The sequence below is a fragment of the Ranitomeya imitator genome, chromosome 5, assembly GCF_032444005.1.
Source record: "Ranitomeya imitator isolate aRanImi1 chromosome 5, aRanImi1.pri, whole genome shotgun sequence".
NCBI classification, from domain to species: domain Eukaryota; kingdom Metazoa; phylum Chordata; class Amphibia; order Anura; family Dendrobatidae; genus Ranitomeya; species Ranitomeya imitator.
Window position 1 is genome coordinate 93,768,491 of NC_091286.1, and position 144,179 is coordinate 93,912,669.

Below are 144,179 nucleotides of genomic sequence, written 5' to 3' on the forward strand. Positions count from 1 at the left end.
TTAGCTCCAATTGTTAGCGGACACCATGTCGCGTTTGGAGAGCCCCTGTGTGCCTAAACATTGGAGCTCCCCCACAAGTGACCCCATTTTGGAAACTAGACCCCCCAAGGAACTTATCTAGATGCATATTGAGCACTTTAAACCCCCAGGTGCTTCACAGAAGTTTATAACGCAGAGCCATGAAAATAAAAAATAATTTTTCTTTCCTCAAAAATGATTTTTTAGCCAGGAATTTCCTATTTTGCCAAGGGTAATAGGAGAAATTGGACCACAAATGTTGTTGTCCAGTTTGTCCTGAGTACGCTGATACCCAATATGTGGGGGTAGACCACTGTTTGGGAGCAAGGCAGGGCTCGGAAGGAAAGGCACGCCATTTGGCTTTTTAAATGGAACATTAGCTCCAATCATTAGTGGACACCATGTCACGTTTGGAGAGCCCCTGTATGCCTAAACATTGGAGATCCCCCACAAATGACCCAATTTTGGAAACTAGACCCCCAAAGGAACTAATCTAGATGTGTGGTGAGGACTTTGAACCCCCAAGTGCTTCACAGAAGTTTATAACGCAGAGCCATGAAAATAAAAAAAAAAAATTATTTTCTCAAAAATGATATTTTAGCCTGCAATTTTTTATTTTCCAAGGGTAACAGGAGAAATTTGACCCCAAAAGTTGTTGTCCAGTTTCTCCTGAGTACGCTGATACCCCATATGTGGGGGTAAACCACTGTTTGGGCACATGCCGGGGCTCGGAAGTGAAGTAGTGACGTTTTGAAATGCAGACTTTGATGGAATGCTCTGCGGGCGTCACGTTGCGTTTGCCGAGCCCCTGATGTGGCTAAACAGTAGAAACCCCCCACAAGTGACCCCATTTTGGAAACTAGACCCCCAAAGGAACTAATCTAGATGTGTGGTGAGGACTTTGAACCCCCAAGTGCTTCACAGAAGTTTATAACGCAGAGCCATGAAAATAAAAATTAAAAATTATTTTCTCAAAAATGATATTTTAGCCTGCAATTTTTTATTTTCCTAAGGGTAACAGGAGAAATTTGACCCCAAAATTGTTGTCCAGTTTCTCCAGAGTACGCTGATACCCCATATGTGGGGGTAAACCACTGTTTGGGCACATGCCGGGGCTCGGAATTAAAGTAGTGACGTTTTGAAATGCAGACTTTGATGGAATGCTCTGCGGGCGTTACGTTGCGTTTGCAGAGCCCCTGATGTGGCTAAACAGTAGAAACCCCCACAAGTGACCCCATTTTGGAAACTAGACCCCGAAAGGAACTTATCTAGATGTGTGGTGAGCACTTTGAACCCCCAAGTACTTCACAGAAGTTTATAATGCAGAGCCGTGAAAATAATAAATACGTTTTCTTTCCTCAAAAATAATTATTTAGCCCAGAATTTTTTATTTTCCCAAGGGTTACAGGAGAAATTGGACCCCAAAAGTTGTTGACCAGTTTCTCCTGAGTACGCTGATACCCCATGTGTGGGGGTAAACCACTGTTTGGGCACACGTCGGGGCTCAGAAGGGAAGTAGTGACTTTTGAAATGCAGACTTTGATGGAATGGTCTGCGGGCATCACGTTGCGTTTGCAGAGCCCCTGGTGTGCCTAAACAGTAGAAACCCCCCACAAGTGACCCCATTTTAGAAACTAGACCCCCCAAGGAACTTATCTAGATATGTGGTGAGCACTTTGAACCCCCAAGTGGTTCACAGACGTTTACAACGCAGAGCCGTGAAAATAAAAAATCATTTTTCTTTCCTCAAAAATGATGTTTTAGCAAGCATTTTTTTATTTTCACAAGGGTAACAGGAGAAATTGGACCCCAGTAATTGTTGCGCAGTTTGTCCTGAGTATGCTGATACCCCATATGTGGGGGTAAACCACTGTTTGGGCGCACGTCGGGGCTCGGAAGTGAGGGAGCACCATTTGACTTTTTGAATACAAGATTGGCTGGAATCAATGGTGGCGCCATGTTGCGTTTGGAGACCCCTGATGTGCCTGAACAGTGGAAACCCCTCAATTCTAACTCCAACACTAACCCCAACACACCCCTAACCCTAATCCCAACTGTAGCCATAACCCTTATCACAACCCTAACCCCAACACACCCCTAACCCTAACCACAACCCTAATTCCAACCCTAACCCTAAGGCTATGTGCCCACGTTGCGGATTCGTGTGACATTTTTCAGCATCATTTTTTAAAAATCCGTGGGTAAAAGGCACTGCGTTTTACCTGCGGATTTACCGCGGATTTCCAGCGTTTTTTGTGCGGATTTCACCTGTGGATTCCTATTGAGGAGCAGGTGTAAAACGCTGCGGAATCCGCACAAAGAATTGACATGCTGCGGAAAATACAACGCAGCGTTTCCGCGCGGTATTTTCCGCACCATGGGCACAGCGGATTTGGTTTTCCATAGGTTTACATGGTACTGTAAACCTGATGGAACGCTGCAGCGAATCCGCAGCGGCCAATCCGCTGCGGATCCGCAGCCAAATCCGCACCGTGTGCACATAGCCTAATTCTAAAGGCATGTGCACACGCTGCGAAAAACGCTGCGGATCCGCAGCAGTTTCCCATGAGTTTACAGTTCAATGTAAACCTATGGGAAACAAAAATCGCTGTACACATGCTGCAGAAAAACTGCACGGAAACGCAGCGGTTTACATTCTGCAGCATGTCACTTATTTCTGCGGATTCCGCAGCGGTTTTACAACTGCTCCAATAGAAAATCGCAGTTGTAAAACCGCAGTGAAATGCGCAGAAAAACCGCGGTAAATCCGCCATAAATCCACAGCGGTTTAGCACTGCGGATTTATCAAATCCGCAGCGGAAAAATCCGCAGAGGAACAGAATACGTGTGCACATACCGAAACCCTAACCCTAACCCTAGCCCTAACCCTAGCCCTAACCCTAGCCCTAGCCCTAACCCTAACCCTATCCCTAACCCTAGCCCTAGCCCTAACCCTAACCCTAACCCTAACCCTAACCCTAACCCTAGCCCTAACCCTAGCCCTAACCCTAACCCTAGCCCTAGCCCTAGCCCTAACCCTAACCCTAACCCTATTCTAACCTTAGTGGGAAAAAAAATTCTTTATTTTTTATTGTCCCTACCTATGGGGGTGACAAAGGGGGGGGGGGGGGTCGTTTATTATTTTTTTTATTTTGATCACTGTGATAGATTATATCTCAGTGATCAAAATGCACTTTGGAACGAATCTGCCGGCCGGCAGATTCAGCGGGCGCACTGTGCATGCGCCCGCCATTTTGGAAGATGGCGGCGCCCAGGGAGAAGACGGACGGACCCCGGCAGGATCGGTAAGTATGATGGGGTGGGGGGGAGCACGGGGGGGTGGGGGATAGGAGCATGGGGTGGGGATCGGAGCATGGGGGGGTGGAACGGAGCACGGGAGGGTGGAACGGAGCACGGGGGGGTGGATCGAAGCACGGGGGGGTGGATGATGCACGGGGGGTGGATCGGAGTGCAGGGGGGTTGGATCGGAGCACGGGGGAGTGATTGGAGCACGGGGGGAGCGGACAAGAGCACGGGGGGAGCGGAGCACAGGACGGAGGGGAGCCGGAGCAGTGTACCGGACAGATCGGTGGCTTGGGGGGGGGGGGCGATCGGTGGGGTGGGGGCACATTAGTGTTTCCAGCCATGGCCGATGATATTGCAGCATCGGCCATGGCTGGATTGCAATATTTCACCAGTTTTAATAGGTGAAATATTAGAAATCGCTCTGATTGGCAGTTTCACTTTCAACAGCCAATCAGAGCGATCGTAGCCACGGGGGGGTGAAGCCACCCCCCCTGGGCTAAACTACCACTCCCCCTGTCCCTGCAGGTCGGGTGAAATTGGAGTTAACCCTTTCACCCGATCTGCAGGGACGCGATCTTTCCATGACGCCACATAGGCGTCATGGGTCGGATTGGCACCGACTTTCATGACGCCTACATGGCGTCAAAGGTCGGGAAGGGGTTAATGCCAACCATCTTACAAAAGAAATGGCAATCCCATGAGCTAAATTGCCCATGAATTGTCACAATCTAAATCAACCACTTGCAAGTAACAGAATGGCTTAAAGTAGATTTGTCACTAGATTTCACAATACAAACTGCACACATTCACAAATCAATCTTTAAAACCTGTTAAGGCGGGAGTATTTACTTTGAAAATCCACGTCAGAATGGTGTATAATTCTTTTTTGAAAGTTTTAACTCCTGATATTGAAATTAACATTTTATGTTTTCAGCTAGATCTCAATTTAATGTTAGATTATTAAGTTATTCTGACGCAGATTTTTAAAAGGAATCTGGCATAAGATTTTTGCCACTTAAAGGGAACCTGTCACCCCCCCTGGTGTTTTTAACTAAAAGAGCCATCTTGTGCAGCACTAATGCAGCATTCTGTCAAGGCGGCTCTTTTAGTTAAAAACGCCTGGGGGGGGGGGGGGGGGGGCGGCAGGTTCCCCTTAATCTGAGAGAAGTGTAATGTGGGGGCAGAGACTCTGATTCCGGTGATGTGTCACTTACTGGGCTGCTTGTTCTGATTTTGATAAAATCACTGTTATAGCAGCAGGAGATTTCCTCTAGATGACTAGTAAAACTCCGCACCATGGAAGATGGCTGGATCCGGTGAGTCAGGTGGCTTCAGATTGGGCCTTGAAAACTCTAAAGCATAGAGCCTTGCAAGTGCTGAATGACACTTGCCTAGGTATCTAGCCACTTTGAAACTGCAAAAGTGGCTGGTCACCTTGGCAACAATTGAATTACAAATCCCTCCACTCTTGAGAACAGAGAAGATTTTTAATAGGAGGTAAATTGCCAAGTTGCTTGTTTTTATGAGCACCTTGGAATTTTACCCATTAATATAGATGAGACACCTTTATTAATATTATAGCTTGTATTGTCAAAATCTGGTGACAGATCCACTTTACAATGCTTAACTTCATTTAGGAAAGGTTTATGAAAAATGAGATCCCCCCCATACTTATACACAAGTCGTGTCTATAATGACCGCATTGTCCGTATCTTTAAAAGCCAATTTAGATCTTGCTCATGTGAGAACCCCATTCCTCCTTGTGGCATCTAGCTAAAACCATGTTGGGACGTCACCTCTGCAAAGGACACTGCCAGCCGAGGAAATGAAGGTGTTAGTCTCACAATAAAACCCATAATTACTTGCTGGAAACATTTAGACATCATTAGACGGGTTTAGAAAGTTAAAGAGGGCTCCGGTGACATTAGACAGCTTGAGCAGAGAGAAGTTATTTCCGATTTTGAAAGGTATGAAAGCTCCAATTGGTTGATGCATTGCTTGAGTAAATCATTTCCTTACATCTCACTTAATTGAATTTTCTTTATTGCCTCCCTTTTGGATAAGGTTGCAGAGTCCAAATCAGCCTCCAGTATTAAGCAACTAATTTCTCTGTAAACATGGTGCGGTGCACTGAAAAGAAATAATACATTTTTAAAATCCAGTTTTTAACTTTTTGTACTTAATAAAAAATATCCTTTTATTCTTCCATGTTCTTTAGTCACTTTGTACCATTTTTTGGTAGAAAATATGGTGCAGGGCGCTGAAAAGTCAAAATTTCTTTACAGCCTTTACCAGATTTCAGCACTTTTTCCATAAATACTATTTTGTTAGCATGTGTATATTTACATGTATTATCATTCTCCTTAGTGATGGTGTAATCAATGCACTATAGGTGCAATATAGAATAAATCTGCTAGATTAAAATATAAAATATTTTTTTTTTACTAGAAGATTAATATCTACAAAGCGTTCTCAGATTATTCACTTATTATTCACTCAGCCTTCTTAATATAACTAATATTAAAAAAAGATGAAAACGAAACATTTTTACTCTATGTTTTGTATTTATATGAATGCACAAGCCGCATAAAACTCCTCTATACTGTCGTTGAAATATTTTTATCCACCAAGTACTCGGACTAAGACACGTTCTGCTCCAGAATGAAAAGACACAAGTACAAGCAATGACATTGAACACCATCCACTAGGGGGAACCCATGATGCACTACAGCGCCCCCGGATGGATTATATATACACTTGTGGATAGCCCGCCCCACACAGTGACTGGAATTAAAAAGGTATCCATGAAGGATAGCATTTTTGTTCCGGACAGTAACTACAATCTATGTGTATATATATATATATAGTAACATAGTAACATAGTTAGTAAGGCCGAAAAAAGACATTTGTCCATCCAGTTCAGCCTATATTCCATTATAATAAATACCCAGATCTACGTCCTTCTACAGAACCTAATAATTGTATGATACAATATTGTTCTGCTCCAGGAAGACATCCAGGCCTCTCTTGAACCCCTCGAATGAGTTCGCCATCACCACCTCCTCAGGCAAGCAATTCCAGATTCTCACTGCCCTAACAGTAAAGAATCCTCTTCTATGTTGGTGGAAAAACCTTCTCTCCTCCAGACGCAAAGAATGCCCCCTTGTGCCCGTCACCTTCCTTGGTATAAACAGATCCTCAGCGAGATATTTGTATTGTCCCCTTATATACTTATACATGGTTATTAGATCGCCCCTCAGTCGTCTTTTTTCTAGACTAAATAATCCTAATTTCGCTAATCTATCTGGGTATTGTAGTTCTCCCATCCCCTTTATTAATTTTGTTGCCCTCCTTTGTACTCTCTCTAGTTCCATTATATCCTTCCTGAGCACCGGTGCCCAAAACTGGACACAGTACTCCATGTGCGGTCTAACTAGGGATTTGTACAGAGGCAGTATAATGCTCTCATCATGTGTATCCAGACCTCTTTTAATGCACCCCATGATCCTGTTTGCCTTGGCAGCTGCTGCCTGGCACTGGCTGCTCCAGGTAAGTTTATCATTAACTAGGATCCCCAAGTCCTTCTCCCTGTCAGATTTACCCAGTGGTTTCCCGTTCAGTGTGTAATGGTGATATTGATTCCCTCTTCCCATGTGTATAACCTTACATTTATCATTGTTAAACCTCATCTGCCACCTTTCAGCCCAAGTTTCCAACTTATCCAGATCCATCTGTAGCAGAATACTATCTTCTCTTGTATTAACTGCTTTACATAGTTTTGTATCATCTGCAAATATCGATATTTTACTGTGTAAACCTTCTACCAGATCATTAATGAATATGTTGAAGAGAACAGGTCCCAATACTGACCCCTGCGGTACCCCACTGGTCACAGCGACCCAGTTAGAGACTATACCATTTATAACCACTCTCTGCTTTCTATCACTAAGCCAGTTACTAACCCATTTACACACATTTTCCCCCAGACCAAGCATTCTCATTTTGTGTACCAACCTCTTGTGCGGCACGGTATCAAACGCTTTGGAAAAATCGAGATATACCACGTCCAATGACTCACCGTGGTCCAGCCTATAGCTTACCTCTTCATAAAAACTGATTAGATTGGTTTGACAGGAGCGATTTCTCATAAACCCATGCTGATATGGAGTTAAACAGTTATTCTCATTGAGATAATCCAGAATAACATCCCTCAGAAACCCTTCAAATATTTTACCAACAATAGAGGTTAGACTTACTGGCCTATAATTTCCAGGTTCACTTTTAGAGCCCTTTTTGAATATTGGCACCACATTTGCTATGCGCCAGTCCTGCGGAACAGACCCTGTCGCTATAGAGTCACTAAAAATAAGAAATAATGGTTTATCTATTACATTACTTAGTTCTCTTAGTACTCGTGGGTGTATGCCATCCGGACCCGGAGATTTATCTATTTTAATCTTATTTAGCCGGTTTCGCACCTCTTCTTGGGTTAGATTGGTGACCCTTAATATAGGGTTTTCATTGTTTCTTGGGATTTCACCTAGCATTTCATTTTCCACCGTGAATACCGTGGAGAAGAAGGTGTTTAATATGTTAGCTTTTTCCTCGTCATCTACAACCATTCTTTCCTCACTATTTTTTAAGGGGCCTACATTTTCAGATATATATATATCTACACTGCTCAAAAAAATAGATGGAACACTTAAACAACAGAATATACTGTAACTCCAAGTGAATCAAACTTCTGTGAAATCAAACTGTCCACTTAGGAAGCAACACTGTTTGACAATCAATTGCACATGCTGTTGTGCAAATGGAATAGACAACAGATGGAAATTATTGGCAATTATCAAGACACACTCAATAAAGGAGTGGTTCTGCAGTTGTGGACCACAGACCACATCTCAGTACCAATGCTTTCTGGCTGATGTTTTGGTCACTTTTGAATGTTGGTTGTGTTTTCACGCTCGTGGTAGCATGAGACGGACTCTGCAACCCACACAAGTGGCTCAGGTAGTGCAGCTCATCCAGGATGGCACATCAATATGAGCTGTGGCAAGAAGGTTTGCTGTATCTGTCAGCGTAGTGTTCAGAGACTGGAGGCGCTATCAGGAGACAGGCCAGTACACCAGGAGATGTGGAGGGGGCCGTAGGAGGGCAGCAACCCAGCAGCAGGACCGCTACCTCAGCCTTTGTGCAAGGAGGAACAGGAGGAGCACTGCCGGAGCCCTGCAAAATGACCTCCAGCAGGCCACAAATGTGCATGTGTCTGCATAAATTGTTAGAAACCGACTCCATGAGGATGGTCTGAGTGCCCAATGTCCACAGATGGGGGTTGTGCTCACAGCCCAACACCGTGCAGGATGCTTGGCATTTGCCACAGAACACCAGGATTGGCAAATTCGCCACTGGTGCCCTGTGCTCTTCACAGATGAAAGCAGGTTCACACTGAGCATATGTGACAGACGTAACAGAGTCTGGAGATGCCATGGAGAGTGATCTGCTGCCTGCAACATCCTTCAGCATGACCAATTCGGCAGTGAGTCAGTAATGGTGTGGGGTCGCATTTCTTTGGAGGGATGCACAGCCCTCCATGTGCTCGCCAGCCTGACTGCAATTAGGTACCGAGATGAGATCCTCAGACCCCTCTTGAGACCATATGCTGGTGCGGTTGGCCTTGGGTTCCTCCTAATGCAGGACAATGCCAGTGTCACGGCCGCTACCGCTACTGCTACTCACCGCTCCATGTCTGGGTCCTGCCGCACTGTCCCCGCTTCTTCTTCTGCTATCGCCGCTGCTCCCCTCGGCCGCTCGTCCTCCAGGTCATGGCGTGCTGGTCCGTCTTCCTCCATCGCTGCTCGTCCCTGCAGCCCGGCTTCCGGTGGGCGGTACGCTCGTCCTCGGCGGCCTCCTCCTCCACGTCTTAGACATGCTGCTCCTGCGCAGGCGCGCAGGATTCTGCGTTAGGCATTCCTATCCTTCCTGGTTTCCTGATACCGGATGTGAGTCTCCGGTGTGCTGCAGCCAATCCAGGTAGAGTGCCTACTATTTCAGGCCGCCTCCTTTGCTTGGAGGTGCCTGAGTGTCTTTAGCTTTTGCTTTTGCCTCCGGTCACCTTGCTTCTGTGTCTCTGTGTTTCGTGCTGGTTTCCCTCCTTTCCCTTCAGCTCCGTCTTTGCTCTCCTTCTGTTCCAGTCCGTCGTTCCCATCTTCGCTCATCATCTCTCCTCTCTCCCTACGGCTCCGTCTCTGGTATTCCACTGTTCCAGCCTGTCATTTCATCCCCGAGTCCTCAGCTTCTGGTCCCGTAGTCCTCGTTTCTGGTTTTCTGTTTTGCCCTCATCCTCTGTTTTCTCCCTTTCCTGAGCCGTCCCTCTTGGTATCTGCTACCGTGGATAGGAGACCTCTGGGCCTGCTCCTGACAGCCCCTGTATAGGGGTTGGTTAACATCTGGTCTACTCGCCCAGGGGTAGGTCTACCACGGTCCAGAGGGTCTACTCTCGTTCTTGCCTCTGAAACGTTACAGCCAGACTTCATGTGACTGGAGTGTGTCAGCAGTTCTTGCAAAATGAAGGCATTGAAGCTATGGACTGGCCCGCCCATTCCCCAGACGTGAATCCGATTGAACACATCTGGGACATCATGTCTCGCACCATCCACCAACGTCACGTTGCACCACAGACTGTCCAGGAGTTGGCGGATGCTCTAGTCCAGGTCTGGGATGAGATCACCTCAGGAGACCATCCGCAGTCTCATCAGGAGCATGGCCAGGCATTGTAGCGAGATCATACAGGCATGTGGAGGCCACATACACTACTGAGCATCATTTCCTTGTCTTCAGGCATTTCCACTAAAGTTGGATCAGCCTGTAACTTCATTTTCCACTTTGATTTTGAGCATTATTCCAACTTCAGACCTCTGTGGGATATGAGTTGTGATTTACATTGATCATTTTTAGGTTTTATTGTTCTCAACACATTCCACTATGTAATGAATAAAGATTTACAACTGGAATATTTCATTCAGTGATATCTAGGATGTGGAATTTTAGTGTTCCCTTTATTTTTTTGAGCAGTGTATATAAGTATACATGCTCACGAAAATTATTTAGTGGAGTTATGAATTTCAATTGTAATGCAAAGTCATCAGATATGTTGAATGCACAAAATACCCAGGACAAGCCAATATGGAGGTCATTTGCGTGTTTGTTGTTCTCTGCCACACAGCTGTTGGATGATGTGGACTTCTTCTCAACCCTTCTCCCCCAGTGGTTCGATGTATTAGCTTGAATGCAGCAGAATACACTGGGCGCAGGAGTTACTGACCTGAGAGGCAAGAGTCCTCCATGCATCGCTTCCTCTGGCTTGAGTGTCAGAAACTGCTTAGCACAGGGACTAAAGAGTGACCCCCTTCTGTTTGCAAGCACCCACATCACACAGTACATTCCTGTGCAGCACTTCGAGGTGGGCAGTGAAGGCAGCAGGAACAGGTGAGTAAGCAGCACCCCTCTTGCTTTGTACAACCCACAGAATAGTATACATATCTTTCCTTTACATGCCGCTACTTTTTTTAAGTGGGCAGGGGCCCTGCTTCAATTTCCTGCGCAGAAGATACTAAGGGCACCACTGCGCTGGGAAAAAAACTCTCTAAATCAGTGCTACGGCTCTTTCATGCTCAGGTTTTATGGAGCTTCCAGGTCAAGCTATCTGTGAGGGTCATGTTGTGAAGTGGCCCAGATCTGGGTGGGATAATGGACCCCAAGAGCTGGTGCAGCTGGCAGGATGACGCTTGGGAAGCGATAATATGAAACCTTGGGAACAGCAAGATGGATGAAGTGGAAATCAGCAGGAAATGACGCAAGCTAAAGCACGGTGACCAGAGAAGGTGGAGTGCATCAAACTAAAGTCTTGAATCTCAATCCTATGACACAGGTGTATGTCCCAATGGGCCTTACACAGGATCATGGAGATGACATCACTGAACCATGCCCAACAACCTGCAAAACCCAATGTGGAGCACAACAGAGGGCAGTGGACTCAAGGGACGGATGCAAAGCCCAGGAAACCCAGGACAGATGTGTAACACTTCCACTGATCATAAAGTGCTGACATAAACTAACAACATGCCATCACTTTTTAGGGTATAAGTATACCCTTGACATTGGTCATTGACACTTGGATATCATTTTACCTCTGACAAGGTGTTTACTGGCTACAGTTATCAATGAATTGTCTATTGGGGACAGTGTGTATGCTCTCTTGTATTTGTGCTGTGATTAGAGTATCTTTTATCTAGAAAAAATTATTGAAGTAAAATAATATGAAAAATAATTTTATCTACTCTGACTAATTAAAATAATGTGCATTTTCAAAAGTTCTGTCATTCATAACTTTCTGTGGCAAGATAGTTTACTAACTCCTTATTGTCTGCATTGTCTGATGTATGTTTGTCCTTGGACATAGATTAGGAAGTTATACTTTCCTTCATGGTGATTAAAAGGTCCATAAGATTGTTCAGTGCTGCTTCACAAGAGTAATTTCTTGGCTTTGTCATTGTAGCACAAATGTTGAAACATACAGTATATTTAGTCACCAACTGTTTAAAACACAGCAACTAAGGAACCAGTTTCTATTGGAGTCATGTAAGTGGGAAATAATAAAAGTGGTTGTGATAATAATATTAATAGAGAAAAAAACATGACAATTAAACTTTTCCATTTCTTGAGCTCACATGTTTCTAAAAAGTAATCATGCAAAATGGGAGCTTCATTTCAAGTTCTACATTTAGGCTTTTATCTATCTATCTACAAGGGACATTCATTAAAGATTTCCCATGACCTCCTTCCTCTGGACTGAGAGCAATGAAACTTTGCACATTTATTAGTCCTTCCCTACATAGGCGCCACCTAGGCACAAAAGCTTCTCCCATCTCTTTAAGCAACTGTAAACACCTCGCATGTAGAAGTCAACAGATTTCTCCAAAAGCCACGCTGTGACTTCGGAAATCAGAGTCTCATCATCTGGAAAATGCTTGCCCTTCAAAAATAATTTCATTGTTGGAAAGAGGTGGAAGTCCAATGGTGTGAGGTTGGGTGAATAATGGGGATGCGGTAGAATTTCAAAGCCACAAGAGCATGCTTCCATTTGGGCAACATGTGAGTTGTGAACTGGTACATTGTCTTGCAGAAGGCGGACACCTTATGTGAGCATGCCACATCTCTTGGTTTTGATGGCCTTCCACAATTTCTGCAGCAGTGAAGCATAGTATGCCCCAGTGATAATGGTACCCTTTGCTAGGAAATCCATCAATACTACACTGTGCTGGTCCCAAAATACTGTGAGCATGACCTTGCCTGCTGAGGGTTGGGCACATGCGTTCTTTGGAGGTGGTGAGCCATGATGCTTCCATTGCATCCAATGGACTTTAGTCTCAGGATCATAGCGATGGACCCAGCTTTCATCCTGTGTGATCAGTCTGTTGAAGAAGTCCTTCTGGTTTCCATAGCACATTGTCAATAGAGCCTGAGAGCATTTGACTCGTTCCTGCTTCTGGAAAGATGTGAGCAGCCAGGGAATCCAGCGAGCAGATACCTTACACAGCACGGTGGCGCAGTGGTTAGCACTGCAGCCTTGCAGCGCTGGGGTCCTGGGTAGGGTTGAGCGAAACGGGTCGTTCATTTTCAAAAGTCGCCGACTTTTGGCAAAGTCGGGTTTCATGAAACCCGATCCGACCCCTGTGCGGGGTCGGCCATGCGGTACGCGACTTTCGCGCCAAAGTCGCGTTTCAGTGACGCGAAAAGCGCCATTTCTCAGCCAATGAAGGTAAACGCAGAGTGTGGGCAGCGTGATGACATAGGTCCTGGTCCCCACCATCTTAGAGAAGGGCATTGCAGTGATTGGCTTGCTGTCTGCGGTGTCACAGGGGCTATAAAGGGGCGTTCCCGCCGACCGCCATGTTACTGCTGCTGATCTGAGCTTAGGGAGAGGTTGCTGCCGCTTCGTCAGAAGCAGGGATAGCGTTAGGCAGGGTCCATTAACCACCAAACCGCTTGTGCTGTAGCGATTTCCACTGCCCAACACCACCTTCGGTGTGCAGGGACAGTGGAAGCTACATTTTTTTTTTTTCCCCTCAGCGCTGTAGCTCATTGGGCTGCCCTAGAAGGCTCCCTGATAGCTGCATTGCTGTGTGTACGCCGCTGTGCAAACCAACTGCTTTTTTCAAAGCACAAATCCTCTTGTTCCTTCCTTTCTGCACAGCTATCTTTTTTGTTTGTACACACTTTTTATTTAATTTGTGCATCAGTCCACTCCTTATTGCTGCCTGCCATACCTGGCTGAGATTACTGCAGGGAGATAGTAATTGAAGGACACTCCCTGTTTTTTTTTTTTTTTTTGTGGGAGATTAAGATTGGCATTTCTGCTAGAGTGCCATCCCTGTGTGTGCCATCTCTCACTCAGTGGGCCACAGAAAGCCTATTTATTTTTTTGCTTGATTTGGGTTATAAAATCTACCTGAAAAAATCACTACATCAATCAGTGGGAGAAAAATATTGGCCTCAGGGCTTGTGTGCCACTCTTGACTCCTGTGTGTGCCATCTCTCAGTCAGTGGGCCATAGAAAGCCTATTTATTTTTTTGCTTGATTTTGGTTCTAAAATCTACCTGAAAAAATCACTACATCAATCAGTGGGAGAAAAATATTGGCCTCAGGGCTTGTGTGCCACTCCTGACTCCTGTGTGCATCATCACTCACTCAGTGGGCCATAGAAAGCCCTTTTTTTTTTTTTTTTGCTTTATTTGGGTTCTAAATTCAACCTGAAAAATCAATAAATCAATCAGTGGGAGATTAATATTGGCCTTTGGGCTTGTGTGCCAGTCCTAAGCGTGCCATCTCTCTCTCTCAGATAGTGGGCCATAGAAAGCCTATTTATTATTTTTTTTATTGGGTTTATAAATTTTCCCTGGAACAAAAAAAAAAAAAAGTGGGAGATTAATATTGGCCTCTGGGCTTGTGTGCCAGTCCTGAGCGTGCCATCTCTCTCACAAATAGTGGGCCATAGAAAGCCTATTTATTTTTTTGCTTGATTTGGGTTCTAAAATCTACCTGAAAAAATCACTACATCAATCAGTGGGAGAAAAATATTGGCCTCAGGGCTTGTGTGCCACTCCTGACTCCTGTGTGCATCATCACTCACTCAGTGGGCCATAGAAAGCCCTTTTTTTTTTTTGCTTTATTTGGGTTCTAAATTCTACCTGAAAAAATCAATAAATCAATCAGTGGGAGATTAATATTGGCCTTTGGGCTTGTGTGCCAGTCCTAAGCGTGCCATCTCTCTCTCTCAGATAGTGGGCCATAGAAAGCCTATTTATTATTTTTTTTATTGGGTTTATAAATTTTCCCTGGAACAAAAAAAAAAAAGTGGGAGATTAATATTGGCCTCTGGGCTTGTGTGCCAGTCCTGAGCGTGCCATCTCTCTCACAAATAGTGGGCCATAGAAAGCCTTTTTATTTTTTTGCTTGATTTGGGTTCTAAAATCTACCTGAAAAAATCACTACATCAATCAGTGGGAGAAAAATATTGGCCTCAGGGCTTGTGTGCCACTCCTGACTCCTGTGTGCATCATCACTCACTCAGTGGGCCATAGAAAGCCCATTTTTTTTTTTTTGCTTTATTTGGGTTCTAAATTCTACCTGAAAAAATCAATAAATCAATCAGTGGGAGATTAATATTGGCCTTTGGGCTTGTGTGCCAGTTCTAAGCGTGCCATCTCTCTCTCTCAGATAGTGGGCCATAGAAAGCCTATTTATTATTTTTTTAATTGGGTTTATAAATTTTCCCTGGAACAAAAAAAAAAAAGTGGGAGATTAATATTGGCCTCTGGGCTTGTGTGCCAGTCCAGAGCGTGCCATCTCTCTCACAAATAGTGGGCCATAGAAAGCCTATTTATTTATTTTTTTTTGGTTTTATAAATTCTCCCTGAAAAAAAAAGGGAGATTAATATTGGCCTTTGGGCTTGTGTGCCAGTCCTAAGCGTGCCATCTCTCTCGCTCTCTCAGATAGTGGGCCATAGAAAGCCTATTTATTATTTTTTTTATTGGGTTTATAAATTTTCCCTGGAACAAAAAAAAAAAAGTGGGAGATAAATATTGGCCCCTGGGCTTGTGTGCCACTCCTGCGTCATCTCTCACTCAGTGGGCCATAGAAAGCCTTTTTTTGTTTTATTTGATTTCTAAATTCTCCCTGAAAAAATCATTTTATTTTATTTGGTTTCTAAATTCTTCCTGAAAAAATCATTTTATTCTATTATTTTTTTTCCCTAAAGTCTCCCTGAAAAAAAAAAAAAAAAAAAATCAGTGGGAGATTAATATTGCCCTTTCTGCTTGTGTGCCAGTCTTGACTCCTGGGTGTGCCATCTCTCTCTCTCTCTCTCCAATTGTGGGCCATAGAAAGCCTATTATTTTTTTAGCTTGATTTGGGTTCCAAAATCTACCTGAAAAAATCACTACATCAATCAGTGGGAGATAAATATTGGCCTCTGGGCTTGTGTGCCACTCCTGACTCCTGTGTGCGTCATCTCTCACTCAGTGGGCCATAGAAAGCCTTTTTTTGTTTTATTTGTTTTCTAAATTCTCCCTGAAAAAATCATTTTATTTTATTTGGTTTCTAAATTCTTCCTGAAAAAATCATTTTATTCTATTATTTTTTTTTCCTAAAGTCTCCCTGAAAAAAAAACAAAAAACAAATCAGTGGGAGATTAATATTGCCCTTTCTGCTTGTGTGCCAGTCTTGACTCCTGGGTGTGCCATCTCTCTCTCTCTCTCCAATTGTGGGCCATAGAAAGCCTATTATTTTTTTAGCTTGATTTGGGTTCCAAAATCTACCTGAAAAAATCACTACATCAATCAGTGGGAGATAAATATTGGCCTCTGGGCTTGTGTGCCACTCCTGACTCCTGTGTGCGTCATCTCTCACTCAGTGGGCCATAGAAAGCCTTTTTTTGTTTTATTTGTTTTCTAAATTCTCCCTGAAAAAATCATTTTATTGTATTTGGTTTCTAAATTCTTCCTGAAAAAATCATTTTATTCTATTATTTTTTTTCCTAAAGTCTCCCTGAAAAAAAAAAAAAAAAATCAAATCAGTGGGAGATTAATATTTACATTTGTGCTTCAGTGACAGTCCTGCGTGTGTGGCATCTCTCTCATTTGTTGCCACCAACAACAGAGTGTGTAACATTGTGCCTGATTTTCGTTGTGGTCTCACTCACCTGTAAAGGGGTAGCTAAATCATACTGAAGTTATAGCTCACCGTGTAATTTGTGTGACAGCAACAAATACCGTTAGTTTGTTTACGTTTTTAAAACAATGAGGAAGTCTGGTGGAAGAGGTCGTGGCCGGGGGCATTCATTGTCAGCTGGTAATGAGGGTAGTGGTAGTGGTGGAGCATCAGCTGGTCGTTGGAAAAAAAATATTGCACCTAAGTCTGGAGCTGTGGAGCCAGGTTCGTCGTCTGGCTACACAAGGCCTCGAACGCTCCCTTTTCTGGGAGTAGGAAAACCGCTTTTAAAGCCGGAGCAGCAAGAGCAAGTTTTGGCTTATCTTGCTGACTCAGCCTCTAGCTCTTTTGCCTCCTCTCGTGAAACTGGTAAATGTCAAAGCAGCGCGTCGTTAGTGGATGTTCACGGTCAGGGACAAGTCGCTTCCTTGTCCTCTTCAGCAAAAACAACAACAGAGAAGAATGCAGCAGGCGACACAACGGGTTACTCCATGGAGCTCTTTACACATACCGTCCCTGGCTTAGAAAGTGAAGCAGTTAACAGTCCATGCCCATTACAAGTTGAATCTGACATGGAGTGCACTGATGCACAGCCACAGCCAGACTACTATGCTGGTCCTTTGACTCAGACCACAACATTGCCCTCGCAGGGTAATGATCAAGAATCAGACCCTGATGAGACTATGTTGCCCCATCACGAACGCTATACCACCGACCGACACGGTGACACAGACGAAGTTGCACACGAGCTACAAGAAGAGGTAATAGATGACCCAGTTCTTGACCCCGATTGGCAGCCATTGGGGGAACAGGGTGCAGGCGGCAGCAGTTCTGAAGCGGAGGAGGAGGGGCCGCAGCAGGCATCAACATCGCAACAGGTTCCATCTGCCGGGCCCGTATCTTGCCCAAAACGCGTGGCAAAGCCAAAACCTGTTGGAGGACAGCGTGGCCATCCGGTTAAAGCTCAGTCTGCAATGCCTGAAAAGGTATCCGATGCTAGAAAGAGTGCAGTCTGGCATTTTTTTAAACAACATCCAATTGATCAGCGCAAAGTCATCTGTCAAAAATGTTCAACTACCTTAAGCAGAGGACAGAATCTGAAAAGTCTCAATACAAGTTGCATGCATAGACATTTAACCACCATGCATTTGCAAGCCTGGACTAACTACCAAACGTCCCTTAAGGTTGTAGCACCCTCGGCCAATGAAGCTAGTCAGCAACGCAACATCCCTTCCGGCAGTGTAGGGCCACCATTTTCCGCACCACCTGCAGTATCTGTGCAGGTTTCTTTGCCAGGCCAAAGCAGTCAGGGTCAGGGAATCACCAGTTTCGTAGTAGGAAACACTGCATCTAGGACACCGGTGGCAACAATACCATCTCCCACCGTCTCTCAGTCTGCCATGTCCACCGGCACCCCCACTAGTTCCACGATCTCCAGCTCTCCAGTCCAGCTCACCCTACATGAGACTATGGTTAGAAAAAGGAAGTACTTAGCCTCGCATCCACGTACACAGGGTTTGAACGCCCACATAGCTAGACTAATCTCGTTAGAGATGATGCCCTACCGGTTAGTTGAAAGCGAAGCTTTCAAAGCCCTGATGGACTACGCTGTACCACGCTACGAGCTACCCAGTCGACACTTTTTTTCCAGAAAAGCCATCCCAGCCCTCCACCAGCATGTTAAAGAGCGCATCGTCCATGCACTCAGGCAATCTGTGAGCACAAAGGTGCACCTGACAACAGATGCATGGACCAGTAGGCATGGCCAGGGACGTTACGTGTCCATCACGGCACACTGGGTAAATGTGGTGGATGCAGGGTCCACAGGGGACAGCAAGTTTGGGACAGTTCTGCTTAGCCCACGGTCTAGGAAACAGTTGGCTGTAGCCGTTCGCACCCCCTCCTCCTCCTCTTCGTCCTCCTGCAGAAGCGAGAGCTCGTCCACAGACCGCAGTCGCACAACCACTCCATCCGCAGCTGCCACTGTTGCACACCAGGTCTCACATTATGGGGCAGCTACTGGCAAACGTCAGCAGGCTGTATTGGCTATGAAGTGTTTGGGCGACAACAGACACACCGCGGAAGTTCTGTCCGAGTTCTTGCAGAAAGAAACGCAGTCGTGGCTGGGCACTGTAGATCTTGAGGCAGGCAAGGTAGTGAGTGATAACGGAAGGAATTTCATGGCTGCCATCTCCCTTTCCCAACTGAAACACATTCCTTGCCTGGCTCACACCTTAAACCTGGTGGTGCAGTGCTTCCTGAAAAGTTATCCGGGGTTATCCGACCTGCTCCTCAAAGTGCGTGGACTTTGCTCACATATCCGCCGTTCGCCCGTACACTCCAGCCGTATGCAGACCTATCAGCGTTCTTTGAACCTTCCCCAGCATCGCCTAATCATAGACGTTGCAACAAGGTGGAACTCAACACTGCACATGCTTCAGAGACTGTGCGAACAGAGGCGGGCTGTTATGTTTTTGTGGGAGGATACACATACACGGGCAGGCAGTAGGATGGCAGACATGGAGTTGTCAGGTGTGCAGTGGTCGAAGATTCAAGACATGTGTCAAGTCCTTCAGTGTTTTGAGGAATGCACACGGCTGGTTAGTGCAGACAACGCCATAATAAGCATGAGCATCCCCCTAATGCGTCTGCTGATGCAAAGTTTGACGCACATAAAGGATCAGGCGTCTGCAGCTGAGGAAGAGGAAAGCCTTGATGACAGTCAGCCATTGTCTGGCCAGGGCAGTGTACAGGACGAGTTAGCGGGCGAAGAGGAGGAGGAGGACGAGGAGGATGATGGGGATGATTATATTTGTAATGAGGAAGCTTTTCCGGGGCCACTGGAAATTGGTGGCGCGGCAAGGCCGGGTTCTGGTTTTTGGAGGGACACAAGTGACGTGGATTTGCCTGAAACTGCCCCTCAACCAAGCACAACCGGAGATTTGAGAACTGGAACTTTGGCCCACATGGCGGATTATGCCTTACGTATCCTCAAAAGGGACACACGCATAACTAAAATGATGAATGATGACGATTACTGGTTGGCCTGCCTCCTTGATCCTCGCTATAAAGGCAAATTGCAAAATATAATGCCACATGACAACTTGGAAATAATATTAGCAACCAAACAATCAACTCTTGTTGACCGTTTGCTTCTGGCATTCCCTGCACACAGCGCCCGTGATCGTTCTCACACGAGCTGCAGGGGCCAGCAGACCAGAGGAGTTAGAGGGGCAGAAATCAGAAGTGGCGTTGGCCAGAGGGGTTTTCTGACCAGGTTGTGGAGTGATTTTGCTATGACCGCAGACAGGACAGGTACTGCAGCATCAATTCAAAGTGACAGGAGACAACATTTGTCCAGTATGGTTACAAACTATTTTTCATCCCTTATCAATGTTCTCCCTCAACCGTCATTCCCATTTGATTACTGGGCATCAAAATTAGACACCTGGCCAGAATTGGCAGAATATGCATTGCAGGAGCTTGCTTGCCCGGCAGCTAGTGTCCTATCAGAAAGAGTATTCAGTGCTGCAGGTTCAATACTAACAGAAAAAAGGACTCGTCTGGCTACCCAAAATGTAGATGATCTAACCTTCATTAAAATGAACCACAACTGGATTTCGAAATCTTTTGCCCCACCTTGCCCGGCTGACACCTAGCTTTCCTATGTAAAGGTCTTGCCTGTGGACTATTCTGAACGACTTTTCCAATCTCGTAATTTGCAGCACCTGATTGTCCAGCATCCGACATGTTAACACCTCCCTAAATGGCCAAAGTCCCCACACGGGGCCGTGGTATCGCCACTTGGCGCCAACACCCGTGAGAGTACTGTTTGTCTGAAGAGGTGGGTGTGCCCACTTTTGGTCGACGGCACTGCCACTAGGTCCCTCATAGTACAATAAAGTGTCTGGCGGTGGTGGTGCGCACCCAACGTCAGACACACCGTTGTAATATGAGGGGCCCTGGGCCTGTACCGCCGGCCACAAGACAGTCCCCCCCCCACAGGTCAAACAGTGCTCTACGACTTGCAAAATTTTCTCTCACAGCTCCACCAATGTTTAGTCTATGCGCTGACATCCTTCAATGCCTGGCACTGTCAATACCATTGTATTGACATTTTTCTTATGTTAGGCCTTCGAAGCCTGTCTGCGGTCCCTCCTTCCACTAGGCCTCCACTGACCTGTCTACTGCTGCCCGTGTTCCCCTGGAACCAATTTTAAATTGCCTACAGCCAGCCCAATTTATTATGTTAGGGCTTCGAAGCCTGTCTGCGGTCCCTCCTTCCACTAGGCCTCCACTGACCTGTCTACTGCCGCCCGTGTTCCCCTGGAACCAATTTTAAATTGCCTACAGCCAGCCCAATTTATTATGTTAGGGCTTCGAAGCCTGTCTGCGGTCCCTCCTTCCACTAGGCCTCCACTGACCTGTCTACTGCCGCCCGTGTTCCCCTGGAACCAATTTTAAATTGCCTACAGCCAGCCCAATTTATTATGTTAGGGCTTCCAAGCCTGTCTGCGGTCCCTCCTTCCACTAGGCCTCCACTGACCTGTCTACTGCTGCCCGTGTTCCCCTGGAACCAATTTTAAATTGCCTACAGCCAGCCCAATTTATTATGTTAGGGCTTCGAAGCCTGTCTGCGGTCCCTCCTTCCACTAGGCCTCCACTGACCTGTCTACTGCTGCCCGTGTACCCCTTGAACCAACATCAGAAAATATAAAAATAAGTATTTTGCTTATAAAAAAGAAAATACTGGAGAGATATCAAATGCAGACATTTTAACATTAAAAACAAACACATACAACAAAAATCTGGTACAGTACTAAAAATGGCCACCAGCTACAATAACTTTCTCCTGCAAGTAGTTAACTGAAAGTTTTTTTCAATTTAAAACACAGATATGGCATCCACCGAGTGTTGTCCTGTCGCGTCTTCTTTATATTATTGCCAAGAAGATGCAAAACAATGAAAATAATAAAATCATTATTTGCCAAAAAAATAGAGTAAGTCAAAACCACATTGCAAATAAACATTCATTACAAATAAAAAAGCAGGGCGCGTCCGAGGGTGAGTATATACCTAATAAAAATATAATCACCCTCGGACGCGCCCTGCTTCTTTCCGACAGCCTTCCTTCCTAAGAATCAGCCCTTCCGTGGTGTAGAGAGAGGGTTTGTTACACTCCAAGGTGTTCCCCAGGTTGCCTTTCCTGAGCTTCGATCTTCATGCTCTCGTTTAGTAGTTGTCGGAAAGTAGGCTGCATTAGGCCTACAAATTGGGTATGGGGTGGAGAGAGATGGTGTGTTACACTCCAAGGTGTTCCCCAGGTTTCCTTGCCATTGCTTCGGTCTTCCGACTCTCGTTTAGTAGTTGTAGAAAACTACACTGCATTAGGCCTACAAAATGGGTATCGGGTGGAGAGAGATGGTGTGTTACACTCCAAGGTGTTCCCCAGGTTGCCTTTCCTGAGCTTCGATCTTCCGGCTCTCGTTTAGTAGTTGTTGGAAACTACACTGCATTAGGCCTACAAATTGGGTATGGGGTGTAGAGAGATGGTGTGTTCCACTCCAAGGTGTTCTCCAGGTTGCCTTTCCTGAGCTTCGATCTTCCGGCTCTCGTTTAGTACAGGGTGGAGCGCGGTAATTTGCTGATTTGGGAATGAAATAAAAAAATTATGATCATTAGAAAAATTTATTTTACATTTTAATTATACTGAACAGTAATGGAATTTTTAAATTACATGGTTTTAAATAGTGTATCTGGCAAATGTCGACCTTCGCTATCCACACACTGCTGCATACGTTTTCTGAAGTTTTCATGAACTCTAACAAGCATGTCCACTGGTATTCTGCCAATTTCAGCTTCAATATTGTTCCTTAGGTCTTCCAAGGTGTTGGGACGGTTGATATACACCTTAGACTTCAGGTAACCCCAAAGGAAAAAATTGCATGGGGCTAAATCTGGTGAGCGTGCTGGCCAGTTCACATCTCCCCTCAAAGAGATAAGCCGTCCAGGAAACATTTGCCTCAAACAATTCATGGTAACCCTCGCTGTGTGTGCAGTGGCACCATCCTGTTGGAACCATGTATCCTCTAGTTCCATTGCCTCAAGAGCCGGCTGAAAATAATCCTGTATCATAGACAAGTACCGTTCGGAGTTCACAGTTATGGCACGACCATTATCCTGAAAAAAGTAAGGACCAATGATGCCTACTCGTGATATGGCGCACCACACAGTGAAAATGAGGTGAAAATGTGCCTCATCAGAAAAAAACACAATTGCGTCACGGGGTATCGTTGCTAACATGTCTTCACAAGAGGTCCGCCGTGTCAAATAGTCCCATGCTGACAAATGTTGGACCACGCACATTTTATACGGGTGAAAATTCAGTTCATCATGAAGAATCCGGTGGAGAGAACGTCTTGAAATGCCAAGAGCAAATGATTGCTTCCGAGCAGAGCGTTTCGGAGATTGCAGTACTGCTGCTCTAACTCTCTCGATGTTTTGTGGTGTTGTAATCCTTCTCTCAGGTCCCCTTCGTACACATGACACATTCCCTGCTGTTCTGAATGCATTCACCCAATTTACAATTGATTGCCGTCCAGGAACACGTCCGCGTGGAGGAACAGCGAATTGTAAACGAAAAGCACGCTGCACTGCAATGATCGAGTGGGCATTTGAAAAATACGCTTCAACACAAAATGACCTCTCCTCACGTGTCCACTGCATGATGGCAACTGAAAGGCAGAGGAATACAAATCTCCCATCAGCCACTGTAAGCCACACCCACTCTCCCCTCTCTTCGACCGACAGTGCCGCCACAGCATGCAGTGCAAAAAAGCAAATTACCGCGCTCCACCCTGTAGTTGTTGGAAACTACGCTGCATTAGGCCTACAAATTGGGTATGGGGTGTAGAGAGATGGTGTGTTCCACTCCAAGGTGTTCCCCAGGTTTCCTCGCCAATGCTTCGATCTTCATGCTCTCGTTTAGTAGTTGTTGGAAACTACGCTGCATTAGGCCTACAAATTGGGTATGGGGTGTAGAGAGATGGTGTGTTCCACTCCAAGGTGTTCTCCAGGTTGCCTTTCCTGAGCTTCGATCTTCCGGCTCTCGTTTAGTAGTTCTTGGAAACTACACTGCATTAGGCCTACAAATTGGGTATGGGGTGTAGAGAGATGGTGTGTTCCACTCCAAGGTGTTCTCCAGGTTGCCTTTCCTGAGCTTCGATCTTCCGGCTCTCGTTTAGTAGTTGTTGGAAACTACGCTGCATTAGGCCTACAAATTGGGTATGGGGTGTAGAGAGATGGTGTGTTCCACTCCAAGGTGTTCTCCAGGTTGCCTTTCCTGAGCTTCGATCTTCCGGCTCTCGTTTAGTAGTTCTTGGAAACTACACTGCATTAGGCCTACAAATTGGGTATGGGGTGTAGAGAGATGGTGTGTTCCACTCCAAGGTGTTCTCCAGGTTGCCTTTCCTGAGCTTCGATCTTCCGGCTCTCGTTTAGTAGTTGTTGGAAACTACGCTGCATTAGGCCTACAAATTGGGTATGGGGTGTAGAGAGATGGTGTGTTCCACTCCAAGGTGTTCTCCAGGTTGCCTTTCCTGAGCTTCGATCTTCCGGCTCTCGTTTAGTAGTTGATGGAAACTACGCTGCATTAGGCCTACAAATTGGGTATGGGGTGTAGAGAGATGGTGTGTTCCACTCCAAGGTGTTCTCCAGGTTGCCTTTCCTGAGCTTCGATCTTCCGGCTCTCGTTTAGTAGTTCTTGGAAACTACACTGCATTAGGCCTACAAATTGGGTATGGGGTGTAGAGAGATGGTGTGTTCCACTCCAAGGTGTTCTCCAGGTTGCCTTTCCTGAGCTTCGATCTTCCGGCTCTCGTTTAGTAGTTCTTGGAAACTACACTGCATTAGGCCTACAAATTGGGTATGGGGTGTAGAGAGATGGTGTGTTCCACTCCAAGGTGTTCTCCAGGTTGCCTTTCCTGAGCTTCGATCTTCCGGCTCTCGTTTAGTAGTTGTTGGAAACTACGCTGCATTAGGCCTACAAATTGGGTATGGGGTGTAGAGAGATGGTGTGTTCCACTCCAAGGTGTTCTCCAGGTTGCCTTTCCTGAGCTTCGATCTTCCGGCTCTCGTTTAGTAGTTCTTGGAAACTACGCTGCATTAGGCCTACAAATTGGGTATGGGGTGTAGAGAGATGGTGTGTTCCACTCCAAGGTGTTCTCCAGGTTGCCTTTCCTGAGCTTCGATCTTCCGGCTCTCGTTTAGTAGTTGTTGGAAACTACGCTGCATTAGGCCTACAAATTAGGTATGGGGTGTAGAGAGATGGTGTGTTCCACTCCAAGGTGTTCTCCAGGTTGCCTTTCCTGAGCTTCGATCTTCCGGCTCTCGTTTAGTAGTTGTTGGAAACTACACTGCATTAGGCCTACAAATTGGGTATGGGGTGTAGAGAGATGGTGTGTTCCACTCCAAGGTGTTCTCCAGGTTGCCTTTCCTGAGCTTCGATCTTCCGGCTCTCGTTTAGTAATTCTTGGAAACTACACTGCAATAGGCCTACAAATTGGGTATGGGGTGTAGAGAGATGGTGTGTTCCACTCCAAGGTGTTCTCCAGGTTGCCTTTCCTGAACTTCTATCTTCAGGCTCTCATTAAATTGTGGTTAAACGGAACAACTGCATTTGGCGTACTAGTTGGTTTGGGGCCTACTATCGGTGTCTGCCGCTCCTTGCTGTTCTCCTGGTTTCCTGTCCTGAAATTCCGTTTTCAGGCGCTCGTTAAGTAGTTGTTAATGTTAGACTGCATTTGGCCTACTAGTTGGGTTGGGGCCTACTATCGGTGTCTGCCACTCCTTGCTGTTCTCCTCCACTGAACAAAGCTGTGCCGCCTGTTTACTACGGCTGCCAATTTTGAACTGCATTTCGACTACTTACTGATTTGGGCCTACTCTCTGTGTCAGCCTCTCATTCCAGTTGTCCTCCACTGCAATGCCCCCTGGTTATTCCTGTGTTACCAATTTTGAACTGCATTTAGCCAACTTTATTCTTTGGGCCTATATCTGTGTTTCCTCCTCATCCTGCCCATTGCCCAGCCAGTGATAGATGAGTCTGCTGGTACATTGACCCATAACGCAACATTCCCCGTGCACGCTACACAACAACATTGTGACCCTGCTGAAAGTCAGGTTGCTCTTCCCGCATACCATACCACCTTACACGGGGACAAAGAGGAAGGTGCAGATGAAAGTGCAGGTTCCTTCATCAGGTGGGGGGAGGAATACTAGTTGGCGACGTCACTGGCACAGGGCCTCTCATAGTACGCAAAAGTGTTGCTGCCGGTGGGAGGCGCCCCCACCGTGCAAACACACCGCTGTACTTTGAGGGGCCCTGTGCCAGTGCCAATGCCAACGAGTGGGCCCCCCCTGCTTGCTCAGGTTCACAGCACTTGCAAAGTTGAAATACTTACCTCTCCCTGCTCCACTGCCGTGACGTGGTCCAGATTTCCTGGGCCCACTAATTACTTGAACCAGCCCTACCCACCACAACTTTAGCCAAATGACCCCCAATTTCAAATGCCTTCCAATTATTATAAGGAAAATTACGCTTGACAAGCTTCATTAAGAAGAATGGATGGTTTTGACATTAAAATGGGCACTCTAGGTGTTTTCCTGGCCCCCACTCACTGCCGACTATGCTGCCCCATTGACTTGCATTGGGTTTCGTGTTTCGTTCGATCCCGACTTTACGTCATAATCGGCCGATTTCACTCGACCCGACTTTTGAGATAGTCGGGTTTCGCGAAACCCGGCTCGACTCTAAAAAGGTCAAGGTCGCTCAACTCTAGTCCTGGGTTCTAATCCCACCCAGGACAACATCTGCAAAGAGTTTGTATGTTCTCTCCGTGTTTGCGTGGGTTTCCTCCGGGTACTCCGGTTTCCTCTCACATTCCAAAGACATACTGATAGGGATTCTAGATTGTGAGCCCCATCAGGAACTGTGATGATAATGTGTGCAAAACTGTAAAGCGCTGCGGAATATGTTAGCGCTATATAAAAATAAAGATTATTATTATTATTACACATGTAAAGATGGTCTTGGATTATTTTTCCCACAGACCCCACATTAATCTTGACATTTTGTGCTAGGTGGCAAATGGTCACGCGTCGATTTTCCAAAATGACGACTTCCACTTGATGAATAGTGTGTTCATCAATAGCAGAGTGGGGTCTCCCTGGAATTGAAGCTGTTTGCACCGAAGTCGACCACATTTGAATTGACGATGCCAGTTCTTGACTATATCATATGATGGGGAATTATCACCATAAACCTCATTCATCTCATCGAACTTCTCCTTTGGTGTGTGTCCTTACAAGTAAAGGAACTTGATGACTGCACTGTATTACACTAGGTCCATTATCAAACCTCACACCACTTCAGCACCTGTAAAATCAAGACCATTATCAGTTCTGAGTTGCAAATTGACAAGTAACCTATAGAGACTTATATCATTACACATGTGCAGTTTCATCGTCCTGTGAAATGGGTCAGGGGAAATCTTTAATGAACGCCCCTTGTATCTACAAAGCTAAAGTTAGAGCAGCACTACTTGAAAGATACAATACTGCTGCAGGACTTGTGATCTTTGTATTGTTTAAATCAAATTTTGTGTTAGAATTTTTTAAATGTACATTTTTTAACGTATCGCAATCTGTACTAATAATAAAAAACTCACAAAACTGAAATCTTGCAATTTTCACACATGTTACTAGGGATGTTTTAAACTTCAACTTCCTGTTGTTTCAGGAAACAATACATGTACATAGCAACAATAGTCAGACCTCATCCCTATCTTTTGTATTGAAGCATATAATGAGCGTCATTATGAGGTCATTGTGAAGGGATGAGTAGCAGGGTCAGCTGTGACATTGCCTGTTATGATGGGTGGATACTGTGATATCTTTTGTATATAGAAATGTTAGCTGCCATTTTAATCCTGTCTTGTTTGTAAGAAACCCGTCTGAAAACTCTTCCTTAAACCACAGGAAGGAATTGAATTAAAATGTTTAACACCATCTAATGTGCAGCAATGTATCTGGCTTCCTTCACACACTGTGATGTCAATAAGACACATATCCATTACTAATCCTATAGTAATTAAAGGGTTAAATAAGCACACACACATGCAGAAAAAAGTTTTTGATTGAAATAAAACACCACACAGTTTTGATCATCTTTTTATTGTCCTGCCATTCCAAGTGAAGCCATCGATCTTCTGAAATAAAAATAAAATAAAAAAGAAAGCAAAAGTATGCTCCCTGATCTGTCGTAATCCAATATAACGAGTGTCCCACGCAGTATCTGGGGGAGATAAAGCTTACAACCCGGAGCGCTGCTAATGCGAGCGCTGCTAATGCGACCGCTTCCGGCTGTAAGGGACTAGAGAATGAATGAGATGGAGCGGGCGCAGTCTCAGTAACTAGTGGTGACGTCATCGAACCGGCGCTCCCTCACAGCTTGACCTGAGGTAACCTCTACACCATGGGAAAATGCTGGGGAAGAGGATACCGCAGGTACTGTATCTATTCTATTCTATCTATTCTGTCAATCTATCTATTCTATCAATCTATATATTCTATCTATCTATCTTTTCATTCTATCTATTTTATCTATCTAGTCATTCTATCTATCTCATTGGCATGCACAAAGAGAAAAAAATACACATGAAAAAACGCACCAAAAATGCACCTAAATCTACATTTTTGGCGCAGATTCTTTCCTGCCAAGATGATCAGGTTTTGCTGCAGAAAAAAAAAACGCAGCAAAAACGCCCTGTGTGAACTTACCCTTATAGCGCGTTGATAACAATTTTGCTATTATTGTATATTGAATATTGTAGTCTGTAAATACCCTGCTACCCACAATTTACTTTCTGTTCAAATCACGCCCTTTCTATATTCACATCCAGAGAATAAATAGTTAAGTTGGTTACTTCGGCCTTGTCCTTCTCTGGGTGTTGCATCCAGTGACCTGCTTACACATGTGCGAAATCACATTGCACACCGGCATTTTGTTCTGACATGTGCAGTGGGCTAATTAGTATTCCGAATATGGCGATTTTATGTAGATGTTCCTGTGACCTACAAGGTGAGTCATATGAGCTATATTTAATTATTGTGATTTTTTTTGTCACCTGGTATTTACCAGCATATTTAAGCACTATTACACTTTTTCTGTATGCTATGATACCTTCACTTACAGGCATTTTTAATGTATGTGCACATGGTCATATATCTGTTTATTCTATTTTCATCTTTACTGTATATATATTTTTAGGTATTTTTTATAACATTGTATAATTAGCTTCCTAATCACTTTGCAATTAAATATATGCGATTTATATCCTATCACTGCTTGAGAAAGGTTAATACCTCAGAACCGAAATGCTGCCACTGCCAGTTTTTTTTAACATATTGCTTAGTGTGCCATCTATCTATCTATCTATCTATCTATCTATCTATCTATCTATCTATCTATCTATCTATCTATCTATCTATCTAATAGACTAATAGTCTGAACTAGGTACGGACTGGGGTGAAATTCAGTCCTGGCATTTGAAATCACACAGGCCCATGTTGACCCTGTCCCCATGAACCAGATGGGATATATTACTAATATTACCCTGGATGGAGGAAGGGAAGATTTTCTGCAAGACCAATATTTCTAATGATACCCGTGGCCTGCTGGGGTGACGGAGTCAGCGACTTTGTGCTCCATCACAACTCTTAACAGTATGGGTATCTTGAGAACACCGATTCTGTTAACAACGTAGCAGACAAGGTAGTCAATGACCAGACAGGCCCTTCTGGCATTTGCCAGAATTGCCAAACGGCCAGTCTGGCCCTGGTCTAAACAATCTATCATCAACTCTTTGCACTTGTATTTTTCTTTATATATTGGAAAAAATAAGCACATAAATTCTAATAATAGTCTGAACAACACCTCTTTAACATGTCTGTGTGTCATTTTAATCAGTATAATGAGCTGATCTTTGCATTAGAGATCATTTGCCTTCAGAAGCAATGGGCAATCTAGAGATGCTAAGAATAACATTGTATGGCTAAAAAGAAGTTAGAAATATAGTAAGTGTGCAGTAAATTGAAATAAATAACATGTTTTCCAAAAATCAAGCCATTACATATTTAATGTGCATGTTTCCACGAAAAAAAGCAAAAGAGTAAAATGATGAAAATAGAAGTGGATAATTTACTAAGGAATTTGTAGTCGACATGATAAATTATTAGTTAAAATCAGGGCAGGATAAAGCGAATGTGTTACATATGGAATGTGCGCTATTTACTCTGCTGATAACCAGTAGATACAATTGTGATTCATTGTTAATGAGTGATAGGCTCGGAAAGTTGCACTGAGCACGTAAATGGTTCATGAATCACAATGTCTTTGGGTCCTAAGCACAGAACAGGCCATCCTGTTGTCCCACAGCAAGTCAATAGAGGCGGACACTGAAGACTGACAGATGACTTCCACTTATCAGCAAGGATCAGCTCAGCCTTCACCGGAGGTCAGTAATGTGCCATTCTCCAGAGGTAAGCAGCTGTCTGAAGAGTTGGGATTTTCTGCAATATAAGTCACGCCATCCTTCATTGTTGGCTAATGCAATTCCAAAATCATCACACCATATTAGATAAAAAAAACTTCTTTTATAAAGGTTCCACTATCATTTTATTGTTTTTTTTTTCAACAAGCCTTTTACTTCTATTCCATTAATGTACACATATCTTATTTGTAGCTTTTTAGTGAAATATATTTTCCATGCTACTGAAGTAAATGCTTATAATTATCTCTTTAATATTGGAGAAAGGTATTGATCACATTTGAGTCATTCGTTTTGTTGTACTGGAACCATGATGGCTTTGCTGGATCCATTTTTAAATAGAAAGCAAATCCTTAAGGGCTCATTGACCAAATTGGGGTTCACCAGGTTTTCTTGGAGTTTTCAGTTTTTTAATTAGTATAAACCAAAAGAAAAAACAAGGATCCCTAAAAAGTAACTTTTATTTAATACGATTAAAGAGACTATATTTATCCAAAATACAAATAAAACAGTATTAAATGTACCTATTAGACCCTACGTCGAACTACAATGAGTCCTGCCTGGCAGTGGAGGTTGGCACCCTACTTTACTGCGGTAGGCGCCCCCACTCCTCGACGGCTCACCCTTGTACACCCTAGAAGGTATCTACAATCAGGAAAAAGGCTGGTGAGCCCTACTATACATCCCTATAATGCCAACTGCCTGACAGTGGAGGTAGACACCCTAATTTACTGCGGTAGGCGCCCCCACTCAATGATAGCTGACCCTAGGGCCCCTAACAGTCCCTATAATAAGGGATAGACAAAAGATATTGTCCCACATACACCTCCGATACTAAAACTAAACAAAATGCAAAAAATAACCCCCCCAAAATAAATATAAATAAAAAAAATGAATTCTCAAAAATGTACTTAGTCAATATACCAGAGGGAGCAGTACAAAGCACAATGTCTACAGAACAATGCCCCCCTAGAGGTAAAGTACAGTCAGATGATTAAACCCAACTACGGGTACACAGAGTGCAAAAATATATATATTTTGTCCAAAAAAAGATAAAAAGATACACAGCACAAAAGTGCCTTAAATAATCAGTCAATGAGACATAAGATATCGTTATACACACTCCTCTATCTTATCAAATAAGGTCCAAACTTGTCTAACTGTTTAGTATACCAGTGCTTTATTAAATAAAAGTTACTTTTTAAGGATCCTTGTTTTTTCTTTTGGTTTATATTCTTTTCTGGGATTCCGAGTTATCGTAGTTAGGTTTTTCAGTTTTTTAATTACCAAGAATAGCACTGCAGTAAAAAATACCAAAAATGACTGGGACACTATCATGAGCTCTACAAGTTGAATTTCTATTACTCATGTACACTGTTTCTATTAATTATGTTTGCTAATTTATTATTTTAATATGAAATCTTCTTTGATTGTATAATAGAAATTATGTCACTTATTGAAAGAGTACATGACCTCTGTTTAGCAATCAAGGATTTCTAACATGACATCTTATTTAGGAGCACATTTCTATTATCTCCCATTTTTTTACAATATGAATTGAATAATAATGTTTTTGTATTATTTCTATTTTTCTGTCTACGTGACGCTTCTATTTTTTCCTCAATTTACTTTTATTTACAGTTGCAGTACTGTGGCAAAACTCAAACTGTGTGAACAAAGCCCTATATCTGGTACCCATCACTCATAGTCTACCATATAAAAAAATGGACAGTGTGCATTATTTGTTTTCATAACGCTATGTCCTATATGTTGGACCATAGCCTGTATTGTCTCTGTCCAACTGCTGCTCTTGTCTTTGCTGTGTTGCTTCTGTGCAGATGTTTCCACATCCTCATTTGGTTTGGCCTATCGCATCTTGGTAGGGGCTATTTATGCTCATCATGCACATGCAGTCTTTGCTGGTTATATTCCAATGTAGATGGATGTTTGAAGTCCCAGCCACTGTGTCTCACCTTCTGTATGCACTTCATTCTGTTGTTTTGGGTTATACTCTGTATATAGTTGAGGGCACAGTTATGGACACTCAGGGTTAGCCAACATTGAGTAGGGACAACATTGTGGAATTTTAGGGTGCCAATCTCCTAGGTAGTCTGTATACGAACATGTGGTTCACAGATTTAACATCTCCCCTAGTTTGTTCATCCCCCATTTGAATGTTAGGGTTCAGTCAAAACAGTTATTTTGAAGTTTGACATGTTTTGACTGAAGAAAACATAATCTACAAACAAATGTTTTATAATTAGGGCAGCACGGTGGCGCAGTGGTTAGCCTTGCAGCGCTGGGGTCCTGGGTTCTAATCCCACCCAGGACAACATCTGCAAAGAGTTTGTATGTTCTCTCCGTGTTTGCGTGGGTTTCCTCCGGGCACTCCGGTTTCCTCCCACATTCCAAAGACATACTGATAGGGATTCTAGATTGTGAGTCCCATCGGTGACAGTAATGATAATGTGTGCAAAACTGTAAAGCGCTGCGGAATATGTTAGCGCTATATAAAAATAAAGATTATTATTATAATTAAAAGGAATCTGTCGGTAGTATCGACCCTCCATTTGAAATTTGACATGTTTTGACTGAAGAAAATAATCTACAAACAAATGTTTTATAATTAAAAGGAATCTGTCAGTAGATTCGACCCTCCATCCATCTATCTGGGCATCCAGAGGAATCCCCATTTTTTAATATGTAAATGAGTTGTTAAGATTTATGGTCCAAACATATATCTCCCTGAGAATCTGCCTCCAGAGCTTATTAGAAATGAAAGTGGGCATTACCAGTGTGAGGCATGTTATGAGTGACAGACTGTTCTCCTGTGCAACATGTTTCACACTGGTAACATTCAAAATAATTTTCATTAAAAATAGTCTCTGGAGGCAGATTCTCAGGGGAATCAGTGTCCCGCTCATAGCTCTTAACAGTTCATTTACATATTAAGAAAAACAGATTTCTAAGGAATGAGACATTGGATTGCAGATATTTTATTCAATTTTCTATGACCTCCGAAACCATATAGATGGCTTAGGAAGGTTGATCCTACTGACAGATTCCCTTTAACTGGAGCACATTTACTTCATATATTGTTCGCTTTATAGAAAATCCTTTCCATTAACCCCGATAACTGATAATCGATGATATGCTTTTTAACGATGGTCATTAAAGGACCTTATTCCTCAGCGCTGCTTTTTAATGGCTCTCAGGAATAAGGGAATAGCGCCACATGGCGGCGGCAACAATGTCTGTGGGTGTCAGCTGTACATGACAGCTGACACACTGCTGTATTGGCCCTGGACACCTTTGAAACTGATCAGAGCTGATTAGCCCCTTAAAAACCGCTGTCAAGTAGTTGCAAGGGGGTTGCAAGACCCACTTGATTACTATCTAACCCCCGCTGGTCCCGAAGGTTACCATAGTACCCTGAGGTTATAGGATGACCCCATAGTACAGTGGCCTGTGAGATCCAACTATAAGCTGGGTTTCAAAGGCTGTATCAGTAAAACACTGACATTCTCATGCACTGCAGTACACGACTACTGCAGTGTATGAGATAAGAATAAAAATTATACATGTCCCATAGTAGGACTAAGTGAAAAAGTAAATAAGTTACATAAAATATGTAAAAAAAAACACAAAAAAGCATACAAAAGTTTCATTATACAAAGCGCAGCATTAATGATAAAACAAAAAAAAAAGGTACACATAATTGGTATCACCACGTCCGGAACGACCCGCTCTATAAAACTGGCATGTTATTTATTCCGTATGGCAAATGCTGTAAAAAAATAATAAAAAAATGTCAAAAATGTCACTTTTTCATCATACTGATTCACAAAAAAGTGAATAAAAAGCGATAAAGTTGTATGAAGAAAAGTGGTATAAAAGAAAACGCCAAATCATCCTGCAAAAAACAGGCCCTCATTCAGCAAAAAATTAAAACAGTTACAATTCTCCAAATATGATGATGCAAACACAAATTCATTTTTGCAAAATATTGTTTTAGTGTGTATAAATAGCAAAGCATAAAAATATATATAAATCTGGTATCGCTGTAATCATACCAACCTTATGAACAAATCATTCTTATCACTTTTACTGCACGGTGAACGGCATAAAAAATAACAAACAATAACTGAATTGCTGTTTTTTGCTAATTCTGTGTTTGAAAAATCAGAATAAAAAGCCATTAAAAAATATTATGGGCCCTAAAATGGTATAAAAAAAATCTGCAACTCGCCCTGCAAAAAAATAAGCCTTCATACAGCTCTGATCGCCAAAAAAATAAAAAAGTTACAGCTCTCAGAATATAACAACGAAAAACAAAATACATTTTATAAACAAGCATTTTTACTGTGATAGCAGCAAAATCTTAAAGAGTCCCGATATACTGTAAATCTAGTATCGCTGTAATCACCTCTACCCGAAGAATAAATCCGCTTTATCACTTAGCAGTATTTTGTCAGTATTTTACATCAGTATTTGTAAGCAAAAACCAGGAGTGGGTGATAAATACAGAAGTGGTGCATATGTTTCTGTTATACTTTTCCTCTATTTGTTCCACTCCTGGTTTTGGCTTACAAATACTGATGTAAAATACGGACAAAATACTGCTAGTGTGAAGGCAGCCTTATACAGCATGGTGAAATAAAAATAAGAACTGTTCTTGTACTGCTATTTGTTCACTCTATCTCCCAAAAATCGGAACAAGGATCATCTCACATTTATCCTGCGATCTCCGCTGAGCGCTTACATAGGGATTTGTGTGTAAATTCCCCAAAACCGTGATTCAGACAAAATCTCAATGGAACAACTCACTCACGAAGCAGATGGAGTCACTTTGGACTGGTCTCTGTTCCGGCGATGTCCCATCGTTTTAGGTGTCTTTTTAGCCCACAAGTATGGATGACCACAGATCTGTGAATGTCTAAAAAGATGGATACCACCAGACCAGATGCCAAACGGCGTCCAAAATGCCTCCATCTTCCTCATTATGATGGGTGGTTCCATTGGGGTTTTGTCTGAATTGAATTTTGGGAAGGAGAAATCGCATGTTTGTCTTTTACACACTCTTACATACATCCCTCCTAAAACATGGTCATCCCTGATCATACGGTACCTGAAAAATACCAAACAATTGTATAGGCATACTTTAAAACATTTAGCATAAAATTCAACACTCTATTTACCAGAGTCCTTTTCTAGTCCACATTGACCCTATTTCCATTAGGATGAGACTCAAGAAAAATAGATTACAATTCTTTATTAATCCAGGGCTCCTTTTGGTCTACAGAAAGCATTGACTACCTGTTAGGGGTTGAGTTCCTGCCTCTGCACAGGGGGAATCTTGAGCCATCTCTGTAGCGGTCTCCCATTCTTCTCCTGCCGCAGTGGAGCCTGCTCAGCAGAGGCGTCGGTCCCAGTGTCATGCTCAGTCTGACACTGTGCGAAGGGCTACTGCTGTACTTCCAGCTTCTGCCATTGTTGCCAGTAGGGTTGAGCGAAACGGATCGTTCATTTTTAAAAGTCGCCGACTTTTGGCAAAGTCGGGTTTCATGAAACCCGACCCGACCCCTGTGTGGGGTCGGCCATGCGGTACGCGACTTTCACGCCAAAGTCGTGTTTCAATGACGCGAAAAGCGCCATTTCTCAGCCAATGAAGGTGGACGCAGAGTGTGGGCAGCGTGATGACATAGGTCCTGGTCCCCACCATCTTAGAGAAGGGCATTGCAGTGATTGGCTTGCTGTCTGCGGCGTCACAGGGGCTATAAAGAGGCGTTCCCGCCGACCGCCATCTTACTGCTGCTGATCTGAGCCTAGGGAGAGGTTGCTGCCGCTTCGTCAGAAGCAGGGATAGCGTTAGGCAGGGTCCATTAACCACCAAACCGCTTGTGCTGTAGCGATTTCCACTGTCCAACACCACCTTTTGTTTGCAGGGACAGTGGAAGCTACTTTTTTTTTTCCTCAGCGCTGTAGCTCATTGGGCTGCCCTAGAAGGCTCCCTGATAGCTGCATTGCTGTGTGTACGCCGCTGTGCAAACCAACTGCTTTTTTCAAAGCACAAATCCTGTTGTTCCTTCCTTTCTGCACAGCTATCTTGTTTGTTTGTCCACACTTTTGATTTAATTTGTGCATCAGTCCACTCCTTATTGCTGCCTGCCATACGTGGCTGAGATTACTGCAGGGAGATAGTAATTGTAGGACAGTCCCTGTTTTTTTTTTTTGTGGGAGATTAAGATTGGCATTTCTGCTAGAGTGCCATCCCTGTGTGTGCCATCTCTCTCACATAGTGGGTCATAGAAAGCCTTTTTATTTTTCTGTTTTTTTTTGTGGGGTTTATAAATTCTCCCTGAAAAAAAAAACAGTGGGAGATTAATATTGGCCTTTGGGCTTGTGTGCCAGTCCTGAGTGTGCCATCTCTCTCTCAAATAGTGGGCCATAGAAAGCCTATTAATTTTTTTTTTTTGTGGTTTCTAAATTCTCCCTGAAAAAATAAAAAAAAATCAGTGGGAGATTAATATTGCCCTTTCTGCTTGTGTGCCACTCCTGACTCCTGGGTGTGCCATCTCTCTCTCTCAAATAGTGGGCCATAGAAAGCCTATTTTTTTATTGGGTTTCTAAATCCTCCCTGAAAAATAAAAAAAAATCAGTGGGAGATTAATATTGCCCTTTCTGCTTGTGTGCCACTCCTGACTCCTGGGTGTGCCATCTCTCTCTCTCTCAAATAGTGGGCCATAGAAAGCCTATTTTTTTATTGTGTTTCTAAATTCTCCCTGAAAAAATAAAAAAAAATCAGTGGGAGATTAATATTGCCCTTTCTGCTTGTGTGCCACTCCTGACTCCTGGGTGTGCCATCTCTCTCTCTCAAATAGTGGGCCATAGAAAGCCTATTTTTTTTTTATTGGGTTTCTAAATTCTCCCTGAAAAAATAAAAAAAAATCAGTGGGAGATTAATATTGCCCTTTCTGCTTGTGTGCCAATCCTGACTCCTGGGTGTGCCATCTCTCTCTCTCAAATAGTGGGCCATAGAAAGCCTATTTTTTTTAATTGGGTTTCTAAATTCTCCCTGAAAAAATAAAAAAAAAAGTCAGTGGGAGATTAATATTGCCCTTTCTACTTGTGTGCCACTCCTGACTCCTGGGTGTGCCATCTCTCTCTCTCTCTCTCTCAAATACTGGGCTATAGAAAGCCTATTTTTTTTTATTGGGTTTCTAAATTCTCCCTGAAAAAATAAAAAAAAAATCAGTGGGAGATTAATATTGCCCTTTCTGCTTGTGTGCCAGTCTTGACTCCTGGGTGTGCCATCTCTCTCTCAAATAGTGGGCCATAGAAAGCCTATTTTTTTTTTATATTGGGTTTCTAAATTCTCCCTGAAAAAATCTAAAAAAATCAGTGGGAGATTAATATTGCCCTTTCTGCTTGTGTGCCAGTCTTGACTCCTGGATGTGCCATCTCTCTCTCTCTGAAATAGTGGGCCATAGAAAGCCTATTTTTTTTTATTTGGTTTCTAAATTCTCCCTGAAAAAATCATTTTTTTTACTTGGTTTCTAAATTCTTCCTGAAAAAATCATTTTTTTTAATTTTGTTTCTAAAGTCTCCCTGAAAAAATAAAAAAAAATCAGTGGGAGATTAATATTGCCCTTTCTGCTTGTGTGCCAGTCTTGACTCCAGGGTGTGCTATCTCTCTCTCTCTCAAATAGTGGGCCATAGAAAGCCTATTTTTTGTTTTATTTGGTTTCTAAATTCTCCCTGAAAAAAATCATTTTTTTTATTTGGTTTCTAAATTCTTCCTGAAAAAATCATTTTTTTTGTTTTGTTTCTAAAGTCTCCCTGAAAAAGTAAAAAAAAATCAGTGGGAGATTAATATTGCCCATTCTGCTTGTGTGCCAGTCTTGACTCCTGGGTGTGCCATCTCTCTCTCTCAAATAGTGGGCCATAGAAAGCCTATTTTTTTTTTTATTTTGTTTCTAAAGTCTCCCTGAAAAAATAAAAAAAAATCAGTGGGAGATTAATATTGCCCTTTCTGCTTGTGTACCAGTCTTGACTCCAGGGTGTGCCATCTCTCTCTCTCAAATAGTGGGCCATAGAAAGCCTATTTTTTTTTAATTTGGTTTCTAAATTCTCCCTGAAAAAAATCATTTTTTTTTATTTTGTTTTTAAAGTCTCCCTGAAAAAATAAAAAAAAATCAGTGGGAGATTAATATTGCCCTTTCTGCATGTGTGCCAGTCTTGACTCCTGGGTGTGCCATCTCTCTCTCTCAAATAGTGGGCCATAGAAAGCCTATTTTTTTTTTTTTATTGGGTTTCTAAATTCTCCCTGAAAAAATCAAAAAAATCAGTGGGAGATTAATATTGCCCTTTCTGCTTGTGTGCCAGTCTTGACTCCAGGGTGTGCCATCTCTCTCTCTCAAATAGTGGGCCATAGAAAGCCTTTTTTTTTTATTTGGTTTCTAAATTCTCCCTGAAAAAAAAAACAGTGGGAGATTAATATTGGCCTTTGGGCTTGTGTGCCAGTCCTGAGTGTGCCATCTCTCTCTCAAATAGTGGGCCATAGAAAGCCTATTAATTTTTTTTTTGTGGTTTCTAAATTCTCCCTGAAAAAATAAAAAAAAATCAGTGGGAGATTAATATTGCCCTTTCTGCTTGTGTGCCACTCCTGACTCCTGGGTGTGCCATCTCTCTCTCTCAAATAGTGGGCCATAGAAAGCCTATTTTTTTATTGGGTTTCTAAATCCTCCCTGAAAAATAAAAAAAAATCAGTGGGAGATTAATATTGCCCTTTCTGCTTGTGTGCCACTCCTGACTCCTGGGTGTGCCATCTCTCTCTCTCTCTCAAATAGTGGGCCATAGAAAGCCTATTTTTTTTTATTGTGTTTCTAAATTCTCCCTGAAAAAATAAAAAAAAATCAGTGGGAGATTAATATTGCCCTTTCTGCTTGTGTGCCACTCCTGACTCCTGGGTGTGCCATCTCTCTCTCTCAAATAGTGGGCCATAGAAAGCCTATTTTTTTTTTATTGGGTTTCTAAATTCTCCCTGAAAAAATAAAAAAAAATCAGTGGGAGATTAATATTGCCCTTTCTGCTTGTGTGCCAATCCTGACTCCTGGGTGTGCCATCTCTCTCTCTCAAATAGTGGGCCATAGAAAGCCTATTTTTTTAATTGGGTTTCTAAATTCTCCCTGAAAAAATAAAAAAAAAAATCAGTGGGAGATTAATATTGCCCTTTCTACTTGTGTGCCACTCCTGACTCCTGGGTGTGCCATCTCTCTCTCTCTCTCTCTCAAATACTGGGCCATAGAAAGCCTATTTTTTTTATTGGGTTTCTAAATTCTCCCTGAAAAAATAAAAAAAAAAATCAGTGGGAGATTAATATTGCCCTTTCTACTTGTGTGCCACTCCTGACTCCTGGGTGTGCCATCTCTCTCTCTCTCTCTCTCAAATACTGGGCCATAGAAAGCCTATTTTTTTTTTATTTGGTTTCTAAATTCTCCCTGAAAAAATCATTTTTTTTATTTGGTTTCTAAATTCTTCCTGAAAAAATCATTTTTTTTAATTTTGTTTCTAAAGTCTCCCTGAAAAAATAAAAAAAAATCAGTGGGAGATTAATATTGCCCTTTCTGCTTGTGTGCCAGTCTTGACTCCTGGGTGTGCCATCTCTCTGTCTCAAATAGTGGGCCATAGAAAGCCTATTTTTTTTTTTTATTGGGTTTCTAAATTCTCCCTGAAAAAATAAAAAAAAATCAGTGGGAGATTAATATTGCCCTTTCTGCTTGTGTGCCAGTCTTGACTCCAGGGTGTGCCATTTCTCTCTCAAATAGTGGGCCATAGAAAGCCTATTTTTTTTTATTTGGTTTCTAAATTCTCCCTGAAAAAAAATCATTTTTTTTTAATTTGGTTTCTAAATTCTTCCTGAAAAAATCTTTTTTTTAAATTTTGTTTCTAAAGTCTCCCAGAAAAAATAAAAAAAAATCAGTGGGAGATTAATATTGCCCTTTCTGCTTGTGTGCCAGTCTTGACTCCTGGGTGTGCCATCTCTCTGTCTCAAATAGTGGGCCATAGAAAGCCTATTTTTTTTTTATTGGGTTTCTAAATTCTCCCTGAAAAAATAAAAAAAAATCAGTGGGAGATTAATATTGCCCTTTCTGCTTGTGTGCCAGTCTTGACTCCAGGGTGTGCTATCTCTCTCTCTCAAATAGTGGGCCATAGAAAGCCTATTTTTTGTTTTATTTGGTTTCTAAATTCTCCCTGAAAAAATCATTTTTTTTATTTGGTTTCTAAATTCTTCCTGAAAAAATCATTTTTTTTGTTTTGTTTCTAAAGTCTCCCTGAAAAAGTAAAAAAAAATCAGTGGGAGATTAATATTGCCCTTTCTGCTTGTGTGCCAGTCTTGACTCCTGGGTGTGCCATCTCTCTCTATCAAATAGTGGGCCATAGAAAGCCTATTTTTTTTTTTTTTGTTTCTAAAGTCTCCCTGAAAAAATAAAAAAAAAATCAGTGGGAGATTAATATTGCCCTTTCTGCTTGTGTGCCAGTCTTGACTCCAGGGTGTGCCATCTCTCTCTCTCTCAAATAGTGGGCCATAGAAAGCCTTTTTTTTTTTATTTGGTTTCTAAATTCTACCTGAAAAAAAAAAAAAAAGTGGGAGATCAATATTGACATTTCTGCTTGAGTGACAGTCCTGCGTGTGTGGCATCTCTCTCATTTGGTGCCACCGAAAACAGAGTGTGTAACATTGTGCCTGATTTTCCTTGCGGTCTCACCCACCTGTAAAGGGATATCTAAATCATACTGAAGTTATAGCTCACCGTGTAAGTTGTTTGACAGCAACAAATACCGTTACTTTGGTTACGTTTTTAAAACAATGAGGAAGTCTGGTGGAAGAGGTCGTGGCCGTGGGCGTTCATTGTCAGCTGGTAATGATGGTAGTGGTAGTGGAGCATCAGGTGGTCGTGGGAAAAAAAATATTGCACCTAAGTCTGGAGCTGTGGAGCCAGGTTCGTCGTCTGGCTACACAAGGCCTCGAACGCTCCCTTTTCTGGGAGTAGGAAAACCTCTTTTAAAGCCGGAGCAGCAAGAGCAAGTTTTGACTTACCTTGCTGACTCAGCCTCTAGCTCTTTTGCCTCCTCTTTTGAAACTGGTAAATGTAAAAGCAGCGCGTCGTTAGTGGATGTTCACGGTCAGGGACAAGTCGCTTCCTTGTCCTCTTCAGCAAAAACAACAACAGAGAAGGATGCAGCAGGCGACACAACGGGTTACTCCATGGAGCTCTTTACACATACCGTCCTTGGCTTAGAAAGTGAAGCAGTTAACAGACCATGCCCATTACAAGTTGAATCTGACATGGAGTGCACTGATGCACAGCCACAGCCAGACTACTATGCTGGTCCTTTGACTCAGACCACAACATTGCCCTCGCAGGGTACTGATCCAGAATCAGACCCTGATGAGACTATGTTGCCCCGTCACGAACGCTCTACCACCGACTTACACGGTGACACAGACGAAGTTGCGCACGAGCTAGAAGAGGAGGTTATAGATGACCCAGTTGTTGACCCCGATTGGCAGCAATTGGGGGAACAGGGTGCAGGCGGCAGTAGTTCTGAAGCGGAGAAGGAGGGGCCGCAGCAGGCATCAACATCGCAACAGGTTCCATCTGCTGGGCCCGTAGATGGGAAAAAACGCGTGGCAAAGCCAAAAACTGTTGGAGGACAGTGTGGCCATCCGGTCTGCAATGCCTGAAAAGGGATCCGAGGCTCGAAAGAGTGCAGTCTGGCATTTTTTTAAACAACATCCAATTGATCCGCACAAAGTCATCTGTCAAAAATGTTCAACTACCTTAAGCAGAGGTCAGAATCTGAAAAGTCTCAATACAAGTTGCATGCATAGACATTTAACCACCATGCATTTGCAAGCCTGGACTAACTACCAAACATCCCTTAAGGTTGTAGCACCCTCGGCCAATGAAGCTAGTCACCAACGCTACATCCCTGCCGTCACTGTAAGGCCACCATTTTCCGCACCACCTGCAGTATCTGTGCAGGTTTCTTTGCCAGGCCAAAGCAGTCAGGGTCAGGGAATCACCAGTTTCGTAGTAGGAAACACTGCATCTAGGGAACAGGCGGAAACAATACCGTCTCCAACCGTCTCTCAGTCTGCCATGTCCACCCGCACACCCGCTAGTTCCACGATCTCCAGCTCTCGAGTCCAGCTCACCCTACATGAGACTCTGGTTAGAAAAAGGAAGTACTTATCCTCGCATCCGCGTACACAGGGTTTGAATGCCCACATAGCTAGACTAATCTCATTAGAGATGATGCCCTACCGGTTAGTTGAAAGTGAAGCTTTCAAAGCCCTGATGGACTACGCTGTACCACGCTACGAGCTACCCAGTCGACACTTCTTTTTGAGAAAAGCCATCCCAGCCCTCCACCAGCATGTTAAAGAGCGCATCGTCCATGCACTCAGGCAATCTGTGAGTACAAAGGTGCACCTGACAACAGATGTATGGACCAGTAGGCATGGCCAGGGATGTTACATGTCCATCACGGCACACTGGGTGAATGTGGTGGATGCAGGGTCCACAGGGGACAGCAATTTCGGGACAGTTCTGCCTAGCCCACGGTCTAGGAAACAGTTGGCTGTAGGTGTTCGCACCCCCTCTTCCTCCTCCTCCTCTTCGTCCTTCTGCAGAAGCGAGAGCTCGTCCACAGACCGCAGTCGCCAAACCACTCCATCCGCAGCTGGCACTGTTGCACACCAGTTGTCCCATTATGGGGCAGCTACTGGCAAGCGTCAGCAGGCTGTATTGGCTATGAAGTGTTTGGGCGACAACAGACACACCGCGGAAGTTCTGTCCGAGTTCTTGCAGACAGAAACGCAGTCGTGGCTGGGCACAGTAGATCTTGAGGCAGGCAAGGTAGTGAGTGATAACGGAAGGAATTTCATGGCTGCCATCTCCCTTTCCCAACTGAAACACATTCCTTGCCTGGCTCACACCTTAAACCTGGTGGTGCAGTGCTTCCTGAAAAGTTATCCGGGGTTACTTTGCTCACATATTCGCCGTTCGCCCGTACACTCCAGCCGTATGCAGACCTATCAGCGGTCTTTGAACCTTCCCCAGCATCGCCTAATCATAGACGTTGCAACAAGGTGGAACTCAACACTGCACATGCTTCAGAGACTGTGTGAACAGAGGCGGGCTGTTATGTTTTTGTGGGAGGATACACATACACGGGCAGGCAGTAGGATGGCAGATATGGAGTTGTCAGGTGTGCAGTGGTCGAAGATACAAGACATGTGTCAAGTCCTTCAGTGTTTTGAGGAATGCACATGGCTGGTTAGTGCAGACAACGCCATAATAAGCATGAGCATCCCCCTAATGCGTCTGCTGATGCAAAGTTTGACGCACATAAAGGAGCAGGTATCTGCAGCCGAGGAAGAGGAAAGCCTTGACGACAGTCAGCCATTGTCTGGTCAGGGCAGTGTACAGGGCGAAGTAGCGGGCGAACAGGAGGAGGAGGACGAGGAGGATGATGGGGATGAGTATTTTTTTAATGAGGACGCATCTCCGGGGCCACTGGAAATTGGTGGCGTGGCAAGGCCGGGTTCTGGGTTTCTGAGGGACACAAGTGACGTAGATTTGCCTGAAACTGCCCCTCAACCAAGCACAACTGCAGATTTGACAACTGGAACTTTGGCACACATGGCGGATTATGCCTTACGTATCCTCAAAAGGGACACACGCATTGCGAAAATGATGAACGATGATGATTACTGGTTGGCCTGCCTCCTTGATCCTCGCTATAAAGGCAAATTGCAAAATATTATGCCACATGACAACTTGGAACTAATATTAGCAACCAAACAATCAACTCTTGTTGACCGTTTGCTTCAGGCATTCCCAGCACACAGCGCCCGTGATCGTTCTCACACGAGCAGCAGGGGGCAGCAGACCAGAAGTGTTAGAGGTGCAGAAATCCGAAGTGGCGTTGGACAGAGGGATTTTCTGACCAGGTTGTGGAGTGATTTTGCTGTGACCACAGACAGAACAGGTACTGCTGCATCAATTCAAAGTGACAGGAGACAACATTTGTCCAGTATGGTTACTAACTATTTTTCATCCCTTATCGATGTTCTACCTCAACCGTCATTCCCATTTGATTACTGGGCATCCAAATTAGACACCTGGCCAGAATTGGCAGAATATGCATTGCAGGAGCTTGCTTGCCCGGCAGCTAGTGTCCTATCAGAAAGAGTATTCAGTGCTGCAGGTTCAATATTAACCGAAAAAAGGACTCGTCTGGCCACCCAAAATGTTGATGATCTAACCTTCATTAAAATGAACCACAACTGGATTTCGAATTCTTTTGCCCCACCTTGCCCGGCCGACACCTAGCTTTCCTATGAAAAGGTATTACCTGTGGACTACTCTGAATGACTTTACCAATCTCGTAATTTGCAGCAGCTGATTGTCCAGCATACGACATGTTTACACCTCCCTAAATGGCCAAACTCCCCACACGGGGCCGTGGTATCGCCACTTGGCGCAAGCACCCGTGAAAGTGCTGTTTGTCTGAAGAGGTGGGTGTGCCCGCTTTTGGTCGACGGCACTGCCACTGGGTCCCTCATAGTACAATAAAGTGTCTCTGGCGGTGGTGGTGCGCACCCAACGTCAGACACACTGTTGTAACATGAGGGGCCCTGGGCATGTACCGCCGGCCACAAGAGAGTTCCCCCACCCCCAGCTCAAACATTGCTCTACCACTTGCACAATTATCTCTCACAGTTCCACCTATGTTTAGTCTATGCGCTGACATCCGTAAATTCCTGCCACTGACAATACCATTGTGTTGACATGTATGATGGTACTTAACATAGTCAGGGGCAGTGTCCTATATTTACCCAAGTAAATACTTTGTGCCAAATTACTAGGTCTGAAACTACGCAGAGGAGCCCACCCCTGTACCTAATGATTGCACCCTTTTGGTTTTTCTTTTTGTTGTAATGCGAGACATTAACATGTATTTATTTTTTGGGACTACTAACTGGCAGACACTCATTACAATCGGCCGCCGCTGACAACACCAATGGTGCCCACTGCCTGTGTACCCCTGCAAAAGAATTAAAAGTGCCTACAGCCCAATTTTATTATGTTAGGCCTTTGAAGCCTGTCTGCGGTCCCTCCTTCCACTAGGCCTCCACTGACCTGTCTACTGCTGCCCGTGTACCCCTGGAACCAATTTTAAAGTGCCTACAGCCCTAATTTATTATGTTAGGCCTTCGAAGCCTGTCTGCGGTCCCTCCTTCCACTAGGCCTCCACTGACCTGCCTACTGCTGCCCGTGTTCCCCTGGAACCAATTTTAAAGTGCCTACAGCCCTAATTTATTATGTTAGGCCTTTGAAGCCTGTCTGCGGTCCCTCCTTCCACTAGGCCTCCACTGACCTGTCTACTGCTGCTCGTGTTCCCCTGGAACCAATTTTAAAGTGCCTACAGCCAAATTTTATTATGTTAGGCCTTCGAAGCCTGTCTGCGGTCCCTCCTTCCACTAGGCCTCCACTGACCTGTCTACTGCTGCCCGTGTACCCCTGGAACCAATGTTAAAATGCCTACAACCCTAATTTATTATGTTAGGCCTTCGAAGACTGTCTGCGGTCCCTCCTTCTACTAGGCCTCCACTGACCTGTCTACTGCTGCCCGTGTTCCCCTGGAATCAATTTTAAAGTGCCTACAGCCCTAATTTATTATGTTAGGCCTTCGAAGCCTGTCTGCGGTCCCTCCTTCCACTAGACCTCCACTGACCTGTCTACTGCTGCCCGTGTTCCCCTGGAACCAATTTTAAAGTGCCTACAGCCAAATTTTATTATGTTAGGCCTTCGAAGCCTGTCTGCGGTCCCTCCTTCCACTAGGCCTCCACTGACCTGTCTACTGCTGCCCGTGTACCCCTGGAACCAATGTTAAAATGCCTACAGCCCTAATTTATTATGTTAGGCCTTCGAAGCCTGTCTGCGGTCCCTCCTTCCACTAGGCCTCCACTGACCTGTCTACTGCTGCCCGTGTTCCCCTGGAACCAATTTTAAAGTGCCTACAGCCCTAATTTATTATGTTAGGCCTTCGAAGCCTGTCTGCGGTCCCTCCTTCCACTAGGCCTCCACTGACCTGTCTACTGCTGCCCGTGTACCCCTGGAACCAATTTTAAAGTGCCTACAGCCCTAATTTATTATGTTAGGCCTTCGAAGCCTGTCTGCGGTCCCTCCTTCCACTAGGCCTCCACTGACCTGTCTACTGCTGCCCGTGTACCCCTGGAACCAATTTTAAAGTGCCTACAGCCCTAATTTATTATGTTAGGCCTTCGAAACCTGTCTGCGGTCTCTCCTTCCACTAGGCCTCCACTGACCTGTCTACTGCTGCCCGTGTTCCCCTGGAACCAATTTTAAAGTGCCTACAGCCAAATTTTATTATGTTAGGCCTTCGAAGCCTGTCTGCGGTCCCTCCTTCCAATAGTTCTCCACTGACCAGACCAATGCTGGCCGTGTACCCCTGGAACCCAGCTGAAAGTGCATGGAGCCTCCTTTTTTTATTTGTTTTATATTTAGAAAGCCCAGATGAACTACGCTGTACCACGGTTCAAGCTACACAGTCGACATTTCTTTTGCGAGAAAAGCCATCCCAGCCCTCCACCGGCATGAAAAAGTCTGCATTGTCATAGCACTCAGGCAATCAAACAGTAGAAAGGTGCACCTGACAAGAGACGCATGGACCAGTAGGCATGTCCACAAAAAGTTACGTGTCCATTACGGCGCACTGGGTTAATGTGTTGGATACATGGTCCACAGGGGACAGCCTACAAAGTCTGTCTGCAGTCCCTAATTCAAATTGTCCTCCGCTGACCACACCACTGCTGCACGTGTACCCCTGGAACCAATTTGAAAGTGCCCACAACCTAATTTTGTTATGTTAGGCCTACTACGCCTGTCTGCGGTCCCTCCTTCCAATACTCGTCCACTGACCACACCACTGCTGCCCGTGGACCCCTGGAACCTATTTTTAATTGCATAGAGCATCCTTTTTTTAATAGTAGGCGTACAAAGTCTGTCTGCGGTCCACTATTGAAATTGTCCTCCACTGACCAGAGCAATGCTGCCTGTGTACCCCTGTAACCTTTTTTAAACTGCAGTGAGCCACATTTTTGGTTTAAGTCCTACTACCTGTGTCTGTCTGCGCCACTCAATACAGCTGTCCTCCTTTGATAAAAGCAGAGCGTCAATAGTCTTGTTTTCAGCCTCTATGAATTGGAAAACTGCATTGGGGCTACTACTTTGGTAGGGCCTACTAACGGTGTCTGCCGCTCCAAGGTGTGCCCCAGGTTTCCTCTCCATTGCTTCGGTCTTCCGACTCTCGTTTAGTAGTTGTTGAAAACTACACTGCATTAGGCCTACAAATTGGGTATGGGGTGTAGAGAGACGGTGTGTTACACTCCAAGGTGTTCCCCAGGTTTCCTCTCCATTGCTTGGGTCTTCCGACTCTCGTTTAGTAGTTGTTGAAAACTACACTGCATTAGGCCTACAAATTGGGTATGGGGTGTAGAGAGACAGTGTGTTACACTCCAAGGTGTTCCCCAGGTTTCGTCCACATTGCTTCGATCTTCCGACTCTCGTTTAGTAGTTGTTGAAAACTACACTGCATTAGGCCTACAAATTGGGTATGGGGTGTAGAGACGGTTTGTTCCACTCCAAGGTGTTCCCCAGGTTTCCTCTCCATTGCTTCAATCTTCCGACTCTCGTTTAGTAGTTGTTGAAAACTACACTGCATTAGGCCTACAAATTGGGTATGGGGTGTAGAGACGGTGTGTTCCACTCCAAGGTGTTCCCCAGGTTTCCTCTCCATTGCTTCGATCTTCCGACTCTCGTTTAGTAGTTGTTGAAAACTACACTGCATTAGGCCTACAAATTGGGTATGGGGTGTAGAGACGGTGTCTTCCGCTCTAAGGTGTTCTCCAGGTTTCCTCTCCATTGCTTCAATCTTAAAGCTCTTGTTTAGTAGTTGTTGAAAACAACACTGCATTCGGCCTACAAGTTGGGTCTGGGTTGTAGAGACGGTGTCTTCCACTCCAAGGTGTTCTCCAGGTTTCCTCTCCATTGCTTCAATCTTCATGCTCGTCTTAACTAGTTGTTGAAACAACACTACATTAGGCCTACAAGTTGGGTCTGGGTCGTAGAGATGGTGTCTGCCGCTCCAAGGTGTTCTCCAGGTTGCCACATATTCGAAGCTGCATAGAGCCTATTTTGTAATTTTACGCCTACAAAGTCTTTCTGCGGTCCCTCCTTCCAATTGTCCTCCACTGAGCACAACAATGCAGAACGTGTACCCATGTAACCTTTTTTAAACCAGCGTCGAGCCAACTTTGTGGTTTAAGGCCTACTTGTAGTGTCTGGCTGCGCCACTCAATACAGCTGTCCTCTTTACAAAAAATGACCTACAATTATCTGGTTTTCAGCCTATCGGAATTTTAAAACTGCAGTGGGCCTACTAGTTGGGTTGGGGCCTTCTATCTGTGTCTGCCGCTCCTTGCTGTTCTCCTACGGTGAACAAAGCTGTGCCGCCTGTTTACTACTCTTGCCAATTTTGAACTGCATTTAGACTACTTACAGATTTGGGCCTACTCTCTGTGTCAGCCTCTCATTCCAGTTGTCCTCCACTGAACAAAACAATGCCCCCTGGTTAGTCCTGTTACCAATTTTGAACTGCATTTAGCCCACTTTATTCTTTGTGTTTCCTCCTCATCCTGCCCATTGCCCAGCCAGTGATAGATGAGTCTGCTGGTACATTGACCCATAACGCAACATTCCCCGTGCACGCTACACTGCAAGATTGTGACCCTGCTGAAAGTCAGGTCCCCCTTCCCGCATACCATACCACCTTACACGGGGACAAAGAGGAAGGTGCAGATGAAGGTGCAGGTTCCTTCATCAGGTGGGGGGAGGAATACTCGTTGCTGGCGATGTCACTGGCACAGGGCCCCTCATAGTACGCAAAAGTGTTGCTGCCGGTGAGAGGCGCCCCCGCCGTGCAAACACACCGCTGTACTTTGAGGGGCCCTGTGCCAGTGCCAATGCCAACGAGTGGGCCCCCCCGCTTGCTCAGGATCACAGCACTTGCAAAGTTTAAATACTTACCTCTCCCTGCTCCACTGCCGTGACGTGGTCCAGATTTACTGGGCCCACTAATTACTTGAACCAGCCCTACCCCCCACAAATTTAGCCAAATGACCCCCAATTTCAAATGCCTTCCAATTATTATAAGCTAAATTACGATTGACAAGCTTCTGTAACAAGAATGGATGTTTTTGCCATTAAAATGGGCAGTGTAGGTGTTTTCCTGGCCTCCACTCACTGCCGACTATGCTCCCCCATTGACTTGCATTGGGTTTCGTGTTTCGGTCGATCCCCGACTTTTCGCGATAATCGGCCGATTCCACTCGACTCGACTTTTAAGATAGTCGGGTTTCGCGAAATACGGCTCGACTCTAAAAAGGTCAAGGTCGCTCAACCCTAGTTGCCAGTACTGGTCAGCAGCGAGCAGACGTCTTTGGGACTAAGTCCTACTTTTCCCCTTCTGAGCATGCCCAGGGTAAGATCTATCATTGGAGATCAAGGGTTACATGCCTAGGTACTGCAGCTATTCCCATTGGTACTCTAGGAAGGTCGTGAAGTTGCTCAAGTTCTGTGGCAGTTTCCAATTGGTCCTTTTTTGGAAGGTCCTGTAGTTGCTGCAGCTATATAAGGTGCGCATGTCCGCACGGCCATGCGCTAGTATCTTTCTGAGTTATGTGCTTTGCGCCAGTGTGGTCATGTGAGATTGTATTCAGGGACCCGGCTGAAATAAGCCCCTAGAATACCGGAACCTCCGGTGAGGAGATTGTGTGTTTGAGTGTATTCAGGGACCTGGCTGAAATAAGCCCTTAGAATACCGGCACCTCCGGTGAGGAGATTGTGTGCATGCATGACCACTGACTGCTCTCTGTTGGGCAGTTAGCCTGTGCTCCTGTGAAGTCTAACAGGGCGAAGTGCTTTCCTTTCACGGCTACTCTGTGAAGTAACAGAGCTAGTCTATACCACCAAATAGTGCCACCATTTACTAGCAGCAGGTTCTCCTGCACTGTGGACCCCAGGCTGCGAACGCATCAATAATAATAAACATCTATATTTACTCGGTGCGTTACACTAGCCCTAACACTACCCAGCAGTCCATGGGTGCAGTTCCTTTTAACCCGGTAAATTCTTCAGATATTCATTTTGTCACAGGGGTCTGCCTGACTCTGGTCCTGACACCATGGGGACACAACAAAGTGTGTCCATTTTTAAAACACAACAGCCCATTGGCCAACTTACACTAGCTCTGACATTCCATGAGCTTAGTCCTTGCAGTTCTCACTTGGCTCAATACTCGGGTCATCCTGTTCCGTTTTCCCACTCTCTCCTTTTTGTAGAGTGTGCTGCCCAAAAGTCCCAGGGGAAAGGTTCAAGGTTAACCACAGTCAAAGTTCCTGGGGGAATGGGACAGAATCCTTAGGGCAGTTGCACACAGTCCTTTTCAGTTACAAAAGGGTGATTGACCCTAAAAAGGTCTTAGTTCTGTAATCTAGCAGGGGGATGCGAAACGTGCTCAAAAGAAATTGAGGGGGGAAAACACACACTGCACATATTGACAAATCAAACCTTTAGCCAGACTGGCCAACACGGGCTATCTCCAGTACTTTTTAGGGCTTCTTCACCTTCAGGGATGCAGAACAGTCCCCAGTTCCTCTTTGTGCAACAATTAAGCTGTACTCCGGCCACCAATTAAAACAAAAATGGCCATACTCACTCCTGAGCATCTTTGCGGCCAGTATATTGAGCCGCTTCATGGCCCTGTACGTAAATAAATGTCTTGCCAGAGCATGATCCACTTGAGCATCCCTCACAATATTCACTGGGGGCATGACCTTGACTTGTGGGGGCATTGCACTTGAGGCATTAGCCAGGGGGGCCACACTGGCTTGACCAGGCTCTGGGGACTTATAGTATGCAAATTGACTGTGAGGCGATAAAGGGTCTTAGGAGTAGGAGATTCATCAGTTTCTACGTGCCGACATGGGGCACGACATACATGGCAGGTATCCACCCAATTGGGTTCTGATCCCTTCATACACAACATGTCCATCCTTTCTTTAGGTACAATGTAATGGGCTGGAGTCAATCTGGGAATGGCAGGGAGGTCAGTGCCATCTTTGTTACATACTTTTACATATACAAACTTATTACCATGTTTTTCTTCCTTCAACTTGCCTCTAGTTACACATTTAGAGGATATCCACCATATCTTAGCCTGATCTAACAAGCCAGCATCATTTAAACATCTTCTCTTCTCCTTCAATAAATTTTTCCAGAAATCTTCATTAAGCCTGCCACACAGTGGACAACCAGATGCTGAACAAAACCTACTAATTTTCTGCACAAATTTATTTCCTTTTTTCTCCTCCGCCTTTTTGACAGCAGCTCTACCTTGCACAGTCTGTCCCTTAGTGGACAGATTACCCATCTTCTGTCTTTTACAACAGGAATACTGGAGCTGAGAGGTAAACCAGCGGGGACTCTTACCATTAGCTATGGTCTCTTTCTCTGTCTCTCCATGCCTGACATATATAATAAGTCAAAAACCATTGGCCCCTACTTCAATCAACTAATCGTTACAATCCAACCCCACGTACAGATGACCAGTGAAATGCCAAATCCACACTTCCCACAAAACATACAACACTGGAATTCCACACAGTAAACAAGGTCTCCTCAGGGTTATTTTTCTAACAATAATGGACGCCCTTACTATGAAGAAATCGAATGACTGCAACACACCCAAAACACACCGAGGCCAAGACAGAGGGTTAAGTTCAGGTAGTGTAAAAATAAAGCTTCTTACCTTTTGCTGCAGCTGTCCTGAGTTGACCATCTGTGTGGGCACAGCAAAACGTTTGGATCAAGCTGTCATTGTGATCTAGCGGGACCCCGTTTGGGCGCCAGGTTATGTCATCACCACATAATGTGGGACATTCTGAGACATTGTTCCTGTTCCAAATTAATTTGTAAAATCCAAGTACGTTCAGGAGAGTCACGCAGACACACCCTTACAGTTGCTTCTCACAAAATTAGAATATCATCAAAAAGTTAATTTATTTCAGTTGTTCAGTACTAAAAGTTAAACTCATATATTAGAGTCATTACAAACAGAGTGATCTATTTCAAGTGTTCATTTCTGTTAATGTTGATGATTATGGCTTACAGCCAATAAAAACCCAAAAGTCATTATCTCAGTAAATTAGAATAATTAACAAAAAAACACATGCAAAGGCTTCCTAAGCATTTAAAAAGATCCCTTAGTCTGCTTCAGTAGGCTCTACAATCATGGGGAAGAATTCTGACTTGACAGATGTCCAGAAGGCAGTCATTGACACACTCCACAAGGAGGGTAAGCCACAAAAGGTTATTGCAATCCAGGACATGGGCTACAAGCAGAGGCTTAACTAGGGTTTTGGGTCGGGGGGCGAAACTTCTCAGTGGGCCCCTAACCAGGTAAACTTGCTTACAACTCGGTGACGCACCCTAATAGTGGAGGAGAACCTAGGCAGATGACCGCGCTGCTACTGAAAATAATCTCTATATAAAGACCAACATGGATATTACCGCCGTATGGTCAGTGGTAGATACCAGCCCTACAGAACATATAAGAGATCAAAGCACAGTTACAGATAGTGACTTACCGCTAACATTTTTTCTTTTTTTTTTTTTCCAAATTTGTTTATTAAGTTTTGAATGAAAAGACATATAAAACAAATAACCCCTGAATCCAAACTTTCCCCACCCCCTCCCCAACCACCCCTTCTCTGCGTGCACTCAACTTTTGGTTTATATTATGGAATTGGTGTGTTTCCACTTATCCACTGTAATAAATACCATTGTGTATTTTCAAATTGGGCTCACAATTTTTCTTTCACCCCAATAGGGAGAGATGGGATGAAGGGAGACCATGTAGTTAGGAATTTACCAGACATCTTTTCTTTGGTGGTCAGCGCGTCCATCCACTCCATTCTGAAAAGGAACATAACTTTAGCTTGAATAAGAGAGAGTGGTGGGGCAATTGGACTCAACCAGTAATGTAGTATGCTTTTCCTGGTAGCAGAGGCCCAAATCATGAGTGATGCTTTAACATGTTTAGGTAGGCTATGATGAGCCTCTTCCAAAATATTGAAAATGGCCCATTGTGGTGTGAGTGAGAAACTGATCCTACACATCCTCTGCAATTCGTCATGTACGGTACCCCACAATTCCTGAATCTTCGAACAGCTCCATAGGTGGTGATATATGTCAGTGTTACGCATTTTGCATTTAGAGCAATAATATAGAGTAGTAGGAGACATCCTAGACTGCAGATGTGGGGTAATATATGCCCTATGTAGGATCAATAGAGCCATGTCAGTATAACTGCTATATGTCAAAATTTTCCTTTGCGCATTAGTAGCATCAAGAAAATCCCCCACCCTCAAGCCCGGAAGGTCTTTTGACCACTTTGCTAATCCTGTATCTTTCCCATCCCATTTCCAACTCCTGCGTAACAGAGAATAAATGCCACTTATGGACGCTGGCTGTGATCCTGTATTCCTAATATAGCCATCCAATTTGTTCCTCCCCTCCCCCTCCCCAGTCAGTAAACACTTTTGAACCAAACTCCGTGCCTGAAGGAATAAGAAGGGGTTGTTCTTAAATAATGGAAAACGTTGTGATGCTGCGTCAAAAGACAACACAGAAAAATCAAGATTCATCAAATCTATTGCTAGTCTACATCCCTGTTCAGCCAGAAGCCTGTAGCTTAATGGTGGATTACCTTTCAGGAACCCAGGGTTACCAAGATATGATTGAAATGGGGACAGCCCAGCCCGTAAATTACAAAGCCTTCTACATCGTCTCCAAGTCAGTATTGTCTGCCACATCGTCGGGTGTTCCCGTAACTCCATTGGAAGCCCCTCCCCACCCAAATGCAACAATGCCGGCAGTGTAATGTGTGGACATATTTGTTGCTCTAAGCCAACGTTAGCAAAGTGGGGGACTCCTCTAATCCAATCAATGGCATATCTAAAGTTGGCCGCCAAGTTATACCTTCCTACGTCAGGGAAGTTGATTCCGCCTTCTGCCCTTAACGCCTGTAATTTTATGAGACCTATACGCGATCTGCCCCCCCCACCCCAGACAAACTTTCGAAAATTTGAGTTTAGCAAACTGAGGTCAACCTTAGATAGCAGTAGAGGCAAAGTCTGGAAAGCATACAGCAATTTGGGAAATGTAACCATTTTGATCAGGTGACATCGGCCTGAGAAAGATAATGTAAAGTGTTTCCATGACTGAAGAAGGCTAATTATTGAAGCTATCAGTGGTTTGTAATTGACTCTGTATAATATGGACGGATCTGCCGGAAGTCGTTTCCCTAAATATTTGATAGACTCCTGACTCCAATGAAATGGGAACAGGGGGTCTCTCAGTCTCCCAGACCGGAACATCGCCAGAGCCTCCGATTTATTGTAGCTGACCTTAAAGCCAGAGCATCTGCCAAATTCCTCCAAAACTTTCATAATGGCCGGTATTGCACGGTCTGGGTTCGCAATAGACAAAAGAATATCGTAAGCAAAAGCTGAGATTTTAATTGAGGTAGCTCCCACCTTAACACCCTCAAAATCCGATTCAGTCTGCAGCGTTCTTAGAAGTGGATCTAGCGCCAGATTAAATAACAAGGGCGACAATGGGCAGCCCTGACGCGTTCCCCGTTGGATTTCAAAAGGCCTAGATAGGGTGTTGTTTACCGAGATTCTGGACAACGGGTTTTTATAAATTGTTTTAACTGCATCACAGAACCAAGGGCTAAAATTCCTAAATGTTAATAGATCATGCAAATAATCCCATGCCACCCTATCGAACGCCTTATCGGCATCTAGGCTAACCACAATAGTTTTCATATGTTTATGTACTCTACTGTAAGATATAGCGCCCAAAGCCGTTCTGATGTTATATGTAATAGATTTACCATGTATAAATCCCGTTTGTTGGGGTGTGATCAGATTTGGAATTATTTTTTGGAGTCTATCGGCCAGAATTTTTGTAAAAATCTTGAAGTCGGAGTTAAGTAGTGATATTGGTCTATAACCCTCAACTTGCATGTGATCTTTGCCCGGTTTTGGAAAGACAATAATAACTGCTTCGTTAAACCGATCTGGAAGATGACCATTCATGACCACCTTATTGTACAATTCACTAAGATGAGGTGCTATGGGGGCTCCCAGAATGTTATAATATTCACCACTGAACCCATCCGGGCCAGGTGCCTTGGAAAACTTTAGTTTGTTTATAACCTGTAGAATCTCTGTGGGAGTAATGGGAAAACTGATGGCCGCCCTCTCCTCCTCCGTGAGTGTTGGCGGCTAGGGTTGAGCGAAATGGGTCGTTCATTTTCAAAAGTCGCCGACTTTTGGCAAAGTCGGGTTTCATGAAACCCGATCCGACCCCTGTGCGGGGTCGGCCATGCGGTACGCGACTTTCGCGCCAAAGTCGCGTTTCAATGACGCGAAAAGCGCCATTTCTCAGCCAATGAAGGTAAACGCAGAGTGTGGGCAGCGTGATGACATAGGTCCTGGTCCCCACCATCTTAGAGAAGGGCATTGCAGTGATTGGCTTGCTGTCTGCGGCGTCACAGGGGCTATAAAGGGGCGTTCCCGCCGACCGCCATGTTACTGCTGCTGATCTGAGCTTAGGGAGAGGTTGCTGCCGCTTCGTCAGAAGCAGGGATAGCGTTAGGCAGGGTCCATTAACCACCAAACCGCTTGTGCTGCAGCGATTTGCACTGTCCAACACCACCTTCGGTGTGCAGGGACAGTGGAAGCTACATTTTTTTTTTTCCTCAGCGCTGTAGCTCATTGGGCTGCTCTAGAAGGCTCCCTGATAGCTGCATTGCTGTGCGTACGCCGCTGTGCAAACCAACTGCTTTTTTCAAAGCACAAATCCTCTTGTTCCTTCCTTTCTGCACAGCTATCTTGTTTGTTTGTCCACACTTTTTATTTAATTTGTGCATCAGTCCACTCCTTATTGCTGCCTGCCATACCTGGCTGAGATTACTGCAGGGAGATAGTAATTGAAGGACAGTTCCTTTTTTTTTTTTTTTTGTGGGAGATTAAGATTGGCATTTCTGCTAGAGTGCCATCCCTGTCTGTGCCATCTCTCACTCAGTGGGCCATAGAAAGCCTATTTATTTTTTTGCTTGATTTGGGTTCTAAAATCTACCTGAAAAAATCACTACATCAATCATTGGGAGAAAAATATTGGCCTCAGGGCTTGTGTGCCACTCCTGATTCCTGTGTGTGTCATCTCTCAGTCAGTGGGCCATAGAAAGCCTATTTATTTTTTTGCTTGATTTGGGTTCCAAAATCTACCTGAAAAAATCAGTACATCAATCAGTGGGAGAAAAATATTGGCCTCAGGGCTTGTGTGCCACTCTTGACTCCTGTGTGCATCATCACTCACTCAGTGGGCCATAGAAAGCCTTTTTTTTTTTTTGCTTTATTTGGGTTCTAAATTCTACCTGAAAAAATCAATAAATCAATCAGTGGGAGATTAATATTGGCCTTTGGGCTTGTGTGCCAGTCCTAAGCGTGCCATCTCACTCACAAATAGTGGGCCATAGAAAGCCTATTTATTTTTTTTTTTTTTGGTTTCATAAATTCTCCCTGAAAAAAAAAAGGGAGATTAATATTGGCCTTTGGGCTTGTGTGCCAGTCCTGAGCGTGCCATCTCTCTCACAAATAGTGGGCCATAGAAAGCCTATTTATTTATTTTTTTTGGTTTTATAAATTCTCCCTGAAATAAAAAAGGGAGATTAATATTGGCCTTTGGGCTTGTGTGCCAGTCCTAAGCGTGCCATCTCTCTCTCTCAGATAGTGGGCCATAGAAAGCCTATTTATTATTTTTTTTATTGGGTTTATAAATTTTCCCTGAAAAAAAAAAAAAAAAAAAGTGGGAGATTAATATTGGCCTCTGGGCTTGTGTGCCAGTCCTGACCTGAGCGTGCCATCTCTCTCACAAATAGTGGGACATAGAAAGCCTATTTATTATTTTTTTTATTGGGTTTATAAATTTTCCCTGAAAAAAAAAAAAAAAGTGGGAGATTAATATTGGCCTCTGGGCTTGTGTGCCAGTCCTGAGCGTGCCATCTCTCTCACAAATAGTGGGCCATAGAAAGCCTATTTATTTATTTTTTTTGGTTTTATAAATTCTCCCTGAAAAAAAAAGGGAGATTAATATTGGCCTTTGGGCTTGTGTGCCAGTCCTAAGCGTGCCATCTCTCTCTCTCAGATAGTGGGCCATAGAAAGTCTATTTATAATTTTTTTTATTGGGTTTATAAATTTTCCCTGAAAAAAAAAAAAAAAAGTGGGAGAACAATATTGGCCTCTGGGCTTGTGTGCCACTCCTGACTCCTGGGTGTGCCATCTCTCTCTCTCTCTCCAATTGTGGGCCATAGAAAGCCTATTATTTTTTTTGCTTGATTTGGGTTCCAAAATCTACCTGAAAAAATCACTACATCAATCATTGGGAGAACAATATTGGCCTCTGGGCTTGTGTGCCACTCCTGACTCCTGTGTGCGTCATCTCTCACTCAGTGGGCCATAGAAAGCCTATTTTTTGTTTTATTTGTTTTCTAAATTCTCCCTGAAAAAATCATTTTATTTTATTTGGTTTCTAAATTCTTCCTGAAAAAATCATTTTTTTAAATTATTTTATTTTTCTAAAGTCTCCCTGAAAAAAAAAAAAAAAAAAAATCAGTGGGAGATTAATATTGCCCTTTCTGCTTGTGTGCCAGTCTTGACTCCTGGGTGTGCCATCTCTCTCTCTCTCTCCAATTGTGGGCCATAGAAAGCCTATTATTTTTTTTGCTTGATTTGGGTTCCAAAATCTACCTGAAAAAATCACTACATCAATCATTGGGAGAACAATATTGGCCTCTGGGCTTGTGTGCCACTCCTGACTCCTGTGTGCGTCATCTCTCACTCAGTGGGCCATAGAAAGCCTATTTTTTGTTTTATTTGTTTTCTAAATTCTCCCTGAAAAAATCATTTTATTTTATTTGGTTTCTAAATTCTTCCTGAAAAAATCATTTTTTTAAATTATTTTATTTTTCTAAAGTCTCCCTGAAAAAAAAAAAAAAAAAATCAGTGGGAGATTAATATTGCCCTTTCTGCTTGTGTGCCAGTCTTGACTCCTGGGTGTGCCATCTCTCTCTCTCTCTCCAATTGTGGGCCATAGAAAGCCTATTATTTTTTTTCCTTGATTTGGGTTCCAAAATCTACCTGAAAAAATCACTACATCAATCATTGGGAGAACAATATTGGCCTCTGGGCTTGTGTGCCACTCCTGACTCCTGTGTGCGTCATCTCTCACTCAGTGGGCCATAGAAAGCCTATTTTTTGTTTTATTTGTTTTCTAAATTCTCCCTGAAAAAATCATTTTATTTTATTTGGTTTCTAAATTCTTCCTGAAAAAATCATTTTTTTTAATTATTTTATTTTTCTAAAGTCTCCCTGAAAAAAAAAAAAAAAAAAAATCAGTGGGAGATTAATATTGCCCTTTCTGCTTGTGTGCCAGTCTTGACTCCTGGGTGTGCCATCTCTCTCTCTCTCTCCAATTGTGGGCCATAGAAAGCCTATTATTTTTTTTCCTTGATTTGGGTTCCAAAATCTACCTGATAAAATCACTACATCAATCATTGGGAGAACAATATTGGCCTCTGGGCTTGTGTGCCACTCCTGACTCCTGTGTGCGTCATCTCTCACTCAGTGGGCCATAGAAAGCCTATTTTTTGTTTTATTTGTTTTCTAAATTCTCCCTGAAAAAATCATTTTATTTTATTTGGTTTCTAAATTCTTCCTGAAAAAAATCATTTTTTTTAATTATTTTATTTTTCTAAAGTCTCCCTGAAAAAAAAAAAAAAAAAAATCAGTGGGAGATTAATATTGCCCTTTCTGCTTGTGTGCCAGTCTTGACTCCTGGGTGTGCCATCTCTCTCTCTCTCTCCAATTGTGGGCCATAGAAAGCCTATTATTTTTTTTCCTTGATTTGGGTTCCAAAATCTACCTGAAAAGATCACTACATCAATCATTGGGAGAACAATATTGGCCTCTGGGCTTGTGTGCCACTCCTGACTCCTGTGTGCGTCATCTCTCACTCAGTGGGCCATAGAAAGCCTATTTTTTGTTTTATTTGTTTTCTAAATTCTCCCTGAAAAAATCATTTTATTTTATTTGGTTTCTAAATTCTTAATGAAAAAATCATTTCTTTTTATTATTTTTTTTTCTAAAGTCTCCCTGAAAAAAAAAAAAAAAAAAAAAAAATCAGTGGGAGATTAATATTGCCCTTTCTGCTTGTGTGCCAGTCTTGACTCCTGGGTGTGCCATCTCTCTCTCTCTCTCTCCAATTGTGGGCCATAGAAAGCCTATTATTTTTTTTTGCTTGATTTGGGTTCCAAAATCTACCTGAAAAAATCACTACATCAATCATTGGGAGAACAATATTGGCCTCTGGGCTTGTGTGCCACTCCTGACTCCTGTGTGCGTCATCTCTCACTCAGTGGGCCTATTTTTTGTTTTATTTGTTTTCTAAATTCTCCCTGAAAAAATCATTTTATTTTATTTGGTTTCTAAATTCTTCCTTAAAAAAATCATTTTATTTTATTTTGTTTCTAAAGTCTCCCTGAAAAAAAAAAAAAATTAAAAAAAACAGTGGGAGATTAATATTTACATTTGTGCTTCAGTGACAGTCCTGCATGTGTGGTATCTCTCTCATTTGGTGCCACCAAAAACAGAGTGTGTAACATTGTGCCTGATTTTCGTTGTGGTCTCACCCACCTGTAAAGGGGTAGCTAAATCATACTGAAGTTATAGCTCACCGTGTAAGTTGTGTGACAGCAACAAATACCGTTAGTTTGTTTACGTTTTTAAAACAATGAGGAAGTCTGGTGGAAGAGGTCGTGGCCGGGGGCGTTCATTGTCAGCTGGTAATGAGGGTAGTGGTAGTGGTGGAGCATCAGGTGGTCGTGGGAAAAAAAATATTGCACCTAAGTCTGGAGCTGTGGAGCCAGGTTCGTCGTCTGGCTACACAAGGCCTCGAACGCTCCCTTTTCTGGGAGTAGGAAAACCGCTTTTAAAGCCGGAGCAGCAAGAGCAAGTTTTGGCTTATCTTGCTGACTCAACCTCTAACTCTTTTGCCTCCTCTCGTGAAACTGGTAAATGTCAAAGCAGCGCGTCGTTAGTGGATGTTCACGGTCAGGGACAAGTCGCTTCCTTGTCCTCTTCAGCAAAAACAACAACAGAGAAGAATGCAGCAGGCGACACAACGGGTTACTCCATGGAGCTCTTTACACATACTGTCCCTGGCTTAGAAAGTGAAGCAGTTAACAGTCCATGCCCATTACAAGTTGAATCTGACATGGAGTGCACTGATGCACAGCCACAGCCAGACTACTATGCTGGTCCTTTGACTCAGACCACAACATTGCTCTCGCAGGGTAATGATCAAGAATCAGACCCTGATGAGACTATGTTGCCCCATCACGAACGCTATACCACCGACCGACACGGTGACACAGACGAAGTTGCACACGAGCTACAAGAAGAGGTAATAGATGACCCAGTTCTTGACCCCGATTGGCAGCCATTGGGGGAACAGGGTGCAGGCGGCAGCAGTTCTGAAGCGGAGGAGGAGGGGCCGCAGCAGGCATCAACATCGCAACAGGTTCCATCTGCCGGGCCCGTATCTTGCCCAAAACGCGTGGCAAAGCCAAAACCTGTTGGAGGACAGCGTGGCCATCCGGTTAAAGCTCAGTCTGCAATGCCTGAAAAGGTATCCGATGCTAGAAAGAGTGCAGTCTGGCATTTTTTTAAACAACATCCAATTGATCAGCGCAAAGTCATCTGTCAAAAATGTTCAACTACCTTAAGCAGAGGGCAGAATCTGAAAAGTCTCAATACAAGTTGCATGCATAGACATTTAACCACCATGCATTTGCAAGCTTGGACTAACTACCAAACGTCCCTTAAGGTTGTAGCACCCTCGGCCAATGAAGCTAGTCATCAACGCAACATCCCTTCCGGCAGTGTAAGGCCACCATTTTGCGCACCACCTGCAGTATCTGTGCAGGTTTCTTTGCCAGGCCAAAGCAGTCAGGGTCAGGGAATCACCAGTTTCGTAGTAGGAAACACTGCATCTAGGGCACTGGCGGCAACAATACCATCTCCCACCGTCTCTCAGTCTGCCATGTCCACCGGCACCCCCGCTAGTTCCACGATCTCCAGCTCTCCAGTCCAGCTCACCCTACATGAGACTATGGTTAGAAAAAGGAAGTACTTAGCCTCGCATCCGCATACACAGGGTTTGAACGCCCACATAGCTAGACTAATCTCGTTAGAGATGATGCCCTACCGGTTAGTTGAAAGCGAAGCTTTCAAAGCCCTGATGGACTACGCTGTACCACGCTACGAGCTACCCAGTCGACACTTTTTTTCCAGAAAAGCCATCCCAGCCCTCCACCAGCATGTTAAAGAGCGCATCGTCCATGCACTCAGGCAATCTGTGAGCACAAAGGTGCACCTGACAACAGATGCATGGACCAGTAGGCATGGCCAGGGACGTTACGTGTCCATCACGGCACACTGGGTGAATGTTGTGGATGCAGGGTCCACAGGGGACAGCAAGTTTGGGACAGTTCTGCCTAGCCCACGGTCTAGGAAACAGTTGGCTGTAGCCGTTCGCACCCCCTCCTCCTCCTCCTCGTCCTCCTGCAGAAGCGAGAGCTCGTCCACAGACCGCAGTCGCACAACCACTCCATCCGCAGCTGCCACTGTTGCACACCAGGTCTCCCATTATGGGGCAGCTACTGGCAAACGTCAGCAGGCTGTATTGGCTATGAAGTGTTTGGGCGACAACAGACACACCGCGGAAGTTCTGTCCGAGTTCTTGCAGAAAGAAACGCAGTCGTGGCTGGGCACTGTAGATCTTGAGGCAGGCAAGGTAGTGAGTGATAACGGAAGGAATTTCATGGCTGCCATCTCCCTTTCCCAACTGAAACACATTCCTTGCCTGGCTCACACCTTAAACCTGGTGGTGCAGTGCTTCCTGAAAAGTTATCCGGGGTTATCCGACTTGCTCCTCAAAGTGCGTGGACTTTGCTCACATATCCGCCATTCGCCCGTACACTCCAGCCGTATGCAGACCTATCAGCGTTCTTTGAACCTTCCCCAGCATCGCCTAATCATAGACGTTGCAACAAGGTGGAACTCAACACTGCACATGCTTCAGAGACTGTGCGAACAGAGGCGGGCTGTTATGTTTTTGTGGGAGGATACACATACACGGGCAGGCAGTAGGATGGCAGACATGGAGTTGTCAGGTGTGCAGTGGTCGAAGATTCAAGACATGTGTCAAGTCCTTCAGTGTTTTGAGGAATGCACACGGCTGGTTAGTGCAGACAACGCCATAATAAGCATGAGCATCCCCCTAATGCGTCTGCTGATGCAAAGTTTGACGCACATAAAGGATCAGGCGTCTGCAGCTGAGGAAGAGGAAAGCCTTGATGACAGTCAGCCATTGTCTGGCCAGGGCAGTGTACAGGACAAGGTAGCGGGCGAAGAGGAGGAGGAGGACGAGGAGGATGATGGGGATGATTATATTTTTAATGAGGAAGCTTTTCCGGGGCCAACGGAAATTGTTGGCGTGGCAAGGCCGGGTTCTGGTTTTTGGAGGGACACAAGTGACGTGGATTTGCCTGAAACTGCCCCTCAACCAAGCACAACCGCAGATTTGAGAACTGGAACTTTGGCCCACATGGCGGATTATGCCTTACGTATCCTCAAAAGGGACACACGCATTACTAAAATGATGAACGATGACGATTACTGGTTGGCCTGCCTCCTTGATCCTCGCTATAAAGGCAAATTGCAAAATATAATGCCACATGACAACTTGGAAATAATATTAGCAACCAAACAATCAACTCTTGTTGACCGTTTGCTTCTGGCATTCCCTGCACACAGCGCCCGTGATCGTTCTCACACGAGCTGCAGGGGCCAGCAGACCAGAGGTGTTAGAGGGGCAGAAATCAGAAGTGGTGTTGGCCAGAGGGGTTTTCTGACCAGGTTGTGGAGTGATTTTGCTATGACCGCAGACAGGACAGGTACTGCAGCATCAATTCAAAGTGACAGGAGACAACATTTGTCCAGTATGGTTACAAACTATTTTTCATCCCTTATCGACGTTCTCCCTCAACCGTCATTCCCATTTGATTACTGGGCATCCAAATTAGACACCTGGCCAGAATTGGCAGAATATGCATTGCAGGAGCTTGCTTGCCCGGCAGCTAGTGTCCTATCAGAAAGAGTATTCAGTGCTGCAGGTTCAATACTAACAGAAAAAAGGACTCGTCTGGCTACCCAAAATGTAGATGATCTAACCTTCATTAAAATGAACCACAACTGGATTTCGAAATCTTTTGCCCCACCTTGCCCGACTGACACCTAGCTTTCCTATGAAAAGGTCTTGCCTGTGGACTATTCTAAATGACTTTTCCAATCTCGTAATTTTCTGCACCTGATTGTCCAGCATACGACATGTTTACACCTCACTAAATGGCCAAACTCCCCACACGGGGCCGTGGTATCGCCACTTGGCGCCAGCACCCGTGAGAGTGCTGTTTGTCTGAAGAGGTGGGTGTGCCCGCTTTTGGTCGACGGCACTGCCACTGGGTCCCTCATAGTACAATAAAGTGTCTCTGGCGGTGGTGGTGCGCACCCAACGTCAGACACACCGTTGTAATATGAGGGGCCCTGGGCCTGTACCGCCGGCCACAAGACAGTTCCCCCCCCAGCTCAAACAGTGCTCTACCACTTGCAAAATTATCTCTCACAGCTCCACCATTGTTTAGTCTATGCGCTGACATCCTTCAATGCCTGGCACTGACAATACCATTGTATTGACATTTTTGTTATGTTGGGCCTTCGAAGCCTGTCTGCGGTCCCTCCTTCCACTAGACCTCCCCTGACCAGACCTTTGCTGCCCGAGTGACCCATGGAACCAATTTCAAATTGCCTACAGCAAGGCCAATTTTTTATGTTAGGCCTTTGAGGCCTGTCTGCGGTCACTCCTTCCACTAGACCTCCACTGACCAGACCACTGCTGCCCGTGTAACCCATGGAACCAATTTCAAATTGCCTACAGCAAGGCCAATTTTTTTATGTTAGGCCTTTGAGGCCTGTCTGCGGTCCCTCCTTCCACTAGACCTCCACTTACCAGACCACTGCTGCCCGTGTACCCCTGGAACCAATTTCAAATTGCCTAAAGCAAGGCCAATTTTTTATGTTAGGCCTTTGAGGCCTGTCTGCGGTCACTCCTTCCACTAGACCTCCACTGACCAGACCACTGCTGCCCGTGTAACCCATGGAACCAATTTCAAATTGCCTACAGCAAGGCCAATTTTTTTATGTTAGGCCTTTGAGGCCTGTCTGCGGTCACTCCTTCCACTAGACCTCCACTGACCAGACCACTGCTGCCCGTGTAACCCATGGAACCAATTTCAAATTGCCTACAGCAAGGCCAATTTTTTTATGTTAGGCCTTTGAGGCCTGTTTGCGGTCACTCCTTCCACTAGACCTCCACTGACCAGACCACTGCTGCCCGTGTAACCCATGGAACCAATTTCAAATTGCCTACAGCAAGGCCAATTTTTTTATGTTAGGCCATTGAGGCCTGTCTGCGGTCACTCCTTCCACTAGACCTCCACTGACCAGACCACTGCTGCCCGTGTAACCCATGGAACCAATTTCAAATTGCCTACAGCAAGGCCAATTTTTTTATGTTAGGCCTTTGAGGCCTGTCTGCGGTCACTCCTTCCACTAGACCTCCACTTACCAGACCACTGCTGCCCGTGTACCCCTGGAACCAATTTCTAATTGCCTAAATCAAGGGCAATTTTTTGGTGTTAGGCCTTTGAGGCCTGTCTGCGGTCACTCCTTTCACTAGACCTCCACTGACCAGACCACTGCTGCCCGTGTAACCCATGGAACCAATTTCAAATTGCCTACAGCAAGGCCAATTTTTTTATGTTAGGCCTTTGAGGCCTGTCTGCGGTCACTCCTTCCACTAGACCTCCACTGACCAGACCACTGCTGCCCGTGTAACCCATGGAACCAATTTCAAATTGCCTACAGCAAGGCCAATTTTTTTATGTTAGGCCTTTGAGGCCTGTCTGCGGTCACTCCTTCCACTAGACCTCCACTGACCAGACCACTGCTGCCCGTGTAACCCATGGAACCAATTTCAAATTGCCTACAGCAAGGCCAATTTTTTTATGTTAGGCCTTTGAGGCCTGTCTGTGGTCACTCCTTCCACTAGACCTCCACTGACCAGACCACTGCTGCCCGTGTAACCCATGGAACCAATTTCAAATTGCCTACAGCAAGGCCAATTTTTTTATGTTAGGCCTTTGAGGCATGTCTGCGGTCACTCCTTCCACTAGACCTCCACTGACCAGACCACTGCTGCCCGTGTACCCCTGGAACCAATTTCTAATTGCCTAAAGCAAGGCCAATTTTTTGGAGTTAGGCCTTTGAAGCCTGTCTGCGGTCACTCCTTCCACTAGACCTCCACTGACCAGACCACTGCTGCCCGTGTAACCCATGGAACCAATTTCAAATTGCCTACAGCAAGGCCAATTTTTTTATGTTAGGCCTTTGAGGCCTGTCTGCGGTCACTCCTTCCACTAGACCTCCACTGACCAGACCACTGCTGCCCGTGTAACCCATGGAACCAATTTCAAATTGCCTACAGCAAGGCCAATTTTTTTATGTTAGGCCTTTGAGGCCTGTCTGCGGTCACTCCTTCCACTAGACCTCCACTTACCAGACCACTGCTGCCCGTGTAACCCATGGAACCAATTTCAAATTGCCTACAGCAAGGCCAATTTTTTTATGTTAGGCCTTTGAGGCCTGTCTGCGGTCACTCCTTCCACTAGACCTCCACTGACCAGACCACTGCTGCCCGTGTAACCCATGGAACCAATTTCAAATTGCCTACAGCAAGGCCAATTTTTTTATGTTAGGCCTTTGAGGCCTGTCTGCGGTCACTCCTTCCACTAGACCTCCACTGACCAGACCACTGCTGCCCGTGTAACCCATGGAACCAATTTCAAATTGCCTACAGCAAGGCCAATTTTTTTATGTTAGGCCTTTGAGGCCTGTCTGCGGTCACTCCTTCCACTAGACCTCCACTGACCAGACCACTGCTGCCCGTGTACCCCTGGAACCAATTTCTAATTGCCTAAAGCAAGGCCAATTTTTTGGTGTTAGGCCTTTGAGGCCTGTCTGCGGTCACTCCTTCCACTAGACCTCCACTGACCAGACCACTGCTTCCCGTGTATGCCGATTGGCGGGGGTTTATGATGCGCTTCCGGCACAGGTATGTTAAATGCTGCTGTCAAGAGATTGACAACAGCATTTAAGATGTTAACAGCCATGGGTGGATCGGAGAAAAGTTGCAGGCTCATCGCCGCATCAAACAGGGGGAGGCTACCTTGGACGAGCCTATACATTTTTACCTTGTCCCAGTATGGGACATCTATGTTTCCTGATCTCATACTTTGCAATGCATTTAAATTGCAGGGCATCAGATCAGCGTCTTGCAGGCATGGAGGAGGCATTTCAGCTCCTACTCTCAAAGAGCTTAAAGGCCAAGGCCATAGTCCCTGGGTGACCTTGCAGCCATCTTTCATCCCGGGGTCACCATGGAGACCGTCGGCACAAAGCAATGGCAAACGCATTGTGATCATGGGAGCAGAGAGGGAGCTACCACCCTCTGCGATGCCCATTGTTGTCACTGTCACTATTGACAGCAGCATCAGAGGGGCTAAACGCCCACGATCAATGCTAGCAGGGCGTCACCTCTCATATTGAGTTGACACCCACATTTGATCGTGACGGTGCTTGGTGTGAGCTCATGTGATCCCACAGCACTGTACATATATGGCGCATGTTGGGAAGGGGTTAAGAAAGAAGTGTGTAAAGACAGAAGACACAACCTTCAAAGAAATCAAGCATTTTGGAAATTAAGAAAAGTAAACACTGAATCAGAAGGCAAACATTTTAATAAAGTTCACAATACTAATAACAATACCACACACAATACAATACAACCACTCACCGATTCATCAAACCTACATACTAAAGATGACCTGCTAATAGTTGTTATCACATTTTACTGTCTTTATAAGTATAACAGCAGCTCTAGAATGTAGTCTTTATGTTGTTTTTTATCTATTTTGAAACACTACTGCTTTTGACAGAACAAACTTGACATTTCAGTCTGTCTTAAAATATTGTGCACAGGGCAACAAGCTCAGAGTACAAAACCAGCACTAAAACTACATATAAATTATGCAAAAGGAATCAATGAAGAAAGTAATGCAATAACAGGAACAAATAATGTCATGTCAAATGCATACAGGTTGCTGGGGAGAGGATGTATGCCTACAAAAAAGTGCTGAATGATTGCCCACTGTCCTTAAAATCTGATGATACCTATGGTGCTAATTACAATCAGTTCCTTCTATAAAATCTTACAATGGCTTTAAAATATAAAACATTAAGTAGCAATGAAGAAAGTGTTTAAGTAGGAAAGATGGATATGCTTCTTAGACCAGCTAATTTTCCTTACTGCTCAGTTCACAGATCTGGGGGTATGACGTAGAATAATGGCCCAACAGACGGAAATTGCTAACATTTCACCTGAGAAGAGCTGACAAGTGTCCATTCAGTTTTTTTTATATAAGACAGTAAAGGCATAACAATCATTTCCAAACCATGAAATCTTTGAGATCTCTTAGAGCAACAATTAGATAAAAAATATAATGCTATTCTGACTCATGGATATGTAGAACGTAGTGGTGCCTGGATAGACCCTTCTTTTTAGGCGCTTCCGTATTCACCTGTACTCACGTTCATACCGATTAATCAGACAGCTTAACTCAGCCACGATCTCATGTAAGAAGACTCCAGGAAAAGAGAGTTGCTTTAACTGAAATTCTTGTATTATGATGAAAGTAGCAGGTAAAAAGGAATATTCAACAGAGGACATGTAGTAGGATGCATACAGATGGAGGAATGATAACAAAATGGAGAATAAGGGCGAGAACAAACATACATCACAAGACTACAGTGAGAGAGTTGGGACAAAATACAGGGAAAGGCAAACTTCTGCCTAGAAAGAAGGAACCAACACAAGCAATGCAAATATTAAATGATTTCTCAAGTCGTGAGACATGACAAATGTGACTCAATAGAAACACATATATAAGACACTTTATAAGCGTGCCCCGAGGAACACTCCGGTATAAAACATCAGAAAATATAAAAATTAGTATTTTGCTTATAAAAAAGAAAATACTGGAGAGATATCAAATGCAGACATTTTAACATTAAAAACAAACACATACAACAAAAATCTGGTACAGTACAAAAATTGGCCACCAGCTACAAAAACTTTCTCCTGCAAGTAGTTAACTGAAAGTTTTTTTTCAATTGAAAACACAGATATGGCATCCACCGAGTGTTGTCCTGTCGCGTCTTCTTTATATTATTGCCAAGAAGCTTCAAAACAATGAAAATAATAAAATCATTATTTACCAAAAAAATAGAGTAAGTCAAAACCACATTACAAATAAACATTCATTACAAATAAAGAAGCAGGGCGCGTCCGAGGGTGAGTATATACCTAATAAGAATATACTCACCCTCGGACGCGCCCTGCTTCTTTCCGACAGCCTTCCTTCCTAAGAATCAGCCCTTCCAGGACCTTCGGTGACGTCAGCGGTGACGTCGCGGCTTGTGATTGGTCGCGTGAGCGGTCACATGGGCGGCCGCACGGCCAATCACAAGCCGCGACGTCACCGCGATGTCACCGCAAGGTCCTGGAAGGCTGATTCTAAGGAAGGAAGGTTCCCGATTAGTACCAGGGCGCGTCAGAGGGGAAGTATTGCGATATTTTTTATTTTAATTCTTTATTTTACACCAAAATATGGATCGCAGGGCCTGAAGGAGAGTTTCCGCTCCTTCAGACCCTGGGAACCATGGAAACCCAATGCACTGCATTGGGTTTCGGGTTTCGTCCGACCCCGACCCCGACTTTTTTATAGGATCGGCCGATTTCACTCGACCCGACTTTTGAAAAAGTCGGGCTACGTGAAACCCGACCCGATCCTATAAAAGTAAAGGTCGCTCAACCCTATTGGCGGCTAACATTTTTTCTGATGGAATCGTTCAATTTTCCTTTCTGTTCCATCTAGCCCAGACCGACATGACTCGGCTGCAGAGAATACAACAAAGACATATTTCACTTCTGATATTCCAGCCCCATCACCCTCTATTCCCAACCTGCACAAACTCCTCATCCTGCTGATATCCCAATATTGAGCCGCTGCTGCCATATGTGTCCCTATTATTGCACCTACTGTGTGTTCTCTGTGCCTTCTAAATTCTAAAGCAACCCTCTATAATATAGTAATACCAGGTGCAAGTGCTCTAGAAAACAGTGCCCATATTTTGCCCCTAGAAAGTAATATTGTCTTCTGTGTGCCCCTTTGATAGTCAGAGTAACCTGAGTTCCCCTATAACAATCAGTGCCCACTTTACGTTTAATAATTGCCCAAGTCTCCCCCCCCTGTATAGCTCCCCTATACACAGTATGATGCTCTCTTATACATAGTACAATCCCCCTCACTGTATAGTACTGCACACACAGAATATTGACCCCTTAGTAGCCCCAAAACTGTTTGATGGCTCCATACTGTATGATGGCCCCCTCACTGTAATCTCCACACTGTATGGTGGCACTCTAGATAGCCTCCATATAGTATAATGCACCAGATAGCCCTCAATATAGTATAATGCACTCCCCATAGGCCTCCATATAGTATAATGCACCAGACAGTCCTCAATATAGTATAATGCACTCCCCATAGGCCTCCATATAGTATAATGCACTCCCCATAGCAAAAAGGCTATTAACCTGCAGATATATGGATAATCTACAGGTTAATAGCGTTGCTAACCTTCTAGGTGCCTGAACTGTATTCTCCTCTGTAGCATTCAATTTGAGTCACGGGGATTGTGCAAGCACAGGTTCATTCATCGCTCTGAGTATACAAAGTGGCGGCTGTAGCCACGCCCCTGGCCCTGACTGACCTCCGGCACCAGAGCAATCGGCTGAGTGTAGGCCCCAGTTAGTAATGCTATTAAACTGTAGATTAACCCCATATTTGTAAGTTAATAGCATTCTAGATGGTGACAGGTTCCCTTTAATGTGTGCGCATCACCTTACACCTACCATTCATAAATTATAATTTGAAAAATATAAAACAGTATTAAACTGTTTTATAAAGTTAGTGTTACTTTGAAGCTTAAATATTATGACATATGTTTTTTCCCGTTTTTTTTTTCCGTCTAAACCAGGATGCGTCCTATAGTACAATACGTCGTACAGTCGTAAAAATTATGGTAATTCTGATTTTGGGGCACTTTAAGTATTAAATAAAAAAATACAATTTTTTATTAAATAATTTCCTAATTATAATTGCTTTGCAAACAAGGTCATCTATAAATACAAGAAAGGTAGTATACATGTACAATATTTTCAATTCCCTCCATTTGCAATGCAGGTACAGGCTGCCCAAATATGTTACGTACAGTACAGACCAAAAGTTTGAACACACCTTCTCATTTAAAGATTTTTCTGTATTTTCATGACTATGAAAATTGTACATTCACACTAAAGGCATTAAAACTATGAATTAACACATGTGGAATTATATACTTAACAAAAAAGTGTGAAACAACTGAAATTATGTATTATATTCTAGGTTCATTAAAGTAGCCAACTTTTGCTTTGATGACTGCTTTGCACATTCTTGGCATTCTCTTGATGAGCTTCAAGAGGTAGTCACCGGGAATGGTTTTCACTTTACAGGTGTGCCCTGTCAGGTTTAATAAGTGGGATTTCTTGCCTTATAAATGGGGTTGGGACCATCAGTTGTGTTGTGCAGAAGTCTGGTGGATACACAGCTGATAGTTCTACTGAATAGACTGTTAGAATTTGTATTATGGCAAGAACAAAGCAGCTAAGTAAAGAAAAACGAGTGGCCATCATTAATTTAAGAAATGAAGGTCAGTCAGTCCGAAAAATTAGGAAAACTTTGAAAGTGTCTCCAAGTGCAGTGGCAAAAACCATCAAGTGCTACAAAGAAACTGGCTCACATGAGGACTGCCCCAGGAAAGGCAGACCAAGAGTCACCTCTGCTTCTGAGGATAAGTTTATCCGATTCACCAGCCTCAGAAATCGCAGGTTAACAGCAGCTCAGATTAGAGACCAGGTCAATGCCACACAGAGATTTAGCAGCAGACACATCTCTACAACAACTGTTAAGAGGATACTTTGTGCAACAGGCCTTCATGGTAAAATAGCTGCTAGGAAACCACTGCTAAGGACAGGCAGCAAGCAGAAGAGACTTGTTTGCGCTAAAGAACACAAGGAATTGATATTAAATCAGTGGAAATCTGTGCTTTGGTCTGATGAGTCCAAATTTGAGATCTTTGGTTCCAACCACCGTGTCTTTGTGCGACGCAGAAAAGGTGAACGGATGGACTCCACATGCCTGGTTCCCACCGTGAAGCATGGAGGAGGAGGTGTGATGGTGTGGGGGTACTTTGCTGGTGACACTGTTAGGGATTTATTCAAAATTGAAGGCATACTGAACCAGCATTGCTACCGCAGCATCTTGCAGCGGCATGCTATTCCATCCGGTTTGCATTTAGTTGGACCATCATTTATTTTTCAACAGGACAATGACCTCAAACACACCTCCAGGCTGTGTAAGGGCTATTTGACCAAGAAGAAGAGTGATGGGGTGCTACGCCAGATGACCTGGCCTCTACAGTCACCAGACTTGAACCTAATCGAGATGATTTGGGGTGAGCTGGACCGCAGAGTGAAGGCAAAAGGGCCAACAAGTGCTAAACATCTCTGGGAACTCCTTCAAGATTTTTGGAAGACCATTCCCGGTGACTACCTCTTGAAGCTCATCAAGAGAATGCCAAGAGTGTGCAAAGCAGTTATAAAAGCAAAAGGTGGCTACTTTGAAGAACCTAGAATATAAGACATAATTTCAGTTGTTTCACTCTTTTTTGTTAAGTATATAATTCCACAGGTGTTAATTCATAGTTTTGATGCCTTCAGTGTGAATGTACAATTTTCATAGAGAAAGAGAACCATGCGCACCACTATATGAGGTGCCAGGGTAGGCTCCAACACCGTTATCAATAATAAGAAGAACCCCGGCACTCAACTTTGAAGTGATCAATCTGGTAATTTAATTTGAAAGATCAAAACTTTTTTATGACTACTACACTGAATGATATTAAATTACCAGATTGATCACTTCAAAGTTGAGTGCTGGGTTTCTTATTATTATTGTACAATTTTCATAGTCATGAAAATACAGAAAAATATTTAAATGAGAAGGTGTGTCCAAACGTTTGGTCTGTATTGTATGTTAGAAAGATTTATGACAGAATATAGTCAGTATTACTGGCAGCTTTTTCTGTAAAATTCAGCCAAAATTCTGTGATATTCTGCCATTTGTAGAGGTAAGTCTTCTGAAATTTGAATTGACCAACTTCGACAAATGTCCTTCCAAAATTTGATTCTTGATATTGGGAAACTTTAAACTGACTATAACATCTAATGTCTCCTGGAACTGTACAAAATCCCTTTAAAGTTATTTTAGGCAAATACATAATTAGGTTGTGGAAACCAATAGCCTATTTAACAGGACACTGCAGTGTCAGACTTTTTAGGCTACTTAAATAGTATAAAAAAGATCCAGTGCAGGCAGTGCAAATGGAAGAAGCTATGGCTTTTTCACATGTGGAGTGCAAAAATTATCCATGTTCAACAAATGTCAAGTTACTTGGTAAATAATAGTCTGCAAAAAGAATGTCTGGTTTGGCTTCTTATCTCTAGTTACATGGCAAGGCTCAGTACATGGTCGATATTGACTTTTAGGATTGGTACATCCAATAGGGGAAATAGAGATAATAATCTTTATTTTTATATAGCGCTAACATATTCCGCAGTGCTTTACACACATTATCATCACTGTCCCCAATGGGGCTCACAATATAGAATCCCAATCAGTATGTCTTTGGAATGTGGGAGGAAACCCACGCAAACACGGAGAGAACATACAAACTCCTTGCAGATGTTGTCCTGGGTGGGATTAGAACCCAGGACCCCAGCGCTACAAGGCTGCAGTGCTAACCACTGCGCCACCATGCTGCCCATCCAATTCTTCTCTGAGAGGTGACTTACATATTTAACTTCCCAGAGGAGCACTGCATGGCCTATAAGTATTTTATGCCAGCTTGGCACTCTCTATAGGATGAAACATTTCTCTTTCGAGCACAGTTTGAAGCCTCTGATTCAGCCAAATCAAACCTCATTCTTTGCACTGATGAGTGGCAAATACCCCAAAACAAATGTCTGCAAATAGAGTGTCTGGTTTGGCTTATTATCCTAAATCATGTGGCAAGGCTCATTAAATGGTCAATATTGACTTTTAGGATTGGACATCTAATAGGGGTCGCTGGAGCTCCTGTCCTCTTCCTCTCAGAACATACATTGGTAAGTGAAGAAGCAATAACTAAAGCAATTGTTACCATCCACCTCTCGTGTCTCCCCTTTTCCTCATAGTCTGTAAGCTTGCGAGCAGGGTCCTCATTCCTCCTGGTATCTGTTTTGAACTGTATTTCTGTTATGCTGTAATGTCTATTGTCTGTACAAGTCCCCTCTATAATTTGTAAAGCGCTGCGGAATATGTTGGCGCTATATAAATAAAAATTATTATTATTAATTATTATTATTATAACACTTTCACAAGCCTTCCAAAAATTATCCCTTTATTTAGGGAACAGGAACAGGTGAGCTTTTTTTGAATTTGAAGAAGCAAAGGCTTCTCAACTTGTAGTGAAAAAATTATCACTTTTTTTGCATTCTGCAAAAGGTTTGCTGTTTTTAAAATGAATGACACACAAGCTTTGGTTTCAGTGTTTTTCTTTAGAACAAAAAATTTGGAGAAATAGATATTAAACGGTTTTCCTTGTTTGTAGTGTGTCAAGAATAAAAATACAATTGTGTTATTAATGTGCTGCTACAGCAAAATATCATGGATCAATCAATTAACTTTTCAACTGGTTCTGCAGGTTCAGTACCTCCCTATCACTAGACTCTTTGAATTAATTATTATTCACAGAAAAAGACTACCATGACCATCTTTAAAGGGACACTGTCACCTGAATTTGGAGGGAACAATCTTCAGCCATGGAGGCGGGGTTTTGGGGTTTTTGATTCACCCTTTCCTTACCCGCTGGCTGCATGCTGGCCGCAATATTGGATTGAAGTTCATTCTCTGTCCTCCATAGTACATGCCTGCACAAGGCAATCTTGCACAGCGCAGGCATGTACTATGGAGGACAGAGAATGAACTTCAATCCAATATTGCAGCCAGCATGCAGCCAGCGGGTAAGGAAAGGGTGAATCAAAAATCCCAAAACCCCGCCTCCATGGCTGAAGAGTGTTCCCTCCAAATCCAGGTGACAGTGTCCCTTTAAAGGTAATCTGTCACCTACTTTTTCGTATATAAGCTTCGGACACCGCCATCAGGGGCTTATCTGCAGCATTCTGTAAAGCTGTAGATTAGCCCCAGATGTAACCTGAAAGGTAAGAAAAACAAGTTAGATTATACTCACCCAGGTGTGGTCCGGTGCGGTCCAGGTCCGATGGGCGTCACGGTCCGGATTCGGCGTCTCACATCTTCATGCAATGACTTCCTCTTCCTTGCATCTGTCTTGGCTCATGCGCAGGCGTACTTTATCTCCCCTGTTGAGGGCGCAGGCACCAGGAAAGGTCCGAGAAGCCCAGCACCTGCGCACTGCAGTACTTTACGCTGCCCTCAACAGGGCAGATAAAGTATGCCTGCGCAGAAGCAAGGAAGATGATGTAATCACATGAAGATGGGAGGCGCCGGACTCAGACTGTGAAGCCCATCAGACCAGACTGCAGCGGACCGCCCCCCCAGGTATGTATAATATAACTTGTTTTTCTTATCTTTCAATTTACATCAGGGGCTTATCTACAGCATTACAGAATGCTGTAGATAAGCCCCTGATGGCGGTGGCTGAATCTTATATGCGAAAAAGTAGGTGACAGATTCTCTTTAATGTGTTTCAGCACTGCATTAGTACAAAGCAATCAGTTTAAGCCTTTATTTATCCCTATATGTAATGGCACTCAGAATGTCTATCCCCACACTTTAAAATTCTAAAAGGGCCACTGTTTTCCCTGCTCTCATTTTTTGTCCCTGTGACAGCATCCATGATTGTTTTTTTTAGTCTTTCTGATTTAACAGTTACAAAGCAATATGGTGCCATGATCAGACAAGAGAATCTTATTTCTCATAGTCTGGGAGTCCTTCATTTGTTTTTTAGCAAACTCTATTCCGGCTTTCATATGTCTTGCACTGAGGAGAGGCTTCCGTTGGGCCACTCTGCCATAGAGTCCCGACTGGTGAAGAGCTGCAGTGATAGCTGACTTTGTGGAACTTTCTCCCATCTCCCTAGTGCATCTCTGGAGCTCAGCCACAGTGATCTTGGGGTTCTTCTTTACCTCTCTCACCAAGGCTCTTCTCCCATAATTGCTCAGTTTGGCTGGACGGCCAGGTCTAGGAAGACTTCTGGTGGTCTCAAACTTCTTCCATTTAAGGATTATGGAGGCCACTGTGCTCTTAGGAACCTTGAGTACTGAAGAAATTCTGTTGTAACCTTGGCCAGATCTGTGCCTTGCCACAATTCTGTCTCTGAGCTCCTTGGCCAGTTCCTTTGGCCTCATGATTCTCATTTGGTCTGACATGCACATGTGAGCTGTGAGGTCTTATATAGACAGGTGTGTGCCTTTCCAAATCAAGTCCTATCAATTTAATTAAACACAGCTGGACTCCAGTGAAGGAGTAGAACCATCTCAAAGAGGATCACAAGGAAATGGACAGCATGTGACTTAAATGTGAGGGTCTGAGCAAAGGGTCTGAGTATTTATGACTAGGGTTGAGCGACCTTTACTTTTATAGGATCAGGTCGGGTTTCACGAAACCTGACTTTTTCAAAAGTCGGGTCGAGTGAAATCGGCCGATCCTATAAAAAAGTCGGGGTCGGGGTCGGACGAAACCCGAAACCCAATGCAGTGCATTGGGTTTCCATGGTTCCCAGGGTCTGAAGGAGCGGAAACTCTCCTTCAGGCCCTGCGATCCATATTTTAGTGTAAAATAAAGAATTAAAATAAAAAATATCGCAATACTTCCCCTCTGACGCGCCCTGGTACTAATCGGGAACCTTCCTTCCTTAGAATCAGCCTTCCAGGACCTTGCGGTGACGTCGCGGTGACGTCGCGGCTTGTGATTGGCCGTGCGGCCGCCCATGTGACCGCTCACGCGACCAATCACAAGCCGCGACGTCACCGCTGACGTCACCGAAGGTCCTGGAAGGGCTGATTCTTAGGAAGGAAGGCTGTCGGAAAGAAGCAGGGCGCGTCCGAGGGTGAGTATATTCTTATTGGGTATATACTCACCCTCGGACGCGCCCTGCTTCTTTATTTGTAATGAATGTTTATTTGTAATGTGGTTTTGACTTACTCTATATTTTTGGTAAATAGTGATTTTATTATTTTCATTGTTTTGAAGCTTCTTGGCAATAATATAAAGAAGACGCGACAGGACAACACTCGGTGGATGCCATATCTGTGTTTTCAATTGAAAAAAAACTTTCAGTTAACTACTTGCAGGAGAAAGTTTTTGTAGCTGGTGGCCAATTTTTGTACTGTACCAGATTTTTGTTGTATGTGTTTGTTTTTAATGTTAAAATGTCTGCATTTGATATCTCTCCAGTATTTTCTTTTTTATAAGCAAAATACTTATTTTTATATTTTCTGATGTTTTATACCGGAGTGTTCCTCGGGGCACGCTTATAAAGTGTCTTATATATGTGTTTCTAATGAGTCACATTTGTCATGTCTCACGACTTGAGAAATCATTTAATATTTGCATTGCTTGTGTTCGTTCCTTCTTTCTAGGCAGAAGTTTGCCTTTCCTTGTACTTTGTCCCAACTCTCTCACTGTAGTCTTGTGATGTATGTTTGTTCACGCCCTTATTCTCCATTTTGTTATCATTCCTCCATCTGTATGCATCCTACTACATGTCCTCTGTTGAATATTCCTTTTTACCTGCTACTTTCATCATAATACAAGAATTTCAGTTAAAGCAACTCTCTTTTCCTGGAGTCTTCTTACATGAGATCGTGGCTGAGTTAAGCTGTCTGATTAATCGGTATGAACGTGAGTACAGGTGAATACGGAAGCGCCTAAAAAGAAGGGTCTATCCAGGCACCACTACGTTCTACATATCCATGAGTCAGAATAACATTATATTTTTTTTCTAATTGTTGCTCTAAGAGATCTCAAAGATTTCATGGTTTGGAAATGATTGTTATGCCTTTACTGTCTTATATAAAAAAAACTGAATGGACACTTGTCAGCTCTTCTCAGGTGAAATGTTAGCAAGTTCCGTCTGTTGGGCCATTATTCTAGGTCATACCCCCAGATCTGTGAACTGAGCAGTAAGGAAAATTAGCTGGTCTAAGAAGCATATCCATCTTTCCTACTTAAACACTTTCTTCATTGCTACTTAATGTTTTATATTTTAAAGCCATTGTAAGATTTTATAGAAGGAACTGATTGTAATTAGCACCATAGGTATCATCAGATTTTAAGGACAGTGGGCAATCATTCAGCACTTTTTTGTAGGCATACATCCTCTCCCCAGCAACCTGTATGCATTTGACATGACATTATTTGTTCCTGTTATTGCATTACTTTCTTCATTGATTCCTTTTGCATAATTTATATGTAGTTTTAGTGCTGGTTTTGTACTCTGAGCTTGTTGCCCTGTGCACAATATTTTAAGACAGTCTGAAATGTCAAGTTTGTTCTGTCAAAAGCAGTAGTGTTTCAAAATAGATAAAAAACAACATAAAGACTACATTCTAGAGCTGCTGTTATACTTATAAAGACAGTAAAATGTGATAACAACTATTAGCAGGTCATCTTTAGTATGTAGGTTTGATGAATCGGTGAGTGGTTGTATTGTATTGTGTGTGGTATTGTTATTAGTATTGTGAACTTTATTAAAATGTTTGCCTTCTGATTCAGTGTTTACTTTTCTTAGTTTCCAAAATGCTTGATTTCTTTGAAGGTTGTGTCTTCTTTCTTTACACACTTCTTTCTTAACCCCTTCCCAACATGCGCCATATATGTACAGTGCTGTGGGATCACATGAGTTCACACCAAGCACCGTCACGATCAAATGTGGGTGTCAACTCAATATGAGAGGTGACGCCCTGCTAGCATTGATCGTGGGCGTTTAGCCCCTCTGATGCTGCTGTCAATAGTGACAGTGACAACAATGGGCATCGCAGAGGGTGGTAGCTCCCTCTCTGCTCCCATGATCACAATGCGTTTGCCATTGCTTTGTGCCGACGGTCTCCATGGTGACCCCGGGATGAAAGATGGCTGCAAGGTCACCCAGGGACTATGGCCTTGGCCTTTAAGCTCTTTGAGAGTAGGAGCTGAAATGCCTCCTCCATGCCTGCAAGACGCTGATCTGAAGCCCTGCAATTTAAATGCATTGCAAAGTATGAGATCAGGAAACATAGATGTCCCATACGGGGACAAGGTAAAAATGTATAGGCTCGTCCAAGGTAGCCTCCCCCTGTTTGATGCGGCGATGAGCCTGCAACTTTTCTCCGATCCACCCATGGCTGTTAACATCTTAAATGCGGTTGTCAATCTCTGACAGCAGCATTTAACATACCTGTGCCGGAAGCGCATCATAAACCCCCGCCCATCGGCATACACGGGCAGCAGTGGACTGGTCAGTGGAGGTCTAGTGGAAGGAGTGACCGCAGACAGGCCTCAAAGGCCTAACACCAAAAAATTGGCCTTGCTTTAGGCAATTAGAAATTGGTTCCAGGGGTACACGGGCAGCAGTGGTCTGGTCAGTGGAGGTCTAGTGGAAGGAGTGACCGCAGACAGGCCTCAAAGGCCTAACATAAAAAAATTGGCCTTGCTGTAGGCAATTTGAAATTGGTTCCATGGGTTACACGGGCAGCAGTGGTCTGGTCAGTGGAGGTCTAGTGGAAGGAGTGACCGCAGAAAGGCCTCAACGGCCTAACATAAAAAAATTGGCCTTGCTGTAGGCAATTTGAAATTGGTTCCATGGGTTACACGGGCAGCAGTGGTCTGGTCAGTGGAGGTCTAGTGGAAGGAGTGACCGCAGACAGGCTTCAAAGGCCTAACATAAAAAAATTGGCCTTGCTGTAGGCAATTTGAAATTGGTTCCATGGGTTACACGGGCAGCAGTGGTCTGGTCAGTGGAGGTCTAGTGGAAGGAGTGACCGCAGACAGGCCTCAAAGGCCTAACATAAAAAAATTGGCCTTGCTGTAGGCAATTTGAAATTGGTTCCATGGGTTACACGGGCAGCAGTGGTCTGGTCAGTGGAGGTCTAGTGGAAGGAGTGACCGCAGACAGGCCTCAAAGGCCTAACACCAAAAAATTGGCCTTGCTTTAGGCAATTAGAAATTGGTTCCAGGGGTACACGGGCAGCAGTGGTCTGGTCAGTGGAGGTCTAGTGGAAGGAGTGACCGCAGACAGGTCTCAAAGGCCTAACATAAAAGAATTGGCCTTGCTGTAGGCAATTTGAAATTGGTTCCATGGGTTACACAGGCAGCAGTGGTCTGGTCAGTGGAGGTCTAGTGGAAGGAGTGACCGCAGACAGGCCTCAAAGGCCTAACATAAAAAAATTGGCCTTGCTGTAGGCAATTTGAAATTGGTTCCATGGGTTACACGGGCAGCAGTGGTCTGGTCAGTGGAGGTCTAGTGGAAGGAGTGACCGCAGACAGGCCTCAAAGGCCTAACATAAACAAATTGGCCTTGCTGTAGGCAATTTGAAATTGGTTCCATGGGTTACACGGGCAGCAGTGGTCTGGTCAGTGGAGGTCTAGTGGAAGGAGTGACCGCAAACAGGCCTCAAAGGCCTAACATAAAAAAATTGGCCTTGCTGTAGGCAATTTGAAATTGGTTCCATGGGTTACATGGGCAGCAGTGGTCTGGTCAGTGGAGGTCTAGTGGAAGGAGTGACCACAGACAGGCCTCAAAGGCCTAACATAAAAAAATTGGCCTTGCTGTAGGCAATTTGAAATTGGTTCCATGGGTTACACGGGCAGCAGTGGTCTGGTCAGTGGAGGTCTAGTGGAAGGCGTGACCGCAGACAGGCCTCAAAGGCCTAACATAAAAAAATTGGCCTTGCTGTAGGCAATTTGAAATTGGTTCCATGGGTTACACGGGCAGCAGTGGTCTGGTCAGTGGAGGTCTAGTGGAAGGAGTGACCGCAGACAGGCCTCAAAGGCCTAACACCAAAAAATTGGCCTTGCTTTAGGCAATTAGAAATTGGTTCCAGGGGTACACGGGCAGCAGTGGTCTGGTCAGTGGAGGTCTAGTGGAAGGAGTGACCGCAGACAGGCCTCAAAGGCCTAACATAAAAAAATTGGCCTTGCTGTAGGCAATTTGAAATTGGTTCCATGGGTTACACGGGCAGCAGTGGTCTGGTCAGTGGAGGTCTAGTGGAAAGAGTGACCGCAGACAGGCCTCAAAGGCCTAACATAAACAAATTGGCCTTGCTGTAGGCAATTTGAAATTGGTTCCATGGGTTACACGGGCAGCAGTGGTCTGGTCAGTGGAGGTCTAGTGGAAGGAGTGACCGCAAACAGGCCTCAAAGGCCTAACATAAAAAAATTGGCCTTGCTGTAGGCAATTTGAAATTGGTTCCATGGGTTACACGGGCAGCAGTGGTCTGGTCAGTGGAGGTCTAGTGGAAGGAGTGACCGCAGACAGGCCTCAAAGGTCTAACATAAAAAAATTGGCCTTGCTGTAGGCAATTTGAAATTGGTTCCATGGGTTACACGGGCAGCAGTGGTCTGGTCAGTGGAGGTCTAGTGGAAGGAGTGACCGCAGACAGGCCTCAAAGGCCTAACACCAAAAAATTGGCCTTGCTTTAGGCAATTAGAAATTGGTTCCAGGGGTACACGGGCAGCAGTGGTCTGGTCAGTGGAGGTCTAGTGGAAGGAGTGACCGCAGACAGGCCTCAAAGGCCTAACATAAAAAAATTGGCCTTGCTGTAGGCAATTTGAAAGTGGTTCCATGGGTTACACGGGCAGCAGTGGTCTGGTCAGTGGAGGTCTAGTGGAAGGAGTGACCGCAAACAGGCCTCAAAGACCTAACATAAAAAAATTGGCCTTGCTGTAGGCAATTTGAAATTGGTTCCATGGGTTACATGGGCAGCAGTGGTCTGGTCAGTGGAGGTCTAGTGGAAGGAGTGACCGCAGACAGGCCTCAAAGGCCTAACATAAAAAAATTGGCCTTGCTGTAGGCAATTTGAAATTGGTTCCATGGGTTACACGGGCAGCAGTGGTCTGGTCAGTGGAGGTCTAGTGGAAGGAGTGACCGCAGACAGGCCTCAAAGGCCTAACATAAAAAAATTGGCCTTGCTGTAGGCAATTTGAAATTGGTTCCATGGGTTACACGGGCAGCAGTGGTCTGGTCAGTGGAGGTCTAGTGGAAGGAGTGACCGCAGACAGGCCTCAAAGGCCTAACACCAAAAAATTGGCCTTGCTTTAGGCAATTAGAAATTGGTTCCAGGGGTACACGGGCAGCAGTGGTCTGGTCAGTGGAGGTCTTGTGGAAGGAGTGACCGCAGACAGGCCTCAAAGGCCTAACATAAAAAAATTGGCCTTGCTGTAGGCAATTTGAAAGTGGTTCCATGGGTTACACGGGCAGCAGTGGTCTGGTCAGTGGAGGTCTAGTGGAAGGAGTGACCGCAGACAGGCCTCAAAGGCCTAACATAAAAAAATTGGCCTTGCTGTAGGCAATTTGAAATTGGTTCCATGGGTCACTCGGGCAGCAGTGGTCTGGTCAGTGGAGGTCTAGTGGAAGGAGGGACCGCAGACAGGCTTCGAAGGCCCAACATAACAAAAATGTCAATACAATGGTATTGTCAGTGCCAGGCATTGAAGGATGTCAGCGCATAGACTAAACATTGGTGGAGCTGTGAGAGATAATTTTGCAAGTGGTAGAGCACTGTTTGAGCTGGAGGGGGGAACTGTCTTGTGGCCGGCGGTACAGGCCCAGGGCCCCTCATATTACAACGATGTGTCTGACGTTGGGTGCGCACCACCACCGCCAGAGACACTTTATTGTACTATGAGGGACCCAGTGGCAGTGCCGTCGACCAAAAGCGGGCACACCCACCTCTTCAGACAAACAGCACTCTCACGGGTGCTGGCGCCAAGTGGCGATACCACGGCCCCGTGTGGGGAGTTTGGCCATTTAGTGAGGTGTAAGCATGTCGTATGCTGGACAGTCAGGTGCAGAAAATTACGAGATTGGAAAAGTCATTCAGAATAGTCCACAGGCAAGACCTTTTCATAGGAAAGCTAGATGTCAGCCGGGCAAGGTGGGTCAAAAGATTTCGAAATCCAGTTGTGGTTCATTTTAATGAAGGTTAGATCATCTACATTTTGGGTAGCCAGACGAGTCCTTTTTTCTGTTAGTATTGAACCTGCAGCACTGAATACTCTTTCTGATAGGACACTAGCTGCCGGGCAAGCAAGCTCCTGCAATGCATATTCTGCCAATTCTGGCCAGGTGTCTAATTTGGATGCCCAGTAATCAAATGGGAATGACGGTTGAGGGAGAACGTCGATAAGGGATGAAAAATAGTTTGTAACCATACTGGACAAATGTTGTCTCCTGTCACTTTGAATTGATGCTGCAGTACCTGTCCTGTCTGCGGTCATAGCAAAATCACTCCACAACCTGGTCAGAAAACCCCTCTGGCCAACGCCACTTCTGATTTCTGCCCCTCTAACACCTCTGGTCTGCTGGCCCCTGCAGCTCGTGTGAGAACGATCACGGGCGCTGTGTGCAGGGAATGCCAGAAGCAAACGGTCAACAAGAGTTGATTGTTTGGTTGCTAATATTATTTCCAAGTTGTCATGTGGCATTATATTTTGCAATTTGCCTTTATAGCGAGGATCAAGGAGGCAGGCCAACCAGTAATCGTCATCGTTCATCATTTTAGTAATGCGTGTGTCCCTTTTGAGGATACGTAAGGCATAATCCGCCATGTGGGCCAAAGTTCCAGTTCTCAAATCTGCGGCTGTGCTTGGTTGAGGGGCAGTTTCAGGCAAATCCACGTCACTTGTGTCCCTCCAAAAACCAGAACCCGGCCTTGCCGCGCCAACAATTTCCGTTGGCCCCGGAAAAGCTTCCTCATTAAAAATATAATCATCCCCATCATCCTCCTCGTCCTCCTCGTCCTCTTCGCCCGCTACCTCGTCCTGTACACTGCCCTGGCCAGACAATGGCTGACTGTCATCAAGGCTTTCCTCTTCCTCAGCTGCAGACGCCTGATCCTTTATGTGCGTCAAACTTTGCATCAGCAGACGCATTAGGGGGATGCTCATGCTTATTATGGCGTTGTCTGCACTAACCAGCCGTGTGCATTCCTCAAAACACTGAAGGACTTGACACATGTCTTGAATCTTCGACCACTGCACACCTGACAACTCCATGTCTGCCATCCTACTGCCTGCCCGTGTATGTGTATGCTCCCACAAAAACATAACAGCCCGCCTCTGTTCGCACAGTCTCTGAAGCATGTGCAGTGTTGAGTTCCACCTTGTTGCAACGTCTATGATTAGGCGATGCTGGGGAAGGTGATAGGTCTGCATACGGCTGGAGTGTACGGGCGAACGGCGGATATGTGAGCAAAGTCCACGCACTTTGAGGAGCAGGTCGGATAACCCCGGATAACTTTTCAGGAAGCACTGCACCACCAGGTTTAAGGTGTGAGCCAGGCAAGGAATGTGTTTCAGTTGGGAAAGGGAGATGGCAGCCATGAAATTCCTTCCGTTATCACTCACTACCTTGCCTGCCTCAAGATCTACAGTGCCCAGCCACGACTGCGTTTCTTTCTGCAAGAACTCGGACAGAACTTCCGCGGTGTGTCTGTTGTCGCCCAAACACTTCATAGCCAATACAGCCTGCTGACGTTTGCCAGTAGCTGCCCCATAATGGGAGACCTGGTGTGCAACAGTGGCAGCTGCGGATGGAGTGGTTGTGCGACTGCGGTCTGTGGACGAGCTCTCGCTTCTGCAGGAGGACGAGGAGGAGGGGGTGCGAACGGCTACAGCCAACTGTTTCCTAGACCGTGGGCTAGGCAGAACTGTCCCAAACTTGCTGTCCCCTGTGGACCCTGCATCCACAACATTCACCCAGTGTGCCGTGATGGACACGTAACGTCCCTGGCCATGCCTACTGGTCCATGCATCTGTTGTCAGGTGCACCTTTGTGCTCACAGATTGCCTGAGTACATGGACGATGCGCTCTTTAACATGCTGGTGGAGGGCTGGGATGGCTTTTCTGGAAAAAAAGTGTTGACTGGGTAGCTCGTAGCGTGGTACAGCGTAGTCCATCAGGGCTTTGAAAGCTTCGCTTTCAACTAACCGGTAGGGCATCATCTCTAACGAGATTAGTCTAGCTATGTGGGCGTTCAAACCCTGTGTACGCGGATGCGAGGCTAAGTACTTCCTTTTTCTAACCATAGTCTCATGTAGGGTGAGCTGGACTGGAGAGCTGGAGATCGTGGAACTAGCGGGGGTGCCGGTGGACATGGCAGACTGAGAGACGGTGGGAGATGGTATTGTTGCCGCCGGTGCCCTAGATGCAGTGTTTCCTACTACGAAACTGGTGATTCCCTGACCCTGACTGCTTTGGCCTGGCAAAGAAACCTGCACAGATACTGCAGGTGGTGCGCAAAATGGTGGCCCTACACTGCCGGAAGGGATGTTGCGTTGATGACTAGCTTCATTGGCCGAGGGTGCTACAACCTTAAGGGACGTTTGGTAGTTAGTCCAAGCTTGCAAATGCATGGTGGTTAAATGTCTATGCATGCAACTTGTATTGAGACTTTTCAGATTCTGCCCTCTGCTTAAGGTAGTTGAACATTTTTGACAGATGACTTTGCGCTGATCAATTGGATGTTGTTTAAAAAAATGCCAGACTGCACTCTTTCTAGCATCGGATACCTTTTCAGGCATTGCAGACTGAGCTTTAACCGGATGGCCACGCTGTCCTCCAACAGGTTTTGGCTTTGCCACGCGTTTTGGGCAAGATATGGGCCCGGCAGATGGAACCTGTTGCGATGTTGATGCCTGCTGCGGCCCCTCCTCCTCCGCTTCAGAACTGCTGCCGCCTGCACCCTGTTCCCCCAATGGCTGCCAATCGGGGTCAAGAACTGGGTCATCTATTACCTCTTCTTGTAGCTCGTGTGCAACTTCGTCTGTGTCACCGTGTCGGTCGGTGGTATAGCGTTCGTGATGGGGCAACATAGTCTCATCAGGGTCTGATTCTTGATCATTACCCTGCGAGGGCAATGTTGTGGTCTGAGTCAAAGGACCAGCATAGTAGTCTGGCTGTGGCTGTGCATCAGTGCACTCCATGTCAGATTCAACTTGTAATGGGCATGGACTGTTAACTGCTTCACTTTCTAAGCCAGGGACGGTATGTGTAAAGAGCTCCATGGAGTAACCCGTTGTGTCGCCTGCTGCATTCTTCTCTGTTGTTGTTTTTGCTGAAGAGGACAAGGAAGCGACTTGTCCCTGACCGTGAACATCCACTAACGACGCGCTGCTTTTACATTTACCAGTTTCACGAGAGGAGGCAAAAGAGCTAGAGGCTGAGTCAGCAAGATAAGCCAAAACTTGCTCTTGCTGCTCCGGCTTTAAAAGCGGTTTTCCTACTCCCAGAAAAGGGAGCGTTCGAGGACTTGTGTAGCCAGACGACGAACCTGGCTCCACAGCTCCAGACTTAGGTGCAATATTTTTTTTCCCACGACCACCTGATGCTCCACCACTACCACTACCCTCATTACCAGCTGACAATGAACGCCCCCGGCCACGACCTCTTCCACCAGACTTCCTCATTGTTTTAAAAACGTAAACAAACTAACGGTATTTGTTGCTGTCACACAACTTACACGGTGAGCTATAACTTCAGTATGATTTAGCTACCCCTTTACAGGTGGGTGAGACCACAACGAAAATCAGGCACAATGTTGCACACTCTGTTTTTGGTGGCACCAAATGAGTGAGATACCACACACGCAGGACTGTCACTGAAGCACAAATGTAAATATTAATCTCCCACTGTTTTTTTTTATTTTTTTATTTTTTTCAAGGAGACTTTAGAAACAAAATAAAATAAAATGATTTTTTAAAGAAGAATTTAGAAACCAAATAAAATAAAATGATTTTTTCAGGGAGAATTTAGAAAACAAATAAAACAAAAAATAGGCTTTCTATGGCCCACTGAGTAAGAGATGACGCACACAGGAGTCAGGAGTGGCACACAAGCCCAGAGGCCAATATTGTTCTCCCAATGATTGATGTAGTGATTTTTTCAGGTAGATTTTGGAACCCAAATCAAGGAAAAAAAAAAATAGGCTTTCTATGGCCCACAATTGGAGAGAGAGAGAGAGATGGCACACCCAGGAGTCAAGACTGGCACACAAGCAGAAAGGGCAATATTAATCTCCCACTGATTTTTTTTTTTTTTTTTCAGGGAGACTTTAGAAAAATAAAATAATAAAAAAAATGATTTTTTCAGGAAGAATTTAGAAACCAAATAAAATAAAATGATTTTTTCAGGGAGAATTTAGAAAACAAATAAAACAAAAAATAGGCTTTCTATGGCCCACTGAGTGAGAGATGACGCACACAGGAGTCAGGAGTGGCACACAAGCCCAGAGGCCAATATTGTTCTCCCAATGATTGATGTAGTGATTTTTTCAGGTAGATTTTGGAATCCAAATCAAGCAAAAAAAATAATAGGCTTTCTATGGCCCACAATTGGAGAGAGAGAGAGATGGCACACCCAGGAGTCAAGACTGGCACACAAGCAGAAAGGGCAATATTAATCTCCCACTGATTTTTTTTTTTTTTTTTTCAGGGAGACTTTAGAAAAAAAAAATAATAAAAAAAAATGATTTTTTCAGGAAGAATTTAGAAACCAAATAAAATAAAATGATTTTTTCAGGGAGAATTTAGAAAACAAATAAAACAAAAAATAGGCTTTCTATGGCCCACTGAGTGAGAGATGACGCACACAGGAGTCAGGAGTGGCACACAAGCCCAGAGGCCAATATTGTTCTCCCAATGATTGATGTAGTGATTTTTTCAGGTAGATTTTGGAACCCAAATCAAGCAAAAAAAATAATAGGCTTTCTATGGCCCACAATTGGAGAGAGAGAGAGAGATGGCACACCCAGGAGTCAAGACTGGCACACAAGCAGAAAGGGCAATATTAATCTCCCACTGATTTTTTTTTTTTTTTTTCAGGGAGACTTTAGAAAAATAAAATAATTAAAAAAAATGATTTTTTCAGGAAGAATTTAGAAACCAAATAAAATAAAATGATTTTTTCAGGGAGAATTTAGAAAACAAATAAAACAAAAAATAGGCTTTCTATGGCCCACTGAGTGAGAGATGACGCACACAGGAGTCAGGAGTGGCACACAAGCCCAGAGGCCAATATTGTTGTCCCAATGATTGATGTAGTGATTTTTTCAGGTAGATTTTGGAACCCAAATCAAGGAAAAAAAATAATAGGCTTTCTATGGCCCACAATTGGAGAGAGAGAGGGAGATGGCACACCCAGGAGTCAAGACTGGCACACAAGCAGAAAGGGCAATATTAATCTCCCACTGATTTTTTTTTTTTTTTTTTTCAGGGAGACTTTAGAAAAAAAAAATAATAAAAAAAAATGATTTTTTCAGGAAGAAATTAGAAACCAAATAAAATAAAATGATTTTTTCAGGGAGAATTTAGAAAACAAATAAAACAAAAAATAGGCTTTCTATGGCCCACTGAGTGAGAGATGACGCACACAGGAGTCAGGAGTGGCACACAAGCCCAGAGGCCAATATTGTTGTCCCAATGATTGATGTAGTGATTTTTTCAGGTAGATTTTGGAACCCAAATCAAGGGAAAAAAATAATAGGCTTTCTATGGCCCACAATTGGCGAGAGAGAGAGAGATGGCACACCCAGGAGTCAAGACTGGCACACAAGGAGAAAGGGCAATATTAATCTCCCACTGATTTTTTTTTTTTTTTTTTTCAGGGAGACTTTAGAAAAATAAAATAATAAAAAAAAATGATTTTTTCAGGAAGAATTTAGAAACCAAATAAAATAAAATGATTTTTTCAGGGAGAATTTAGAAAACAAATAAAACAAAAATAGGCTTTCTATGGCCCACTGAGTGAGAGATGACGCACACAGGAGTCAGGAGTGGCACACAAGCCCAGAGGCCAATATTGTTCTCCCAATGATTGATGTACTGATTTTATCAGGTAGATTTTGGAACCCAAATCAAGGAAAAAAAATAATAGGCTTTCTATGGCCCACAATTGGAGAGAGAGAGAGAGATGGCACACCCAGGAGTCAAGACTGGCACACAAGCAGAAAGGGCAATATTAATCTCCCACTGATTTTTTTTTTTTTTTTTCAGGGAGACTTTAGAAAAATAAAATAATAAAAAAAATGATTTTTTCAGGAAGAATTTAGAAACCAAATAAAATAAAATGATTTTTTCAGGGAGAATTTAGAAAACAAATAAAACAAAAAATAGGCTTTCTATGGCCCACTGAGTGAGAGATGACGCACACAGGAGTCAGGAGTGGCACACAAGCCCAGAGGCCAATATTGTTCTCCCAATGATTGATGTAGTGATTTTTTCAGGTAGATTTTGGAACCCAAATCAAGCAAAAAAAATAATAGGCTTTCTATGGCCCACAATTGGAGAGAGAGAGAGAGATGGCACACCCAGGAGTCAAGACTGGCACACAAGCAGAAAGGGCAATATTAATCTCCTACTGATTTTTTTTTTTTTTTACAGGGAGACTTTAGAAAAAAAAAATAATTAAAAAAAATGATTTTTTTCAGGAAGAATTTAGAAACCAAATAAAATAAAATGATTTTTTCAGGGAGAATTTAGAAAACAAATAAAACAAAAAATAGGCTTTCTATGGCCCACTGAGTGAGAGATGACGCACACAGGAGTCAGGAGTGGCACACAAGCCCAGAGGCCAATATTGTTCTCCCAATGATTGATGTAGTGATTTTTTCAGGTAGATTTTGGAACCCAAATCAAGGAAAAAAAATAATAAGCTTTCTATGGCCCACAATTGGAGAGAGAGAGAGAGATGGCACACCCAGGAGTCAAGACTGGCACACAAGCAGAAAGGGCAATATTAATCTCCCACTGATTTTTTTTTTTTTTCAGGGAGACTTTAGAAAAATAAAATAATAAAAAAAATGATTTTTTCAGGAAGAATTTAGAAACCAAATAAAATAAAATGATTTTTTCAGGGAGAATTTAGAAAACAAATAAAACAAAAAATAGGCTTTCTATGGCCCACTGAGTGAGAGATGACGCACACAGGAGTCAGGAGTGGCACACAAGCCCAGAGGCCAATATTGTTCTCCCAATGATTGATGTAGTGATTTTTTCAGGTAGATTTTGGAACCCAAATCAAGCAAAAAAAATAATAGGCTTTCTATGGCCCACAATTGGAGAGAGAGAGAGAGATGGCACACCCAGGAGTCAAGACTGGCACACAAGCAGAAAGGGCAATATTAATCTCCCACTGATTTTTTTTTTTTTTTTTTCAGGGAGACTTTAGAAAAAAAAAATAATAAAAAAAAATGATTTTTTCAGGAAGAATTTAGAAACCAAATAAAATAAAATGATTTTTTCAGGGAGAATTTAGAAAACAAATAAAACAAAAAATAGGCTTTCTATGGCCCACTGAGTGAGAGATGACGCACACAGGAGTCAGGAGTGGCACACAAGCCCAGAGGCCAATATTGTTCTCCCAATGATTGATGTAGTGATTTTTTCAGGTAGATTTTGGAACCCAAATCAAGGAAAAAAAATAATAAGCTTTCTATGGCCCACAATTGGAGAGAGAGAGAGAGATGGCACACCCAGGAGTCAAGACTGGCACACAAGCAGAAAGGGCAATATTAATCTCCCACTGATTTTTTATTTTTTTTTCAGGGAGACTTTAGAAAAATAAAATAATTAAAAAAAATGATTTTTTCAGGAAGAATTTAGAAACCAAATAAAATAAAATGATTTTTTCAGGGAGAATTTAGAAAACAAATAAAACAAAAAATAGGCTTTCTATGGCCCACTGAGTGAGAGATGATGCACACAGGAGTCAGGAGTGGCTCACAAGCCCAGAGGCCAATATTGTTCTCCCAATGATTGATGTAGTGATTTTTTCAGGTAGATTTTGGAACCCAAATCAAGGAAAAAAAATAATAGGCTTTCTATGGCCCACAATTGGAGAGAGAGAGAGAGATGGCACACCCAGGAGTCAAGACTGGCACACAAGCAGAAAGGGCAATATTAATCTCCCACTGATTTTTTTTTTTTTTTTTTCAGGGAGACTTTAGAAAAATAAAATAATAAAAAAAAATGATTTTTTCAGGAAGAATTTAGAAACCAAATAAAATAAAATGATTTTTTCAGGGAGAATTTAGAAAACAAATAAAACAAAAAATAGGCTTTCTATGGCCCACTGAGTGAGAGATGACGCACACAGGAGTCAGGAGTAGCACACAAGCCCAGAGGCCAATATTGTTCTCCCAATGATTGATGTACTGATTTTATCAGGTAGATTTTGGAACCCAAATCAAGGAAAAAAAATAATAGGCTTTCTATGGCCCACAATTGGAGAGAGAGAGAGAGATGGCACACCCAGGAGTCAAGACTGGCACACAAGCAGAAAGGGCAATATTAATCTCCCACTGATTTTTTTTTTTTTTTTTCAGGGAGACTTTAGAAAAATAAAATAATAAAAAAAATGATTTTTTCAGGAAGAATTTAGAAACCAAATAAAATAAAATGATTTTTTCAGGGAGAATTTAGAAAACAAATAAAACAAAAAATAGGCTTTCTATGGCCCACTGAGTGAGAGATGACGCACACAGGAGTCAGGAGTGGCACACAAGCCCATAGGCCAATATTGTTCTCCCAATGATTGATGTAGTGATTTTTTCAGGTAGATTTTGGAACACAAATCAAGCAAAAAAAATAATAGGCTTTCTATGGCCCACAATTGGAGAGAGAGAGAGAGAGATGGCACACCCAGGAGTCAAGACTGGCACACAAGCAGAAAGGGCAATATTAATCTCCCACTGATTTTTTTTTTTTTTTTTTTCAGGGAGACTTTAGAAAAAAAAAATAATAAAAAAAAATGATTTTTTCAGGAAGAATTTAGAAACCAAATAAAATAAAATGATTTTTTCAGGGAGAATTTAGAAAACAAATACAACAAAAAATAGGCTTTCTATGGCCCACTGAGTGAGAGATGACGCACACAGGAGTCAGGAGTGGCACACAAGCCCAGAGGCCAATATTGTTCTCCCACTTTTTTTTTTTTTTTCAGGGAAAATTTATAAACCCAATAAAAAAAATAATAAATAGGCTTTCTATGGCCCACTATCTGAGAGAGAGAGAGAGATGGCACGCTTAGGACTGGCACACAAGCCCAAAGGCCAATATTAATCTCCCCTTTTTTTTCAGGGAGAATTTATAAAACCAAAAAAAATAAATAAATAGGCTTTCTATGGCCCACTATTTGTGAGAGAGATGGCACGCTCAGGACTGGCACACAAGCCCAAAGGCTAATATTAATCTCCCTTTTTTTTTCAGGGAGAATTTATAAAACCAAAAAAATAAACATAAATAGGCTTTCTATGGCCCACTATTTGTGAGAGAGATGGCACGCTTAGGACTGGCACACAAGCCCAAAGGCCAATATTAATCTCCCACTGATTTATTTATTGATTTTTTCAGGTAGAATTTAGAACCCAAATAAAGCAAAAAAAAAAAATAGGCTTTCTATGGCCCACTGAGTGAGTGATGATGCACACAGGAGTCAGGAGTGGCACACAAGCCCTGAGGCCAATATTTTTCTCCCACTGATTGATGTAGTGATTTTTTCAGGTAGATTTTGGAACCCAAATCAAGCAAAAAAATAAATAGGCTTTCTATGGCCCACTGACTGAGAGATGGCACACACAGGAGTCAGGAGTGGCACACAAGCCCTGAGGCCAATATTTTTCTCCCACTGATTGATGTAGTGATTTTTTCAGGTAGATTTTAGAACCCAAATCAAGCAAAAAAATAAATAGGCTTTCTATGGCCCACTGAGTGAGAGATGGCACTCTAGCAGAAATGCCAATCTTAATCTCCCACAAAAAAAAAAAAAGGAACTGTCCTTCAATTACTATCTCCCTGCAGTAATCTCAGCCAGGTATGGCAGGCAGCAATAAGGAGTGGACTGAAGCACAAATTAAATAAAAAGTGTGGACAAACAAACAAGATAGCTGTGCAGAAAGGAAGGAACAAGAGGATTTGTGCTTTGAAAAAAGCAGTTGGTTTGCACAGCGGCGTACACACAGCAATGCAGCTATCAGGGAGCCTTCTAGGGCAGCCCAATGAGCTACAGCGCTGAGGAAAAAAAAAATGTAGCTTCCACTGTCCCTGCACACCGAAGGTGGTGTTGGACAGTGCAAATCGCTGCAGCACAAGCGGTTTGGTGGTTAATGGACCCTGCCTAACGCTATCCCTGCTTCTGACGAAGCGGCAGCAAGCTCAGATCAGCAGCAGTAACATGGCGGTCGGCGGGAACGCCCCTTTATAGCCCCTGTGACGCCGCAGACAGCAAGCCAATCACTGCAATGCCCTTCTCTAAGATGGTGGGGACCAGGACCTATGTCATCACGCTGCCCACACTCTGCGTTTACCTACATTGGCTGAGAAATGGCGCCTTTCGCGTCATTGAAACGCGACTTTGGCGCGAAAGTCGCGTACCGCATGGCCGACCCCGCACAGGGGTCGGATCGGGTTTCATGAAACCCGACTTTGCCAAAAGTCGGTGACTTTTGAAAATGAACGACCTGTTTCGCTCAACCCTACTTATGACCATGTGATATTTCAATTTTTCTTTTTTAATAAATTTGCAAAAATTTCTACATTTCTGTTTTTTTCAGTCAAGATGGGGTGCAGAGTGTACATTAATGTGAAAAAAATGAAGTTTTTTGAATTTACCAAATGGCTGCAATGAAACAAAGAGTGAAGCATTTAAAGGGGTCTGAATACTTTCCGTACCCACTGTACATGCATATGTATAGATATATACATATGTACAGTACAGACCAAAATTTTGGACACACCTTCTCATTTAAAGATTTTGCAGTATTTTCATGACTATGAAAATTGTACATTCACACTGAAGGCATCAAAACTATGAATTAACACATGTGTACTGTAATTATATACTTAACAAAAAAGTGTGAAACAACTAAAAATATGTCTTATATTCTAGGTTCTTCAAACTAGCCACCTTTTGCTTTGATGACTGCTTTGCACACTCTTGGCATTCTCTTGATCATGAAAGGTCAGTATGTCATATTTTTTATAATCGCAGCAGCAACATATGGGGCATATTATTCTATGGAGCATCTTATGGGGCCATCAAACCTTTATGGAGCAGCATATGGGGCATAATATGTGATGGAGCATCTTATTGGTCCATCAACCTTTGTGCAGTATTATATAGGGCATAATATTCTATGAAGCATCTTATGGGGCCCATCAATAACTTTTTATGCAGCATTATATGGGGCATATTTTAATATGGAGCATCTTATGGGGCCCATCATGAACTTTATGGAGCATTATATGGGGCTCCTGATTCAATATGGATACTCAAAAACACTTAACCTACTGATGTCTCAATTAATTTTACTTTGATTGGTATCTATTTTTATTTTTTAAATTTACCAGTACCTGCTGCATTTCCCACCCTAAGCTTATACTCGAGTCAATAAGTTTTCACAGTTTTTTGTGGCAAAATTAAGGGTCTCGATTTATACTCGGGTCGCCTTATACTCGAGTATATACGGTATATGCAAGCTTTCCGAGCACAGGGGCTCCTTCTTCATGCAGGTTTACAAATGAATTAATAAGACAAGAGCACAACATTTAAGTGATATTACAACAGGACATTTGTTCATGAGGTAGAAGGGGGATGCTCCGTAAAGATAAGCCGAGGAAATCAAACTAGGGTTTTTGAAATGGAGAGGCGGTGGGAATGTTCCCTTAGTTATGTGGAATCCGTCTGGTGGAGGTGTGAATTGTGACCGTGTAATGAGTCATAAATCCAGGTATTAAAGAGAGCTCTATTGTCAAAGAATTGAACATACCGTATATACTTGAGTGTAAGCCGAGATTTTCAGCCCATTTTTTAAGGCTGAAATTGCCCCTCTCTTCTTATACTTGAGTCATTGTCCCAGGGGGTCAGAGGTGGAGGGGGAGCGACAGCTGTCACATCATACTCACCTGCTCCCGGCATGCATGTCCCTGCTTCTCGGATGCGGTGGTTTCTCCTGGCACCGGCAGCTCTTCCTGTGTTCAGCGGTCACATGGTACCGCTCATTAAAGTAATGAATATGGACGCGACTCCACTACCATAGGGGTGTAGTGCATATTCATTACTTTAATGAGCGGTACCAGTGACTTCTGAACACCGGAACAAGCTGCCGGCCCCGGAGAGACCATCGCATCGGAGAAGCTGCCAGGGACCGCATCGGGAGGGTGAGTATGATGGGGGAGGGTGAGTATTGCGATATTCACCTATCCCCGTTCCATCGCCTGGCTCTGTCTTCCGCATCCTCTGGCTGTGACTTTCAGGTCAGAGGGTGCCATGACGTTTTTAGTGTGCGCGCCGCCCTATGCCTGAACAGTCACTGCAGAGAGCCGGAAGATAGAGCGGCATGCGGCGGTGGAACGGGGACAGGTGAATATCACAAGTGCCGGTGTCCCGCCTGCTCAGGACAAGAGGTGAGTATGTCATTTTTTTTAATCGCAGCAGCAGAAGCATATGGGGCATAATATTTTATTGAGCATCTTATGGGGCCATAATCAACCTTTATGTAGTATTGTATGGGGCAAATGTTTCTATGGAACGTCTTATAGGGCAATAAACAGCCTTTATGCAGCATTATATAGGGCAAATGTTTCTGTGGAGCATCTTATAGGGGCCAAAATCAACCTTTTTGCAGAATTACATGGGGCAAATGTTTCTATGGAGCATCTTATGGGGCCATAATCAACTTTTGTGCAGCATTATATGGGGCATATTCTTGTATGAAGCATCTTATGGGACCCATCATAAACTTTATGGAGCATTATATGGGGTGTATTTTGTATGGAGCATTATATGAGGATCCTGATTCAATATGGATATTCAAAAACAACCTACTGATGTCTCAATTAATTTTACTTTTATTGGTATCTATTTTTATTTTTTAAATTTACCAGTAGCTGCTGCATTTCCCACCCTAGGCTTATACTCGAGTCATTAAGTTTTCCCAGTTTTTTGCGGCAAAATTAGGGGTCTCGGATTATACTCGGGTCGGCTTATACTCGAGTATATACGGTAATTATCGTTTTGAATTCCCTAAATTCTCTCTGTTTTCCTTAAAATTACCTTTTAGCATTAAGACTTTTAAATCTGTCATGTTCAACTCTTTGACAATAGGACTAAATTTACCATTCCCACCGCCTCTTCATTTCACTGTATACATATTTTTATATGTATACAGCTCTGGCAAAAATTACGAGACCATTGCAAAAGTTCAGTTTGTCTGATTTTTCTCTTTATAGGTATATTTTTGAGTAAAATGTAATTGTTTCTTTTATTCTATAAACTATTGACAACATGTCTCCGAATTTCCAAGCAATACATTTTGCATTTTTTTTTCTGAAAAAGAAAAATGGTCAAAATTAAAAAAAAACCCAGTGCTTTCAGACCTCAAATAATGCAACAAAAACAAGTTCATAATCATTTAGAAGCAACAATACTAATGTTTTAAATCAGGAAGAGTTCAGAAATCAATACTTTGTGGAATGGCCATGATTTTTAATCACATCTTTCATGCATCTTGTCATGCTTTCCACCAGTCTTTCACACTGCTTTTGGCTCAAAAATGTAAGCAGTTCTTCTTTGATGGCTTGTGACTATCCAGCATCCTCTTGATTACATTCCAGAGATTTTCAATGGGGTTCAGGTCTGGAGATTGGGCTGCCCATTACAGGGTTTTGATGTGGTGGTCTCTTAATTTTTGCCAGAGCTTTATATATACACACACACACATTGTAATATTATTGAAGCAAGCATATTCGATATATATATGTGATTTATAAATCTACCATATCAGAGGTAATGAATCATAAATATGCATCGAGGACAGTAAGGGGCCAGCTGCCAAACGAAAATCAAACAAAGAAACCAGAACCAGGCAACCATAAAGTCCCATAAAAGTATAAATCTTTATTAGAAAACATTAAAACCACCAGATGAGGTACAGTGATGCAAAATGGAGGAACAGATATGCATTCCTAATGGTCATGACAAACGGGCCAGGACACCCACACATAAACTGCCCAGATTCGGCAATATGCCTTTATGTTGAAAAGCTCATAGCTGCTAGAATAACTAATCATGGAACAGTGCCATAATATAATAATTAGTCACAATCCATCTTCAATGCTCTTATTGAGAGAAGGAGGCTGTTGGCAAAAATCTCAACATACATGATCCCATTTATCCTCCCTTCAATACTGTGCAGTCATCCTGCCTCATGGTTGGGACGGTGTTCTTGGGGTTGTACTTATCCTTCTCCTTCCTCCAAATTTGGCGACTGGAGTTGATACGAAAAAGTTCTATTTTGGTCTCATCTGACCATATGACCTTCTCCCATGCCTCCTCTTTATCATCCATATGGTCATTGGTGAACTTGAAACGGGCCTGGACATTTGCTGGCATGAGCAGGAGGACCTTGCGTGCCTGCAGGATTTTTATTCCAAGACAGCGTAGTGTGTTACTAATGGTAATATTTAAGACTGTGGTACCAGCTCTCTTCAGGTCATTGACCTGGTCCTCCTGTGTACTTCTGGACTGATTCCTGACCTTTCTCAGAGTCATCCTTACTCCACGAGGCGAGATCTTGCATGAAGCCCCAGAACGTGGAAAATTGACAGTCATCTTGTGTTTCTTCAATTTTCTAATAATTATGCCAACAGTTGTTGCCTTCTCACCGAGCTGCTTGTCCTGTAGCCCATCTCAACCTTGTGCAGGTCTACAATATTGTCTATGGTTTCCTTAGACAGCTCTTTGTTCTTGGCCATGGGGAAGAGATTGGAGTGTGATTGATTGAATGCGTGGACAGGTATCTTTTATACAAGTAACGAGTACAAACCGGAGCTATTAATATTGGTAATGAGTACAGAGTAGGAGGGCTTTTTAAAGAAAAATTAATGGGTCTGTGAGAGCAAGAATTCTTGCTGGTTGGTGATCAAATACTTATTCCATGCAATAAAATACAATGTAATTATGTAAAAAAATCATACAATATGATTTTCGGTATTTATTTTTAGATTCTGTCTCTCACAAGTGAAGTGTACCTACGATAAAAATTACAGACCTCTACATTCTTTGTAGGTGGGAAAACTTGCAAAATCGGCAGTGTATCAAATACACATCTTCCCCACTGTATGTATGAATACAATAGGGCTCAATTAAACACTATTTATATTGTATAGCAGGGAATGCTACGAAGCTATTAATGTAGTCAGTGCATATTTAATAGGCAATGTATCTATATCCTCTCCAGTTACATGTGGGCGCAGGAGCAAAAAACATACTACACCACCTATACTTATAGCAGCAGGTCTCTATAATATCTGTATTGCAGGTCAGCTAAATGTCAGCATTTTTCTCCTATCATAATATAGCAGAGGTTGATCATTTCAGGATGTGATACTTGATATACCTTATAATCATGTTATACTTATGTTTATATAGTTGCAATCATCTCTCAGCAACTGTGTGCTTTATTGATCGATATTCCCAGTCACCCTGTAATAGACCAAATCGTCTGCTGTGCTCTCTAATGGGAAGGAGCAGGCCTATTAGTGCCCTGGTTATGGGAATCAATACGCCTGTAATCTTTTTAGAACATCACTGTCACTTGTATCACAGCACTGCTCTATCAGGCATCAGCCAACTATGTACGGCAAATGTCAAACCGCTTTATACTTAGCATCACCTATCACATTCAAGCAGAAGTCTATACAGACATACACACTGCTCATTTCACATAACGTTCCTGGTATAGTGCTCTGTGTATCTATTATCCAATGATCGCACAGGCTCGGGTTTGTTTAAGCAATCAATATATGGCAACTGGTCAATTGATTCAAGCATTTAGATAATTCTAAGAATTGTACTTAGGTTAATAGTCTGCCATTTCAACATGGCAATTGATTAAGTTTATAAAACATGTCAAAATATTCAAAGTATCTCTTTCTTTCTATAAAAAATTAGGAGCAGGAGTATCTAAATACATACAGTGGGTACAGAAAGTATTCAGACCCCAATAAATTTTTCACTCTTTGTTTCATTGCAGCCATTTGGTAATTTCAAAAAACTTCATTTTTTCACATTAATGTACACTCTGAACCCCATATTGACTGAAAAAAACAGAAATGTAGAAATTGTTGCAAATTTAATAAACAAGAAAAACTGAAATATCGAATAGTCATAAGTATTCAAACCCTTTGCTCAGACACTCATATTTAAGTCACATGATGTCCAGCTCCTTGTGATCCTACTTGAGATTGTTCTACTACTTCATTGGAGTCCAGCTGTGTTTAATTAAACTTATAGGACTTGATTTGGAAAGGCACACAGCTCACAGTGCATGTCTGACCAAATGAGAATCACGAAGTCAAAGGAACTGGCCAAGGAGCTCAGAGACAGAATTGTGGCAAGGCACAGATCTGTCCAAGGTTACAACAGAATTTCTGCAGTACTCAAGGTTCCTAAGAGCACAGTGGCCTCCCTAATCCTTGAATGGAAGAAGTTTGGGACCACCAGAAGTCTTCCTAGACCTGGCCATCCAGCAAAACTGAACAATCGTGAGAGAAGAGCCTTGGTGAGAGAGGTAAAGAAGAACCCCAAGATCAGGCTCCAGTGATTCAGTAGGGAGATGGGAGAAAGTTCCACAAAGTCAACTATCACTGCAGCCCTCCACCAGTCGGCCATTATGGCAGAGTGGCCCTATGGAAGCCTCTCCTCAGTGCAAGATATATGAAAGTCCGCATAGAGTTTGCTAAAAAAACACATGAAGGACTCCCAGACTATGAGAAATAAGATTCTCTGGTCTGATGAGACGAAGATAGACCTTTTTGGTGATAATTCTAAGCGGTATGTTTGGAGAAAACCAGGCACTGCTCATCACCTGCCCAATATAATCCCAACAGTGAAACATGGTGGTGACAACATCATGCTATGGGGGTGTTTTTCAGCTGCAGGGACAGGACGACTGGTTGTCATTGAAGGAAACATTAATGCGGGCAAGTACAGAGATATCCTGGATGAAAACCTCTTCAGAGTGCTCTGGACCTCAGACTTGGCCGAAGGTTCACCTTCCAACAAGATAATGATGCTAAGCACACAGCTAAAATAACAAAGGAGTGGTTTCAGAACAACTCTGTGACCATTCTTGACTGGCCCCGCCAGAGCCCTGACCTAAACCCAATTGAGCTTATCTTGAAAGATCTGAAAATGGCTGTCCACCAACGTTCACCATCCATCCTGACAGAACTGGAGAGGATCTGCAAGGAACAATGGCAGAGGATCCCCAAATCCAGGTGTGAAAAACTTGTTCCATCATTCCCAAGAAGACTCATGGCTTTACTAGTTCAAAAGAGTGATTCTAGTCAATACTGAGCAAAGGGTCTGAATACTTATGACCATGTGATATTGCAGTATTTCTTTTTTAATAAGTTTACAAAAATTACTACATTTCTGTTTTTTTTCAGTCAAGATGAGGTGCAGAGTGTAAATTAATGAGAAAAAAATGAACTTTTTTGAATTTACCAAATTGCTGCAATGAAACAAATAGTGAAAAATTTAAAAGGGTATGAATACTTTCCTTACCCACTGTACTGTATGTATATATATTTATATTTGTATGTATTGACATCACTAATTGAAGAAAAATAAAATAACAATATAAAATAAACAGTTCAAAGTTGCTGTAGCAAAAATTAACCCCTTCATGACCCAGCCTATTTTGACCTTAAAGACCTTGCCGTTTTTTGCAATTCTGACCAGTGTCCCTTTATGAGGTAATAACTCAGGAACGCTTCAATGGATCCTAGCCGTTCTGAGATTGTTTTTTCGTGACATATTGGGCTTCATGTTAGTGGTAAATTTAGGTCAATAAATTCTGTGTTTATTTGTGATAAAAACGGAAATTTGGCGAAAATTTTGAAAATTTCGCAATTTTCACATTTTTAATTTTTATTCTGTTAAACCAGAGAGTTATGTGACTCAAAATAGTTAATAAATAACATTTCCCACATATCTACTTTACATCAGCACAATTTTGGAAACAAAATTTTTTTTTGCTAGGAAGTTATAAGGGTTAAAATTTGACCAGCGATTTCTCATTTTTACAACGAAATTTACAAAACCATTGTTTTTAGGGACCACCTCACATTTGAAGTCAGTTTGAGGGGTCTATATGGCTGAAAATACCCAAAAGTGACACCATTCTAAAAACTGCACCCCTCAAGGTGCACAAAACCACATTCAAGAAGTTTATTAACCCTTTAGGTGCTTCACAGCAGCAGAAGCAACATGGAAGGAAAAAATGAACATTTAACTTTTTAGTCACAAAAATGATTTTTCAGCAACAATTTTTTTATTTTCCCAATGGTAAAAGGAGAAACTGAACAACGAAAGTTGTTGTCCAATTTGTCCTGAGTACGCTGATACCTCATTTGTGGGGGTAAACCACTGTTTGGGCGCACGGCAGGGCTTGGATGGAAGGAGCACCATTTGACTTTTTGAATGAAAAATTGGCTGCACTCTTTAGCGGACACCATGTCGCGTTTGGAGAGCCCCCGTGTGCCTAAAAATTGGAGCTCACCCACAAGTGACCCCATTTTGGAAACTAGACGCCCCAAGGAACTTATCTAGATGCATAGTGAGCCCTTTAAACCCCCAGGAGCTTCACAAATTGATCTGTAAAAATGAAAAAGTACTTTTTTTTCACAAAAAAATTCTTTTAGCCTCAATTTTTTCATTTTCACATGGGCAACAGGATAAAATGGATCCTAAAATTTGTTGGGCAATTTCTCCTGAGTACACCGATACCTCACATGTCGGGGTAAACCACTGTTTGGGCACATGGTAAGGCTCGGAAGGGAAGGAGCGTCATTTGACTTTTTGAATGAAAAATTATCTCCATCGTTAGCGGACACCATGTCGCGTTTGGAGAGACCCTGTGTGCCTAAACATTGGAGCTCCCCCACAAGTGACCCCATTTTGGAAACTGGACCCCCCAAGGAACTTATCTAGATGCCTAGTGAGCACTTTAAACCCTCAGGTGTTTCACAAATTGATCCGTAAAAATGAAAAAGTACTTTTTTTTCACAAAAAATTTCTTTCGACTCAATTTTTTCATTTTCACATGGGCAATAGGATAAAATGGATCCTAAAATTTGTTGAGCAATTTCTCCCGAGTACGCCGATACCTCATATGTGGGGGTAAACCACTGTTTGGGCACACGGCAGGGCTCGGAAGGGAAGGCGCGCCTTTTGACTTTTTGAATGGAAAATTAGCTCCAATTGTTAGCGGACACCATGTCGCGTTTGGAGAGCCCCTGTGTGCCTATGCATTGGAGCTCCCCCACAAGTGACCCTATTTTGGAAACTAGACCCCCCAAGGAACTTATCTAGATGCATACTGAGCACTTTAAACCCCCAGGTGCTTCACAGAAGTTTATAATGCAGAGCCATGAAAATAAAAAATAATTTTTATTTTCTCAAAAATGATTTTTTAGCCCGCATTTTTTTATTTTCCCAAGGTTAACAGGAGAAATTTGACCCCAAAAGTTGTTGTCCAGTTTCTCCTGAGTACGCTGATACCCCATGTGTGGGGGTAAACCACTGTTTGGGCACACGTCGGGGCTCAGAAGGGAAGTAGTGACTTTTGAAATGCAGACTTTGATGGAATGGTCTGCGGGCGTCACGTTGCGTTTGCAGAGCCCCTGGTGTGCCTAAACAGTAGAAACCCCCCACAAGTGACCCTATTTTGGAAACTAGACCACCCAAGGAACTTATCTAGATATGTGGTGAGCACTTTGAACCCCCAAGTGCTTCACAGACGTTTACAACGCAGAGCCGTGAAAATAAAAAATCATTTTTCTTTCCTCAAAAATGATGTTTTAGCAAGCAATTTTTTATTTTCTCAAGGGTAACAGGAGAAACTGGACCCCAGTAATTGTTGCGCAGTTTGTCCTGAGTATGCTGGTACCCCATATGTGGGGGTAAACCACTGTTTGGGCACACGTCGGGGCTCGGAAGTGAGGGAGCACCATTTGACTTTTTGAATACAAGATTGGCTGGAATCAATGGTGGCGCCATGTTGCGTTTGGAGACCCCCTGATGTGCCTAAACAGTGGAAACCCCTCAATTCTGATGCCAACAAACCCCTAACCCTTATCCCAACTGTAGCCGTAACCCTAATCACAACCCTAACCCCAACACACCCCTAACCACAACCCTAACCCCAACACACCCCTAACCCTAACCACAACCCTAATTCCAACCCAACCCTAACCCTAAGGCTATGTGCCAACGTTGCGGATTCGTGTGAGATATTTCCGCACCATTTTTGAAAAATCCGCGGGTAAAAGGCACTGCGTTTTACCTGCGGATTTACCGCGGATTGCCAGTGTTTTTTGTGCGGATTTCACCTGTGGATTCCTATTGAGGAACAGGTGTAAAACGCTGCGGAATCCGCACAAAGAATTGACATGCTGCGGAAAATACAACGCAGCGTTTCCGCGTGGTATTTTCCGCACCATGGGCACAGCGGATTAGGTTTTCCATATGTTTACATGGTACTGTAAACCTGATGGAACACTGCTGCGGATCCGCAGCCAAATCCGCACCATGTGCACATAGCCTAATTCTAAAGGTATGTGCACACGCTGCGGAAAACGCTGCGGATCCGCAGCAGTTTCCCATGAGTTTACAGTTCAATGTAAACCTATGGGAAACAAAAATCGCTGTACACATGCTGCAGAAAAACTGCACGGAAACGCAGCGGTTTACATTCCGCAGCATGTCACTTCTTTCTGCGGATTCCGCAGTGGTTTTACAACTGCTCCAATAGAAAATCGTAGTTGTAAAACCGCAGTGAAATGCACAGAAAAACCGCGGTAAATCCACAGCGGTTTAGCACTGCGGATTTATCAAATCCTCTGCGGAAAAATCCGCAGAGGACCAGAATACGTGTGCACATCCCGAACCCTAACCCTACCCCTAACCCTACCCCTAACCCTACCCCTAACCCTAACCCTACCCCTAACCCTACCCCTAACCCTACCCCTACCCCTAACCCTACCCCTACCCCTACCCCTAACCCTAGTTCTTACCCCAACCTTAGTGAAAAAAAAAATTCTTTATTTTTTTTATTGTCCCTACCTATGGGGGTGACAAAGGGGGGGGGGGTCATTTACTTTTTTTTATTTTGATCACTGAGATAGGAAATATCTCAGTGATCAAAATTCACTCTGGAACGAATCTGCCGGCCGGCAGATTCGGCGGGCGCACTGCACATGCGCCCGCCATTTTGGAAGATGGTGGCGCCCAGGAAAGATGACGGACGGACCCCGGGAGGCTCGGTAAGTATAAGGGGGGGGAAGATCAGGGCACGGGATCGCAGTGCGGGGGGTGGATCGGAGTGCGGGGGGGGTTTGATTGGAGCACGGGGGTGTGATTGGAGCACGGGGCAGCGGGCAGGAGGACGGGGGAGCGGAGCACAGGACGGAGGGAAGCAGACCACAGATCGGGGGGCTGGGGGGGCGATCGGTGGGGTGGGGTGGGGGCACATAAGTGTTTCCAGCCATGGCCGATGATATTGCAGCATCGGCCATGGCTGGATTGTAATATTTCACCAGTTTTTTAGGTGAAATATTACAAATCGCTCTGACTGGCAGTTTCACTTTCAACAGCCAATCAGAGCGATCGTAGCCACGGGGGGGGGGTGAAGCCACCCCCCCTGGGCTAAACTACCACTCCCCTGTCCCTGCAGATCGGGTGAAATGGGAGTTAACCCTTTCTCCCGATCTGCAGGGACGCGATCATTCTGTGACACAGCATATGCGTCACAGGTCGGATTGGCACCGACTTTCATGACGCATACGCTGTGTCACAGGTCGGGAAGGGGTTAAGAGACCACCACATCAAAACCCTGTCATAGGCAGCCCAATCTCCAGACTTGAACCCCATTGATAACCTCTGGAATGTAATCAAGAGGATGATGGATAGTCACAAGCCATCAAACAAAGTAGAACTACTTACATTTTTGAGCCAAAAGCAGTGTGAAAAACTGGTGGAAAGCATGCCAAGACGCATGAAAGCTGTGATTAAAAGTCATGGTTATTCCACAAAATATTGATTTCTGAACTCTTCCTGGGTTAGAACATTAGTATTGTTGTTTCTAAATGATTATGAACTTGTTTTCTTTGCATTATTTGAGATCTGAAAGCACTTTTTTTTTAATTTTGACCATTTTTCTTATTCAGAAAAAAAAATACAAAATTTATTGCTTGGAAATTCGGAGACATGTTGTCAGAAGTTTATAGAATAAAAGAAAATTTTACTCAAAAATATACCTATAAAGAGAAAAATCAGACAAACTGAACATTTTGCAGTGGTCTTTTAATTTTTGCAAAAGCTGTATATGCAGCGCCCCAGAGTCCTAGTCGTTGCAGTAATGTTGTTCTTCCACCAGGGGAGCGATGTTACGTCTGATGGCACCAAAGGAGTTCACCCTGCCAGGTGTCACAGCCACACACACACTTCACACGCCGGCCACCAGGGGGAGCTAAGGGTTCTATCTATTAGGCCACTCCTCACACTTGGGTAAAACTGGGGGTTTGGTTATTAAGTGAGGGCAGTTAGAGTGAGAAGGAGTTGGAGAAGGAGCCAGGAGGAGGAGAGGAGCAGACTGGGCTCGGCCCAGGAAAAGGAAAGAAGGACACGGAGCTGCGCCTGCAACCCATGCGGCAGCCTCCTAAGAGAGGACAAGAAAGGAAGTGTGTCGTAGTGAGTGAGCACAGAAGTCGTAGTAACAGGAGTATAACACCAGTGGGAGACCAGCTAGAAGCAGGCTGCCTCCCACTGAGCGCACATCCGGTGGCCGGAACACCGAGGGAGTAATAGACTCTACGCTTTACTTCAGAGACTGGCAGGACAGTCGATTCCAAGTTGGCTGTTCGACCTAAGAACCTAAGCAGACAAGGTGGCAGCGCGGAGGAGGGGTGACGCTAGGGTCCCTATAAAATAGCCTCAGGCCACCACCATCATACGGGTTGGTCCTATCCATCTTGGTGACAGAGTTAGAAGAGTAACAAGAGTGAGGACCTTATGGTAGCTAATGCAAGTAAGGACCTACTACGTTACTGTGCGCAAGGGGAAGGCTACTGATTTCCACCTGGATAAGGGGACTCTGGAATTGCCATCAGACCGGCCGGACTCTGCCTACCCTGTCATCTGGCACCCTGGACTGTGGATGCTGAAGCCTTCAGTAAAGGTAAAGAGACTGCACCCATTGTGTCCTCGTTATTCACCACACCTTGCACCATCCACCATCACCATCTACAATTCTGGGAAGCCCTGGGGATATACTTCACCTGTGGGAAAGTTTACCATCTAGCTGCCCTTCCATTACCCCAGCGGACCCCTATGCAGCGTCGGTCTCCCTGACCGAATACCACAGGTGGCATCACGAACACTACCGTTATCTACAAACTATTCCCCTTTTATTTGGGCGCCCCTCATAGGGCCACAGTTCGGGTCGGGCCACCGTGACATCCCAGCTGAGGGACCTGAAGGACCCGGTACCGAGTACCCCATTGCCCTTATGTGGGGGCGCGGCATATATATATACAGTACAGACCAAACGTTTGGACGCAGCTTCTCATTTAAAGATTTTTCTGTATTTTCAGGACTATGAAAATTGTACATTCACACTGAAGGCATCAAAACTATGAATTAACACATGTGGAATTATATACTTAACAAAAAGTGTGAAACTGCTGAAATTATGTCTTATATTCTAGGTTCATCAAAGAAGCCACCTTTTGCTTTGATGACTGCTTTGCACACTCTTGGCATTCTCTTGATGAGCTTCAAAAGGTAGTCGCCAGGAATGGTCCTCCAACAATCTTGAAGGAGTTCAAAGAGGTGCTTAGCACTTGTTGGCCCTTTTGCCTTCACTCTGCGGTCCAGCTCACCCCAAACCATCTCGATTGGGTTCAAGTCTGGTGACTGTGGAGGCCAGGTCATCTGGCGTAGCACCCCATCGCTCTCCTTCTTGGTCAAATAGCCCTTATACAGCCTGGAGGTGTGTTTGGGGTCATTGTCCTGTTGAAAAATAAATGATGGTCCAACTAAACACAAACCGGATGGAATAGCATGCCGCTGCAAGATGCTGTGGTAGCCATGCTGGTTCAGTATGCCTTGAGTTTTGAATAAATCCCCAACAATGTCACCAGCAAAGCACCCCCACACCATCACATCTCCTCCTCGATACTTCACAGTGGGAACCAGGCATGTAGAGTCCATCCATTCACCTTTTCTGCGTCGCACAAAGACACGGTGGTTGGAACCAAAGATCTCAAATTTGGACTCATCAGACCAAAGCACAGATTTCCACTGGTCTAAAGTCCACACCTTGTGTTGTTTAGCCCAAACTAGTCTCTTCTGCTTGTTGCCTGTCCTTAGCAGTCGTATCTTAGCAGCTATTTTACCATGAAGGCCTGCTGCACAAAGTCTCCTCTTAACAGTTGTTGTAGAGATGTGTCTGCTGCTAGAACTCTGTGTGGCATTGACCTGGTCTCTAATCTGAGCTGCTGTTAACCTGCGATTTCTGAGGCTGGAGACTCGGATAAACTTATCCTCAGAAGCATAGGTGACTCTTGGTCTTCCTTTTTCTGGTGCTTTCCTCATGTGAGCCAGTTTCTTTGTAGCGCTTGATGGTTTTTGCCACTGCACTTTGGGACGCTTTCAAAGTTTGCCCAATTTTTCGGACTGACTGACATTCATTTCTTAAAGTAATGATGGCCACTCGTTTTTCTTTACTTAGCTGCTTTTATCTTGCCATAATACAAACTCTAACAGTCTATGCAGTAAGACTATCAGCTGTATCCACAAGACTTCTGCACAACAAATCTGATGGTCCCAACCCCATTTATAAGGCAAGAAATCCCACTTATTAAACCTGACAGGGCACACCTGTGAATTAAAAACCATTCCCGGTGACTACCTTTTGAAGCTCATCAAGAGAATGCCAAGAGTGTGCAAAGCAGTCATCAAAGCAAAAGGTGGCTACTTTTGAAGAACCTAAAATATAAGACATAATTTCAGTTGTTTCACACTTTTTTGTTAAGTATATAATTACACATGTGTTAATTCATAGTTTTGATGCCTTCAGTGTGAATGTACAATTTTCATAGTCATGAAAATACAGAAAAATCTTTAAATGAGAAGGTGTGTCCAAACTTTTAGTCTGTACTGTATATCCATACTCCTGCTACTATTTAAGAATACCAAGATATTTTGACATTTTTTATAAGAATAGTCATGTGAGATACATGCATCATTTGAGATATATATATTTGTATATATATATATATATATATATATATATATATATATATACAGTATATATCTAAAATATAAAGCTGAATGTGTGTATGTGTGTATGTGTGTGTGTATGTCCGGGATTGGCATCTGCACCGTCGCAGCTACAGCCACAAAATTTTGCACAGTCACACGTCTGGACCCCGAGAGTGTCATAGGCTATGTTGTGAGGCGAAATTTTAACCCTGCGCGTTCCAATTCACCAAACAATTTTTCCCCTATCTACATAATGGGGAAAAAAGTGAAAGGAAAAGTGTTGGAGGCGTCGCAACTACAGCCACAAAATTTTGCACAGTCACACGTCTGGACCCTGAGAGCATCATAGGCTATGTTGTGAGGTGAAATTTTAACCCCGCGCTTTCCAATTCACCAAACAATTTTGCCCCTATCTACATAATGGGGAAAAGTGAAAGGAAAAGTGTTGGAGGCAAATTGACAGCTGCCAGATGTGAACAAGGGGGACTTAAAGAATGAGTGCGATGGCGCCAAAGAGTATATACCATACAGTTGCTAAGGTGGGGCCCCGACATGGGATACTCACCACACACGGGGATATGAACACACACACAAAATGCGCCATACACTACCACGTGCTTGAACACATATTACCCTCAGCACACATTTCACCACACATGCACCAACCTCGCCACATAAAAGTCGAAACACAAAAGTCGCCGCTCAAAACTCGCCACGCGCAAAACTCACCACATGCAAAAACTAGGCTTACACAAAACTCGCCACAAGTGCAAAACTCACCTCATGGAAAACTCGCCACACGCAAAACTTGCACACGTGGAAAAATTGCCACACGCACAAAAGTTGCAACACATGCAAAAGTTGCCTCACACAAAACTTGCACATACTCAAAACGCACCACACATAAAACTCACCACGTGCAAAACTCGCCATGCGCAAAACTTGCTGCACACAACTTGCTACACTAACTTGTCACATGCAACTCGACACACAAAAAGTTGCTACACGCATGTTGCCACACAAAACTCATCTCACAAAAGTCGCTACATGCATGTCGCCACACGCAACTCAACACACACAACTTGACATACAAAACTCGCCCTAAAACACACACAAGTCTGGTATTATCCTTCAAAAATAAAAATCTGATTAATAAGCAGACAAACTACAAGAGCAACAAATGTACCATATAGGAAATACGGCAGCTGTCAGTCACATGACCTGTCTATTATGTGTATGTGTGAGCTAATATATACTGCCAGGGGGAGGGCTTCCTGTTGGCTGGGGATTTATCAGGCTGCCAATTTAGCTTACAAATACTGAGGTAAAAATACTGAGCAAATAACGTGTGAACGAGGTCTAATACAGGAGGAGATGACACACAGGTATATACTATATACAGGGGAGATGACACACAGATATATACTATATACAGGAGAGATGACACACAGGTATATACTATATAGAGGAGGAGATGACATACAGGTACATACTATATACAGGAGGAGATGACATACAGGTATATACTATATACAGGAGGAGATGACACACAGGTATATACTATATACAGGAGCAGATGACCTACAGGTATATACTATATACAGGAGGAGATGACATACAGGTATATGCTATATATAGAAGATGACATACAGGTATATACTATACACAGGAGGAGATGACACACAGATATATACTATATACAGGGGAGATGACACACAGGTATATGCTATATACAGGAGGAGATGACATACAGGTATATACTATATATAGAAGGAGATGACATACAGGTATATACTATATATAGGAGGAGATGACATACAGGTATATACTATATACAGCGAAGATGACACACAGCAGGTATATACTATATACAGGGGAGATGACATACAGGTATATACTATATACATGAGATGACATACAGGTGTATACTATATATAAGGGATATGACAAACATGTATATACTGTGGTGAAAATGAGAGGTGTGAGGTGAAAATGAAAAGGTGTGAGTGCAAAATGAGAGGAGTGAGGGAAAATAGTGGAATGATCGGAAAATGACAGATGTGAGGTCGAAATGACAAGTGTTAGGGGGGAATGAGAGGAGTGAGGGAGAAAATGAGAGATGTGAGGGGGAAAATGAAAGATGTGATTGGGAAAATGAGAGGCGTGATGGGAAAATAAGAGAAGTGAGGTGCTATAACTAACCACAGATATTTACTATGCCCAGGCAACGCTGGGCTCTTCAGCTAGTATATATATACATATTCACATGTACAGTACCCTAGAATTAATAGTACCCTAATAGTTAATATATCCATAATAAATAAATATATACACTGCTCAGCTATAAAGATATAGTGTATCTTTTTAGCTCAACAGTGTTGTGTGTATATATATATATATATATATACATATATGTATATATATATATATATATATATATAAATTCAGCACACCCAAATCAGATGCGAGAAAAATAGAAGAATTGTTATTCATGCTTCGATACATCCACTGATCTCCAGCGCTTCATTCGGCCTTACTAGTCTTACTAATACTCCACTGCTCAGTTGTACCTGATTTTTTTCTGTCGTCCTCAAGAGCTCGAGATAATTTCTGATGAAGGCCTAAGGCTAGGTTCACATTGCGTTAGTGCAATCCGTTTAGCACATACGCTAACGGAATGCGCTAACGCAATGTCCAAAAAGGGATTGCGTTTAGCAATCCCGCTAGCGCAGATGCCCGATCTACCCTAGAGAGAACGGACCGAAAAACGCTGCAAGCAGCGTTCGAGGTCTGTCAGATAATAATGGGACATCGCTAACGCATGCCAAAAATGGCATACATTAGCGATGCGTTAGTTAAATTGCGGTCAATGGGTGCGCTAACGGATCCGTTACATTGCGTTAGTGGCGCTATGTAACGGATCCCGTTAGCGGACTGCCACTAACGCAATGTGAACCCAGCCTAATTGTGGGGCCAAAGCTTCAAGTGTTCAATCAGTGGATGTATCCAAACATCAATAAAGTTTCTTCTATTTTTCTCGCATCTGATTTGGGTGTGCCGAATTTATTTTTTAGATAATTGTGGAGTAGTATCCTATTCGTGCACTCCTAAATATTGGAGTGCCGCGTTTATATAGTGCCGTGTTATATATATGTTTGTGTGTGCATTTACACATATATTTTGTTATGTATATATATATATATATATATATATATCTAATATATAATTGCCTAGAATACTACTTCCTGCAATTTGTGCCAACTTCCGTGGCTTTGTCCGGAGCTAATGTCCGGAGCTAATGTCCGGAGCTAATGTCCGGAGCTAATGTCCGGAGATAAGTGACGTCAACAGTGTCCAGTGTCTGATTGGTTGCCGCCTGCTGCGAGCGACCAATCAGAAACGTGCCGTACTGTGACACACTCCGCCCGCCATTTTGGTGTGATTTTTGAATTTTTACCTCACAGCAAGTTTCTACTGCGTGGAGGCGGGCCCAGTGACGTTGCTCTTCAAGCTCCTGCCGAATTTCGTCAAAAAAATGATAATACCATTTACCAAAACTATATATATTTAGTTGTGAAGTGGTTCAGTGACATTTTCACACCAATTTTGAACTTTTGTTTGGTGTTTTCTCCATATACTGCCTATTATTTTTGTTCTTTCTTACTATTATTTATTAATTGTATTATTCTTACATTTGAATAAATAAAGTATATATGGATTCTAGACTCCCGATTCTTTAGAATCGGGCTGCCATCTAGTATATATATATATACAGTATATATATATATATATATATATGTATATATATATATTCAAAGAAGCTTTATTGGCAGGACCAGATGAACATTAGTTTTGCCAAAGCACATGTACAGTGGGAAATAGGGAGTAGGGGCTGTTTAGCTATATATAACTAAGCAGTATCCAGATAAGTGATGGATGCAGAACCCACATGAATAGTGAACAGTGTCCAGATACATTTTATGAAGGGCCCAGATACATATAGCATGTAGTGCCAAGTTAGTGACAGCCATTGTCCAAATATCATCCTGCTGAGTTCTAATACATTCCAAGTTCACATATATTGGCAAAATACTCAGATGAATAGTCTCCAAATGCCTATTGCTGCAATTGCTGTTATTGTCATACCATCTACATTTTGACTCCATGTAAGTCAGTGGGAATTTTAACAATTGAATTAGGATACCCAATGAGAAACAACCAAATGCCATCCAAGTCTGTGTGAATATAATAATGTCCAAATACATAAACTGTAGATTTTAGTTTTATTATTTATATTTTGTAATTAATGCAATTAGCCAAGTCACTTCTATATTAAAGAGTAAAATAGATATCTTTTACCCAATCTATTCAGGGAAAAGGAGCATTTCACTGTTAGACTGTTGCTAAAATACTGACGGTAAATGTCATTTGTAACCTTGATTGAAAAAAAAAATAGTAATTTTGTTTCCTCATGTGGCATCAAAGGCTCCTTGAGAATGATGTTTTCATCTCTTCTGAGTGGAGCATTTGACTTGCAGAGCAAAACTGTCGTTTATGAAAATTGATTGCATCAGACCACCAAAGATTACCCCAAATAACTGGTTGGAGGCTTCAGAGCCGCTTGATTCGAATCACTTTAAAAGGCCAGTAACATTTTCTGCTTTGGTGATTCCCAATTTTGCATGAAGCATATGATAAATAATCAGCTCAGCTGGCATGTGCCGTTGCAAAGTTCCCAACTATTACTACACAGGTCTTGTCACCGGAATTCTCACTGTGGTTACCCAAGTGGAAGGATCTCTGAACGCCGGGAGAAATCCGCTCAGCCTCCTCATTTAGGGCTTAAATATTGTCTTATACTTATTGCATATAAGATGAAGTTGTCTGTGTGTAAGTGCTTCTTTTAGTGGAAATGGTAGGGGGGCGAGAACCTGGGGCAAGATATATGGAGTAAGAGGGTCGCGAAGGGAATCAAAGGTTCTAGTGTCTCAGATCTTTACATTTCAGTATTTCTAGTCAATAAAAAATATTACATCTAAAATTTATATATTCAAGAAAGCAATTTCCCTTTCATTTGCAAGATTGACAAGAAGGAATAATGGATAGATGGATAGAAAGGTAGATAGATAGATAGATAGATAGATAGATAGATAGATAGATAGATAGATAGATAGATACTGTAGATGTTTTTGTACCACCATGAGTCTAAAAAATGGTGAAAAAATGTATTTAGTAATTAAAATAAATGTATATATACATACAGTGGGGCAAAAAAGTATTTAGTCAGTCAGCAATAGTGCAAGTTCCACCACTTAAAAAGATGAGAGACGTCTGTAATTTACATCATAGGTAGACCTCAACTATGGGAGACAAACTGAGAAAAAAAAATCCAGAAAATCACATTGTCTGTTTTTTTAACAATTTATTTGCACATTATGGTGGAAAATAAGTATTTGGTCAGAAACAAAATTTCATCTCAATACTTTGTAATATATCCTTTGTTGGCAATGACAGAGGTCAAACGTTTTCTGTAAGTCTTCACAAGGTTGCCACACACTGTTGTTGGTATGTTGGCCCATTCCTCCATGCAGATCTCCTCTAGAGCAGTGATGTTTTTGGCTTTTCGCTTGGCAACACGGACTTTCAACTCCCTCCAAAGGTTTTCTATAGGGTTGAGATCTGGAGACTGACTAGGCCACTCCAGGACCTTGAAATGCTTCTTATGAAGCCACTCCTTCGTTGCCCTGGCAGTGTGCTTTGGATCATTGTCATGTTGAAAGACCCAGCCACGTTTCATCTTCAATGCCCTTGCTGATGGAAGGAGGTTTGCACTCAAAATCTCACGATACATGGCCCCATTCATTCTTTCATGTACCCGGATCAGTCGTCCTGGCCCCTTTGCAGAGAAACAGCCCCAAAGCATGATGTTTCCACCACCATGCTTTACAGTAGGTATGGTGTTTGATGGATGCAACTCAGTATTCTTTTTCCTCCAAACACGACAAGTTGTGTTTCTACCAAACAGTTCCAGTTTGGTTTCATCAGACCATAGGACATTCTCCCAAAACTCCTCTGGATCATCCAAATGCTCTCTAGCAAACTTCAGACGGGCCCGGACATGTACTGGCTTAAGCAGTGGGACACGTCTGGCACTGCAGGATCTGAGTCCATGGTGGCGTAGTGTGTTACTTATGGTAGGCCTTGTTACATTGGTCCCAGCTCTCTGCAGTTCATTCACTAGGTCCCCCCGCGTGGTTCTGGGATTTTTGCTCACCGTTCTTGTGATCATTCTGACCCCACGGGGTGGGATTTTGCGTGGAGCCCCAGATCGAGGAAGATTATCAGTGGTCTTGTATGTCTTCCATTTTCTAATTATTGCTCCCACTGTTGATTTCTTCACTCCAAGCTGGTTGGCTATTGCAGATTCAGTCTTCCCAGCCTGGTGCAGGGCTACAATTTTGTTTCTGGTGTCCTTTGACAGCTCTTTGGTCTTCACCATAGTTGAGTTTGGAGTCAGACTGTTTGAGGGTGTGCACAGGTGTCTTTTTATACTGATAACAAGTTTAAACAGGTGCCATTACTACAGGTAATGAGTGGAGGAAAGAGGAGACTCTTAAAGAAGAAGTTACAGGTCTGTGAGAGCCAGAAATCTTGATTGTTTGTTTCTGACCAAATACTTATTTTCCACCATAATATGCAAATAAAATGTTAAAAAAACAGACAATGTGATTTTCTGGATTTTTTTTTCTCAGTTTGTCTCCCATAGTTGAGGTCTACCTATGATGTAAATTACAGACGCCTCTCATCTTTTTAAGTGGTGGAACTTGCACTATTGCTGACTGACTAAATACTTTTTTGCCCCACTGTATATTTATACATAAATTAGGTTTGTGTATTTTGATCTACTGTCACATCAATTTTTACTCAATATGACGCAAAGTAATAAAAAAACTGGGTAAAAAAATTGAAAATTCTAGCTATTTTCTAAATTAAAAAAAATGGTAATTTTGGTCTAATATCTAGCACCAGTCATGTAACAAATCTGTTTCTTTATTCTCAGTGGTATATGGCAGAAAATGAACATCTAAAAGAGCACCTAAGAAGTGCACCCAAAAGTCATCATCCTATGTAACATCTCCCGTTCAGTCCATGTCAGGAACTCGTTTAAAGCAAAACAACAGGTAGAAGCCCACTATCTGGCCTCGAGCCCCCAGAAGACGATCCCCTCCCTTTAACGATAAGCAGCCTGTGCACAGACTTGTACAGGATAATTGTTGGAAGGAAATGGGAGTGAAGATGAGAGACCAAATCAGAAAGAAACAATCTGAAATGCTCTTCTGTCTCAAATCACTGGTAGAATGGGCACCAGAAGACTGCAGCTGCTGACGGACAGATCCTTATTTGTAAGTATTTAATGTTCCTTAGGAAGCACTTCTAAAAGAAATTGGTATGTAATGACAGCTCTCACTGGAAGACAGGCCGATTATAAAATGCACTAACTTATCTGGTATTCAATTGAAAAGTAAATGGATGCAAGTAAGGTGAGAGTTCACTACCAATTCAAATATTTTGCTTTAACAGGCTGTAGCACTCCTGCTTTAATTCAAGCAGAAACACAAGTATGAATAATCAAACTGGATGATGCTCGGCGCAAACCTTTGTGCCTTGCACCATTTCAAATGGTCATTGAAGCTTAATGGCAAAAAAATTTACATTATCTCTTTAATTTGTATTCTGTGCCCTCCTCCAGAGTGATGTGATTGTGATTTTTCTGAAGCCCCGCTGTATTATTTTGATGCTAATTCCACATAGTGCATATTCTGAGCCCAATTTCCTATGTGTACATACACTTGTATATGTGTGTGTCTATTTAGCTATTTATGTCTTTGCCTTTATTTCATTTAAAAAAAAAGCTAGTTACGAAATAGGCTATCAAGCCCGTTCTTTGTTGCCACTCCTAATTAGAGTCAACAAGAGCTTTGCAAAAGTAACACAAATCCTCAAGAATCACGAGTACTGGATTAATGCCTGTCAATCACGGAACATCATTGCACTCTTGATGTCTTTTCTAGCATGTCAGTCTTGTTCTTTCCCACCTCTTCGCTCTCCTTCATATCCTTGCCCTTTCAGTAATACAAACGCAAACTGCAATATTGTACAAAACACACAAAGGCATAAAAACAAAAACATAAAAACACATGCACAAACAGCCAATAAAACACAGCCTTAACACACTGCTGCATTTATATCAACAAAATACCAACATATTATTGGGAAATAAGAAAAAAAACAGGAAAAAGTAATAAAAAAAACCCACCAGGACATGTTTGAATAAGGATTACAGCCACAAAAAGAATATATTTTAGTTTTAACAACAGGAAATCCACTCTTAGCAGCCAGATAATCATAAAGAGATGAATGGTTTATTGAGATACATGAGGTTGCAAGCCAAACACAACAACTATAAGGCCCCGAGGGTGTTCATTGCATGTAATATATGCACAAGCTAATTTATTATACTGTGACTAATTTCCATTTCTTGTGCTTAGAGTTGCCTTGCTAATTACAGGGATGTTTTCTTAAGTTTGGTAATTATGTTTTTTGCTTTATACAGGCAACAGAGGAAATGAGTAAGGGTGAATTTTGCTCGGCACTCAGAGGCAGATGCACCCAAGTGAGAAGAAATCTGTGTCAGACCCTAACAGGGACATCATATCTAATCAGAAGCTTCCAAATCTTTGATCAGTCCAACAGGCTGCAATGGGATGTATTTTTGTGAAATATTTGATATAACTCCATATAATTAGATTGGCTGCCTTAATTAGAGGAGGGAGAGAGAGAGGAAAAAATGGAGTTTTATTTCTAAATAGGAGCTGTGCCTTTTGCGGTGAGCTGTGATGGTTTGGCGGACTGATCCCAGGAGATCTCTATACAAGGCTCGCCTCCTGCTGAGAATACACACTCTTCTGTGTTTTAACATCCAAATCAGTCCACCAAGGGTATTTCAAAATTCACAACATTGTTACAGCGTTTTAAGGCATAGAGTACAAACAGCTCTGGGAAAAATAACTGCATTTTATTTATATATATCTTCGCTCTTTAAAACATCACATAAGAGATCACAAGTTGCTCAGAAGTATGGGAAGAGATTTCTTCAAGAGCAAGAATATTAATGAAGAACAACATGGAATAGTTGACTCTTTGTAAATGCATGTATCATACCGTCATGGGTGTCTGAGCACCCATTAGTATAAACCTTTTTTTATCATACAGTACAGTGTACACATGTTGCTGAAAAGGATATTATTGACCTGTGTACAGGGATGGTGCACATTGATACTGAGGAGGCTTCAGTGATTAACAATGGCTTTTAGTCTGATTTCTTACATCTCTAAATATATTTGTATCTCATCTTGTGACTCTGCTCAGTTCTCATTCATCTCTCTTCTTCCCGCACTAGACCAGTTTTAAAGAGATATTCCTGTTAGAGCAAGGCCTTATTTATATGCAGGACTGGTGATTACTACATTTGACTACTGAGACCTCCATCAATCACCACAATGGGAGACTTGTGTCCCCCTTTTAAATGGAGAAACAGTCACACATGTACTTTGCTACATCATTCATTTATGTTTGACCTATATACAGTGAATTGAGAGGAAGTGCACATGTAGGATCCACTCAAACAGGGCCGATGAGTCTTCTATTGTGGAAGTCAGTGGTGGTCGAAGAAGTAGGATTAGTGAGTTATCACCTATCCTGAGGAATCCTTTGATGTGCTTCTACAAAACTGGAAACCAACAAACTAACCAAGACTGGTGTACTCCTCTAAACATACAGTTTAAATTGTTTTCTTTTTAACAACTCCCCTCTACAATATGAAAACTAATTAAGTTTGGTTATTGATTGCTTTGTCTTTTGTTCACCCAAAGTATCATTAAGTGAGCTAAAAAACCTTCCAAAAAATAGCACAGCATGTCATATCTGACATTACATTTGGTCTCACCTAGCATTCTAGGTGATTTGTCAGGCTGAGCAGCATGGACTGGAGGTGATGTTGCAGTGGAGCAGGTCGTGCCAGATGCCACGTGGATCAGCAAGCCCCACGACAGCAGGGCAGGCAGGCTGGCAACTAGCAAGTGGAGCTGAAATTACCAGATAAAGCAGAGCCAGTTGTGTGGCTATACATCAGGACAGTAGATGTTTAGGCTATATGGTTACTTGCTTGCAGAGATGCGGTTACACACAGAAATAGTAGCTGTATAGGCAACCTGTGGCTGAGATATAGTCACTCATAGGAATAAAAAAGCTGAGCACATGGGTAGCATAGAAATAGCAGAGAAGAATAATAACAGGATCCTTGATTGAAGAGACAAAGGTATGAATAGCACCAGATTTTGCAGAGATGAACTATCAGCAGCAAAGTTGAGAATGCAAAACCACCAGGATTCAGAGTACTGAGCTAGAAAGCACTTGCGGATTGATGGATTGTGTTCAGAAAAGATTATTAGGCTATGTGCACACGTTGCGGTTTTTGCCGCGAAACCGCGGCGATTTTGCAGCTGCGGGTCCGCAGCAGTTTCCATTGCGTTTACAGTAAAAATGTAAACCAATGGGAAACCGCAAACCGCTGTGCACATGCTGCGGGAAAAACCGTGCAGAAACGCAGCGGTTTACAACCCGCAGCATGTCACTTCTTTGTGCAGAATCGCAGCGATTCTGCACACATAGAAATGCATTGATCTGCTTACTTCCCGCATGGGGCTGTGCCCACCATGCGGGAAGTAAGCGGATAATGTGCGGTTGCTACCCGGGGAGGAGGAGAGGAGACTCTCCTCCAGGCCCTGGGAACCATATTTGTGTAAAAAAAAGAATTAAAATAAAAAATGATATACTCACCTCTCAGCGCTGCACGCGGCCGTCCGGTCTCAGGTTTGCTATGCGAGCAGGACCTGCGGTGACGTCGCGGTCACACGACCGTGATGTCACGAAGGTCCTTCTCGCACAGCATCTTTGGAACCAGACAGCCACCTGCAGCACCGAGGAGATCGGGACGTCAGAGGGTGAGTATAACCATTTTTTATTTTATTTTTAACATTACTATTAATTCTGCATATGCAGCATCAATAGTAAAACCAGTGCAGGAGTAAAACCCGCAGTGGGAACCGCAAGACAAACCGTGATAAATCTGCATGGATAACCGCAGCGGTTTTGCCCTGCAGATTTATCAAATCCGCTGTGGGAGAACCCGCAGGGACCCGAACCTACATGTGCACATAGCCTTAGACACCTGGTTGGAGCAAACTGAAGGGAATGAGGAAGCAAACTGCGGAAAAACACACCGTCACTAGGAACCATGGTTCCTTAAAGGGAACCTGTCACTCCCAAAATGGAAGGTGAGCTAAGCCCACCGGCATCAGGGACTTATCTACAGCATTCTGGAATGCTGTAGATAAACCCCTGATGTAACCTGAAAGATGAAAAAAAGAGGTTAGATTATACTCACCCAAGGGCGGTCCCGCTGCTGGTCCGGACCGATGGGTGTCGCGGTCCGGTCCGGGGCCTCCCATCTTCTTACGATGACGTCCTCTTTTTGTCTTCATGCTGCGGCTCCCGTGCAGGCATACTTTGTCTGCCTTGTTGAGGGCAGAGCAAAGTACTGCAGTGTGCAGGCGCCGGGCCTCTCTGACCTTTCCCGGCGCCTGCGCACTGCAGTACTTTGCTCTGCCCTCAACAGGGCAGACAAAGTACGGCTGCGCCGGGCGGAGCTGCGGTGTGAAGACAAGAAGAGGACGTGATCATAAGAAGATGGAAGGCCCCGGACTGGACCGCGACACCCATCGGACCGGACCGCAGCGGGACTGCCCCTGGGTGAGTATAATATAACTTCTTTTTCTCATCTTTCAGGTTACATCGGGGGCTTATCTACAGCATTCCAGAATGCTGTAGATAAGCCCCTGATGCCGGTGGGCTTAGCTCACCGTACATTTTGGGGGTGACAGGTTCCCTTTAATGCTCAGGCTGGAAACTTCTGTAACTTCCCTTAAAAGATCTAGGATTATGATGTCAGAGGTGTTTGTTGAGCTACCAAACACAAGGGCAGAGGGAGCTGGCCACAGGAGAAGGAATAAAGACCCAGCACTGAAGCCAGGATAGGTGTCAAACAAAATTTAAATGGTTACAGTGTTTCACACAACTTGATCTCATTTGATGCGCTCCTTTCTGTCAAGCTGCAAACAGACATAACGGAGAGGCTGGATTTCAGTTCACGGCTGACATACTATTGGATGAAAAAAGTGAATTCCTTGTTACCGAGAAATAGAATTGTGACAGTTTCTGGACATACAGGTCCTTCTCAAAAAATTAGCATATAGTGTTAAATTTCATTATTTACCATAATGTAATGATTACAATTAAACTTTCATATATTATAGATTCATTATCCACCAACTGAAATTTGTCAGGTCTTTTATTGTTTTAATACTGATGATTTTGGCATACAACTCCTGATAACCCAAAAAACCTGTCTCAATAAATTAGCATATCAAGAAAAGGTTCTCTAAATGACCTATTACCCTAATCTTCTGAATCAACTAATTAACTCTAAACACATGCAAAAGATACCTGAGGCTTTTATAAACTCCCTGCCTGGTTCATTACTCAAAACCCCCATCATGGGTAAGACTAGCGACCTGACAGATGTCAAGAAGGCCATCATTGACACCCTCAAGCAAGAGGGTAAGACCCAGAAAGAAATTTCTCAACAAATAGGCTGTTCCCAGAGTGCTGTATCAAGGCACCTCAATGGTAAGTCTGTTGAAAGGAAACAATGTGGCAGAAAACGCTGTACAACGAGAAGAGGAGACCGGACCCTGAGGAAGATTGTGGAGAAGGACCGATTCCAGACCTTGGGGAACCTGAGGAAGCAGTGGACTGAGTCTGGTGTGGAAATATCCAGAGCCACCGTGCACAGGCGTGTGCAGGAAATGGGCTACAGGTGCCGCATTCCCCAGGTAAAGCCACTTTTGAACCATAAACAGCGGCAGAGGCGCCTGACCTGGGCTACAGAGAAGCAGCACTGGACTGTTGCTAAGTGGTCCCAAGTACTTTTTTCTGATGAAAGCAAATTTTGCATGTCATTCGGAAATCAAGGTGCCAGAGTCTGGAGGAAGACTGGGGAGAAGGAAATGCCAAAATGCCTGAAGTCCAGTGTCAAGTACCCACAGTCAGTGATGGTGTGGGGTGCCATGTCAGCTGCTGGTGTTGGTCCACTGTGTTTCATCAAGGGCAGGGTCAATGCAGCTAGCTATCAGGAGATTTTGGAGCACTTCATGCTTCCATCGGCTGAAATGCTTTATGGAGATGAAGATTTCATTTTTCAGCACGACCTGGCACCTGCTCACAGTGCCAAAACCACTGGTAAATGGTTTACTGACCATGGTATTACTGTGCTCAATTGGCCTGCCAACTCTCCTGACCTGAACCCCATAGAGAATCTGTGGGATATTGTGAAGAGAAAGTTGAGAGACGCAAGACCCAACACTCTGGATGAGCTTAAGGCCGCTATTGAAGCATCCTGGGCCTCCATAACATCTCAGCAGTGTCACAGGCTGATTGCCTCCATGCCACGCCGCATTGAAGCAGTCATTTCTGCCAAAGGATTCCCGACCAAGTATTGAGTGCATAACTGAACATTATTATTTGATGTTTTTTTTGTTTGTTATTAAAAAACACTTTTATTTGATTGGATGGGTGAAATATGCTAATTTATTGAGACAGGTTTTTGGGGTTATCAGGAGTTGTATGCCAAAATCATCAGTATTAAAACAATAAAAGACCTGACAAATTTCAGTTGGTGGATAATGAATCTATAATATATGAAAGTTTAATTGTAATCATTACATTATGGTAAATAATGAAATTTAACACTATATGCTAATTTTTTGAGAAGGACCTGTATTAGGCTGCTATATGGACCAAAAGCAATTGTAAGTTGTTGGGTTCTAGAGCAACAAGACCCTGCTCTTCTACAGATTTTGTGTAAAAGTATGGGTACGCTTTGAATGTAGTTCAATATAGCTACCATATTTGAACAACAGTTAGACCAAAATACATGACTCTTATTATTATTTTTTGCAAATTTTACATGGTGCATTTGAAAGCTGATGGACTATATAGAGCTGAGAATTTACACGTAAATTATGTTGATTCTTTATTATTTTATTTTTGCCCTACTGTTCTCAAGTCCTTATCCCACTTTTGAAAATGAATAGTTAAAAGGAAAAAAAAGCAATGAAAGATACGATTGACTGGTATAAAGGTACCATAAGTTTTTTCTGAACAACTAAGTGGGTTTTTGTGGTTCGTCAGCAGGAACAAAGTCACAAGGCTGGAGCTTGTGAAACTAAAACAACTTCACTACTAGGCTTGTATATCTTTCTAAGGGAAGGCACAGGACTTAAAGGGGTTGTCCACTACTTTCAATTAACCCCCCAATGTATCCCCCCGGGGCCCCTAATGATTTGTGTAATTACCTTCTGTTGACGTTTTCGCCTGTGAGCGGCGCTATTCTGGTTGCTGAGTCCGGGTCACGTGACCCCCAGGCTGCAGCCGCCGCTCATTTCCGCCGACGTCACGTCAATTTCCAGGCTCTGAAAATTGACGTGATGTCAGCAGCAGGCGTGACCCAGCCTCACAGTCAGCAGTCACTCATCAAGAGTGACTGGGCTGTGGGCGGTACTGGGGGCTGCCTGCAGGGCTGTGCTGGGGGCGGGCGGGGCTGACTTTGTGTGCTCACTGCTGCTGGGATCTGCGGGTGGGGATGTGCTGCGGTGAGCGGTCGCCGGGGCTCTGGCGGCCGGCGCCGTTGTATTTATTGCGGTGAGCGGTTGCCGGGGCTCTGGCGGCCGGCGCCGTTGTATTTATTGCGGTGAGCGGTTGCCGGGGCTCTGGCGGCCGGCGCCGTTGTATTTATTGCGGTGAGCGGTTGCCGGGGCTCTGGCGGCCGGCGCCGTTGTATTTATTGCGGTGAGCGGTTGCCGGGGCTCTGGCGGCCGGCGCCGTTGTATTTATTGCGGTGAGCGGTTGCCGGGGCTCTGGCGGCCGGCGCCGTTGTATTGACTGTGGTGAGCGCTCGCCGGGGTGTGTGTGTGTGTGTGTTTGTGCAGGCATCGTCCGATGGGACTACAAGTCCCATCGGGCTCTGCCTGATACACTGACAGTGAGTGACACATTAGCCAATGATGGGACAGTAGTAGTCCCATCATCCGGCTAATGTGTTGCATGTAAAAAAAAAAAAAAAAACACATACACAGTACATACATACAACACACACCATGTGACATCATTCAACACATGCGGCGACATGCGACGACATGCACCATGTGACGCCATGCGCCATGCGGCGACATGCGCCATGTGATGACATGCTACATGCGGCGACATGCACCATGCAACGACATGCTACATGCGACGACATGCACCATGCGACGACATGCACCATGCGGCGACATGCACCATGCGGCGACATGCGCCATGCGACGACATGCTACATGCGGCGACATGCACCATGCGACGACATGCACCATGCGACGACATGCACCATGCGACGACATGCTACATGCGGCGACATGCACCATGCGACGACATGCACCATGCGACGACATGCTACATGCGGCGACATGCACCATGCGACGACATGCTACATGCGGCGACATGCACCATGCGACGACATGCACCATGCGACGACATGCTACATGCGGCGACATGCACCATGCGACGACATGCACCTTGCGACGACATGCTACATGCGACGACATGCACCATGTGACGACATGCGCCATGCGACGACATGCTACATGCGACAACATGCACCATGCGACGACATGCACCATGCGACGACATGCGTCATGCGACGACATGCGCCATGCGACGACATGCACCATGCGACAACATGCTACATGTGACGAAATGCTACATGCGACGACATGCTACATGCGACGACATGCACCATGCGGCGACATGTACCATGCGGCGACATGCACCATGCGACAACATGCTGCATGCGACGACATGCACCATGCGACAACATGCGCCATGCGGCGACATGCGCCATGCGACGACATGCTACATGCGACGACATGCGGCGACATGCACCATGCGACGACATGCTACATGCGACGACATGCACCATGCGACGACATGCACCATGCGGCGACATGCACCATGCGACGACATGCGACATGCGGCGACATGCACCATGCAACAGCATGCTACATGCGACGACATGCACCATGCGACGACATGCGACATACAGTACATACATACATACTACAGACATACAGTACATATAACATACAATACATATAACATAGAGTACATACTCAACATCACTTGTCACTTTGTTCCCCGAAGCCATTGTCACCTGTAAAAAATATTAAAATAATAAACAAACAATATACTCCCTCTCCGCAGAAATCCAATTGAAACGAGTGTCCCACGACGATCTCCCGTGGAGAGCAGGAGCATCAGTTGATGCAACCACTCTCCAGGGGCTCCAGGAACACAATGATGGAAGGTATCCTTCCATCATGTATTCCTCACAAGGTATTCCTACGCCCCTGTGAGAAAATAGTCCCTAGTCTCACTATTGGCATTGCTGGGTGAGACATTTTCCCACGCAGCAATTGCCATAAAGTGAGACCAGTGAACTAGAGTAACCTCAGTGATGCACTGCAGGAGCCATTGTCTCCTGTCAGTGTGTCACTGTGGGTCCTATAGAGCAGTGACATCACCTGATGTCACTGTTCTATAGGGGAGATCGTCGTGGGACACTCGTTATCAATTGGACTACAGCGGACAGGTAGTATACGGTTTATTATTTTACTTTTTTTGCAGGCGCTGAAGTATGGTAAGTATCGTTAAATGAAGAATATTAAAATACTTTTTTCCAAATGTGTGTGTGTTTTATTAACCCTTTCTTACTATTGGATTAATAATGGATAGGCGTCTTATTGACGCCTCTCCGTTATTAACCCGGCTTAATGTCACCTTACAATAGCAAGGTGACATTAACCCTTCATTACCCCATATCCCACCGCTACACGGGAGTGGGAAGAGAGGGGCTAAGTGCCGGAATTGGCGCATCTTACAGAAGCGCCATTTCTGGGGCGGCTGCGGACTGGTATTTGTAGCCGGGGGGGGGGCCAATATCCATGGCCCCTCTCTAGGCTATGAATATCAGCCTGCAGCTGTCTGCGTAGCCTTTCTGGCTATAAAATATAGGGGAACCCCACGTCATTTTTTTTTTTTGGGGGGGGTCCCCCTATCTTTATAGCCAGTAAAGGCTACGCAGACAGCTGCGGGCTGGTATTCATAGCAGGCTACAAATATTGGCCCCCGGCCATGGCTTTTCCCCCTCTGGCGCAGAAAATTGCGCGGGAGCCCACGCCGTTTTTTTCATTTTTTTTTTTTTTAAATTTACACTCATTAAGGCCTCTCACTCTTGCGTCGGTACGTGTCCGTCGCTATGCGTCGGGCCGACGTACCAACGCACGTTGTGAAATTTGTGCACGACGTGGGCAGCGGATGCAGTTTTTCAACGCATCCACTGCCCATTCTGAAGTGCGGGGAGGAGGGGATGGAGTTTCTGCAGCGCATGCGCGTTAGAAAATAGCGGGTGCACCGGACAAAAAAATTTCACTTGAAAGTTTTTTCGTGCCAACGGTCTGCAAAAACACGACTGATCCATCGCTAATACAAGTCTATTGGTAAAACGCATCCTGTGACCACATTTGCATGATCCATTTTTTATTTTCCGTGACGTTTTTTTTCCGTTTTTTTTTTTTTTTCTGCCGTATCGGTTGTTTTTCGCGGGATCCATTTTTTCCGCCGGATCAGTTTTTTCCACCGGATCGTTTTTTTTTCAACCAGATCCGGTTTTTCCGCCGGTTCCTTTTTTTTTACGCCGGATCCTTTTTTTTTTTTTTAACGCCAGATCCTTTTTTTCTCATAGAGTTGTATCAGCGCTGGATTGCGACTGATGGCCACACGTTTCATCCGTTTTTTCAAGTATCCATCAAAAAAGCTGTTCCCGCCGGATGGAAAACACATACAGATGAACGGTTTTTCTGTCCGTCGAAAAAACGCACAGCAACGGATCTAGCAAAAAACAGATGAAACGTGTGGCCATCAGGCGCAATCTGGCGCTAATACAACTCTACGAGAAAAAAACGGATCTGTTGGAAAAAAACTATCAGGTGGAAATAAACTGATCCTGCAAATGTGCTCGCAGGATGCGTTTTACCCATAGACTTGTATTAGCGACCGTCCGTCTTGCTACGGATCAGTCATGTTGTGTAAAAAATAGTTATATACTCACCATCTGGCGTCCCCCGCAGCCAGGCCATGTTGTGACGTTCCGTTGCCAGTAATGTCTTGCGGCCATAACACGTGATGATGTAGCGGTCTCGCAAGAACGCTACGCCATGTTCGTGCATTTCCGCAATGCATTATTTAGACCGGAACGTCGCAAGTAGTGTGAAAGGCTGTAGCGAAGGTGAGAATATAATGTAATTTTATTTTATTTTTTTTTACATCATAAGTTTTTATTATTGATGCTGCATAGGCAGCATCAATATTAAAAAAATTGCGCACACTTAGACGATTAATCACAGCGTTAAAGGACTGCGTTACACCGCGTTATGCCGTGCAGAAACGCAGTCCTAAAACGTTATCTGGGCGCTGACTGGACGGAAGGGGGCCAATTTGCGTCCGGACTGTGCCTGTAGCTAAATGGTCGCGGCCAGCCGGCCGCGAGCAAGCAGCGAACGGTGATTTGCGTTGAAATAGACGTACATATCCCTTACACTATTACATATATATAGATTGCGAGACTTTTTTTATGATATGCTATACAGTCTTTCATTTCCTGTCTGCGCATTCTATGAATTGAGAGTTGTCTGCTACAATGTGAAAATATTGAATCATATGGTACTGCTGCTTATGTTTGTTGTGTCATCACCAATCATCCATCATTTTTACTCGTATATATTATGCCTTGTTGGATTGTTTAATAAAGTTATGTATATTTTTTAATTATTACTCGTTCTTTGGATTATAATTTTGGGGCGTTATTCTACGGTGGTCTCTATACATATATATTAAAATGGGAGTTTTCTTGTTGTCCGGTGATAACTTTGCCATCTTTCATGGACAGAATAACAATTGATGTTTCAAACATGTCCATTTATATTCAATTAACAGCTATGGAAATATCTATAGATATATGGATAGATATATCTCTGTATTTAAATATCCAGCCATCCCATATCTATCAATCTATCTATCTATCTATCTATCTATCTATCTATCTATCTATCTATCTATCTATCTATCTGTTTTTCTATCTATCTATCCATCTGTTTTTCTATCTATCTATCTATCTATCTATCTATCTATCTATCTATCTATCTATCTATCTATCTATCTATCTATCTATCCATCTGTTTTTCTATCTATCTATCTATCTATCTATCTATCTATCTATCTATCTATCTATCTATCTATCTATCTATCCATCCATCCATCTGTTTTTCTATCTATCTATCTATCTATCTATCTATCTATCTATCTATCTATCTATCTATCTATCTATCCATCTGTTTTTCTATCTATCTATCTATCTATCTATCTATCTATCTATCTATCTATCTATCTATCCATCTGTTTTTCTATCTATCTATCTATCTATCCATCTGTTTTTCTATCTATCTATCTATCTATCTATCTATCTATCTATCTATCTATCTATCTATCTATCTATCTATCTATCCATCCATCTGTTTTTCTATCTATCTATCTATCTATCTATCCATCTGTTTTTCTATCTATCTATCTATCTATCTATCTATCTATCTATCTATCTATCTATCTATCCCATATCTATCTATCTATCTATCTATCTATCTATCTATCTATCTATCCCATATCTATCTATCTATCTATCTATCTATCTATCTATCTATCTATCTATCTATCTATCTATCTATCTATCCATCTGTTTTTCTATCTATCTATCTATCTATCTATCTATCTATCTATCTATCTATCTATCCATCGGTTTTTCCATCTATCTATCTATCCATCGGTTTTTCTATCTATCTATCTGTCTGTCTGTCTTTCTATCTATGTGCAGTGCTTGGTGCTGCTTTCAGCTTGTAACCAAGATGTGACCTCTCCTCATCAGCCTGAACAGAGAGGAGGGAGAGGAGGGAGGGGTTTGGGTGTGTTTTTGGAGTGGGTGTGCTAGGTTAGGGCTTAGTGGCAGTGCAAAGCATCATGGAACTTGTAGTATTAGGGCACAATAAGGAAGTAGTCGATTAACCCCATGAGAGCTGAATCCAGCACTGAAGATGTGCTGCTACAGCATGATAACAGCTAATATTGTTAAAATAAACACAGTAGATGTTTTCAGTGGCACATAATAGCAAGATTTATGAAAAAAAACAAAAAACTTTATAGTAGTGGACAACTTCTTTAAACATTTTGCAATACTGTTGCATGATTCACTTCAGAATTGTTTGTACAAAGAAAAAATGGAGCCCTGAGGTGCTTTCCCCTCTGTTCTGCTCTATCACAATAGTGTGGTAACTATAAATCTTTCTATATTTCCCACCAGTGCACACACGTTTCTAGTCACCCGAGTACGCTTATCTTGGTTCCACACCTATAATAATAATAATAATAATTTTTATTTATATAGCGCCAACATATTCCGCAGCGCTTTACAAATCACACCTCTGAGTTCTCACATACAGTAGTGCTTGAAAGTTTGTGAATCTTTTGGATTTTTTCATACTTGTGCATAAATTTGGCCTACAACTACATCAGATTTTCACAGCACTCCTACAATTAGATAAAAAGAACTAAATCAAACAGGTAAAAAATGTTCGGATATCACATGTCTGAGAGTGTCAAAACTCTGTGAACTTTTAGAATTAGCAAATAAATTGAATGTGAAATTATAGACTGGGACTTTCAATCAATGGGTTGACAAACAGATGTGGGTGGGCAACCTGTTTTATTTAAAGAACAGGGATTTTTCAAAGTCATATCTTCACAACACTTGTTTGTGGAAGTGTATTATGGCACAAGCAATTGAGATGTTTGAGGACCTAACAAGAGTTGTCGATGATGGCTGGAAATGGTTACAAAACCACCAATCCACAATCAGACAGATTGTGTGCAAATTGAGAAAATTCAAGAACATTATTACTCTAGCCAGTAGTGGTCAATTGACAAAGATCTCTCAAAGAGTAAGGGGGACAATAGCCTTCAAGGTCAAAAAGGAACCTAAGGTAACTTCTAAGCAACTAAAGTCTTCTCTCAGAATAGCTAATATTAATGATCTTGAATCCAGCATCAGGAGGATACTGAAAAGCAATGGTGTGCATGGCAGGATTTCACTGGATTTCATCTGCAGTTTTCTTTAGATAACTTGGATAAGCTAGAAGCCAATTGGAACAAAATTTTGAGGATGAATGAAAATGTAACGTTTTGGTTTAAATAAGAACCATTATTTTTGGAGAAAGTAAAATTGTCACATAGTGAATAGATACTGTGGGCCTGTTTGTTGGACTCTCCATGCTTGTGTTGTGACTGTCACACAGCCGTGACACATGCAGCTACGGCACTGAACAGCTGATTATCGGGAGCACTTCAGGTATCCAGGTTACCGATGCAGCTATTCGGTAAGCGATATAGATATTCGGATAAGCACTTATCCAAAGCTATTCGATCAACCCTAACAACGACCCAAAGCACACAAGTTATATTAAGTTTTGAATTGGCCAAATCAAAGTTCTGAACTTAACCCTATCAAAATTTTGTTGAATGAGCTGAAGCTGGCAGCTAAGCAGTTACCAACCTAAAAGAGTTGAAGCTATTTTGAAGAACGGAATGAGTTAAAATTCCTCCAAGATGATGTACGGGACCAATCAATAATTGAATTGAAGTGGTTAATATGCACATTATGCAGAACTTGTAACAATTCAGAAACTATGGTACATATCAGGAAGGTAGGGGAGGATTCATAAACTTATAAAGGCAAAATCAGTGCCTCTCTATTCTATTCGGTAAAAAGAATCAAATTTAAAGACAAGTCAAAGAGTTTCATTGAGTATTCTTGTTTCAACATGAATCTTATCAAATCCTAAATAACTATTATGGCTTCCATGGAACAAAGAAAACATGACAAAAGTGTGAAGAGAGGGTTATTGTTTTATCTGGTGCCAAGTTCTAGTAATGACATGGCATCACTGATGCCACAAGTGAAGAATAGTATATAGAGCTTCCAAGTCCTGGGGCACCACATTCAGGGTGACTGAGCTTCACTATGTTGGAAACACTGCTGCACAATGCAAAATTCTCCATTGCTACTGTCTTGCTCAAAAAAATAAATGAACCAAGCCTAGTACAAGCCATTTATTGTTTAATTTATATTTTTCACCTGTACATTTTGTATTGTAGAAATATCAGAATAAAGAGAAGCAGTCACTAAGTCATGGTAAAAGTAATTTAAAACACATTTATAAGACCAATTGTAGAAAACATGTTCCTTGTGCTAAAAGTCCTAATCACAGGGATTTAGTTTTTCAGAAAAGTGTTTGCCCCTGTCCAAGTGTCTGGTGTTATTGTATATTTAGGTTTTGCAATAGTCAGGGTGTTTATCACATTATTCATAGCATAAAAAATCATGTACTCACTTGCTCTGGGTTCAGAACCGACTCCCTGATCTGGTCTCAGTATTTTGGCTGTAGCAGTGATTTCATGTACACAGGTCACATCACTGGTGCAAATAATCACAGAGCTTGAAGGCTAGCGCCATCTACACCGGCAGACCATCGTTTATAAATTTAGGGGTGCCAGTGAGTCTAGTGGGGGAACTAGACAAGAGAGTAAAGTAATGTATACTTTTCTATTTGAAGTTTTTGAGATAGCTTGAATCTTTACTTTGATGGGGCTGTGCCATTGTAGTGCTAATATATTAATGACCATCAGGAATCCAAGTATTATTATTATTATTCAATGTGTAAGGCTAAGTTCACATTTGCGTATATGTCCGCAGCGTATCATCTGCATGCCAAAACGCATGTTTACGCAGCATTTTTTATCCGCATCAGCTTACGCATGATGGCAACAAAAATGCTGCGCATGCATGCGTTTGTATGCGGTTTTTGCCTGCGTTTACATTTTTATGCACATGCGTTTGATATTTCCAGGAGGGCGTGTCTCAATGGGCGTGTCTCAATCAATTCCTGGACATGCGCAGTCTGAAGTACGCAAGCGCATCGAACGCATGCGTGTGCAAAGACATGCGTACGCATGTGTTACCATAGACAGTAATACGGCTTTTTAACGCACTCATCCACATACGCATACCTGCACATATTTGATGGATTTTTGACGCCTCCAAAAATGCAACATTTTGCATTCGCCACGCCCAGCCGCACACCTTGAAAAGATGCATGCGTTCGCAAAAGCATGTGAACACATGCAAATGCATGTCCATGCGTACACCATGTTAAATATATGTACGCATGATGCATGCGGATGGATGCGGATCAAACGCTGCGCGAACAGACGCAAATGTGAAACCAGCCTAAGTCTTTGTATTATGGTAGACTATTCGGAGCCAGGAAAGCTTTTGGGCATCTTCTGTTTGATGATGTATTTGTCCGGGGTAGAGTGACATCTGAAGAGCTGGCCACTCAGAAGAGAGATACTATACTGGACAAATAGAATCTGTTAGAGCTTGTGTAACACTTGATTACGTAAGCATTTTTTTCAAAAGTACAGATATAAGCTGGTGAAAATGTCAGCTATGACAGAAGCCTGTAACCTATCGATCGGAAGGGGACGCCCGTGTGGATCTATAGTGTGGATATCCCAGGAATTCTGTATCTTCGCCGTTTGGCTTCTCGTGGTTGATGTTAAGGATAGATGATGCTCTTTCCTGGTGAAGTTTTTCTTGTGTAGTGAGTAATGTAAGTATTTAACCATCCCTGGAATTATTTGTCTTTGGATAGATGATGCTCTTTTCCTGGTTAAGTTTTTCTTGTGTAGTATGTAATGTAAGTATTTAACCTTTGTAATGTATATTATGCAAAAGTGTACGCAATACCACTCTATTTCCTATATACTGTAATCATTGAATTATTATAATAAAATTAATTGCCTTCTTTAAAGCCATATCTGATAACAGCCATATATTATGAGATCATGCTCTAACTCCTATCAATAGAATAAATCCTTAACGGCCAGAGATAGTTTTGTTTTTGCATTTTGTTTTTTGCTTTCCTTCTTCCCAGAGCCATAACTTTTTATTTTTTTGGTCAATATAGCCATGTGAGGGCTTGTTTTTTGCAGGACGAGTTGTACTTTTGAACAACACCATTGGTTTTAACATATCATGTACTGGAAAATGTGAAAAAATGCAAGTGTGGTGAAATTGCAAAAAAGTGCAATCCCACAGGTGGGTTTTTTGTTGCCATTTTTCATTAAATGCTAAAACTGACCTTCCATTATGATTCTCCAGGTCACTACGAGTTCATAGACATCAAACATGTCTACGTTCTTGTTTATTTAAGTGGTGAAAAAAATTCTAAGGTTAGTTAAAATAAATTGCGCCATCTTCCGATACCCATAGCGTCTACATTTTTTATGATTTGGGGCTGGGAGAGGGCTTATTTTTTGTGTGCCGAGCTGACATTTTTAATGATACCAACTTGGTGCAGATGCGGTCTTTTGAACGCCTGTTATTACATTTAAATGTAATGTTGTATTGACGGAAAAAACGCAAATCTGGCATTTTGACTTTGTTTTCTCTCATTACATCGTTTAGCGGTCAGGCTAATTTTTTTTTTACATTGATAGATCGGACGATTCTGAACACGGCGATACCAAATATGTGTACATTTGATTTTTTTAACCCCTTCCCGACCTTTGACGCCACGTAGGCGTCATGAAAGTCGGTGCCAATCCGACCTGTGACGCCTATGTGGCGTCATGGAAATATCGCGTCCCTGCAGATCGGGTGAAAGGGTTAACTCCCATTTCACCCGATCTGCAGGGACAGGGTGAGTGGTAGTTTAGCCCAGGGGGGGTAGCTTCACCCCCCCGTGGCTACGATCGCTCTGATTGGCTGTTGAAAGTGAAACTGCCAATCAGAGCGATTTGTAATATTTCACCTATTAAAACTGGTGAAATATTACAATCCAGCCATGGCCGATGCTGCAATATCATCGGCCATGGCTGGAAACACTAATGTGCCCCCACCCCACCCCACCGATCGCCCCCCCAAGCCACCGATCTGTCCGGTACACTGCTCCGGCTCCCCTTTCTCCCTTCGCTCCGTTCCCCCCGTGCTCTTGTCCGCTCCCCCCGTGCTCTTGTCTGCTCCCCCTGTGCTCCAATCACCCCCCCCGTGCTCCGATCCAACCCCCCTGCACTCCGATCCACCCCCCGTGCATCATCCACCCCCCGTGCTCCGATCCACCCCCCCGTGCTCCGTTCCACCCCCCCGCGCTCCGATCCCACCCCCCATGCTCCGAATCCCCCCCGGGCCCCCCCCACCCCATCATACTTACCGATCCTGCCGGGGTCCGTCCGTCTTCTCCCTGGGCGCCGCCATCTTCCAAAATGGCGGGCGCATGCGCAGTGCGCCCGCCGAATCTGCCGGCCGGCAGATTCGTTCCAAAGTGCATTTTGATCACTGAGATATAATCTATCACAGTGATCAAAACAAAAAAAATAATAAATGACCCCCCCCTTTGTCACCCCCATAGGTAGGGACAATAAAAAAATAAAGAATTTTTTTTTCCCACTAAGGTTAGAATAGGGTTAGGGTTAGGGCTAGGGTTAGGGTTAGGGTTAGGGCTAGGGTTAGGGCTAGGGCTAGGGTTAGGGTTAGGGTTAGGGTTTTGGTATGTGCACACGTATTCTGTTCCTCTGCGGATTTTTCCGCTGCGGATTTGATAAATCCACAGTGCTAAACCGCTGCGGATTTATGGCGGATTTACCGTGGTTTTTCTGCGCATTTCGCTGCGGTTTTACAACTGCAGTTTACTATTGGAGCAGTTGTAAAACCGCTGCGGAATCCGCAGAAACAAGTGACATGCTGCAGAATGTAAACCGCTGCTAGAGTTGAGCGACCTTGACCTTTTTAGAGTCGAGCCGGGTTTTGCGAAACCCGACTATGTCCAAAGTCGGGTCGAGTGAAATCGGCCGATTATGACGTAAAGTCGGGATCGACCGAAACACGAAACCCAATGCAAGTCAATGGGGCAGCATAGTCGGCAGTGAGTGGGGGCCAGGAAAACACCTAGAGTGCCCATTTTAATGTCAAAACCATCCATTCTTCTTAATGAAGCTTGTCAAGCGTAATTTACCTTATAATAATTGGAAGGCATTTGAAATTGGGGGTCATTTGGCTAAAGTTGTGGGGGGTAGGGCTGGTTCAAGTAATTAGTGGGCCCAGGAAATCTGGACCACGTCACGGCAGTGGAGCAGGGAGAGGTAAGTATTTCAACTTTGCAAGTGCTGTGAACCTGAGCAAGCAGGGGGGGCCCACTCGTTGGCATTGGCACTGGCATAGGGCCCCTCAAAGTACAGCGGTGTGTTTGCACGGCGGGGGCGCCTCCCACCGGCAGCAACACTTTTGCGTACTATGAGAGGCCCTGTGCCAGTGACGTCGCCAACTAGTATTCCTCCCCCCACCTGATGAAGGAACCTGCACTTTCATCTGCACCTTCCTCTTTGTCCCCGTGTAAGGTGGTATGGTATGCGGGAAGAGCAACCTGACTTTCAGCAGGGTCACAATGTTGTTGTGTAGCGTGCACGGGGAATGTTGCGTTATGGGTCAATGTACCAGCAGACTCATCTATCACTGGCTGGGCAATGGGCACGATGAAGTGGAAACACAGATATAGGCCCAAAGAAGAAAGTGGGCTAAATGCAGTTCAAAATTGGTAACACAGGAATAACCAGGGGGCATTGCAGTGGAGGACAACTGGAATGAGAGGCTGACACAGAGAGTAGGGCCAAATCAGTAAGTAGTCGAAATGCAGTTCAAAATTGGCAACCGTAGTAAACAGGCGGCACAGCTTTGTTCAGTGGAGGAGAACAGCAAGGAGTGGCAGACACCGATAGTAGGCCCCAACCCAACTAGTAGGCCAAATGCAGTCTAACATTAACAACTACTTAACGAGAGGCTGAAAATGGAATTTCAGGACAGGAAACCAGGAGAACAGCAAGGAGTGGCAGACACCGATAGTAGGCCCCAAACCAACTAGTACGCCAAATGCAGTTGTTCCATTTAACCACAATCTAATGAGAGCCTGAAGATAGAAGCTCAGGAAAGGCAACCTGGGGAACACCTTGGAGTGTAACACACCATCTCTCTCCACCCCATACCCATTTTGTAGGCCTAATGCTGTGTACTTTTCTACAACTACTAAACGAGAGTCGGAAGACCGAAGCAATGGCAAGGAAACCTGGGGAACACCTTGGAGTGTAACACACCATCTCTCTCCACCCCATACCCAATTTGTAGGCCTAATGCAGCCTACTTTCCGACACCTACTAAACGAGAGCATGAAGATCGAAGCTCAGGAAAGGCAACCTGGGGAACACCTTGGAGTGTAACACACCATCTCTCTCCACCCCATACCCATTTTTTAGGCCTAATGCAGTGTACTTTTCTACAACTACTAAACGAGAGTCGGAAGACCGAAGCAATGGCAAGGAAACCTGGGGAACACCTTGGAGTGTAACACACCATCTCTCTCCACCCCATTCCCCATTTTTTAGGCCTAATGCAGCCTACTTTCCGACACCTACTAAACGAGAGCATGAAGATCGAAGCTCAGGAAAGGCAACCTGGGGAACACCTTGGAGTGTAACACACCATCTCTCTCCACCCCATACCCATTTTGTAGGCCTAATGCTGTGTACTTTTCTACAACTACTAAACGAGAGTCGGAAGACCGAAGCAATGGCAAGGAAACCTGGGGAACACCTTGGAGTGTAACACACCATCTCTCTCCACCCCATACCCAATTTGTAGGCCTAATGCAGCCTACTTTCCGACACCTACTAAACGAGAGCATGAAGATCGAAGCTCAGGAAAGGCAACCTGGGGAACACCTTGGAGTGTAACACACCATCTCTCTCCACCCCATACCCATTTTTTAGGCCTAATGCAGTGTACTTTTCTACAACTACTAAACGAGAGTCGGAAGACCGAAGCAATGGCAAGGAAACCTGGGGAACACCTTGGAGTGTAACACACCATCTCTCTCCACCCCATTCCCCATTTTTTAGGCCTAATGCAGCCTACTTTCCGACACCTACTAAACGAGAGCATGAAGATCGAAGCTCAGGAAAGGCAACCTGGGGAACACCTTGGAGTGTAACACACCATCTCTCTCCACCCCATACCCATTTTGTAGGCCTAATGCAGCGTACTTTTCTACAACTACTAAACGAGAGCATGAAGATCGAAGCTCAGGAAAGGCAACCTGGTGAAAACCTTGGAGTGTAACACAACCTGTCTCTACACCCCATACCAAATTTGTAGGCCTAATGCAGCGTAGTTTCCACCAACTACTAAACGAGAGCCGGAAGATCGAAGCTCATGAAAGGCAACCCGGGGAACACCTTGGAGTGTAACACAACCTCTCTCTACACCACGAAAGGGCTGATTCTTAGGAAGGAAGGCTGTTGTAAATAAGCATTGCGCGTCCGAGGGTGATTATATTCTTATTCGGTATCTACTCACCCTCGGACGCGCCATGCTTCTTGATTTGTAATTAATGTTTATTTGCAATGTGCTTTTGACTTACTCAATTATTTTTTTAATTATTGATTTTATTAAATTAATAGTTTAACATCTTATTGGAAATAATTTAAAGGAGACGCGACAGGACAACACTCGGTGGATGCCATATCTGTGTTAACAACTCCAAAAAACTTTCAGTTAACTTCTTGCAGGAGAAAGAAATTGTAGCTGTTGGACCTTTGTAGTACAGTTCCAGATATTTGTTGTGTGTTTGTTTTGATTGTTAAAATGTCTGCATTTGAGATCTCAACACGATCTTATTTTTTATAATCAAATTAATTTTTTAAATATTTTATTAGGTTGGTTCAAGGGGTACACGGGCCGCAGTAGACAGGTCAGTGGAGGCCTAGTGGAAGGAGGGACCGCAGATGCGCCACTGTTTCACCCATACACAATTAGTAGGCCTAATGCAGCGTAGTTTCCAACAGCTACTAAACGAGAGCCGGAAGATCGAAGCTCAGGAAAGGCAACCTGGGGAACACCTTGGAGTGTAACACAACCTCTCTCTACACCACGGAAGGGCTGATTCTTAGGAAGGAAGGCTGTTGTAAATAAGCATTGCGCGTCCGAGGGTGATTATATTCTTATTCGGTATCTACTCACCCTCGGACGCGCCATGCTTCTTGATTTGTAATTAATGTTTATTTGCAATGTGCTTTTGACTTACTCAATTATTTTTTTAATTATTGATTTTATTAAATTAATAGTTTAACATCTTATTGGAAATAATTTAAAGGAGACGTGACAGGACAACACTCGGTGGATGCCATATCTGTGTTAACAACTCCAAAAAACTTTCAGTTAACTTCTTGCAGGAGAAAGAAATTGTAGCTGTTGGACCTTTGTAGTACAGTTCCAGATATTTGTTGTGTGTTTGTTTTGATTGTTAAAATGTCTGCATTTGAGATCTCAACACGATCTTATTTTTTATAATCAAATTAATTTTTTAAATATTTTATTAGGTTGGTTCAAGGGGTACACGGGCCGCAGTAGACAGGTCAGTGGAGGCCTAGTGGAAGGAGGGACCGCAGATGCGCCACTGTTTCACCCATACACAATTAGTAGGCCTAATGCAGCGTAGTTTCCAACAGCTACTAAACGAGAGCCGGAAGATCGAAGCTCAGGAAAGGCAACCTGGGGAACACCTTGGAGTGTAACACAACCTCTCTCTACACCACGGAAGGGCTGATTCTTAGGAAGGAAGGCTGTTGTAAATAAGCATTGCGCGTCCGAGGGTGATTATATTCTTATTCGGTATCTACTCACCCTCGGACGCGCCATGCTTCTTGATTTGTAATTAATGTTTATTTGCAATGTGCTTTTGACTTACTCAATTATTTTTTTAATTATTGATTTTATTAAATTAATAGTTTAACATCTTATTGGAAATAATTTAAAGGAGACGCGACAGGACAACACTCGGTGGATGCCATATCTGTGTTAACAACTCCAAAAAACTTTCAGTTAACTTCTTGCAGGAGAAAGAAATTGTAGCTGTTGGACCTTTGTAGTACAGTTCCAGATATTTGTTGTGTGTTTGTTTTGATTGTTAAAATGTCTGCATTTGAGATCTCAACACGATCTTATTTTTTATAATCAAATTAATTTTTTAAATATTTTATTAGGTTGGTTCAAGGGGTACACGGGCCGCAGTAGACAGGTCAGTGGAGGCCTAGTGGAAGGAGGGACCGCAGATGCGCCACTGTTTCACCCATACACAATTAGTAGGCCTAATGCAGCGTAGTTTCCAACAGCTACTAAACGAGAGCCGGAAGATCGAAGCTCAGGAAAGGCAACCTGGGGAACACCTTGGAGTGTAACACAACCTCTCTCTACACCACGGAAGGGCTGATTCTTAGGAAGGAAGGCTGTTGTAAATAAGCATTGCGCGTCCGAGGGTGATTATATTCTTATTCGGTATCTACTCACCCTCGGACGCGCCATGCTTCTTGATTTGTAATTAATGTTTATTTGCAATGTGCTTTTGACTTACTCAATTATTTTTTTAATTATTGATTTTATTAAATTAATAGTTTAACATCTTATTGGAAATAATTTAAAGGAGACGCGACAGGACAACACTCGGTGGATGCCATATCTGTGTTAACAACTCCAAAAAACTTTCAGTTAACTTCTTGCAGGAGAAAGAAATTGTAGCTGTTGGACCTTTGTAGTACAGTTCCAGATATTTGTTGTGTGTTTGTTTTGATTGTTAAAATGTCTGCATTTGAGATCTCAACACGATCTTATTTTTTATAATCAAATTAATTTTTTAAATATTTTATTAGGTTGGTTCAAGGGGTACACGGGCCGCAGTAGACAGGTCAGTGGAGGCCTAGTGGAAGGAGGGACCGCAGATGCGCCACTGTTTCACCCATACACAATTAGTAGGCCTAATGCAGCGTAGTTTCCAACAGCTACTAAACGAGAGCCGGAAGATCGAAGCTCAGGAAAGGCAACCTGGGGAACACCTTGGAGTGTAACACACCATCTCTCTCCACCCCATACCCATTTTGTAGGCCTAATTCAGCGTACTTTTCTACAACTACTAAACGAGAGCATGAAGATCGAAGCTCAGGAAAGGCAACCTGGTGAAAACCTTGGAGTGTAACACAACCTGTCTCTACACCCCATACCAAATTTGTAGGCCTAATGCAGCGTAGTTTCCACCAACTACTAAACGAGAGCCGGAAGATCGAAGCTCATGAAAGGCAACCCGGGGAACACCTTGGAGTGTAACACAACCTCTCTCTACACCACGAAAGGGCTGATTCTTAGGAAGGAAGGCTGTTGTAAATAAGCATTGCGCGTCCGAGGGTGATTATATTCTTATTCGGTATCTACTCACCCTCGGACGCGCCATGCTTCTTGATTTGTAATTAATGTTTATTTGCAATGTGCTTTTGACTTACTCAATTATTTTTTTAATTATTGATTTTATTAAATTAATAGTTTAACATCTTATTGGAAATAATTTAAAGGAGACGCGACAGGACAACACTCGGTGGATGCCATATCTGTGTTAACAACTCCAAAAAAATTTCAGTTAACTTCTTGCAGGAGAAAGTAATTGTAGCTGTTGGACCTTTTTAGAACAGTTCCAGATTTTTGTTGTGTGTTTGTTTTTATTGTTAAAATGTCTGCATTTGAGATCTCAACACGATCTTATTTTTTATAATCAAATTAATTTTTTTTATATTTAATGATGTTGGTTCAAGGGGTACACGGGCAGCAATAGACAGGTCAGTGGAGGCCTAGTGGAAGGAGTGACGGCAGACAGGCATCAAAGGCCTAACATTGGGCTGGCTGTAGGCAAGTTAAAATTGGTTCCAGGGGAACACGGCCATCAGTGGCCTGGTCAGTGTAGTTGTAGTTGAAAGAACGGGACGCAGACAGGCTTCGAAGGCCTAACATAATAACATAGGGCTGGCTGTAGGCAAGTTAAAATTGGTTCCAGGGGAACACGGCCATCAGTGGCCTGGTCAGTGTAGTTGTAGTTGAAAGAACGGGACGCAGACAGGCTTCGAAGGCCTAACATAACAAACTTGGGCTGGCTGTAGGCACTTTTAAATTTGTTCCAGGGGTACATGGGCAGCAGTGTATGGTCAGTGGAAGTCTAGTGGAAGGAGTGACGGCAGACAGGCTTCGAAGGCCTAACATAACAAACTTGGGCTGGCTGTAGGCACTTTTAAATTGGTTCCAGGGGTACACGGGCAGCAGTGGTCTGGTCAGTGGAAGTCTAGTGGAAGGAGTGACCGCAGACAGGCTTCCAAGGCCTAACATAACAAACTTGGGCTGGCTGTAGGCACTTTTAAATTGGTTCCAGGGGTACACGGGCAGCAGTGGTCTGGTCAGTGGAAGTCTAGTGGAAGGAGTGACCGCAGACAGGCTTCGAAGGCCTAACATAACAAACTTGGGCTGGCTGTAGGCACTTTTAAATTGGTTCCAGGGGTACACGGGCAGCAGTGGTCTGGTCAGTGGAAGTCTAGTGGAAGGAGTGACCGCAGACAGGCTTCCAAGGCCTAACATAACAAACTTGGGCTGGCTGTAGGCACTTTTAAATTGGTTCCAGGGTTACACGGGCAGCAGTGGTCTGGTCAGTGGAAGTCTAGTGGAAGGAGTGACCGCAGACAGGCTTCGAAGGCCTAACATAACAAACTTGGGCTGGCTGTAGGCACTTTTAAATTGGTTCCAGGGGTACACGGGCAGCAGTGGTCTGGTCAGTGGAAGTCTAGTGGAAGGAGTGACCGCAGACAGGCTTCCAAGGCCTAACATAACAAACTTGGGCTGGCTGTAGGCACTTTTAAATTGGTTCCAGGGGTACACGGGCAGCAGTGGTCTGGTCAGTGGAAGTCTAGTGGAAGGAGTGACGGCAGACAGGCTTCGAAGGCCTAACATAACAAAATTGGGCTGACTGTAGGCACTTTTAATTTGGTTCCAGGGTAACACGGCCAGCAGTGGCCTGGTCAGTGTAGTAGTTGTAGAAAGAAGGGACCGCAGACAGGCTTCGAAGGCCTAACATAACAAAAATGTCAAAACAATGGTATTGTCAGTGCCAGGCATTGAAGGATGTCAGCGCCTAGACTACACATTGGTGAAGCTGTGAGAGATAATTTTGCTAGTGGTAGAGCACTGTTTGAGCTGGGGGGGGGAACTGTCTTGTGGCCGGCGGTACAGGCACAGGGCCCCTCATATTACAACGGTGTGTCTGACGTTGGGTGCGCACCACCACCGCCAGAGACACTTTATTGTACTATGAGGGACCCAGTGGCAGTGCCGTCGACCAAAAGCGGCCACACCCACCTCTTCAGACAAACAGCACTCTCAAGGGTCCAAGCGCAAAGTGGCGATAGCACGGCCCCGTGTGGGGAGTTTGGCCATTTCGTGAGGTGGAAACATGTCGTATGCTGGACAATCAGGTGAAGAAAATTACGAGATTGGAAAAGTCATTCAGAATAGTCCACAGGCAAGACCTTTTCATAGGAAAGCTAGGTGTCAGCCGGGCAGGGTGGGGCAAAAGATTTTGAAATCCAGTTGTGGTTCATTTTAATGAAGGTTAGATCATCTACATTTTGGGTAGCCAGACGAGTCCTTTTTTCTGTTAGTATTGAACCTGCAGCACTGAATACTCTTTCTGATAGGACACTAGCTGCCGGGCAAGCAAGCTCCTGCAATGCATATTCTGCCAATTCTGGCCAGGTGTCTAATTTGGATGCCCAGTAATCAAATGGGAATGACGGTTGAGGGAGAACGTCGATAAGGGATGAAAAATAGTTTGTAACCATACTGGACAAATGTTGTCTCCTGTCACTTTGAATTGATGCTGCAGTACCTGTCCTGTCTGTGGTCATAGAAAAATCACTCCACAACCTGGTCAGAAAACCCCTCTGGCCAACGCCACTTCTGATTTCTGCCCCTCTAACACCTCTGGTCTGCTGGCCCCTGGAGCTCGTGTGAGAACGATCACGGGCGCTGTGTGCAGGGAATGCCAGAAGCAAACGGTCAACAAGAGTTGATTGTTTTGTTGCTAATATTAGTTCCAAGTTCTCATGTGGCATAATATTTTGCAATTTGCCTTTATAGCGAGGATCAAGGAGGCAGGCCAACCAGTAATCGTCATCGTTCATCATTTTTGTAATGCGTGTGTCCCTTTTGAGGATACGCAAGGCATAATCCGCCATGTGGGCCAAAGTTCCCGTTGTCAAATCTGCGGTTGTGCTTGGTTGAGGGGCAGTTGCAGGCAAATCTACGTCACTTGTGTCCCTCAAAAAACCAGAACCCGGCCTTGCCACGCCACCAATTTCCCGTGCCCCCGGGAAAGCTTCCTCATTAAAAATATACTCATCCCCATCATCCTCCTCATCCTCCACCTCCTCTTCGCCCGGTACCTCGTCATGTACACTGCCCTGACCAGACAATCGCTGACTGTCATCAAGGCTTTCCTCTTCCTCTGGTGCAGACGCCTGATCCTTTATGTGCGTCAAACTTTGCATCAGCAGACGCATTAGGGGGATGCTCATGCTTATTATGGCGTTGTCTGCACTAACCAGCCGTGTGCATTCCTCAAAACACTGAAGGACTTGACACATGTCTTGAATCTTCGACCACTGCACACCTGACAACTCCATGTCTGCCATCCTACTGCCTGCCCGTGTATGTGTATCCTCCCACAAAAACATAACAGCCCGCCTCTGTTCGCACAGTCTCTGAAGCATGTGCAGTGTTGAGTTCCACCTTGTTGCAACGTCTATGATTAGGCGATGCTGGGGAAGGTTCAAAGAACGCTGATAGGTCTGCATACGGCTGGAGTGTACAGGCGAACGGCGGATATGTGCGCAAAGTCCACGCACTTTGAGGAGCAGGTCGGATAACCCCGGATAACTTTTCAGGAAGCACTGCACCACCAGGTTTAATGTGTGAGCCAGGCAAGGAATGTGTTTCAGTTGGGAAAGGGAGATGGCAGCCATGAAATTCCTTCCGTTATCACTCACTACCTTGCCTGCCTCAAGATCTACAGTGCCCAGCCACGACTGCGTTTCTTGCTGCAAGAACTCGGACAGAACTTCCGCGGTGTGTCTATTGTCGCCCAAACACTTCATAGCCAATACAGCCTGCTGACGTTTGCCAGTAGCTGCCCCATAATGGGAGACCTGGTGTGCAACAGTGGCAGGTGCGGATGGAGTGTTTGTGCGACTGCGGTCTGTGGACGAGCTCTTGCTTCTGCAGGAGGACGAGGAGGAGGAGGAGGAGGAGGGGGTGCGAACGGCTACAGACAACTGTTTACTAGACCGTG

General features: G+C 43.6%; 1 long non-coding RNA gene across 1 annotated transcript; it reads left to right on the top strand.

Moving 5' to 3' along the window:
* The first annotated feature begins 30,128 nt into the window (after window positions 1-30,128).
* LOC138680554 (uncharacterized) lies at window positions 30,129-115,876 on the top strand. Its single transcript, XR_011321654.1, has 3 exons — window positions 30,129-30,194; window positions 94,048-94,119; window positions 115,550-115,876. It is a non-coding gene; the product is annotated as an uncharacterized lncRNA (long non-coding RNA).
* Window positions 115,877-144,179: the final 28,303 nt, after the last annotated feature.